We start from the raw sequence: 144,179 nt of genomic DNA, 5'->3' as shown, positions 1-144,179 counted from the left end.
GGAGTGGTTAGTGAAATTTAACTCGGAGTGAGGAGAAAGATACGGGCTGTCGAAAGGTTTGGGTGGAGTTTTTATTTTAATTTTGGGAATTTACGGTTTAACCCCCTTAGGTTTGGTGTATTTTTTGTAAGATGGTTATAGTTGAGGGGAAAAAATGAAAATTCAAGTGTGAAAAGGCTTTGGTACTGTTGTAGTTTTGGGAGAAAAGAGACGACCAAGAAGCCCATGTGTTTTAGGATGTATAGTATTAGTATTAATATTAATATTAATATTAATATTAATATTTCCTAGATAGTTCAATTTTTTTACATTGATAGTCTTATTATCTGATGACAGTTAATTTTCTACATTAATTTCAGACAACCATGTAAGGATGTTTTATCTATCAAAATTTCACTTTTCTTTCTTCCTTCTCTATTAAAACACTTTTCTTCTTCATTTATTCAACATCTGTTAGATACTTTATTGACCCATCTAACACTACTGATTTAAGATAAGAAAAATAAATATTCATCTACCACCACCACCTTTAGCCGAAATTCAATCACCACAACTGATTTGCGACTGAATTCAACCACCACTACCACTGATTTGCACCTGGAATCCAACCACCACTGATTTACGCTTGAATCCAACCACGACCACCACCACTGATTTGCGACCGAATCCAACCACCACCACCACTGATTTGCGTCAGCTTGTAACTTCGATTCATCCATGTTAGGTAATCAGAGATCTGGGTTTCTGATTCGTCCTTATTACGTACCTACAAATCTGAAATTTGAAATTAATGTGTCAAAGAAATGATTTTGAGTTGGGGATTTGTTCATTTAGGGTTCAAAGACGTCGTGTGTGACGACCTGACAAAATTGCTATTGACGGCGCCGTTAACTTAGGTCCCGTTACGTGGTCATAAGTCTTTAAAACAAAGTTTGACCAAAAACATGTCGCGTTCATTTCAAATGTAAGGATGTTTCAGGGTTTACAAAAGTAGTTCGACAACTAGTTACGTTACAACGTTTAAGTACAAATGAAACCTATGCGACGCAATTTAATTAAAGTCAAAAGATGCTCCATGTATGCATGTATACTCGACATCCAAGCAAGTATCAAAATATTGTGCGGAAGCATGTACCACTTAGCATTCAAGGACCTGAGAGAAACATAGAAAATCTGTCAACGAAAACGTTGGTGAAATCATAGGTTTAGTAAGTATGTATATTGAACCACAAGATTTATAATGTTGAAATAATAGTAAACCATTCCAAAAGTTGTTGTATCACGAGCACCCAATTATCAAGACTTAACTGTATACGAACCCCGACATCATAGTGTTAGAACTACACTATACTCAAAAATATATTTCATCCGCTAACGGTAGCTAACCGTCCGAACGAGGGTTTGTCAAACCCGTATGGATCCACACAACATAAGTTCTCGCTTACACCCTACAAGTGTAACTAATGATAATTGAATTGAGGCTTTTTGTTCTAACTCGTACGTAGAATGTTTGTTTTCGTACTTGTGTTCACTTTGTAAAATGAATCGTTTATGTTTTCTCATCCCAAGTATAAGTGTAAGAGAGTAAAAGTGGGACTATGATCTCACCTTGAGTGCACGAGTAAAAAGGTACTTCACAAAGTAAACGTGTGCAAGAACGAATGCTAGTCTTGACCTAAACAAGTAGGTTGTATCAATACCGGTAAAATACGAGGTCGCCAAAGTTGTTCAATTAGTCATATGGCTCGTTACAACTCGATTATATAGCATGTGAGTCAAGTTGTCAAGTTTCATGCAAAATACAAGTATAAAAGAAGGTTAGAACGATTACGTAAGTCTTTGGTTAAGTTTGACTAAAAGTCAAACTTGGTCAAAGTCAAAGTTAACGTCGACAGGGTCGGGTCGAGTCGGGTATCCAACCATTGTCCATAAAAACGTAGTCATATATAAGCATGTTGGCCAAATTTCATGTTAATCGGAGTTGCGAGTAAGCGGGAATGAAATTGTGAAAACATAAAATGAATTTGATCAGGCCTTTCTCCGCGATCGCAAAGCTTCAGGCACACAGGGCTCCGCGATCGTGAAGCCCTTGTTTCCAGGTGCTGTTGCTGAATTTTTGACTAGTCTCGAATCAAACTTCTTTCATTCATAACTAATGAACCAAAAACACTAAAAATGCATATCATACATCGTTGGAAAGGTATTATAACAAGGAATACAACTAAACACATATCATCAATCAAATCCATCATTTACAACTACCAAATCCAAGTTGAATGATCAGTAAATGTTCATCATTAATGTTTAAAGTTCATAAATGCAATTTGGTGATTCGAGAATTAAATGCACACATATGATATGCCGTTTCGTTGGTAATTACGTATAAAACACAACTAAACACTTATCAACAACATTACAAAGCATTTAATGCATCAAGAGTTCATTTTAAATTATATCAAACCCTAACCAAAAATCATAGATTCAACAATCATGTTAATGGAGTCTTTCTAAGTAAACCTACACATCAAATTGAAGCTAATGATGCTAGTAACACATTTAATACATGAATTTTTAACATATAACAACATTTAATCAACCAAAACTCGAGATTGAACTAGTCACTTTTCCAAATTCATGCAAGTTACACCAAAATGACAAGAACGAGCAAACAAATCACATATTCATGTTGGACTTGAGCCATAGACACTAACTAACACTTTTATAAGCCAAGAACACCAAGAACAAGAAATCTAGAGTTTTAGAAAAGCTTATCCCAAGTAATGAAATTAGTAATATGTAATATGTTTTGATGTGAGCTTGCTAGATTTGAAATGGATGATGAATCTTTGATTTGAAGAAAATGGAGCAAAAAGTGGAAGTAGCAAAATGGAAGAAGAAGTGGGAGGTGGAAATGAGTGGTGGGATGTGGGGTTTGACAAGTTGACCTAGTCACTAGTTTGGCCCTTTGGCAACATTGGTCCCTCGAGTTTAAAAGCGGGTGTGTGAATTAACCATTCGAATTATTTTAAATATGCTAGAGTAAACGAGAGATATTATAATTAAATAACGGACTTTAAAATAATTAAACGAAAAGTAAACGGAAAAAGACGGGTTATTACATCGTGTGTCAAAGGCATGAAATTATCCTATTTTACGGTTGGAGTGCACACCTTATTTGAGACTTGGTATGAAATTTCTGATTTGGTTGGGATTCTTACTGGGATTTATAATTTTGTTTTGATGACATAAATTAGGGTTTATAATTTGGAATGATGAAGATGAAGCTGAAGTTGATGAAGTTAAGTCGAAAAAGATAGGAGATGATAAATGATAATATTACACTCACATGTCTGGCACATGCCTGGAGTTAATGGAGAAAATTAATGGTCGTTAGATAATTGGACTATCCGCACAAAAAGTGAAAAATAATGTACTATCCAGTGAAAAAATTGGACTATCCGCGAAATATTTGACAAACCATAAGGATTATCCGTGTAATTTTGTCTTGATATTACGATTATAAATTACACAAAATAGGTGATTGATTTATGTGTTTTTTACTATATTGCATAAATGCTTTCAATATTTTTTGAATTTGGTTGGTCGTCCTGATTTATACATATGAAAAATTATGCGATTGATTTATGTGATTTGACGCTATTATCACAAATTTGGGTTTCTATCTTCAATAAATTAAACCTTAATTTTTTAATCTTTTCATATCAGACATTCTCTACTTTTGATCAGCTGATTTCTTACTTGCAAATAAGCAAGCAATGTTCAGCTGTTATTATTCAAGAAGTCTCCACTGTCATCTAAACTAGTAAATCACTCACAATAAGTAAATTCTATAAATATCACCACCATAAACCTAAAACATGGCACAAACAGGACCCGAATCGAAGGGCTTATGGCCTAGCGGTATCAAAGAGCCTCATTAACCTTGAGGTTATGAGTTCAAGTCTCGCCGTGAACAAAATATGGATGTGTGTGTTTGTCATCAAATAAAACAAACAAACCAGGACCCTTAACGAACAATACTCTAATATAAAGCGATATATGTGAAGATCTAATTTGTAAATCAAATTTCGGAACTCTTAACTCAATAAAAATACAACAATTTTTGGTTTACAAAAATCGTTCCTAAAAATCTAATCATTTGTTCTATAGACCTAACCAATTCAGCGCATCACCGAAGTTGTACAACCGATGATACCTAACGTCTGTGACAATATTCGGAAATACTAAATAAATAAGGAATTAATTAAATCGAAACTTTAATTTTGTGGCGGCTTACGATAGTTTTGACTTGTCTTTAGCGAAAAGGTTTCATCTTTGGCGAACTACGAGTCACATATCGGGTTTCGTCCCTATTGCGATGAATTTTATATTTCTAGAAAATTGAAGGTGAGTACATTTGTTGGTGGGCGCGATGATGGTTTACATCCGGTGGTGGTGGTGGTGGTTTCTATGGTTTACTTCCGGTGGTGGCGGTTTCAAATAATGGTTTACATATATAATTTGATCTTTGTACGATATTTAGGAATGTTGATGTCTTTAATGGATATGTTTCACTAATCAATTTTTGTATATGTATATATAATTTGATTAGAAGTTGCATGTATTTGTTCCAGTTCTTAAATTGTTTTAGGTCAATGTGTTTGATTTAGGGAGAGAAAAGACAATCAAATTTGTAGAAACAAAAAAGGATGGAGATTTAAAATGACATATTTACTCTCACGTGCTAATCAGATGACTAGATTTATTGATATTTTTAACGATCGTTGACGCGAGAGATCAATCGTGTAACTTGTACGAATCACAATGACCATAATGAAAAATCAAAATTTAGGGACCCTTAGTGTGACGACCCGAAAATTTCTGACCAAATTTAAACTTTATCTTTAAATGATTTAATGTTTTCTACATGATAAGCAAAGTCTGTAATGTTGAGTCTCAAAGTTTTGGAACTATATTCATATAATCAATTATTCTTTGACTGTTCTCGAAGATTCATGAACAATATATATATATATATATATATATATATATATATATATATATATATATATATATATATATATGCACATTAAGTTATATATGCACATTAAGTTATATATATATATATATATATATATATATATATATATATATATATATATATATATATATATATATATATATATATATATATATATATATATATATATGATTTCAAGTTATTTAGTAAACGATAGTAACATTCGATTATTGATTCGATTGATATTTAGATAAGTTAACTAAAACGTTTAAGATGAATCAGTAAAACACTAATTTGCTACAGTATTTTCGAATTGCTACAGTACCCGAAAAGCTACAGTGTTTTCAAAAATCACTATTTGCTACAGTAAAAAAAACACAAGAACATAGTTTAGTTAATTCTAAACTTGTTCGTAAATAAAAGTTAATCCTTCTAACTTGACTTTTAAAATCAACTAAACACATGTTCTATATCTATATGGTATGCTAACTTAATGATTTAAAACCTGAAACCACGAAAAACACCGTAAAACCGGACATACGCCGTCGTAGTAACACCGCGGGCTGTTTTGGGTTTGATAATTAAAAACTATGATAAACTTTAATTTAAAAGTTGTTCTTCTGGGAAAATGATTTTTCTTATGAACATGAAACTATATCCAAAAATCATGGTTAGTCGTTCTTTCGACTGAAATGACTACCTCTTACAAAAATGACTTGTAACTTATATTACCGACTATAAAACTATACTTTTTCTGTTTAGATTCATAAAATAGAGTTCAATATGAAACCATAGCAATTTTATTCACTCAAAACGGATTTAAAACGAAGAAGTTATGGGTAAAACAAGATTGGATATTTTTTGATTGTTGTAGCTACGGGAAATATTGTAACAATTCTATACAAATCATATCCTAGCTAACTTATATTGTATTATACATGTATTCTAATATATTATGTAATCTTGGGATACCATAGACACGTATGCAAATGTTTTAACATATCATATCGACCCATGTATATATATTATTTGGAACAACTATAGACACTCTATATGTAGTAATGTTTGAGTTAGCTATACATGATTGAGGTTGATTTCAAAAATATATATACTTTGAGTTGTGATCTAGCCTGAGACGTGTATACACTGGGTCGTGGATTGGGTCAAGATAATATATATCAATTTATTTTCTGTACATCTAACTATGGACAACTAGTTGTAGATTACTAACAAGGACAGCTGACTTAATAAACTTAAAACATTAAAACGTATTAAAAATTTTGTAAATATATTTTGAACATACTTTGATATATATGTACATATTTGTTATAGGTTCGTGAATCAACCAGTGGCCAAGTCTTACTTCCCGACGAAGTAAAAATCTGTGAAAGTGAGTTTCATTACTCCCCTTTTAAATGCTTTTGCAATATATATTTTCGGGACTGAGAATACATGCGCTGCTTTTATAAATATTTTACGAAATAGACACAATTAATCGAAACTACATTATATGGTTGAATGATCGAAGCCGAATATGCCCCTTTTTGCTTGGTAACCTAAGAATTAGTAAACCAGTCTACTAATTGACGCGAATCCTAAAGATAGATCTAGTGGGCCTAATGAACCCCATCCAAAGTACCGGATGCTTTAGTACTTTGAATTCGTTTTTATCATGTCCGAAGGATTTCCCGGAATGATAGGGGATATTCTTATATGCATCTTGTTAATGTCGGTTACCAGGTGTTCACCATATGAATGAATTTTATCTCTATGTATGGGATGTATATTGAAATATGAAATATTATGGTCTATTATTATGATTTGATAATATATAGGTTAAACCTATAACTCACCAACATTTTTGTTGACGTTTTAAGCATGTTTATTCTCAGGTGATTATTAAGAGCTTCCGCTGTTGCATACTAAAATAAGGACAAGATTTGGAGTCCATGCTTATATGATATTATGTAAAAACTGCATTCAAGAAAATTATTTTTGATGTAATATATTCTTATTGTAAACCATTATGTAATGGTCATGTGTAAACGGTATATTTTCGATTATCATTATTTGATAATCTACGTAATGCTTTTTAAACCTTTATAGATGAAATAAAGGTTATGGTTGTTTTAAAAATGAATGCAGTCTTTGAAAAACGTTTCATATAGAGGTCAAAACCTCGCAACGAAATCAATTAATATGGAACGTTTATAATCAATATGAACGGAACATTTCAGTACTACTCGGTTAGTTCATGTTACTAATATGCTATACATCCTTCGATAATGACTTAACAATCGTTAACAATAATCTCTGCTTCGACTTAATAGATTCCATTTCATAATAAATCAAGTGTATTATTCAAATACCTGATTGATTGTACATTTTCATTTTCGATGTACTTGAAACATTCCAGAAAACATCATCTGTGCCTTGTAAGGTTCACAAAAAATTCCATGAGCAACAACATCCTTCACCAATGAATATCAATAAGAATAAATAATGAAGTATTGATTTCATTAGTGAAATATTCTGCGAAGATTATATGATCTCTAATGTTTTAGAGATTTTTCATTTCTAATTCAAGCCAAAAATCAAATGAGCTTAATATGATATTAACTCATTAATTCTGTATTACATCTGAAGAAAATATACATACATATATTTTCATAAAGATTGTAATGAAAATTCTTTTGTACAAAATATTACTTGTGAAATCTTTAACGGGTAGGTAATACTCGGGAAGTATATAAGTTCACAATTAATATGTTACACTGTACATTATTCAACTTTGATTCAAAAATTATTAACTATACTCACAGCGATATACAATCGTTTTCATACAAATTCAATTATATATTCTGACAGAACGGAATCCAAGTCAAGTTTTAACAAGTGACATCATTCTTAGATCTCTACATCTTTCAAAGCTATACTTTGACTTCAAAACTGTGCAAGATCCTTTAGCATTGTTATTACCGAAAATAATTTTGCAATCCATGTTCAAAGTATCCAGTTTTACCACACTTCCAACTAGTCAACTTCGACTTTTCAGATTAGCCTTATTATAACCTTGACATATACGTTCTTGTTACTGGGGAACCTTTCATGTTCCACCACATTAACAGTAAATTTACCAACAACTTCATTGATCCCTGACCTTCCGAAAAATCATTATACTCATTGAAACCCTATCATGTACTCATCCACATCTTGTAACGGTAATTGCCATACCAACTACTAGGAATTAGAAATCAGTATTTCGAATTGCGTAGCAATTCTACGCCAACAGTTATATATATACATATAATGTCTATCTTATAGACTTACATACTTCGAATGTGAAGTTTCTGAAAAACACCCCAAACTGCGAAACTAGTTCTTCGAATTTTGGAAAAATGCTGATGAAGCAGCAAAAAATGTAAACGACCTTAACAGCCAAAAGTTTGATGATAAAGAATAGTGTGTTGGTAAAGCTCGGAAAAAGAGAAGGTTTGGAACTGGAAAACGGATTGAGCAGAACATGAAGGAGGCTGTGGACAAATCACAAAGACTAAACCTGCCTTCTGTAACATCCCGCGTTTTTTTTTTCCGTTAAATTTATTTTAACACCGTCTTTTTTAAAAAAAAAAAAAAATAATATCCCTCGTTATTTAATTTTAGCGTCACCCGTTTACACGCGCGTTTTTAAAATATTCGTTTGGTTAATTCCCGCACCCGCTTTGAAACTTGAGGGACTAAACTCGCCAAAGAGCCAAACTAGTTGACTAGGTCAACTAGTCAACTCCATCCTCCTCCATTCATTTTCATCTCCACCATCTTCATTACTTCCATCTTTTCTCTCAACCTTCAAACAAAAGATTCATCATCTAATTTCGATTTAGCAAGCAAACATCAAAACAAACTACATATTCTTGATCCTCTCATCATCCTCTACGATTGGATACTAACTTCATTGATTTTGGGTAACATTTCTAAAACTCTAGATTTCTTTAAATTCGTGTTTTTGACTTAAAATTGTGTTAGTTAGTGTCTATGGCTCGTGTCTAGCATGAATATATGTTTTGTTTGCTCGATTTGTTGATTTGAGTAACTAGTTTGAACTTTTGAAGTGAGTTAGCTTAATCTTTGATTTTGGATGATTAAAAGTTGTTTAATTGTTAAAGTTCATGTTTTAATTGTGTTACTAGTATCATTAGCTACATTTTGATGTGTAGGTTGATTAAGAAAACTTCAAAAAACCCGATTAAGGATTTTGTGAGGTTTGACTAGGGTTTGATAGTTCTTGACATGAACTTTTGATGCTTGAATGCCATGAAATGTTAATTGTTAGTGTTTAGTAGTAATGTATGCTTCATTACCTTCAAAACGGCATATCATATGTGTAAATTGGTTGCCCGAATCATGAAATGCGTTTTACAAACTTGAAACTTTGATTATGAACGTTCATTGAACATTTGACGAGAATTTGATTATTTTAAATGCATGTTTTGATTGATAATATGTACTTAGTTGCATTCCTCGTCAAAATACCTTTCCAACGATGTATGATAGGCGTTATAAGTGTTTGCGGGTCAAGTGTTGTGTTAGAAAAGGTTTTGGTTCGTGCACACTTGGAAAAACTGACCAGAATTCTCTGCCCAGGTAGTGGCGCGGCGCGCCACATCCCCGCGCGGCGCGCAGAATCACCTGGCCAGATTCTGACCTCTTGGACCCATTTCACGTGAAATGTTTGACTAGCTATCGACCTCCGATTCACATGAAACTTGTTCTAATATACTTGTATATGAATAACTAGCATAGAAAAATAGTCCGGGACCCGACCCGAACGTGTTGACTTTTTCGTTGACTTTGACCAAGTTTGACTTTTAGTCAAACTTAATCAAACTTTTATGCAATCGTTCTAACATGCTTTTATACGTGATTCTTGTATGAAACTTGACAAATTGATTCACATGCTATATTTAATCGAGTCGTAACGAGCCATAGGACTAATTGAACACATTTCACCCGACCTTGTATCGTAACCGGTTAATTGACACAACTTACTTGTTTAGGTCAAGGCTAAGCAACTTTCATGCATACGTTACTTTGTGAAGTACTTTTATACTCGTGCACTCGAGGTGAGATCATAGTCCCACCCTTTCAAATACTTTTATACTTTTAAATCGTGGGCTGAGAAACATATACTTTATATACATTTATACGGTTTATACTTTCATACTTTGAATACAAATGCGAATACAAGAGCAAAGATACATACGAGTTAGAACGAAAATCCTCAAGTTCAATTACCATTAGTTACACTTGTAGGGTGTGAGCGAGAAATTATGTTGTGTGGCCATGCGGGTTTGACGAACCCTCATCTGATGGATGAAACGTATTTTCGGTATATAGTGTAGGTTCTAACACTATTATGCAGAGGTAAGATTCAGTTAAGTTTTGGTAATTGGGTGCTCGTGATACAGACAACATCTTTTGGGATGTATACGCTTGATATTCACTTTATACAAAATCTTATGGTTTACAAATAACATCTTTTGAGATGTATACTTTTTGATACAAACACATCTTTAGAGATGTATACGCTTGATACTAAACCTTGTGATTCAAAAACATACTTTTACAAATACATTTATGATCTCACCAACGTTTTTCGTTGACAGTTTTCTACATGTTTTCTCAGGTTCATACTTGGCTACTTGATACATGCTTCCGCACTCTTTGATTACTTGATTGGAGTCAACCATGCATGCATACGCTAGGGATAGCACTTTTGGATTCAAACTTTTGTTTACATACTTACGCTATTTATAGCAACTGTGTTTTTAAACTAATTATGTCGCAAGTTATTTCATTTATACTTTATGACTTTTGTAAACTTAGACTTGTTGTCGAACGGTTTTGTAAACTAAACTTGCAAGTCTTGTACCTTTCAAATGAATGCGACATAATTTTGGTCAAACGAGTCTCATATAGGAACTACGACCACGCAACGGGACCTAAGTTAACGGCGCCGTCAATAACGGTTTTGGTCGGGTCGCTACAAGTGGTATCAGAGCTGGTTTAACCTTAGCCGTAAAGGTAGTCACGCGCGCCGGCTGTCAGGCCGGGCACCCGAACGGACTATGCTTTTTGGCGGGTTAATCGTAGAGGGGGTTCTCACAGTGTTACCTGTGACGAAGCATTGGCTCTTACCCCTTGCGATCCCTTGGAATTTGAGGGTTGGCAGTTTGGCAGAAATGCGGGCTGTAAAATCAGTGTCTGAGGTACACTCAGTGGTCACCAAGCGGTTAGCTGGAAAGGCACTGGGTGGGTTTCTACCCCATCTGTCGCTACAAGTGGTATCAGAGCGTTGGTTGTAGGGAACTAGGATGTGCATTAGTGTGTCTGACAGAGTCGTTGGGACGCATTAGTGAATCTAGACTACAACCGGATAGTTAGCATTTGCATTCTGACATACATTTGCTATAGATAGCACTTACTTGACTACTTGTGCATTATACTTGAATCATTCTTAGGCAAACTTTTTAATGGTACCCAACCTTCATCATACGAACTCGTATTCCGCCACTTTTTGGTAGCACACGTGAATTCAAGGTTTATACTCGTACGGATGACCACGACTTCGTTAGTCACTCTAGTTCAGGAATTCTGACTCCTTGGTTGTTATCCACCCCGTCTCAGCTTACTATCCATAAGTGTTGTAAAGTTACCACCACCACTCTAGATGAGTATCGTCATCACTATTTATCACTACGGTTGCGTGCTACTCGTTATCATGACTCGTTACTCTTTTCATACCTAAATACATTATTGTCTGTCTCGAACCACATTGACGTGAACAATCATTTATACACTTCCCTCGGAGAACGCTTCTTTATAGTTGCACTAATTCTTTCGATTCAATACGAGTCACGTTAGAGACGTCGTTACACTTTGTTTATTTTAAACTTCACGATTACACGAACTTGAATCTATAGAGTGATGTGGGAATGGAGGTATGAGTTAGCGTAATATAACGACACTCGATCAACGTGGTTATATTACGGTAAGACATACCAAAGTTCTAGTGACACGTGATGGTGGTTAGACTCGATCAACCTAAACACCACCATGAGCCATGTACATGACTTCATCTATTCATGTTGGACATCTGAAAACTCCTAGAATACTGATAACAACCATACCCGGGACACATCTTCGATTATTGTCGAACCCTATTGATGCTTCCGAATGAATGACAAATTCTTTCGACTTCAAACATATGTTACACGTGTGTACTATCTCGTTTTCTTATAGTTTTTATAGACGAACTACAAAATGCTTGGTATGCTCACATCGAGGCGAAAACTTCCCTCGCCTTACACTCGTACTTCCGTTTAAGGAAATATTTTATCTAAATTCTCAATGGAGAGAGAGACTCTTCACACTATACTAGTATTCGCCTCGAGGGTGAATAGTCCTATCGAACATTTTCGGAAACCGATAAATCTTCCGCGGCGCGAAATTCTTGAGAAACAGAAACTTGTTCTAACAAACGTTTTCGAGTCCTAACGGATTTGTTCAAATATACCTTACGGAATGTACTCCGTTTCGGACCGAGATCCTCGTTTCATTTCTAGATTTCGGAGTGCCTTACAAAAAGCCTCGGGACCACGTTTAGACATGAGTACCGCGTACCATCCGCAACCCGACGGACCGAACAAACATACGATTTAAACCTTAGAATCCATAATACGAGTTGTATTACTAACTTCAAATTTACTTGAGAAAAGTATTTTCCTTTAGCTTAATCCTCGTACTACAATGATTTTCATTCGAGTTTTAACGTCACACCTTTTGAAACCACATGTGACCGGAAATGTCATCCTCCTTTTTGGTCGAAACCAAGTAAACGATGATCAATTCACCGGGGCCGAGCTTATTCATGAGCAATCGAGAGGATTTATTCATATTCAAGCAAGACCCAACGCGACTCGTAATCACCAGGAGCTATGCCGATGTTACACGTAAACCTTTCGAGTTCCATGTGGGAAACCGCGTCACGTTAGAAGTCGCACCTTGAGGAGGTGTAAACCGTTTCGGGAAACATAGGAATGCTAAATCCGCGATATACTAATCCTTTTTGAAACCATGGAGCGTATTGTACCCGTTGCTTGTCATCTAGATTTTCCGACTCATTTGAGTCTCCGTTCATCCTACATAGAACCTGAAGACGTAACTTGCTATTCCTTTCGATGAGCTTGCTATCGATGGTACACTCCACTTCCTAGGAGAACCGGTTGAAATTATGAATCGTGAAACCAAACTTCAATCCCACGTAAAAATCCCGACCGTCGAAGTTCGTTGAAATGCCCAAGGACGTACCTTCACTTATCCGTAGAATTTACAACGCAAGATCTCGAGGAAGATTCAACAACTACTACTTCCAACTAAATTTCGGGACGAAATTTCTTTTGAGGTGTGGATAATGTAACATCCCGCGTTTTTTTTTTCCGTTAAATTTATTTTAACACCGTCTTTTTTTTAAAAAAAAAAATAATATCCCTCGTTATTTAATTTTAACGTCACCCGTTTACACGAGCGTTTTTAAAATATTCGTTTGGTTAATTCCCGCACCCGCTTTGAAACTTGAGGGACTAAACTCGCCAAAGAGCCAAACTAGTTGACTAGGTCAACTAGTCAACTCCATCCTCCTCCATTCATTTTCATCTCCACCATCTTCATTACTTCCATCTTTTCTCTCAACCTTCAAACAAAAGATTCATCATCTAATTTCGATTTAGCAAGCAAACATCAAAACAAACTACATATTCTTGATCCTCTCATCATCCTCTACGATTGGATACTAACTTCATTGATTTTGGGTAACATTTCTAAAACTCTAGATTTCTTTAAATTCGTGTTTTTGACTTGAAATTGTGTTAGTTAGTGTCTATGGCTCGTGTCTAGCATGAATATATGTTTTGTTTGCTCGATTTGTTGATTTGAGTAACTAGTTTGAACTTTTGAAGTGGGTTAGCTTAATCTTTGATTTTGGATGATTAAAAGTTGTTTAATTGTTAAAGTTCATGTTTTAATTGTGTTACTAGTATCATTAGCTACATTTTGATGTGTAGTTTGATTAAGAAAACTTCAAAAAACCCGATTAAGGATTTTGTGATGTTTGACTAGGGTTTGATAGTCCTTGACATGAACTTTTGATGCTTGAATGCCATGAAATGTTAATTGTTAGTGTTTAGTAGTAATGTATGCTTCATTACCTTCAAAACGGCATATCATATGTGTAAATTGGTTGCCCGAATCATGAAATGCGTTTTACAAACTTGAAACTTTGATTATGAACGTTCATTGAACATTTGACGAGAATTTGATTATTTTAAATGCATGTTTTGATTGATAATATGTACTTAGTTGCATTCCCCGTCAAAATACCTTTCCAACGATGTATGATAGGCGTTATAAGTGTTTGCGGGTCAAGTGTTGTGTTAGAAAAGGTTTTGGTTCGTGCACACTTGGAAAAACTGACCAGAATTCTCTGCCCAGGTAGTGGCGCGGCGCGCCACATCCCCGCGCGGCGCGCAGAATCACCTGGCCAGATTCTGACCTCTTGGACCCATTTCACGTGAAATGTTTGACTAGCTATCGACCTCCGATTCACATGAAACTTGTTCTAATATACTTGTATATGAATAACTAGCATAGAAAAATAGTCCGGGACCCGACCCGAACGTGTTGACTTTTTCGTTGACTTTGACCAAGTTTGACTTTTAGTCAAACTTAATCAAACTTTTATGCAATCGTTCTAACATGCTTTTATACGTGATTCTTGTATGAAACTTGACAAATTGATTCACATGCTATATTTAATCGAGTCGTAACGAGCCATAGGACTAATTGAACACATTTCACCCGACCTTGTATCGTAACCGGTTAATTGACACAACTTACTTGTTTAGGTCAAGGCTAAGCAACTTTCATGCATACGTTACTTTGTGAAGTACTTTTATACTCGTGCACTCGAGGTGAGATCATAGTCCCACCCTTTCAAATACTTTTATACTTTTAAATCGTGGGCTGAGAAACATATACTTTATATACATTTATACGGTTTATACTTTCATACTTTGAATACAAATGCGAATACAAGAGCAAAGATACATACGAGTTAGAACGAAAATCCTCAAGTTCAATTACCATTAGTTACACTTGTAGGGTGTGAGCGAGAAATTATGTTGTGTGGCCATGCGGGTTTGACGAACCCTCATCTGACAGATGAAACGTATTTTCGGTATATAGTGTAGGTTCTAACACTATTATGCAGAGGTAAGATTCAGTTAAGTTTTGGTAATTGGGTGCTCGTGATACAGACAACATCTTTTGGGATGTATACGCTTGATATTCACTTTATACAAAATCTTATGGTTTACAAATAACATCTTTTGAGATGTATACTTTTTGATGCAAACACATCTTTAGAGATGTATACGCTTGATACTAAACCTTGTGATTCAAAAACATACTTTTACAAATACATTTATGATCTCACCAACGTTTTTCGTTGACAGTTTTCTACATGTTTTCTCAGGTTCATACTTGGCTACTTGATACATGCTTCCGCACTCTTTGATTACTTGATTGGAGTCAACCATGCATGCATACGCTAGGGATAGCACTTTTGGATTCAAACTTTTGTTTACATACTTACGCTATTTATAGCAACTGTGTTTTTAAACTAATTATGTCGCAAGTTATTTCATTTATACTTTATGACTTTTGTAAACTTAGACTTGTTGTCGAACGGTTTTGTAAACTAAACTTGCAAGTCTTGTACCTTTCAAATGAATGCGACATAATTTTGGTTAAACGAGTCTCATATAGGGACTACGACCACGCAACGGGACCTAAGTTAACGGCGCCGTCAATAACGGTTTTGGTCGGGTCGCTACAAGTGGTATCAGAGCTGGTTTAACCTTAGCCGTAAAGGTAGTCACGCGCGCCGGCTGTCAGGCCGGGCACCCGAACGGACTATGTTTTTTGGCGGGTTAATCGTAGAGGGGGTTCTCACAGTGTTACCTATGATGAAGCATTGGCTCTTACCCCTTGCAATCCCTTGGAATTTGAGGGTTGGCAGTTTGGCAGAAATGCGGGCTGTAAAATCAGTGTCTGAGGTACACTCAGTGGTCACCAAGCGGTTAGCTGGAAAGGCATTGGGTGGGTTTCTACCCCATCTGTCGCTACACCTTCAAAGAATCCAAATGATTCAGTGTCTGCTGAAGTCATTAACGAATACCTTGCTCCTGACTCTAAACCTTTACGAACAAATCTTATTCATCATCCTTCAATATTAGAAATTCTAAGATATCATCGAATCTTTCATTATAAATATCTTCGATATTCCTGAAGATATTTTCACAACTATTCTTATCTGAAATCATTTATCTCTTTGCGCTATCTGTATTACATCATAAAAGAAACTATTTTAGTTTCTAAATCCTGAAATTTTCGAAAAATGGATGTTTTTGAAGTAGTGTTGGGAATTGAAGCATGAGTTAGTATAATATAATGACACTTGATCAACGTGATTATATTACAGTAAGTCATGCTGAGTTTCTAATGGAACGTGATAAAAATTCACGGATCATACCCTCATCATGAACCATGTTACATAACTCTTTCATTCTATTTAACCTCTAAATATATCAAGAAAATATTTTTCTTGATGATTCGGTCTTTTTCGGATATTCTGGTAATTTGACAAATCAAGACGTGCTATTACAATTTCTTTCTTAGAACATTGACTATGTTCATTCCGAAATGCATAACTACGAATTCTGGACCATTATCCGCTTGACTTAAGGTCGGGAAGAGAAAACAAAAGCATGAAGCTTCGAAATATAATGGAGAATAAAAAGCCCGTTAAAAACCCCGAAATTACAAAACGTGTATATCAATGCATATAGCAATATAAAGACATGGGAGAATGAAAAACACTATAACCCCAAGGTAATAGTAGAAGAAAATAACCTCCTCTGATGGCAGATGAAAAAGAAGAATGAAGGATACGATAGCCAAGAAAATATCAAGAATCAGAACTGGATTAAGCATTTTCAAAATCTATTAGGAAGTATAAAATAAGGAAGAAGCTTATAGGAGTGGTGAAAATAAATGAAACAGAAGAGGTCAATTTATAGTGAAATATCAGACATAGCAATCGAGGCAGATTACACATTTAATTAAAGAAGACCTTAATCTCCTTAATTCTCGAAGAATCAAATCTTATTTAGAATATGAAGATTTTCTATTTCTTAAATTCCGAAAATCAATCGTTACTACGTCAAAAATTAAGACGAATCTCTATTCCTTTATTTCACTCTTTTACGATAATTTCTGTCATACGCTTCGAGTAATTGGATTGTTTTATCCATATTATTCAACGGTGATAAAACTCTAATTATCAACTCATATTCGTCATGAAAACATTTTTATTGTTAGCCATGACGACCTCACTCAAATTTCGGAACGAAATTTCTTTAACGGGTAGGTACTGTGACGACCCGAAAATTTTTGACCAAATTTAAACTTTATCTTTAAATGATTTAATGTTTTTGACACGATAAGCAAAGTCTGTAATGTTGAATAATGGTGTATCCTATCGTATACACGCATAAAAGACGTAATGGTTACATAAAAATAGTATCAGGAAGGCTGGAAACAACAGTTTTGTGGAGTTGTCCGTCCAGCGTTCTCCGCTATACAGGCTGCTCCATCGTGCGTAAGCCCTGAAGGCCGCCTAGCGCGTAAGCCCTGGCCGGAGAATGCCACCTTCAGCATAAATTTCAGATCACGAATAACAGAACGTATCATCATCTAACACGTGTCCCCGAGCAATCTGGTGGATCTGACACTATAAATAGACCCCTTGGGTCGTCATTTTACACAATTCAGACATTCTTTCAAACTTGAGAGCTGAGACTTCACTTCTCTCTCTACTTTCTCTCACTAGAAGTCATCCGGCTAGCACTTTTATGCTCTGTGGACGACAGATTGATTAAGCCACCCCACAAGTTTCTACACTTGTGAACCGGGTCTGCAGGGATTATTTCCCAAGAGTAAACATCAATCGGCAACACTCCGCCCTCCTAAAGCTAGATAACTTCTAGTATCGTATTGACACACTAAGCCTTACCTCATAAGGAAATAGGTGTTAACAATGGCGCCATCCGTTATTAAGACGAATCATCTCACCAACACTGATAAAGACAGTGAGGATAACGAATTGATACCCATAGAAGTAGGCATGATACATCCATGGAAAGCTGGACAACGGAGGAAGGAATAAGTGTTAGAAGATTGGGAAGAGCAATTAATATCATTTCCTTCTATGTGCAACACAAATCCATCCGATGGTCCAGTGGTTATAGAAGCGCGAGTTGCTAATTGCTTAATACGCAACATTTACACTGACACAGGAGCTGGAGCAGACATTATGTATGAACATTGCTTCATACAGCTTCCCAAAGATGTACAAGAAAAAATGAAGGAAACATATGTGCCGTTAGCAAGTTTTAAAAGTGAGCCGTCCTGGTCTGAAGGAAGTATTCTGCTTGAAGTAACCTTGGGCAAGCCACCCCTAAGACACACAGCCAACATTGAGTTCCTGGTGGTTAAAGCAAATTCACAATACAACATAATTTTAGGAAGAACTGCTTTAATGACGTTTGGAGCTGTAACATCAACTGTACATGGCATGATGAAGTTTCCAACGCCAGGCGGAATAGCAACGTTATATGCAGAACGGCATAAGTCAATTGAGTGTTCTCAAGTAACAAAGTCAGTAATTAAACCAATCATACACGATGATGGGTCAATTTCACCTAATCTTAAATTTCCAGATCAGAAAATCATAATTGGGCACACGTTGTGTCATAACCCGACCTTAACTATAAGGACGAATGCAATAACATATGATTTCATCGCGAGGTATTGACCTCTATATGCGACATTTTTCAAAAACTGCATTCGTTTTTACAATACAAACCATAGCTTTTATTACAAATACAAGGTTTAAACAACTTAATAATGATTATCGTTTAGCGATAATCTTAGACTTACAAACTTTACATGTGATAATAACAATACGACTTCCAACATATTTTACATTACAAATCCTCCGATATGCAGTTTTATTTTTGACACAAATATGCATACTCAAGATCTTGCTTAAATTCAACATGCTGCAGCGGAAGCTTTTAGTTATCACCTGAGAATAAACATGCTTAAAACGTCAACATAAAGTTGGTGAGATATAGGTTTAATGCCGGCAGCGTTATAAATATAGACCACAAGATTTCATATATAAACGTTTTAATAAAATATTCTAAGTTGTTGAGCACTTGATAACCATACTTAACATTTAATCAACGTCACATATTCCCTTTATTATGAAATCTTACTACACCGTACCAAGTGTAGTCACCGAAACGAAGTACTGTGCAACCGTTGAATACTGGTCGTCCAGTCCGGTTGGGGTTGTCAGGCCCGATAGATCTATCAACAGGATTCGCGTTTACAATACCTCATGTAAATAATAGTTACCAAGTTACAGGGAAGTATGCCAGTGGTACAACTCAACGTAGAATATATATTTTTAATCACTTGTGTCCATAACGTAAATCATAAAATACATGTATTCTCATCCCGAAATATTTAGAGTTTAAAAGTGGGACTATATACTCACTTTTTCCTTGAAGGTATTTATCACGACTTGGTCTCCGATAGATATCACGAACCTAACCATATATAATATATCAACATATTTTCTTTTTAAGTAATCGTTATATATATATATATATATATATATATATATATATATATATATATATATATATATATATATATATATATATATATATATATATATATATATATATATATACTTTTAATATTTTCTTAGTCTGTAGTTAGCAGTCCGATGTTAGTGGTCCACAATTAGTTGCTTAAATAAAATAAATAAAGACCCCATCGTATTCGTATTGATCAGAATTAATCTCGACCCATGGTACCATGTTGTCAAGTGACGTGTTGCGTACATAAAGTACCGTGTTGTCAAATGACGTGTTGCGTACAATCATGAGGTCTTATGATTAATCTTCTCGTGTTGTTTACGGGTGGTCCTGAAATATATAAAATCAAATCATAAGTGTTGTTTACGGGTGGTCCTGAAATATATAAAATCAAATCATAAGTAAATATATATGAAATATCATATTAATTAGAAAATATATGATTAATTTAATTTTTCTCCAAATATTTTCGTAGCTAAACTAGCTTCGGATACCCGATCTTGTTTTAGTCGTAGTTTCCTCATTACAACTCCGTTTTTGTTGGTTCAACTTGCCACTTCCTTGGATCGAATCAAATTTTAAGAATATGAACTGAAAATACCTTAGGTTGTATTTGAAATCACAGGTTATAGGTCAAACTTTGGTGAAACTTATGAAAGTGATCATTTTCCATCATAAAAACAACATTTAATGATCATTTTTCTAAAAATACTTACACTTTGAGTTAAACCATGAAATTTTTATGTGTTAACATATTCATAAGAAATATCATTTTTCCAGAACATAAACTTCCAATTCAAAGTTCAAGATAGTTTTTAATTATCCAACCCAAAACAGTCCCCGATTGCACTCCGACGACGTAGATTCAGTTTTTAAGATGTTCTTTGTAAAACCAAGTTATATCTTGTTAAGTTAGCATATCATTATGATATATTACAGGTCTTGAAGCGTTTTAAAAGTTAAGTTAGAAGGATCTATTTAGTTTGTAAACAAGTTTGAAATCATTCAAACTATGTTCTTGTTGTTAAAATTTTACAACACAAAATAAGATAGCTATATAAATATGAATCGAATAAGGTTATGAACAAGGTTACTACCTCAAGTTAATTGGACAAAGTTGCTGTAAAATATGAGTAAAATCCTAGAACCAAAAGAATGGTGGAGTTGGATCAAAAGGTTGGAAGTAAACTTGTTTACTTGGAAGGATTATTGAAGTGTTCTTGGAAGGTTTTTCTTATGAAGATTAAGGCTTGTTTTTGAAGCTAGATCTTCATGGTAACTTGCTGAATTGTTGAAGGTGTTTAAGGGTTATGGAAGTGTGTGTTTTTAGCTAAGAAATGAAGACAAAAATTGAATCAAAGTGAGGGTATTTGTAGCCATAAATGGCGTTTTCCATGGGGAGACAAAAACAAAATTTCATTTGTTATTTTGCTAGATATTTTTGATAATTGTCAAAAGCTAAATCCTTACATGTTCCTTAACTGATTAGATCTAATTATTGGTATATTTTTATGGGTATATACCAATAGTAAATACGTATAGAAGATGGGTATGATACGGGTACATATACCCTAGGTATACGTATATAAATCTTGAGGAAACGGAATGAGAATTCAAATACAGCTATATTTTGTGAATATACTTATATTGTTTTATGTATTTAAGTCCTTAAAAAGTGATTAAATACATTATATATACGATACATGTATAAGCATTATAGGTTATAAGTATATATATCAAAGAATGTTACGTATAGTTATCGTTTTGAAAACTTAAGTTAGTAGTTTCAAAATATACTTATAACTCATTGTCATTAGTACACAATGAGATGTTAAACCATCCTTAGACCATGTTAAATATATATAAATACATATATATACACAAACGTATAATTATCGTATGTTATATAGTTCGTGATATCATCGGTCAAATTGGACGGTCAATTGTGTAAAACTCTTTTCAAAAACACAAGTCTCAACAATTTGGATTGCTTATCATGTTGGTAAGGTTTAATTTATGTAAATATTAATCTCATAAGTATAAAATGATCGGAAAAATCCTGGTTGTTACAGTACCTACCCGTTAAATAAATTTCGTCCCGAAATTTTAAAGTTGTACCTATTTTGCGTTCTCGGGAAACAAATGCGGGTACCTTTGTTTCATCTGATCCTCTCGTTCCCAAGTAAACTCGGGACCTCTTCGAGCATTCCAACGAACCTTAACGATTGGTATGTTGCTCTGCTTGAGTTGTTTAACTTCACGGTCCATGATTTCGATTGGTTCTTCTATTAATTGTAATTTCTCGTCGACTTAGATTTCTTCAAGAGGAATGGTGAGGTCTTCCTTTGCAAGACACTTCTTAAGGTTTGATACGTGAAATGTATTATGTACTCCGGCGAGTTTTTGCGATAACTCGAGTCGATAAGCTACCGGTCCAATGCGTTCGATGATCTTGAACGGGCCTACATACCTTGGGTTCAGTTTACCCCTTTTACCGAAATGTATTACATCTTTCCAAGGTGACACCTTTAGCATAACCATGTCACCGATCTGAAACTCTAATGGTTTCCTTCGGACATCGGCGTAGCTCTTTTGGCGACTACGGGCTATTTTCAATCTCTCCTTGATTTGTACTATCTTCTCAGTCGTTTCGTGTATGATCTCGGGACCAGTTAATTGTCGATCTCCTACTTCATTCCAACAGATAGGGGATCTACACTTCCTTCCATATAATGCTTCGAATGGTGCAGCTTTAATGCTCGCATGATAACTGTTATTATACGAGAATTCTGCTAATGGTAGATATTTATCCCATCCGTTTCCAAAATCGATCACACATGCCCTGAGCATGTCTTCAAGAGTCTGAATTGTTCTTTCACTCTCCCCGTCAGTTTGTGGATGATATGCGGTGCTCATATCCAAACGAGTTCCCAGTGCCTCCTGTAGTGATTGCCAGAACTTTGATGTAAATCTACTATCACGATCAGATATAATGGAAATAGGTATTCCATGCCTTGAAACAATTTCCTTTATATACAATCATAATAGTTTCTCCATTCTATCCGTTTCCTTTATAGGCAATAAATGTGCAGATTTGGTGAGACGATCAACTATTACCCAAATGGTGTCATAACCCCAAGCAGTCTTAGGTAACTTTGTGATGAAATCCATCGTAATATCATCCCATTTCCATTTTGGGATTTCTGGTTGTTGAAGTAACCCTGACGGCTTCTGGTGTTCTGCTTTGACTTTGGAATAAGTTAAACATTCCCCAACATATGTTGCAACATCTGTCTTTAAATTAGGCCACCAATAATGCGTCTTAAGATCTTGATACATCTTTCCAACTCCAGGATGTATCGAGTATCTTGTCTTATGTGCCTCATTCAATATCAACTTCCTTAATCCACCCAACTTCGGTACCCAAATACGGTTTGCAAAATATCGAATTCCATCTTCCCGTATAACGAGTTGCTTCTCATACTTTTTCATTATTTCATTTCCTATGTTTTCTTTAGTAAGGGCTTCTCGTTGAGCCTCTTTGATTTGCGAGTTGAGATTCATGCAAATTTTTATGTTCATCACTCGTACTCTTATTGGTTCCCGTTCCTTTCTGCTTAAAGCGTCGGCCACTACGTTCGCTTTCCCGGGATGATAGCGAATTTCACAATCATAGTCGTTTATCAGCTCGACCCACCTACGTTGTCTCATGTTCAGCTGTTTCTGATCGAAGATATGTTGAAGGCTTTTATGATCGGTAAACACAGTGCATTTAACCCCATATAAGTAGTGTCTCCATATCTCCAATGCAAACACTACTGCTCCCAGTTCTAGATCATGCGTCGTGTAATTCCGCTCGTGAATCTTCAATTGACGAGATGCGTATGCAATAACTTTCTTTCGTTGCATAAGGACGCAACCAAAACCTTGTCGCGAAGCGTCACAATATATCTCAAAATCATCGTTCCCTTCAGGTAACGATAAAATAGGCGCCGTAGTCAACTTCTTCTTCAGTAATTAAAATGCACTATCCTGCTCAGAAGTCCATTCGTACTTCTTTCCTTTTTGTGTTAACGCTGTTAATGGTTTAGCTATTCGGGAAAAATCTTGAATAAACCTTCTATAATAACCAGCTAAACCCAAAAATTGGCGTATCTGCGTTGGTGTCTTAGGAGTCTCCCATTTTTCAATGGCCTCAATTTTAGCTGGATCAACCTGAATTCCTTTGCTACTAACAACGTGGCCAAGAAATTGCACTTCTTTCAACCAAAATGCACACTTAGAAAATTTGGCGTATAACTGTTCTTTTCTTAACAATTCTAATACCAACCTTAAATGCTGCTCATGCTCTTACTCACTCTTGGAATAGATAAGAATATCGTCAATGAAAACGATAACAAACTTATCTAAATACGGACTACAAACTCGATTCATGAGGTCCATGAATACAGCTGGAGCATTAGTTAACCCAAACGGCATAACCAAAGATTCGTAATGACCGTAGCGTGTCTGAAAAGCAGTTTTTGGAATGTCTTCTTCCTTAACACGTAGTTGATGATAGCCCGACCTTAGGTCGATTTTCGAGTAAACACATGATCCTTGCAATTGATCAAATAAGTCATCAATTCTCGATAGTGGATACCGATTCTTGATAGTTAACTTATTTAATTCACGATAATCTATACACATTCGGAAAGATCCGTCTTTCTTCTTGACGAATAAAATCGGAGCTCCCCACGGTGAAGTACTTGGTCGTATGATTCCACGGTCCAGTAATTCTTTTAACTGACTCTGAAGTTCTTTTAACTCGGATGGTGCAAGTCTATATGGAGCACGGGCAACCGGTGCAGCTCCTGGTACAAGATCTATTTGAAATTCTACAGATTTAAATGGAGGTAATCCCGGTAACTCTTCCAGAAATACTTCAGGAAAATCTCTTGCCACAGGCACGTCAATGATGCTCTTCACTTTTTCCTTCGTTTCGACCTTATTAACATGTGCTAAGATAGCATAGCACCCTTTCTTCAAGAACTTTTGAGCTTTCAAACAACTAATGAGTTTTAGCTTTGAGTTACCTTTCTCTCCATAAATCATTACTGGCATTTTATCCTTACGAGGAATGCGAATTGCCTTCTTGGCGCACACAACTTCAGCTCCTATTTTGGACATCCAGTCCATGCCGACTATTACATCAAAACTTCCTAATTCTACGGGTATCAAATCAATCTTAAATGTTTCTCCGGCTAAATTTATTTTACAATCACGGAAAATTTTATCGGCTTTAATTAGTTTACCATTAGCTAACTCAATCATGTACTTAGCATCTAGAGGTAATGATGAACAATTCAATTTAGCGTGAAAGTCTCTACACACGTAACTTCTATCGGCACCAGTATCAAATATAATAGATGCGGATAAGTTATTAATGGTAAACGTACCCGTAACAAGCTCCGGGTCTTCATACGCCTCTCTAGCATTAATAACAAATGCTCTTCCACGTGCAGATCCGTTATTCTTCTCTGGATTCGGGCACTGACTCTTATAATGACCCTATTTCCCACACCCATAACAAGTAACAGTGGCCAAGGCAGTTCTATTTGCATTGGTGGCAGGAGTTTTGGTACCGTTTGTATTTGTAGCGGGAACCCTACAATCTTCAGCAAGATGACCTTTTCGATTACAATTGTTGCACACCACATTACAATAACCAGAGTGATGTTTGTGGCATCTGTTACATAAAGGATTTCATCCCTTGTAACCTGAGTTCGAACCGCTACCCGCACCTTGCGTGGTTTCTTGTTTCTTGTTGGATTGTTGATGATTACCTTCCCACTTTCTTTTGTTTTCCGATGTCTTGACATCGGTGTTCTTATCCAGAATAATCTGGTCCATCAACTCGTTCGCCATGGTGATAGCTTCATGAATAGTCTTGGGTTTGGATGCTGTAACATTTGCCTTGACCTTTTTAGGCAAACCGTCTTTGTACAGTTCAATCTTTCGTTCTTCGATTGGTACCAATTCGGGACATAGCAAAGCTAATTTCATGAATCGCTGATTGTAGTTGGTGAGTTCTGTACCAACAACTTTCAGGCTTCGTAATTCAGCTTCCAACTTCCTAACCTCGTTCCTTGGACAATATTCGTTGATTAGCATTGTTTTGAATTCTTCCCAGGGAGTATCATAAGCTACATCTCCTCCTACGGCCTTCACATAGTTTTTCCACCACGTGAGTGCACTATCTTGTAAGGTGCACGATGCATACTTGGTCATGTCCTTCTCAATACAACCACTGATTTTAAACACAGACTCAATCTTTTTGATCCACCGGGTTAAACCGACCGGTCCTTCTGTTCCACTGAATGATGAGGGCTTGCAACCTTGAAAATTTTTGTAAGTGCATCCCACACGAGGATTTGGGTTAACTGCAGCACCTCTTGCAGCCTCGACCTATAACATTCTGTCGTTCACTCGCTGATTGATGAGTTCCTGGATTTCTTGTTCCGTCATTCGGTTCAATCGCGCCATAATCTTCAATAAGAATGAAAAAAAAATAATTATTCACATGGAATATTATAGATGTAGTATGTATTTACAGTACATCATAGCTTATTAATAATATGAACCAGTTATTATTATAAAAGCCTTTTCTTCTTATTAGCATTTTATAATTATACCAAGGGTAGTACCTACCCGTTAAAGTTCATACTTAATAGCTTAGTACGAAAATCAATTATTATCACCCAAATAATACTCAACCATGGAAAATTATTGCATTTCACACTTCACTATTTTACATATGCTTATCTTACATCAAACATTAAGCAAACCACACTACTAATATTATACAAAACGTTATATGATCCCATGGTTTAAAACAACAGCGTGTCATTTAACCCAAAGCATTCGTGTTCAAAGGAATCGCTTAAAGGTTATCCTGGTTGTCTCCCTGCGTTTTGGCTGAGGGGCAGAAGAACTGGATGCCGGGATAGAACTAATAGGAATAGCGGGAATAGGTATGGAAGTATCTGGTGGAGTTGGTGCCACAACATCCTCTCTAAACTCGGGATTTGGATTTTCCAATTCAGTAGCCTTTCGTTTCTTTCCTCGTTCGAACTTGTCTTTCGTAATTTCCTGTATTTCTTCCTCCTCAGGATCACCTTCTGGTTCCTCTTCAATTGATTCATCCGGAACTTGTGAGTCTTCCCCAAAGGTGTCGTTTTCATCATCGGATAGGTTAATGACTGGAACATCATCTGAAGATTCTGGTTCGGAGTCGCTGAATGTGATAACAAGTTCTAAGCCAGACATCTATCACATAACAACTAGTAAATTAGTATCACATAATATTTACATATTAATTTTTAACCAACAATGATAAGCAATATTTTTCGAAATCAAACACGGTCAAAGTCCAGACTCACTAATGCATCCTAACAAACTCGATAAGACACACTAATGCAAATTTTCTGGTTCTCTAAGACCAACGCTCTGATACCACATGTCATAACCCGACCTTAACCATAAGGACGAATGCAATAACATATGATTTCATCGCGAGGTATTGACCTCTATATGCGATATTTTTCAAAAACTGCATTCGTTTTTACAATACAAACCATGGCTTTTATTACAAATACAAGGTTTAAACAACTTAATAATGATTATCGTTTAGCGATAATCTTAGACTTACAAACTTTACATGTGATAATAATAATACGACTTCCAACATATTTTACATTACAAATCCTCCGATATGCAGTTTTATTTTTGACACAAATATGCATACTCAAGATCTTGCTTAAATTCAACATGCTGCAGCGGAAGCTTTTAGTTATCACCTGAGAATAAACATGCTTAAAACGTCAACATAAAGTTGGTGAGATATAGGTTTAATGCCGGCAGCATTATAAATATAGACCACAAGATTTCATATATAAACGTTTTAATAAAAATATTCTAAGTTGTTGAGCACTTGATAACCATACTTAACATTTAATCAACGTCACATATTCCCTTTATTATGAAATCTTACTACACCGTACCAAGTGTAGTCACCGAAACAAAGTACTGTGCAACCGTTGAATACTGGTCGTCCAGTCCGGTTGGGGTTGTCAGGCCCGATAGATCTATCAATAGGATTCGCGTTTACAATACCTCATGTAAATAATAGTTACCAAGTTACAGGGAAGTATGCTAGTGGTACAACTCAACATAGAATATATTTTTAATCACTTGTGTCCATAACGTAAATCATAAAATGCATGTATTCTCATCCCGAAATATTTAGAGTTTAAAAGTGGGACTATATACTCACTTTTTCCTTGAAGGTATTTATCACGACTTGGTCTCCGATAGATATCACGAACCTAACCATATATAATATATCAACATATTTTCTTTTTAAGTAATCGTTATATATATATATATATATATATATATATATATATATATATATATATATATATATATATATATATATATATATATATATATATATATATACTTTTAATATTTTCTTAGTCCGTAGTTAGCAGTCCGATGTTAGTGGTCCACAATTAGTTGCTTAAATAAAATAAATAAAGACCCCATCGTATTCGTATTGATCAGAATTAATCTCGACCCATGGTACCATGTTGTCAAGTGACGTGTTGCGTACATAAAGTACCGTGTTGTCAAATGACGTGTTGCGTACAATCATGAGGTCTTATGATTAATCTTCTCGTGTTGTTTACGGGTGGTCCTGAAATATATAAAATCAAATCATAAGTAAATATATATGAAATATCATATTAATTAGAAAATATATGATTAATTTAATTTTTCTCCAAATATTTTCGTAGCTAAACTAGCTTCGGATACCCGATCTTGTTTTAGTCGTAGTTTCCTCATTACAACTCCGTTTTTGTTGGTTCAACTTGCCACTTCCTTGGATCGAATAAAATTTTAAGAATATGAACTGAAAATACCTTAGGTTGTATTCGAAATCACAGGTTATAGGTCAAACTTTGGTGAAACTTATGAAAGTGATCATTTTCCATCATAAAAACAACATTTAATGATCATTTTTCTAAAAATACTTACACTTTGAGTTAAACCATGAAATTTTTATGTGTTAACATATTCATAAGAAATATCATTTTTCCATAATATAAACTTCCAGTTCAAAGTTCAAGATAGTTTTTAATTATCCAACCCAAAACAGTCCCCGATTGCATTCCGACGACGTAGATTCAGTTTTTAAGATGTTCTTTGTAAAACCAAGTTATATCTTGTTAAGTTAGCATATCATTATGATATATTACAGGTCTTGAAGTGTTTTAAAAGTTAAGTTAGAAGGATCTATTTAGTTTGCAAACAAGTTTGAAATCATTCAAACTATGTTCTTGTTGTTAAAATTTTACAACACAAAATAAGATAGCTATATAAATATGAATCGAATAAGGTTATGAACAAGGTTACTACCTCAAGTTACTTGGGCAAAGTTGCTGTAAAAGGTGAGTAAAATCCTAGAACCAAAAGAGTGGTGGAGTTGGATCATAAGGTTGGAAGTAAACTTGTTTACTTGGAAGGATTATTGAAGTGTTCTTGGAAGGTTTTTCTTATGAAGATTAAGGCTTGTTTTTGAAGCTAGATCTTCATGGTAACTTGCTGAATTGTTGAAGGTGTTTAAGGGTTATGGAAGTGTGTGTTTTTAGCTAAGAAATGAAGATAAAAATTGAATCAAAGTGAGGGTATTTGTAGCCATAAATGGCGTTTTCCATGGGGAGACAAAAACAAAATTTCATTTGTTATTTTGCTAGATATTTTTGATAATTGTCAAAAGCTAAATCCTCACATGTTCCTTAACTGATTAGATCTAATTATTGGTGTATTTTTATGGGTATATACCAATAGTAAATACGTATAGAAGATGGGTATGATACGGGTACATATACCCTAGGTATACGTATAGAAATCTTGAGGAAATGGAACGAGAATTCAAATATAGCTATCTTTTGTGAATATACTTATATTGTTTTATGTATTTAAGTCCTTAAAAAGTGATTAAATACATTATATATACGATACATGTATAAGCATTATAGGTTATAAGTATATATATCAAAGAATGTTACGTATAGTTATCGTTTTGAAAACTTAAGTTAGTAGTTTAAAAATATACTTATAACTCATTGTCATTAGTACACAATGAGATGTTAAACCATCCTTATACCATGTTAAATATATATAAATACATATATATACACAAACGTATAATTATCGTATGTTATATAGTTCGTGATATCATCGGTCAAATTGGACGGTCAATCGTTGTGTAAAACTCTTTTCAAAAACACAAGTCTCAACAATTTAGATTGCTTATCATGTTGGTAAGGTTTAATTTATATAAATATTAATCTCATAAGTATAAAATGATTGGAAAAATCCGGGTCGTTACACGTTGTCCGCCGAATGTAAAGAAAAATTATACAACATTTTGACAACAAATTTAGACGTTTTTGCATGGAAATCGTCTGATATGACCGGTGTTCCAAGGAAAATTGCAGAACATAGGCTAAACATGAATCCCAACATACATCCTGTTTGTCAGAAAAAGCGTGGTATGGCGCCAGAAAGAAGCAAATTCCTCTGTGATGAGGTACGACGTTTGGTGGATGCTGGGATCTTGCGAGAGGTCAAATATCAGACATGGGTAGCCAATCCAGTCATGGTTAAGAAGCTGGACAACTCATAGCGGATGTGTGTGGATTTCACGGATATCAATAAAGCATGTCCAAAGGATAATTATCCTTTGCCTGAAATTGATTGAAAGGTTGAATCATTGGCAGGATATCGATTCAAATATTTCCTAGATGCAGCTAAGGGATATCATCGAATTCCAATGGCTTTAAAAGATGAAGACAAAACAGCTTTTCACACGACGGAAGGCATATTCTGTTACATGAAAATGCCTTTTGGTTTGAAGAATGCAGGAGCAACATATCAACGACTTATTGATATGGCGTTTAAGGATCAAATTGGGCGAAACTTAGAAGCTTATGTTGATGACATTGTCATCAAAAGTCATACTGAAGAAAAGATATTACGAGATATACAGGAAACTTTTGCAACTCTGCGAAAAATTAACATGAAATTAAATCCCAAGAAGTGCACGTTTGGTGTAGAAGAGGTAAAATTCTTAGGTCATATTGTCACAGAACGTGGTATTAAAGCTAATCCTAAAAAAATTCAAGCAATTGAAGATATGAAGTCACCAACTAGCAAGAAAGATGTTCAACGGTTACATGGATGTCTAGCATCATTAACAAGATTCTTGTCCAGAGCAGCTGAAAAGTCGCTTCCATTCATGAAGGTGTTAAAGGGCTGTTTAAATAAAAAAGATTTTATGTGGATGGCGAAAGCTGAAAATGCATTCCAAGAGGTCAAGCAGTTGCTAAAAATATTACCTACATTAACAGCACCAAAAGAGGGGGAAACCCTAATTTTGTACTTAGCTGTCTCAAAAGAAGCAATAAGTTCTGTCCTAATCGCAGAACGGAACGGCGTGCAAATGCCTATATATTTTGTTAGCAAAGTGTTGCAGCATAGTGAAAGAAATTATCCACCACTTCACCGCATGGTTTATGCCCTTGTGCATACTGTACGACGTTTACGAAGATATTTTTAATGTCATCCCATTTTAGTGTTAACAGATCAACCGTTGAAGCAAATACTCTGGCGTCCAGAATCATCTGGCTGTTTAGCAAAATGGGCCATCGAGTTGGGGGAGTATGAAATCAATTTTGCTCCCCGAAATGCAGTTAAAGGACAAATTTTGGCAGATTTCCTCTTGGAGACAAATGAAAAAGTAGAGTATGACAACAAAATGGCACCATCACAGCATGAGTGAGAGTTACACACTGATGGAGCATCCAGTAAAGAGGGAACAGGCGCAGGACTAGTTTTAACAAGTCCAGACGGTGAAGAATATACTTATGCATTGAAATTTTGTTTTTATGCTTCAAACAATGAAGCAGAGTATGAGGCATTACTCTCCGGCCTCCGCATAGCGGTATAAATGGGCATAACAAATTTACGAGCATATGTTGATTCTCAAATTGTCGCCCAGCAGGTTAATGGAACGTTCGATGCAAGGGATACATCCATGAGGCAATATGTAAAGTAGGTGGAGGCAATTTCAAAGAAATTTGATAACCTTGAAGTCGTGCAAATTCCTTGAAATAAGAACAAAAAAGCTGACGTCTTGAGCAAGTTAGCTACTTTAACCTTTGATCATTTGCACAAACGAGTGTTGGTTGAAGAGCTTAAGGAGAAATCAATACATGGAAAACCAATTATTGCAATAGTTGAAGGAGCTAAGGAAACTTGGATGACTCCATATTTGAGATATTTGCATGACGGTTGGTTACCCGTTGATAAGGCTGAAGCAAGAAAAATAAGAGTGACAACACCAATGTATGAAATTGTTAACGATGTCCTTTATCGAAGATCTTACAATGGTCTGTTGTTGAGGTGTTTAACCGAAGATGAAGCATTAAAGGTGGTCAAAGAAATGCACGAGGGAGTTTGTTCTCAACACTCCGGCTTCCGTACTGTGGCGTCACGAATCATGCGACAAGGGTATTTTTGGCCTTCCCTTTATCGAGATGTTGCAGAAATCATAAAAACATGTGAGAATTGTCAGAGGCATGGTACAATTCAACGTCTCCCAAAGTATGACTTGATACCGGTGTCATCTGCTTGGTCGTTCTGCAAGTGGGCTATTGATATTGTGGGACCATTCAATAGAAGCACTGGTAGTGCTAAGTTCTTGGTGGTAGCAATCAATTTTTTCACGAAATGGGTTGAAGCAAAGGCTTTAGCAAAAATCACAGGAGAAAAGGTCAAGAAGTTTGTCTGGCATGATATCGTATGCCATTATGGGGTGCCAAATGAAATAGTCAGCGATAACAGTAAGCAATTTGCAGAAAATCCATTTCGGAGTTGGTGTGAAGAGCTGGGCATAAAGCAAAAGTTTACATCTGTTGCTCATCCTCAAGTGAACGGACAAGTGGAGGTTACCAACAAGGAAATCGTTGCTGGAATTAAGGCACGGTTGGGTCTGAGTCAAACTGGATGGGTGGATGAGCTGCCAAATGTGTTGTGGGCACACCGGACAACGCCAAAGCGGAGCACGGGAGAAACACCTTTCAGTCTAGTGTACGGTACAGAGGCAGTAATACCGGCTGAAATATGTGTACCAACACAACGCATTATGGCATTTGATGTTGAGGTTAATTCTGAAGCATTAAGGGAGAATCTCAACTTGTTGGAAGAAAGAAGGTTGATGGCCGCTATCCGGCAAGCAGATCATAAATATAAAATGGCAAAATATTACAACAAGAAAGTGCAGCATGTGCAGTTTGAAGTAGGTGATTTAGTGCTACTAGATAATGAGGCAAGCAGGCAAATTAAATTTGGAAAGCTAACCCCAAAATGGGAAGGACCTTATAAGATCACAAAAGTAAATCAAAATGGATCATACATGCTTGCTGCGCCTTCCAGCGAGCAATACGAAAGAGCTTGAAATGGAATGAATTTAAAGAAATTTTATGCGTAGCACTATATGCATGGACAGCTTGATCAACTGTCAAATGCATGAGATATATTCATAAATGTAAAAATTTCTTTAAGAATATGAATAATAGCAATTATTCTTATGGCAATATTTTTCATAAATTTTATCCGGCCAAGGATTTTTTAGCCCAGCTGTTACATAGCTGTGTGTCATCCCTACCCGCAGAAAGAAAGAAAGCCTTTCGGTGGTAGAAGTACAATCATACTCAAAATGGTTGTATCGATAGTGAGACATGTAGAACTCACTAAAGCATCGAAGCGATGAAACGAATCTACAAAAAATGTCATGACACAACTTATATACACAAAATGTAGAACAAAACGAAAAACGGACCATGGTGTCCAGCAAAATATTTAAAGGCGAAAATAATTCATAACTTTTCCTCATGAGTTTCATGACAGAAAGCGTGTAACGGAGAATATGATTTCAATATTTACAAGCATAATGATTGCAAAGTACAATCTGAATATCTAGTGCGTTGTTCACTACAACAATCTTACTAAATTACAGCATATTTATAATATATACAACCAAGTACAATATTAAACGTTATGCAAAAGCAGATGTATAAAAACGTAGTATTTCATTCATCCTGCGGAGTATAATTCAATACATCGTCTATTGTTACATTTGGTCTTTTACAAAGATTTTCAAGATCAGCAAACTTCATATTTTCTATCAGTGCACCAGCTGCATCAGCTTCTTTTATGGCGTTTTCATTAATCTTTGATGTAATAACAACAGGCATTGGACTTGGCAATTCTGTCAGTTTTCTTTTCATAAAATTGAAAAAATTTAGTCGTTCAGCAGACTTCGCAAGACGGACAAACTCGCGTATCCTGTGAGACAGAGCTTGACAATTAAAGATACGCTCTACAAGGGCAGGAATCCCAGCTATCATACATCTTTCATTCTCCTCTTTTGCCTTAAGCTGTTCTTTCAAAGCGTTATTCTGCTCAAGTATTTTTTTCATTCTCCTTTACTAGTTCATCAATTTTACTCAAGTGCCGCTTTTCTCTGGAGGATAGTTCTTTGACTTGTTCCTTATACTCCGCCCTCTGATTGTTGCTATTATCATAAAGCCTCTTCATCGTCTCATATTCCCTCTTTAAGGACGTAGCTATTTGTTCAGTCCTGGCTACTTTCTCCTTTTCAGCAGATAGCTCCTTATTAGTGATGACTTCATTGTTTTGCAACTCAGATAAGCGTTGAAGGTCATTTAACCCAGAAGCAATGTTCAGAATGATACTTTATGCCTTAACCTTCTTGGTATCTGCATCAGATAGGCTGCTAAAAAATTGGGCTAGTGAAGGACACACCATGGCATTCAAAAAAGTCATGAAATCTTCGTAAGAGTGTGGTGGTCCTTTTAAAAGGGAGGATAGCATATTTGTGTCAAGATTGGGAAGCGTAATTTGTTGTTGAGAAGAACTAGGGCCAGCTCCTTGTTGAGCGGATGACGGAGGAATTTGACCAGTTCTTCTCCTCTTGGCGGAAGGTGGAAGAGTCACTAATGTAGTGTCTTGGTGTGATGCACTAGCTGTTGGAGATAAAGGGAAATTGTTACTTATAAAAGAGTTCCAATATGCTTCACAACATTTCAAGGGTGGCATAAAATATAAGGAAGGGTTTGGATTATAAAATCCACCAGTACTGGGCATACAAGAAAACAAGTACAGGTTTTGGTATGGTATTTTACATAATTCAGTGTTATCATTTTCATTACCCGAGGCACGACGTTCTCTAGAGGCAACGCGATTCATACCTATGTCTTCTTCTTCTTCTTCATCTTCTTCCTCCCTCACTTCATCTATTTTGGGGGTGTCATCAATAATTTTCTGAGTAGTAAAGGTAAGCTGTGTATAAGACGATGACCGCATGGTGGTAAGCGGAGTAATTTCTACAAAAGTTTAAAAGTCACAGTGGTTAATTGGATAGATAAAGGAGAGCATCTTATTAAGCATATGTAGCAACAGTAAATGCTTACTCTTCCTCCCAGCAAGAACACAGGCATAACCTTGTGTGATATCCCAATCTTGGCTTACGGATGTCAGCGAAAGCATGTGTTCCCCATATTTAATGTCATTGATTTGTTCAGCTTTAATTTTCTTAAACAAAATGTTTTCCTTGGTAACGAGTTTTGAAAAGGTAACTGATACAGTATGAAAGTATTTGCGCCACACTCGAGTAGCTGAGTATTGGTCATCAATTGCATCTTCATTAATAAAGATAAATGAAGCATACCAGTTATCGCCGGGATGATCAGGTGCAGGTTTCAGAAATCCATAAACTTTGTTGAATGTGAACCAACCGTTTTCATGGGGTGCTATACATACCAAATGGCAAAATATCCGAATAGATGGCTCTATATTCCTTGTGCGACAATACATTTCAAAAATCAGAATCTTTCGAATTGATGCCGGTTCAAATTAACCAACAGCAACACCGTAAAACTTGCAAACTTCTAAGAAGAATGGTGTAAATGGCAGTCGCAAACAAAAATTGAAAATTGAATGGCCATAAATAGCAACCTTGCCATGGAGCGGTGAGCAGGCTCTGGCATTGATTGCAGGAATCATTGGTTCAACACCAGCTAATCTAGGAAAATGTTGCAGTAGCTCGCCTAAATATTTCTCATTTACTCTGCTATGAATAGCTGAAACATCCTTTATGGCTGCCATTATTGTTCTAATGAAACAGGAAGTAAAGAAGGTATTGATGGAAGAAGATGAACTCTGTAGAAGGAAGTTGTAAAAGTAAATGATCGGTTAGGGTTTATGGTGGTTAAAAAGCAAAAAGATATAACAGCTGTGATCAGGTGGTGAATTTGGGGGTTTTAATTTCAACCACACACGTGTAGGGACATGATTAAAGAGCGAGTACATCGAAATGTCTTTTTACAGCTAGAGGCGTGTGGGGTATTGTGGCCATGCAAAAAGCAATCATTACAATGTCAGTAAATTTCGCCTATCATTTAATGTCTGTAATGTTTTCCCCGATGAATGAACAGGCTGGTTTGGCGTGCGTTATCAAAAGTTTAATAACTTATTCATTTTTCAAATGCTTAAGTCATTAAACTGGGGGAACTTAATGGTGTATCCTATCGTATTCACGCATAAAAGACGTAATGGTTGCATAAAAATAGCATCAGGAAGGATGGAAACAACAGTTTTGTGGAGTTGTCCGTCCAGCGTTCTCCGCTATACAGGCTGCTCCGTCATGCGTAAGCCCTGAAGGCCGCCTAGCGCGTAAGCCCTGGCCGAAGAACGCCAGCATAAATTTCGGATCACGAATAACAGAACGTATCATCATCTGACACGTGTCCCCGAGCAATCTGGTGGATCTGACACTATAAATAGACCCCTTGGGTCGTCATTTTACACAGTTCAGACATTCTGTCAAACTTGAGAGCTGAGACTTCACTTCTCTCTCTCTCTCTCTACTTTCTCTCCCTAGAAGTCATCCGGCTAGCACTTTTACGCTCTGCGGATGACAGATTGATTAACCAACCCCACAAGTTTCTACACTTGTGAACCGGGTCTGCAGGGATTATTTTCCAAGGGTAAACATCAATCGGCAACACTCCGCCCTCCTAAAGCTAGATAACTTCTAGTATCGTATTGACACACTAAGCCTTACCTCATAAGGAAATAGGTGTTAACATTGAGTCTCAAAGTTTTGGAACTATATTCATGTAATCAATTATTCTTTAACTTTTCTCGAAGATTCACGAACAATATATATATATAACTTAATGTGCATATATATATATATATATATATATATATATATATATATATATATATATATATATATATATATATATATATATGATTTCAAGTTATTTAGTAAACGATAGTAACATTCGATTATTGATTCGATTGATATTTAGATAAGTTAACTAAAACGTTTAAGATGAACCAGTAAAACACTAATTTACTACAGTATTTTCGAATTGCTATAGTACCCGAAAAGTTACAGTGTTTTCAAAAATCACTATTTGCTACAGTAAAAAAACTTTGCTACAGTAACTTTATTACAGTAAAACACTATTTCAAAATGAAAATGTATATATGTATATACTACGAGACGATAATTTATAGAAGCAAATAACCAAAACACTTAATTGATTAAAGCTACTCTTTGAGTGACATAGTTTATCAATGATTAAGCTTAATTTTTGATAAAGGTACACGTCGCGTAACGAAAAGTACTAGTTTTCTAAGCATACAAAAATGCATTAGAGAAACCGGAACCGGGACCTAAGTCGAGTGACAACGTACGAGTCATCGGACCAAAAATTACAAGTCAACTATGCACGTGAATTTAATATAATATATAATTAATTATATAAATTAAATATATTATATATATTATATAATAATATGTCGACAAGCTAAACAACAAACGATCATGAGCTGGAAATAGGGGCCATGACGTCGCATGGTTTCTCCTCACATTTCCCATGCGATCGCATGGTGTGAGTTGGTGGCTCAAGTCTATAAAATTCGACGTTTTGGTTCATTTGTTGCACACTTCCTCTGATCTTATATTACATCGTAATTATTTATTTATTTTATTATTAATTATTATTATTAATCCTAATATTATTAGTAGTGTTGGTATTAATATTATAAGTATTATACATAAAATACTACGACGAAGTCATGGGCGTGTCACTTTCAAAATGGGTTTTCAAGCGGGATAGAGCTAAGGAAACTATGGATTATAATTATGGAGGTTATGGGTAATGTTCGCGGGTATTATTTGCAAGTCAAACCTAGTGTTTATCATCTCTGTTGCGTCTACATATTTTCCTGCTATATTGAATCACAATATTGATACGTGAGCATTCATATCTTATCTTTTATATATTAATAGTGTATCCATGGCTAGTGCTCGAGTATATATGTTTATGCATGCTTGTATGCTAAATTTCATCATTAAGCAGTTTATGATGAATCATGAATTAAATACATATATTACTGATAAAAGGTTTATGATATGCATGTTTTTGAAAAGCTGGCAAAAAATCAATAACTTTTTATTTAGAAATCGCGTAATTTCGATGAACGAATTTAAAGATATGGTCAACTGAATTATGATTAACATTAATTGAAATTACTTTTAAATCTGCAATTGATATTTAAACAACTTGTTTATAAGATTGATAAATTGAATTTTCAAATATTACTAATCGAGTAAGTGAATTTTTATATAAGTCACGTCTCGTCTTGTTGAGCAATTGTCAAAACTGATTGTTTTATCATATTTTAAAGCCTTATAAAAACTATAGTTTAATTTTACAAGAATTGGGAAACTATGTAAAATGTTAAAATGTTTCGATTGACATGATTATTCAACTATAATATTGAGTCAAATTGACTTTTTGAAATGACTTTTGATAACTTTTGTATGTCGATCTCGAGCATTAGGATTGTGATACACTATGACCTGACCTAGCTTGATAGACATTTATTGACCAACATATGTTCTCTAGGTTGAGATCTACGGTTATTTAGTATTCTGAGTTTCGGTCACATTTCGGTGAACGACTTTATGTACTGCTAAGTTGAGTTTCATTTGCTCCCTTTTTAAATGATTTTACAATATATATTTTTGGGCTGAGAATACATGCACTTTATTTTAAAAACTATGGACACAAGTACATACTAAATTCTATACTGAGTTTGAACCGAAAATCCCTTAGCTTTGGTAACTAGTAACTGCCGGTTATAAGAACTGGTGGGCGCGAGTAGTAGTATATGGATCCATAGGGCTTGATATCCCCGTCCGAGCTAGAGTGCTAGCCTTTTAACGGATGTATGCTATTTGAGAAGCATACACGTTGGTTTGCGTGTATTATTAAGATGATTATACAAAGGGTATAAATTATATATTCATTAAGTTTAGTTACCAGGGTGCTCAATCTTGTAGAATATTTTGATAAACTTTTCTGGATGAAACAACTGAAATCTTGTGATCCACCTTTACGTACAGATTATGTAAAACATTAAAACTATGAACTCACCAACCTTTGTGTTGACACTTATTAGCATGTTTATTCTCAGGTTCCCTAGAAGTCTTCCGCTGTTTGCTTATATGTTAGACAAGCTATGTGCATGGAGTCTTACATGGCATATTTTTCAAGGAAACGTTGCATTCACCAAATCATCACCATGTATCTTATTTTGACTGCATTGTCAACGGAAGTACTATTGTAAACTATTATTTACGGTGATTGTCTATATGTAGAAATCATCAGATGTCGAAAACCTTTGATTTAAATATTCATTTATGGTGTGCCTTTTCAAAAGAATGCAATGTTTACAAAACGTATCATATAGAGGTCAAATACCTTGCAATGAAATTGATGAATGACGTGTTTGTCCATATAGATTTGGAACGATCGTCACAGTTAATATCAGAGCATTGGTCCTAGTGAACCAGGTCTTGCATGAGTGTGTCTAACTGATAGTTGTTAAGATGCATTAGTAAGTCTGGACTTCGACCGTGTCTGCATGTTAAAAGTTTTGCTTATTATTTCTTGTCGGAAATTACATGCTTATCATTCTTAAGTCTAGACAAGTTTTCCTACATTTATTACATAAATAGTGTATAGACAAAAATTCATATCTTAGCGTATCTATTACTGTAAACTTTTCCTGAGATCTTCCGAAAATTTCTCCGTGATTTATGAAATTTGGTATTATATATACATATGTAAATTATGTATTAAAGAATACCAAACTAAATTCTATAATCTAATTCATAAAAAAAATTATCTCCCTAATTATACAAGATGGATCCCGTATCTAGTTCAAATTCCTTAAACGCTGACAGCTATTCCGATATGGATATTCACCTGAATTCCGAAGACAGTGTAACCGGAATGGATCAACCAATTAGCCATCACCTATTTTGGATGAATTGGGGATGGGTTCGTAGCCTACTTAATCATTGGAGACAAGAAGAAGGTGATCCCTTCCATCCACCACATTCCCCTCTTGGCGAAGAACCTGAAGCACTTACCGGCGAACCAGTTCGAGACACCATTTTCTCTCTCATTTCCAGAGTATCTCATCAAGATAATATACTATCTCAAATTCTGAATTTTATTCATCCGCTCGTCCGAACCAACAATCATCCCGGTGTAATAGAAGAAGTCAACGAGCTTCGCGCTCGGGTAGTGACTTTGGAGAATATGGTGCAAAGGTTACAAGCACCAGCAGCATCACCGGCATCAACAGTACCACCGACAACAACACCAACAATACCATTACCACCACCAACAACAACCGCACCGCAAACCTCAACTTCACAATCTGTCCCACGAGCATCAACGTCATACGCCCTATAGATACCAAAGAATATCAACAACAACAAATGATGAAGTATTGATTCATAACTTCATCGAAGAAAAATTCTGCAGAGAATATGTAGTTTCTAAAAGTTTTAGAGATTATATATTGTAAATTAGTAGTGGGCGGATAGAAATAATAAAGTGAAACCCTTACAGGAATAGTGCGCGATTTACAAGCTAGACTTGTTATACAAGCAGCATCAACAGTACCGTCAGCATCACCAGCACAGCATCGTCAGCACTAGCAGCACCTATAACATCACGATTTCCACCAGTTCCATAATCACCAACATCATCACAAATTAACAACGCATATATTGTATCAACAAGTTATGAAGTATTAACTCATTTTCCCTGAAGAAATTATATGTATATTTTATATATATATGTGAAATTTGAAATCAAAATAAATCTTTTCGTACTAAGCTATTACATGTGAATCATAACTGGTAGGTACTTGTAGTGACCCAAACTTTTCCATGTTTATTTATATTAATTGAATTTGATAATTACATGATTAAGTGTTTCCAACATGTTAAGCAATCAAACTTGTTAAGACGTGATTAATTGAAATAGGTTTCATATAGACAATTGACCACCCAAGTTGACCTGTGATTCACGAACGTTAAAACTTGTAAAAACTATATGATGACATATATATGGTTACATATATAGTTAACATGATATTATGATAAGTAAGTATCTCATTAGGTATTTTAACAATGAGTTATATACATAAAATTGAGTTTATTGAATTAAGAAACTCGAAACTATATATATAACGATTATCGTTATAACAACGTCTTACTAAATACATATGAATCATATTAAGATATTGATACACTATGTTTAATCATGATAAATGATAAGTAAACATTTCATTAAGTGTATTAACAATGAACTACATATGTAAAAACAAGACTACTAACTTAATGATTTCGAAACGAGACATATATGTAACGATTATCGTTGTACCAACATTTAACTGTATATATATCATACTAAGATATATTAATATATCATAATATCATGATAACGTAATAATTTAACATCTCTTTAGATATAATAAATAATGGGTTAACAACATTTAACAAGATCGTTAACCTAAAGGTTTCAAAACAACATTTACATGTAACGACTAACGATGACTTAACGACTCAGTTAAAATGTATATACATGTAGTGTTTTAATATGTATTTATACACTTTTGAAATACTTCAAGACACTTATCAAAATACTTCTACTTAACAAAAATGCTTACAATTACATCCTCGTTCAGTTTCATCAACAATTCTACTCGTATGCACCCGTATTCGTACTCGTACAATACACAGCTTTTAGATGTATGTACTATTGGTATATATACTCCAATGATCTGCTCTTAGCAGCCCATGTAAGTCACCTAACACATGTGGGAACCATCATTTGGCAACTAGCATGAAATATCTCATAAAATTACAAAAATATTAGTAATCATTCATGACTTATTTACATGTAAACAAAATTACACATCCTTTATATCTAATACAACGACCAAAAACACCTACAAACACTTTCATTCTTCAATTTTATTCATCTAATTGATCTCTCTCAAGTTCTATCTTCAAGTTCTAAGTGTTCTTCATAAATTCTATAAGTTCTAGTTTCATAAAATTAAGAATACTTCCAAGCTTGCTAGCTTACTTCCAATCTTGTAAAGTGATCATCCAACCTCAAGAAATCTTTCTTATTTACAGTAAGATATCTTTCTAATACAAGGTAATACTCATATTCAAACTTTGATTCAATTTCTATAACTATAACAATCTTATTTCGAGTGGAAATCTTACTTGAACTTGTTTTCGTGTCATGATTCTGCTTCAAGAACTTTCAAGCCATCCAAGGATCCTTTGAAGCTAGATCTATTTTTCTCATTTCTAGTAGGTTTATCCACAAAACCTGAGGTAGTAATGATGTTCATAACATCATTCGATTCATATATATAAAACTACCTTATTCGAAGGTTTAAACTTGAAATCACTAGAACATAGTTTAGTTAATTCTAAACTTGTTTGCAAACAAAAGTTAATCCTTCTAACTTGACTTTTAAAATCAACTAAACACATGTTCTATATCTATATGATATGCTAACTTAATGATTTAAAACCTGAAAATACGAAAAACACCGTAAAACCGGACATACGCCGTCGTAGTAACACCACGGGCTGTTTTGGGTTTGATAATTAAAAACTATGATAAACTTTGATTTAAAAGTTGTTCTTCTGGAAAAATTATTTTTCTTATGAACATGAAACTATATCCAAAAATCATGGTTAAACTCAAAGTGAAAATATGTTTTTCAAAATGGTCATCAAGACGTCGTTCTTTCGACTGAAATGACTACCTCTTACAAAAATGATGTGTAACTTATATTATTGACTATAAAACTATACTTTTTCTGTTTATATTCATAAAATAGAGTTCAATATGAAACCATAGCAATTTTATTCACTCAAAACGGATTTAAAACGAAGAAGTTATGGGTAAAACAAGATTGGATATTTTTTGATTGTTGTAGCTACGGGAAATATTGTAACAATTCTATACAAATCATATCCTAGCTAATTTATATTGTATTATACATGTATTCTAATATATTATGTAATCTTGGGATACCATAGACACGTATGCAAATGTTTTGACATATCATATCGACCCATGTATATATATTATTTGGAACAACCATAGACACTCTATATGCAGTAATGTTTGAGTTAGCTATACAGGGTTGAGGTTGATTCCAAAAATATATATACTTTGATTTGTGATCTAGCCTGAGATGTGTATACACTGGGTCGTGGATTGGGTCAAGATAATATATATCAATTTATTTTCTGTACATCTAACTATGGACAACTAGTTATAGGTTACTAACAAGGACAATTGACTTAATAAACTTAAAACATTAAAACGTATTAAAAATGTTGTAAATATATTTTGAACATACTTTGATATATATGTACATATTTGTTATAGGTTCGTGAATCGACCAATGACCAAGTCTTACTTCCCGACGAAGTAAAAATCTGTGAAAGTGAGTTTCATTACTCCTTTTTTAAATGCTTTTGCAATATATATTTTCGGGACTGAGAATACATGCGCTGCTTTTATAAATGTTTTACGAAATAGACACAAGTAATCGAAACTACATTATATGGTTGAATGATCGAAGCCGAATATGCCCCTTTTTGCTTGGTAACTTAAGAATTAGTAAACCAGTCTACTAATTGACGCGAATCCTAAAGATAGATCTATTGGGCCTAACGAACCCCATCCAAAGTACCGGATGCTTTAGTACTTCGAATTCGTTTTTATCATGTCCGAAGGATTTCTCGGAATGATAGGGGATATTCTTATATGCATCTTATTAATGTCGGTTACCAGGTGTTCACCATATGAATGAATTTTATCTCTATGTATGGGATGTATATTGAAATATGAAATCTTGTGGTCTATTATTATGATTTGATAATATATAGGTTAAACCTATAACTCACCAATATTTTTGTTGACGTTTAAAGCATGTTTATTCTCAGGTGATTATTAAGAGCTTCCGCTGTTGCATACTAAAATAAGGACAAGATTTGGAGTCCATGCTTGTATGATATTATGTTAAAACTGCATTCAAGAAACTTATTTTTGATGTAATATATTCTTATTGTAAACCATTATGTAATGGTCGTGTGTAAACGGTATATTTTAGATTATCATTATTTGATAATCTACGTAATGCTTTTTAAACCTTTATAGATAAAATAAAGGTTATGGTTATTTTAAAAATGAATGCAGTCTTTGAAAAACATCTCATATAGAGGTCAAAACCTCGCAACGAAATCAATTAATATGGAACGTTTATAATCAATATGAACGGGACATTTTAGTTGGTATCCGAGCATTGGTCTTAGAGAACCGGAAATTTGCATTAGTGTGTCTTATCGAGTTTGTTAGGATACATTAGTGAGTCTGGACTTCGACCGTGTTTTCTTTAAAAATGATTGCTTAACACTTTTGTTGGAAACTATATATTATTAACATGTAATTATGTGATATATTAACCTCTTAATTTGTTTGATATTGTGTGATAGATGTCTACCACTAGTACAAATCCCATCGATTAACCTAATAATAATGAAGAGTCGAATCTATTTGGGAAGATTCACAAATTCCCGAAGAGGAACCGGAAGAGGAGGAACCAGAAGAGGAGGAACCGGAAGAAGAGGAACCGGAAGAGGAGGAACCGGAAGAAAAAGAGGTTCCGGAGGAAGAAATATTGATACCTATAGTAAATCGATTAAATAAAAGAAAATCCTCAACCAACGGACCAAAGTTAATAATGGTCAATGGTGTTTCCGCCGAGGAAGCAAAATATTGGGAAGATTACCAATTTTCCGATGAATCGGATCCCGACGAGGATTCCGACGATGTTATAGAAATTACCTCGACCCAATTTAATAAAGCAAAAGAAAATAATAAGGGAAAAGGTATAAAAATAGAGAAACCTGATTCCAACCCCGATGAACTTTATATGTATCAGCAACGTCCGTACTTCCTAAATTGTAACAATAACCCGGGAACCTCTAAACCACCAGGTTTTTCTAAACCATTGTGGAAAACGACGGCTCGTATTAGAGGAACACCATATATCCTTAGAAAATTAGGAAAACGAACCAAGTCCGAAGAAGAAGAAACCAGTGATTCAGATTAGAGGGTTGTAATCATGTTGTGTATTATATGTATTGTAGTGTGCTTGTACTTTTATGTTCTATGTAAAAAATTGCTTGTATTGTTTGTTAATTATCTTTTACGAATCTAACCATTGTCTATTTTACAGTATAAAAACAAAATGGACGTTAAGGGTAGACAACCGAATATTTTAGAAGACCTACCAGAGGATATGATTGAGGAAATATTGTCTAGAGTCGGCCAGAATTCATCAGCACATTTAGGCATGGCGAAATTAACTTGTCAAACATTTGAAAGACTTTCCAGAAATACCTTAGTTTATAAAAGGCTTTCCTTTGATAGGTGGGGTATATCACATTGGGGAGACCGTAAGTTACGCCGTGTTTTCTTTAAAGCGTTAAATGCGGGGAACCCAAATGCAATTTTACGCTACGGGTTAAGAACCTATTTTGACTCAACATATCCTAACATAGGATTTCGTGAATTAGAAAGAGCTTCTAACATGCAACATAAAGAAGCATGTTATGATTACGGGTTAGTGATGTTCGCTTCTTACCAAAGTGAGAAAAAGAACATCGGATTGCAGATTTTAAATAAAACCTTCCCACAAGTGACGGATTCAGTAGTTGGGGTGAGAAAAAAGGTTTTCAAATTATTACGGGGCTGTTGGACATTACGAAACCCTCGTCCTTTTGATGACATTACAACATGCTGCCTAGCCAATGGTCATAACGGTTATTTTCCACAAGACCAAGGATGGGAAGTCGTCTTAGTAAAACCAGAATGCATGACTTGTTTCTGGACTTATGAATTACGTGTCTTTATTTCCTTTGCTGAACAACTTGCGTATTAACTAGGTTTATCTTCAAAACTGTCCTGTATCAAAGTGTACTATATTTCATGCTATATGTAATATAGCGAAGTTGTAAGTTTGAAGAATATTTGTATGTGATATATTATTATAATCAGTTTTTCATATGGAATTGTAATAGTTGAATTGTATATTAGCTACTAAGTATGAACTTAACGGGTAGGTAGTACCCGAATTTAAACTTATAAAACGCTAATATGAAGGAAAAGGCTTTTATAAATGAGTTCATATTATGCTACGAAATAATAATGACTACTCTTAATATTCTGTATGATTAACTCGATTCAGTTGGCTATTTTGAAGGAAATGGCACCGACTACTCGACACACCATGAATATGAGCGAAGAGGAATTTCGTACCTTTCTTGCTGCAAACATAGCCACAGTACAGGCTGCGCTACATACCAACAATAACTCTGAATCTAGCAATGCAGCTAACGGCGCAAGAAATCGTGTAGGATGCTCCTACAAAGAATTCACAGCCTGCAAACCTTTGGAATTTGATGGAACCGAAGGACCAATTGGATTGAAACGGTGGACCGAGAAAGTCGAATCGGTGTTTTCCATAAGTAAGTGTACTGAAGAGGATAAAGTTAAGTACGCTACGCATACCTTCACAGGTACTGAGTTAACGTGGTGGAACACCTATCTTGAACAGGTAGGACAAAATGCTGCTTACGCACTACCGTGGTCGGCATCCAAGCAATTGATGAACGAGCAGTACCGTCCTAGAAACGAAGTCAATAAACTCAAGGCAGAACTTAGAGAGTTACGAACACAAGTGTTCGACGTTACCACATATGAACGACGATTCACAGAGTTGTGTCTATTGTGTCCGGGAGCATTCGAAGATGAAGAAGAGAAGATCGACGCATTTGTAAAAGGGTTACCAGTAAGGATTCAAGAAGATGTGAGTTCACACGAGCCCGCTTCTATACAGAAGGCAAGTCGAATGGCTCATAAACTCATAAATCAGATTGAGGGAAGAATTAAAGAGCAGGCAGCCGAAGAAGCCACACGAAACAACTTAAGAGGAAGTGGGAGGAAAACGGTGACAAGAGTCACCAGTACAACAACAATAACAATTACAACCACAATCGCAACAACTATCCCAACAACCGCAACAACAATCACAACAATAACCGTAATCCTAATAATAACTACAACAAACATCCCAACAACAACTACAACAACCGTTTCAACAACAATAACAATCCCAACAACAACCTCAATAACAACAACGGCAACAAAAACCAAAAACAGCCATGTCATAGGTGTGAAGAAAATCATCAGGGGTTTTGCACCACATTTTGCAACAGGTGTAAAAGAAATGGTCATAGCGCGACAAAATGTGAGGTCTACGGACCAAAGTTTAACAGAACTAAAGGAACAAATAATATTGGAACAAGTAATGCCGAAATGAATAGTGTCGGAGCAAGTAATACCAACGTTGTTTGTTATAAATATGGAAAATCGGGCCACATTATTAGAAATTGCCCGAATCAGGGGAATACTAATGGGCAGGGCCGTGGAATAGTTTTCAATATTAATGCGGCAGAAGCACAGGAAGACCCGGAGCTTGTTACGGGTATGTTTTTAATTGACGATAAATCTGCTTATGTTTTATTTGATTCGGGTGCTGATCGAAGCTATATGAGTAGAGAATTTTGTGCTAAATTAAGTTGCCCATTGACGCCTTTGGATAGTAAATTTTTACTCGAATTAGCAAACGGTAAATTAATTTCAGCAGATAATATATGTCGGGAGAGAGAAATTAAACTGGGGGATGAAACATTTAAAATTGATTTAATACCAGTCGAGTTAGGGAGTTTTGACGTAATAATTAGCATGGACTGGTTAAAAAAGGTGAGAGCAGAGGTCGTTTGTTATAAAAATGCGATTCGCATTATGCGTGAAAAAGGAAAACCTTTAATGGTGTACGGAGAAAAGAACAATGCGAAATTAAATCTTATTAGTAGTTTGAAGGCGCAAAAACTAATAAGAAAAGGTTGTTACGTCATTCTAACACACATCAAGGAAGTTAAACCTGAAGAAAAGAATATCAGTGATGTTCCCGTCGCAAAAGAATTTTCCGATGTATGTCCGAAAGAATTACAGGGATTACCCCCACATCGATCAGTTGAATTTCAAATAGAACTTGTACCAGGAGCTGCACCAATAGCTCGTGCTCCATACAGACTCGCACCCAGCGAAATGAAAGAATTATAAAGTCAGTTACAGGAACTTTTAGAGCGTGGTTTCATTCGACCAAGTACATCACCATGAGGAGCCCCTGTTCTGTTTGTCAAGAAGAAAGATGGTACATTTAGATTGTGTATCGACTACTGAGAGTTGAACAAACTTACCATCAAGAACCGTTACCCATTACCGAGAATTGACGACTTATTTGATCAACTACAAGGCTCGTCAGTTTATTCGAAGATCGATTTACGTTCTGGATATCACCAAATGCGGGTGAAAGAGGATGACATTCCGAAGACTGCTTTTAGGACGCGTTACGGTCATTACGAGTTTATGGTTATGCCGTTTGGATTGACTAACACACCAGTTATGTTCATGGACCTCATGAACCGAGTGTATGGGCCATATCTTGACAAGTTTTCATTGTTTTCATCGATGACATACTTATTTACTCGAAGAATGATCAAGAGCACGAAGAACATTTAAGAAAAGTGCTAGAGTTGCTGAGAAAAGTAAACTGTACGCTAAGTTTTCAAAGTGTGCATTTTGGTTGGAAGAAGTTCAATTCCTCGGTCATATAGTGAACAAAGAAGGTATTCAGGTGGATCTAGCAAAGATTGAAACCGTTAAAAAGTGAGAAACCCCGAAAACTCCGAAACATATACGCCAATTTTTAGGGCTAGCTGGTTATTACAGGAGATTCATCCAAGATTTTTCCAAAATAGCAAAACCCTTGACTGCATTAACGCATAAAGGGAGGAAATTTGAATGGAAGGATGAACAAGAAAAGGCGTTTCAATTATTGAAGAAAAAGTTAACTACGGCACCTATATTGTCATTACCTGAAGGGAATGATGATTTTGTGATATATTGTGACGCCTCAAAGCAAGGTCTCGGTTGTGTATTAATGCAACGAACGAAAGTAATTGCTTATGCGTCTAGACAATTGAAGATTCACGAGCAGAATTATACGACGCATGATTAGGAATTAGGCGCGGTTGTTTTTGCATTAAAGACTTGGAGGCACTACTTATATGGGGTCAAAAGTATTATATATACAGACCACAAAAGTCTTCAACACATATTTAATCAGAAACAACTGAACATGAGGCAGCGCAGATGGATTGAATTGTTGAATGATTACGACTTTGAGATTCGTTATCACTCGGGGAAGGCAAATGTGGTAGCCGACGCCTTGAGCAGAAAGGACAGAGAATCCATTCGAGTAAAAGCTATGAATATAATGATTCACACTAACCTTACTACTCAAATAAAGGAGGCGCAACAAGGAGTTTTAAAAGAGAAAAATTTAAAGGATGTAATACCCAAAGGATCGGAGAAGCATCTTAATATTCGGGAAGACGGAACCCGGTATAGGGCTGAAAGAATTTGGGTACCAAAATTTGGAGATATGAGAGAAATGGTACTTAGAGAAGCTCATAAAACTAGATACTCAATACATCCTGGAACGGGGAAGATGTACAAGGATGTCAAGAAACATTTTTGGTGGCCGGGTATGAAAGCCGATGTTACTAAATACGTAGGAGAATGTTTGACGTGTTCTAAGGTCAAAGCGGAGCATCAGAAACTATCAGGTCTACTTCAACAACCCGAAATTCCGGAATGGAAATGGGAAAACATTACCATGGATTTCATCACTAAATTGCCAAGGACTGCAAGTGGTTTTGATACTATTTGGGTAATAGTTGATCGTCTCACCAAATCAGCACACTTCCTGCCAATAATAGAAGATGACAAGATAGAGAAGTTAACACGATTGTATTTGAAAGAAGTCGTCTCCAGACATGGAATACCAATCTCTATTATCTCTGATAGGGATGGCAGATTTATTTCAAGATTCTGGCAGACATTACAACAAGTATTAGGAACTTGTCTAGACATGAGTACTGCTTATCATTCACAAACTGATGGGCAGAGCGAAAGGATGATACAAACACTTGAAGACATACTACGAGCATGTGTTATTGATTTCGGAAACAGTTGGGATCGACACCTTCCGTTAGCAGAATTTTCCTACAACAATAGCTACCATTCAAGCATTGAGATGGCGCCGTTTGAAGCACTCTATGGTAGAAAGTGCAGGTCTCCGATTTGTTGGAGTGAAGTGGGGGATAGACAGATTACGGGTCCAGAAATAATACAAGAAACTACTGAGAGGATCATTCAAATTCAACAACGGTTGAAAACCGCCCAAAGTAGACAAAAGAGCTACGCTAACATCAAAAGAAAAGATATAGAATTTGAAATTGGAGAGATGGTCATGCTTAAAGTTGCACCTTGGAAAGGCATTGTTCGATTTGGTAAACGAGGGAAATTAAACCCAAGGTATATTGGACCATTCAAGGTTATTGATCGTGTCGGACTAGTAGCTTACCGACTTGAGTTACCTCAACAACTCGTGGCTGTACATAACACTTTTCACGTCTCGAATTTGAAGAAATGTTTTACTAAAGAAGATCTCACTATTCCGTTAGACGAAATCCAAATTAACGAAAAACTTCAATTTATCGAAGAACCCGTCGAAATAATGGATCATGAGGTTAAAAGACTTAAGCAAAACAAGATACCAATTGTTAAGGTTCGATGGAATGCTCGTAGATGACCTGAGTTCACCTGGGAACGAGAAGATCAGATGAAGAAGAAATACCCGCACTTATTTCCAGAAGATACGTCAACACCTCCAACTGCTTAAAATTTCGGGACGAAATTTATTTAACGGGTAGGTACTGTAGTGACCCGAACTTTTCCATGTTTATTTATATTAATTGAATTTGATAATTACATGATTAAGTGTTTCCAACATGTTAAACAATCAAACTTGTTAAGACGTGATTAATTGAAATAGGTTTCATATAGACAATTGACCACCCAAGTTGACCGATGATTCACGAACGTTAAAACTTGTAAAAACTATATGATGACATATATATGGTTACATATATAGTTAACATGATATTATGATAAGTAAGTATCTCATTAGGTATTTTAACAATGAGTTATATACATAAAATTGAGTTTATTGAATTAAGAAACTCGAAACGATATATATAACGATTATCGTTATAACAACGTCTTACTAAATACATATGAATCATATTAAGATATTGATACACTATGTTTAATCATGATAAATGATAAGTAAACATGTCATTAAGTGTATTAACAATGAACTACATATGTAAAAACAAGACTACTAACTTAATGATTTCGAAACGAGACATATATGTAACGATTATCGTTGTAACAACATTTAACTGTATATATATCATACTAAGATATATTAATATATCATAATATCATGATAATGTAATAATTTAACATCTCTTTATATATAATAAACAATTGCTTAACAACATTTAACAAGATCGTTAACCTAAAGGTTTCAAAACAACATTTACATGTAACGACTAACGATGACTTAACGACTCAGTTAAAATGTATATACATGTAGTGTTTTAATATGTATTCATGCACTTTTGAAAGACTTCAAGACACTTATCAAAATACTTCTACTTAACAAAAATGCTTACAATTACATCCTCGTTCAGTTTCATCAACAATTCTACTCGTATGCACCCGTATTCGTACTCGTACAATACACAGCTTTTAGATGTATGTACTATTCGTATAAACACTCCAATAATCAGCTCTTAGCATCCCATGTGAGTCACTTAACACATGTGGAAACCATCATTTGGCAACTACCAGTAACAACGACCAAAAACACCTACAAACACTTTCATTCTTCAATTTTCTTCATCTAATTGATCTCTCTCAAGTTCTATCTTCAAGTTCTAAGTGTTCTTCATAAATTCTATAAGTTCTAGTTTCATAAAATCAAGAATACTTCCGAGTTTGCTAGCTTACTTCCAATCTTGTAAAGTGATCATTCAACCTCAAGAAATCTTTCTTATTTATAGTAAGATATCTTTCTAATACAAGGTAATACTAATATTCAAACTTTGATTCAATTTCTATAACTATAACAATCTTATTTCGAGTGGAAATCTTACTTGAACTTGTTTTCGTGTCATGATTCTGCTTCAAGAACTTTCAAGCCATCCAAGGATCCTTTGAAGCTAGATCTATTTTTCTCATTTCCAGTAGGTTTATCCACAAAACCTGAGGTAGTAATGATGTTCATAACATCATTCGATTCATATATATAAAACTACCTTATTCGAAGGTTTAAACTTGAAATCACTAGAACATAGTTTAGTTAATTCTAAACTTGTTCACAAACAAAAGTTAATCCTTCTAACTTGACTTTTAAAATCAACTAAACACATGTTCTATATCTATATGATATGCTAACTTAATGATTTAAAACCTGAAAACACGAAAAACACCGTAAAACCGGACATACGCCGTCGTAGTAACACCGCGGGCTGTTTTGGGTTTGATAATTAAAAACTATGATAAACTTTGATTTAAAAGTTGTTCTTCTGGAAAAATAATTTTTCTTATGAACATGAAACTATATCCAAAAATCATGATTAAACTCAAAGTGGAAATATATTTTTCAAAATGGTCATCAAGACGTCGTTCTTTCGACTGAAATGACTACCTCTTACCAAAATGACTTGTAACTTATATTACCGACTATAAAACTATACATTTTCTGTTTAGATTCATAAAATATAGTTCAATATGAAACCATAGCAATTTGATTCACTCAAAACGAATTTAAAACGAAGAAGTTATGGGTAAAACAAGATTAGATATTTTTTTTGATTGTTGTAGCTACGGGAAATATTGTAATAATTCTATACAAATCATATCCTAGCTAACTTATATTGTATTATACATGTATTCTAATATATTATGTAATCTTGGGATACCATAGACACGTATGCAAATGTTTTGACATATCATATCGACCCATGTATATATATTATTTGGAACAACCATAAACACTCTATATGCAGTAATGTTTGAGTTAGCTATATAGGGTTGAGGTTGATTCCAAAAATATATATACTTTGATTTGTGATCTAGCCTGAGACGTGTATATACTGGGTCGTGGATTGGGTCAAGATAATATATATCAATTTATTTTCTGTACATCTAACTATGGACAACTAGTTGTAGGTTACTAACAAGGACAGCTGACTTAATAAACTTAAAACATTAAAACGTATTAAAAATATTGTAAATATATTTTGAACATACTTTGATATATATGTACATATTTTTTATAGGTTCGTGAATCGACCAGTGGCCAAGTCTTACTTCCCGGCAAAGTAAAAATATGTGAAAGTGAGTTTCATTACTCCCTTTTTAAATGCTTTTGCAATATATATTTTCGGGACTGAGAATACATGCGCTGCTTTTATAAATATTTTACGAAATAGACACAAGTAATCGAAACTACATTATATGGTTGATTGATCGAAGCCGAATATGCCCCTTTTTGCTTGGTAACCTAAGAATTAGTAAACCAGACTACTAATTGACGCGAATCCTAAAGATAGATCTATTGGGCCTAACGAACCCCATCCAAAGTACCGGATGCTTTAGTACTTCGTATTCGTTTTTATCATGTCTGAAGAATTTTTCGGAATGATAGGGGATATTCTTATATGCATCTTGTTAATGTCGGTTACCAGGTGTTCACCATATGAATGAATTTTATCTCTATGTATGGGATGTATATTGAAATATGAAATCTTGTGGTCTATTATTATGATTTGATAATATATAGGTTAAACCTATAACTCACCAACATTTTTGTTGACGTTTTAAGCATGTTTATTCTCAGGTGATTATTAAGAGCTTCCGCTGTTGCATACTAAAATAAGGACAAGATTTGGAGTCCATGCTTGTATGATATTATGTAAAAACTGCATTCAAGAAACTTATTTTTGATGTAATATATTCTTATTGTAAACCATTATGTAATGGTCGTGTGTAAACGGCATATTTTAGATTATCATTATTTGATAATCTACGTAATGCTTTTTAAACCTTTATAAATAAAATAAAGGTTATGGTTGTTTTAAAAATGAATGCAGTCTTTGAAAAACATCTCATATGGAGGTCAAAACCTCGCAACGAAATCAATTAATATGGAACGTTTATAATCAATATGAACGGGACATTTCAGTACTACTCGGTTAGTTCATGTTACTAATATGCTATACATCCTTCGTTAATGACTTAGCAATCGTTAACTATAATCTTTGCTTCGACTTAATAGATTCCATTTCATAATAAATCAAGTGTATTAATCAAATACATGATTGATTTTACACTTTCATTTTCGATGTACTTGAAACATTCCAGAAAACATCATCTGTGCCTTGTAAGGTTCACAAAAAATTCCACGAGCAACAACATCCTTCACCAAGGAATATCAATAAGAATAAATAATGAAGTATTGATTTCATTAGTGAAATATTCCGCGAAGATTATATGATCTCTAATGTTTTAGAGATTTTTCATTTCTAATTCAAGCCAAAAATCAAATGAGCTTAATATGATATTAACTCATTAAATCTATATTACATCTGAAGAAAATATACATACATATATTTCCATAAAGATTGTAATGAAAATTCTTTTGTACAAAATATTACTTGTGAAATCTTTAATGGGTAGGTAATACTCGGGAAGTATATAAGTTCACAATTAATATGTTACACTGTAAATTCTTCAACTTTGATTCAAAAATTATTAACTATACTCACAGCGATATACAATCGTTTTCATACAAATTCAATTATATATTCTAACAGAATGGAATCCAACTCAAGTTTTAACAGGTGACATCATTCTTAGATCTCTACATCTTTCAAAGCTATACTTTGACTTCAAAACTGTGCAAGATCCTTTAGCATTGTTATTACCGAAAATAATTTTGCAATCCCTGTTCAAAGTATCCAGTTTTACCACACTTCCATCCAGTCAACTTCGACTTTTCAGATTAGCCTTATTATAACCTTGACATATACGTTCTTGTTATTGGGGAACCTTTCAAGTTCCACTACATTAACAGTAAATTTACCAACAACTTCATTGATCCCTGACCTTCCGAAAAATCATTATACTCATTGAAACCCTATCATGTACTCATCCATATCTTGTAACGGTAATTGCCATACCAACTACCGGGAATTAGCAATCAGTATTTCGAATTTTGCAGCAATTCTACGCCAACAGTTATATATATATATATATATATATATATATATATATATATATATATATATATATATATATATATATATATATATATATATATATATATATATATATATATATATATATATATACATATAATGTCTATCTTATAGACTTACATACTTCGAATGTGAAGTTTCTGAAAAACACCCCAAACTGCGAAACTAGTTCTTCGAATTTTGGAAAAATGCTGATGAAGCAGCAAAAAATGTAAACGACCTTAACAGCCAAAAGTTTGATGATAAAGAATAGTGTGTTGGTAAAGCTCAGAAAAAGAGAAGGTTTGGAACTGGAAAACGGATTGACCAGAACATGAAGGAGGCTGTGGACAAATCACAAAGACTAAACCTGCCTTCAAAGAATCCAAATGATTCAGTGTCTGCTGAAGTCATTAACGAATACCTTGCTCCTGACTCTAAACCTTTACGAACAAATCTTCTTCATCATCCTTCAATATTAGAAATTCTAAGATATCATCGAATCTTTCATTATAAATATCTTCGATATTCCTGAAAATATTTTCACAACTATTCTTATCTGAAATCATTTATCTCTTTGCGCTATCTGTATTACATCATAAAAGAAACTATTTTAGTTTCTAAATCCTGAAAATTTCGAAAAATTGATGTTTTTGAAGTAGTGTTGGGAATTAAAGCATGAGTTAGTATAATATAATGACACTTGATCAACGTGATTATATTACAGTAAGTCATGCTGAGTTTCTAATGGAACGTGATAATGATTCACGGATCATACCCTCATCATTAACCATGTTACATAACTCTTTCATTCTATTTAACCTCTAAATATATCAAGAAAATACTTTTCTTGATGATTCGGTCTTTTTCGGATATTCTGGTAATTTGACAAATCAAGATCGTGTCATTACAATTTCTTTCTTAGAACATTGACTATGTTCATTCCGAAATGCATAACTACGAATTCTGGACCATTATCTGCTTGACTTAAGGTCGGGAAGAGAAAACAAAAGCATGAAGCTCCGAAATATAATGGAGAATAAAAAGCCCGTTAAAAACCCCGAAATTACAAACCGTGTATATCAATGCGTATAGCAATATAAATACATGGGAGAATGAAAAACACTATAACCCCAAGGTAATAGTAGAAGAAAATAACCTCCTCTGGTGGCAGATGAAAAAGAAGAATGAAGGATACGATAGCCAAGAAAATATCAAGAATCAGAACTGGATTAAGCATTTTCAAAATCTATTAGAAAGTATGAAATAAGGAAGAAGCTTATAGGAGTGGTGAAAATAAATGAAACGGAAGAGGTCAATTTATAGTGAAATATCAGACATAGCAATCCAGGCAGATTACGCATTTAATTAAAGAAGACCTTAATCTCCTTAATTCCCGAAGATTCAAATCTTATTTAGAATATGAAGATTTTATATTCCTTAAATTTCGAGTAATTGGATTGTTTTATCCATATTATTCAACGGTGATAAAACTCTAATTATCAACTCATATTCGTCATGAAAACATTTTTATTGTTAGCCATGACGACCTCACTCAAATTTCGGAACGAAATTTCTTTAACGGGTAGGTACTGTGACGATCCGAAAATTTCTGACCAAATTTAAACTTTATCTTTAAATGATTTATTGTTTTCGACACGATAAGCAAAGTCTGTAATGTTGAGTCTCAAAGTTTTGGAACTATATTCATGTAATCAATTATTCTTTGACTTTTCTCGAAGATTCACGAACAATATATATATATATATATATATATATATATATATATATATATATATATATATATATATATATATAACTTAATGTGCACATACACACACACACACACACACACACACACACACATATATATATATATATATATATATATATATATATATATATATATATATATATATATATATATATATATATATATATATATATATATATATATATATATATATATATATATATGATTTCAAGTTATTTAGTAAACGATAGTATCATTCGATTATTGATTCGATTGATATTTAGATAAGTTAACTAAAACGTTTAAGATAAACCAGTAAAACACTAATTTGCTACAGTATTTTCGAATTGCTACAGTACCCGAAAAGCTACAGTGTTTTCGAAAATCACTATTTGCTACAGTAAAAAAACTTTGCTACAGTACCTTTGCTACAGTAAAACACTATTTCAAAATAAAAATGTATATATGTATATACTACGAGACGATGATTTATAGAAGCAAATAACCAAAATACTTAATTGATTAAAGCTACTCTTTGAGTGACATAGTTTATCAATGATTAAGTTTAATTTTAGATAAAGGTACACGTCGCGTAACGAAAAGTACTAGTTTTCTAAGCATACGAAAATGCATTAGAGAAACCGGAACCGGGACATAAGTCGAGTGACAACGTACGAGTCATCGGACCAAAAATTACAAGTCAACTATGCACGTGAATTTAATATAATATATAATTAATTATATAAATTAAATATATTATATATATATTATATAATAATATGTCGACAACCTAAACAACAAACGATCATGAGCTGGAAATAGGGGCCATGCGATCGCATCGTTTCTCCTCACATTTCCCATGCGATCGCATGGTGTGAGTTGGTGGCTCAAGTCTATAAAATTCGACGTTTTAGTTCATTTGTTGCACACTTCCTCTGATCTTATATTACACCGTAATTATTTATTTATTAATTTATTTATTAATTATTATTATTAACCCTAATATTATTAGTAGTATTGGTATTAATATTATTAGTATTATACATAAAATACTACGACGAAGTCATGAGCGTGTCACTTTCAAAATGGGTTTTCAAGCGGGATAGAGCTAAGGAAACTATGGATTATAATTATGGAGGTTATGGGTAATGTTCGCGGGTATTATTTGCAAGTCAAACCTAGTGTTTATCATCTCTGTTGCGTCTACGTATTTTCCTGCTATATTGAATCACAATATTGATACGTGAGCATTCATATCTTATCTTTTATATATTAATAGTGTATCCATGGCTAGTGCTCGAGTATATATGTTTATGCATGCTTGTATGCTAAATTTCGTCATTAAGCAGTTTATGATGAATCACGAATTAAATACATATATTACTGATAAAAGGTTTATGATATGCATGTTTTTGAAAAGCTGGCGAAAAATCAATAACTTTTTATTTAGAAATCGCGTAATTTCGATGAACGAATTTAAAGATATGGTCAACTGAATTATGATTAACATTAATTGAAATTGCTTTTAAATCTGCAATTGATATTTAAACAACTTGTTTATAAGATTGATAAATTGAATTTTCAAATATTACTAATCGAGTAAGTGAATTTTTATATAAGTCACGTCTCGTCTTGTTGAGCAATTGTCAAAACTGATTGTTTTATCATATTTTAAAGCCTTATAAAAACTATAGTTTAATTTTACAAGAATTGGGAAACTATGTGAAATGTTAAAATGTTTCGATTGACATGATCATTCAACTATAATATTGAGTCAAATTGACTTTTTGAAATGACTTTTGATAACTTTTGTATGTCGATCTCGAGCATTAGGATTGTGAACACTATGACTTGACCTAGCTTGATAGACATTTATTGACCAACATATGTTCTCTAGGTTGAGATCTACGGTTATTTGGTATTCCGAGTTTCGGTCACATTTCGGTGAACGACTTTATGTACTGCTAAGGTGAGTTTCATTTGCTCCCTTTTTAAATGATTTTGCAATATATATTTTTGGGCTGAGAATACATGCACTTTATTTTAAAAACAATGGACACAAGTACATACTAAATTCTATACTGAGTTTGAACCAAAAATCCCTTAGCTTTGGTAACTAGTAACTGCTGGTTATAAGAACTGGTGGGCGCAAGTAGTAGTATATGGATCCATAGGGCTTGATATCCCCGTCCGAGCTAGAGCTCTAGCCTTTTAACGGGCGTATGCTATTTGAGAAGCGTACACGTTGGTTTGCGTGTATTATTAAGATGATTATACAAAGGGTATAAATTATATATTCGTTAAGTTTAGTTACCAGGGTGCTCAATCTTGTAGAATATTTTGATAAACGTTTCTGGATGAAACAACTGAAATCTTGTGATTCACCTTTACGTACAGATTATGCAAAACATTAAAACTATGAACTCACCAACCTTTGTGTTGACACTTGTTAGCATGTTTATTCTCAGGTTCCCTAGAAGTCTTCCGCTGTTTGCTTATATGTTAGATAAGCTATGTGCATGGAGTCTTACATGGCATATTTTTCAAGGAAACGTTGCATTCACCAAATCATCACCATGTATCTTATTTTGACTGCATTGTCAACGGAAGTACTATTGTAAACTATTATTTACGGTGATTGTCTATATGTAGAAATCATCAGATGTCGAAAACCTTTGATTTAAATATTCATTTATGGTGTGCCTTTTCAAAAGAATGCAATGTTTACAAAACGTATCATATAGAGGTCAAATACCTCGCAATGAAATCGATGAATGACGTGTTCGTCCATATGGATTTGGAGCGATCGTCACACTTAGACCGGTTGTATCGGTGGTAGGCAACGACGTGGCCGTCCTACATGGCACTCAGCCAACGCCCCCATGGGTTGTATCCATGCGTGGGTTGAGGTTTTTTCCTGGATCTGCACGTTGCCATTCGACGCCACAAGCAACACCGTTGGTTGTTTTTTTTTATTTTATTATTTTAAAAATATTATTTTTATCCATTTTTAATACTTAACCCAATTATATTTTAACACATCATCACAATACTCTTAACCCACACCAAAAACTCACACCACTACTACCCACACAAAAAATTCACATGTCATAGTCATCAAAAAATACAAAAAACAACTCACATCACCAACCCACGTCCCCAACCACTACAAATATTCTTATGCAATATATGTCATATAGTGCAAAACACTACCATAGAATCAACCACTTAATTTAATTGTTTAATTATTCAAACGTTAAATCTTATAGTAAAAATATGTAATAATACGTTATAAATAACAACCATTTAATAACACCCATTGATGTATTGATGTGTATTGATTGATGTAATGACTTAATTAGATGGACATTATTTCTATTATCAAATTTAATTAAGTTTGCACAAGAAATGCATGGCTAACTCGTTGTTGGGTAACACAATCTGGCAAGCGACAACTTGGGTTGGTAGTTGCTCTATCTGGAAGAACAGAAACAACAACCTATTCCAAAACAAACCGTGGTCACCCTCAATGATGATCTCGGACATCCAAATCCAAAGCTTCAATTGGTTATCGAAAAGGAAAAGGCTCAAAAAGACATCTCTAGAATGACATCAATGGATGATCAAACCCGGATTCTATATTTCATCGACGAATCAAAGAACCGGTATCGGTTGAGCAGCTCATCATGTTCTAAACATATTCAATTACACGACACTTTACATAATGTATGAGTATATATCGAATGATTAATGCTTCATGTAGTATTGCTAGATCTATACATATCCACAATTTTTCAGATTGGTAGGGCTCGGCCCATTAATATTTGTACATGTAATTTTGTGATAGTTAATAAAATAAAATTTTCTCGCTTTTATTCTTTTAAAAAAAAATCCTCCATAATTTTAGTGTCTACATTTCAATTTCAATATTATCTAGTAAAAAATAATGAAAATGGAATAAAAAGAAATCTTATTGGCTATTAATATAATAATTATATTTTTAATCAACGTTCTATATATCTGTACGAGAAATATTCAAATGAAACCAACTTTTAAGTTGAGATTCAAGGACCAATCAGAGTGCGACATGTAGCGCGATAATCACATGTGATTGAAAAAAAAATTAAAATTTTTCTTTTTTCAAAATTTTTTGTTTTATTTTTTTTCAAAAAAAAAATTTCGAATAATTTTTTTCAATCACATGTGATTGGATTTGACATGCAGTAAATCACATGTGATTCTGCATGCCAATCACATATGATTCTGCATGTCAAATTCAATCACATGTGATTGAAAATGTTTTTATTTTGATAAAATGACGAATTTCAGTAAGTTTGTGGTAAAACCTTTAAACACCAAGTTTTTGAACAAAACTTGATCAAATCACCGAATTAAAGTATGAAGTTTTGGAGATATGATCACGAAACGCTAACAAACTTGATCCAATCACTGAATTAAAGTCTGTTTCCGATTGAATTTTTTTTTTTTAAATTGAATTTTTTTTCAATCACATGTGATTGGATATGACATGCAGAATCACATGTAATTGTGTTGTATAATCACATGTGATTGGGTTTTACAATTACATGTGATTGAATTTGACATGTTAAATTTAAAAAAAAAATTAGAAATTTTTTTTTTTTTAAAAAGAAATTTAAAAATAATTTTTCAAATTTTTTTTTAAATGTTTTTTTTTAAAATAATTTTTTTTTTAAATTTAAAAATTTTTTTTTTTTGAATTTTTTTTTTCTTTTTAATCACATGTGATTGTCGCGCCACATGTCGCGCTCTGATTGATCCGTTGAATTTCAAGCAAATTATTGGATTCAAGGGATTAACTCATATCTGTATAATGATTAATGAACATTTTAATTGATTGATAGAGGAAATAACATTTTCACGTTGTTACATTTACTTTAAATCAATGCGTGTAGACTTATCTGCTTTTTTCACATATATAAACACTCATTGTTAGTTAATTTTCTTATGTCCACAATATTAAGCAAAATTAAACAGCGTGTTGTGGTTTTGTTGGTCCTACATTAACTCAGCTAAGATTTTTTAAAGGGCCGACATACCTAAATTTTCTTATCGAATTGAAATTATGATAACGTGTATGTGAATTCACCTTTCATCATGTTCACGTTGTTTATCATTATTCCTAATTTAACGTATATTTTTATTTGATTTTAATTATTACATGATAATTCATTTCAATACTTCATTGTATATCCAAACAATAACCAATCATATGAAGTTAATTATATAGATTTATAGTGGCCACCATAAATTTCATTTCAGCATAAATAATTATTAACCCTACATTAGTAATTGTCGTGGAAAATTGTGTCGTTGGACACAAACCCAAGAACAAAACCAGGTCAAAACAACATTGACCCAAAACCCACCACCAAAAATACAAAATACCCCCTCACCTATAACCAACTTACAAAAAATACCCTGCACTTCAGGGAGGTAAAATGTAAATTCCCTCACTTAAAATAAAAACTCCACCCAAACACTTCGACAGCCCGTATCTTCCTCCTCACTCCGAGTTAAATTTCACCAAGCACTCTGTTAAACTCGAAATATTTTTATGTACAAAACCAAACTAACTAAATTCGAAATGGACACTTTTTAAAAAACGCTAAACACAACGACAGCCCGTATCTTTCCGCTCGCCGCGAGTTAAATTTTTCCGACAGCAGCGTCTTACTCGAAAAAATTTTATGAACAAAACGATAAAAAGTACGTTCGAAACGGATACTTTTTAAAAAAACGCTAAACACAACGACAGTCTGTATCTTCCTGCTCGCCGGGAGTTAAATTTTTTCGCAAGCACCGTCAGACTCGAAATAATTTTATCAACAAAACGAAACTAACTACGTTCGAACCGGACAGATTCTAAAAAACACTAAAGACGACGACACCAACAACGGTGCTTAACACATGGACCATTTTCCCTTCTGTAAATAAAGCTACGTTAAATATTAATACGCAGGCGGAAAGCCCCCGCCGCATCGCGCGGGCCGGACCCGGACTAGTTATAGCAATAAATTGAAATGGATAAGATTTGTTAGTTCACACTACCTCGAAAAAAGAGTAATTTTATATTTTTGAATACGGCTAAACCGAATTATCTCATGATAGTTTTTTTTTTTTTTTTTTTTTTTTTTTTTTTTTTTTTTTAGAGATAAACGCCATACGAATGAGCACATTGGTTCCCCATAAAGGGTACACTTCGGGTAATCAAGCCCTCCGAGCGCGAGATCTGGTACCGGGTGAATTGCACATTATGCGCACTCTCTGGTCACACTTCCTTTATGAATAATTTGACATAGCCAGGAATTGAACCCAAATGGTGTGTTTCATTGGGCAACTCGGTGACCACTCAGGCCCGTGATTCTCATGATAGTTTTTGACTCTTACTCTATCATATTGAAATATGTTATTAATAATGTTTGAATCTGAGACTTATTGTGAAAATATGTAGGTGGTTCGTGAATTAACATATAATAGTCGATGCATTCAACATCGGAGCAACCGAAAGTTCTACACTGTGTATATATTATTATTAATTATTAACCTTATATACTAAACCCCACGAGGGTTTTGGTCGTTTTAACCCCAACTCCCAAAAAAAAATTCAAAACGACAATAGTGGAAAAGGAGGAGAAAAAAATCAAACACCCCCTCAACTTTTTCCCAACTTTCAAATCCAACCCCTCTTTCAGGGGTTAAACATGAAACTTAATATTTTAAATAAAAATATTAATTAAACTTCACCCATATTTTCAACGGGACATATCTTTCCGCAAACCCCATGAGGGTTTTGGTCGTTTTAACCCCAACCCCCCCAAAAAAATTTCAAAACGACAATAGTGGAAAAGGAGGAGAAAAAAATCAAACACCCCCTCAACTTTTTCCCAACTTTCAAATCCAACCCCTCTTTCAGGGGTTAAACATGAAACTTAATATTTTAATTAAAAATATTAATTAAACTTCACCCATATTTTCAACGGGACATCTTTTCGCTCGCCTCGCGTTAAATTTTTTGGAACACACCGTTCAACTCAAAAAAACCTTATGAACACAACGGGACTAACTATACGCGAAACGGACACTTCTAAAAAAAACGCTAAATATCTCGGATATATTTAATACATACACACACCTAGGTACTATCTATTCTGTAAATACATAACGCTCCGTTAACTATGAATGCGCAACCCAGAAGCCCCGCAGCATCGCGCGGGCCCATTTTGCTAGTTAATCTCGAATAGCCCAAGTATAGTTACATATGATGTATCCATAATGGGAGCATAAAAACATCATTATATAATTTTTACTTATGAATAATATTTACTTGTTTTTCTTAAATAAAAAAAAAAAAAACTTTATTATCTTGAATTGTTTAAGTTAAAGTGATTTGGTTGAAAACCCTAGTCGAAGTAACACCAGAAAACATGTTTGACTTAAATTGGTACCACAATCATATGACTGGTACCCCATTGAAAATAAATTAATCTTTTCGGTTACATTTACAAGTTAGCATAATAATATTAATAATTAATAATTAATAAATATAAATATATAATAAAACTTAGATCAATTTGGAACATCATGTGTAAACACTTCGTACTTTGTTTGGCTTGTCATGAGCGCCATGTAATCTTTTAAATTTAAATAAAGGGATTATTTTTTTTGAAAAGCAAGATAGATTAAAAAACAACGAAAATACAATACGAGGCCCCGGTCAAAACAAGAATGATCGACCCTAAAACAAGAGCATGAGATTACAACCTGCGAATCACGAAGAAAAGTAGAACAAGAACATGACTATAAATCTAAAAAAATTTGAGGATTTACAAGCCAATTCGACCAATCGATAGATTTTCCTTTAATTCTACTCGAGATCCACTCGAACGATTTAACTTGGATCTCACTCACTAGAACCGAAGCACTCCAAGATTCATTACGAAAGACCTTCAAATTACGATTTTTCCACAAATAGTAGGCGCACACCCAAACCACGGCTTGCCATATTTTTTGACCAATAGCGGTTGAGGAGCGACCACACTTTCCTTCGATAACCTCCACATTTAAGCCGGAAGATGAACTAAAATTCCACCACTTATGAACACGAGACCAAACATCACGAGCAAACTTGCAATTGATAAGTGAGTGATCAACCGATTCAAGATCGTCATCACAAACGGGGCATCGGACACTATGTAAATCGATACCCCTTTTGTCAAGCTCAACCCGAACCGGAATTCTCATCCTCAAAGATCGTCAAACGAAGATTTCAAGTTTTTTGGGAACTAGGTTGTTTCTCAAAGTTTTTCTATTGTCATTAGGATTACCAAGAATATGAGCGTCTAGGATAGATGATAATTTTTTGACCGTGAAAATACCATTAATCGCAAGACTCCATTTCCAAGATACCCGATTGTTGAAATCAAAATGAAAAGATTTTATTAAGTTTTCGATCTCAACCAATTCGTTTATCGTTCTACCTGTGGGATTTCGAAGCCACAACCATGAAGAAACACACCTGGACTGAATTGGACCAACTGTTACACCATCCTGCCTGTTGATGTGGGGAATACCGCGACCTGGAGCACCATCTGTTACTGTACCAGCTGAAACTGCATCGATTTGATCACGGGCTGCAACATCCGGGACCTGAATAACAGAAGCCGAGTCTGGCACCACAGCATTCGCTGCAATAACAGACACCGAAGCTGATAACGCTGCTGTCCGGGAATCAGCAACCAAAGATACACGTTCACTAACCGTTGCCTCTTTATTTGACTCGAGCATGAAAAGCCTTGGAAACATCTCCTTGAAACATTCTAACCCGCACCAATTATCTTTCCAAAACGAAGTGGATTTGCCATCACCAATAGACTTCTGGAACGAACTTTTGAAAGAAACACCGCTTTCTTCAATAACATTTCCTGCAAAAATAATGTTGTTCCAAATACCCGAGGTCGATTGACGAGCAAGCCCATCTTCCGACCTCAAGCCACCGTCAATTCCATAAATACTTCGGATGATATTAATCCAAATACAATTGGTTTCGGTTTTGAACCTCCACCACCATTTGCCCAAAAGAGCAAGGTTCTTGCCCTTTAAGGACCCAATGTTAAGCCCTCCCGCCCCATAAGGCATACAAGTGGATGCCCATTTGACCCAAGAAATTTTAGAACCCGGAAAATCCCCGCCCCAAAAAAAGGTACGTCTCACACTCTCAAGAAGTTTAAGCACACAAGGCGGGGCACGAAAAAGCGCGAAGTAATACAATGGGAGACTATTGAGCACCGATTTAAGAAGAACTATTCTACCCCCAAAGGACAGCGTCCTCATTTTCCACTCCGATAATCGTTTTTTGAATTTTTTGATAACCGGAGACCAATCACTAATTTTCTTCATCTTTGCTCCGATTGGAAGACCCAGGTATATAAAAGGGAATTTACCAGCTTGACATCCCATACGAGTAGCCAATCTCTCAACCTCATCCGGGTTAACACCAACCCCATATAAACCACTTTTATGAAAATTGACCTTTAGGCCCGAAGCAAGCTCAAAACACTTTAGAATGTTAATAAGATTACGGGCATTCGAAGAGGACCATTCACCAAAAAACATAGTATCATCCGCATATTGAAGGTGCGAGATTACAACTTTGTCATTTCCAATTTCGACACCTTTAAATACGCCCTTATCAACCGCTGCTTTGGTGAGGATATTGAGCCCTTCCGCAGCAAGAATGAAGAGAAAATGGGATAACGGATCACCTTGCCTAACCCCTCTACCGATAGAAAATTCTTGTGTAGGAGATCCGTTAATGAGAACCGAAATGCTAGCCGATTTTAAACAAGCAAGAATCCACTTACGCCATTTACTACCAAAGCCCATACAAGTCATGACTTCCATAAGAAAGTCCCAATTTAAACTATCGAAAGCTTTCTCAAAATCAACCTTGAAAACAATACTTCTTTTCTTTTTACTTCTTAAAAAATCAATGGATTCATTAGCTATAAGAACACCATCAAGGATATATCTTTCTGTTAGAAAAGCACTTTGTTCCGAGCCGATTAGCCTTGGAATAACTTTTCTCAATCTATTGGAGAGAATCTTTGCAACGATTTTATAAAAACTACCAATGAGACTAATAGGTCGATAATCACTAAGATGAATCGGGTCACTCTTTTTTGGAATTAAGGTAATAAAGGAGGCGTTACATCCCTTTGAAAATTCACCTTTTTCCCAAAACCATGTGATAGCATTAAGAACATCAACTTTGATAATATCCCAAAACTTCTTAAAAAATCTTAGATTAAAACCATCGGGGCCGGGAGCTTTTGAGCTCCCACAATCGTGTATTGCCTTGAGAACTTCCGTTTCACTAATGGGATCTTCAAGACTACTAGCCTCATCGGATGATAACGTAGGATATGAAAGGTCAATAAGACTAGGTCTAGAACCCGGATGTTCTTCAAATCGACTCTTGAAATATTGAAAAGCCGCCTCTTTAATGTCTTTTGGATTTTCACACCATACCCCAGTAATTGAGAGACCCCTAATGTTGTTTTTGTTGTATCCTCTTTTGATAACCGAATGAAAGTATCTAGTATTTTCATCTCCCTCGAGGATCCACCGTACCCGGGCTTTTTGTTTCAACATGTTGACTTTAGTTCTCTCCTTTTGGAACCATTCTTTTCTTGCGTCTAACCATTGCTTCCTTTCCTCCTCATTAATTAGACCCTTTTCGGCTTTTAATTCTAGAGAAGTAGCCACAGATTTTAACATTTCAATTTCACCCTCAAGATTACCAAATTTTTGTGAACTTTTTGTCTTTAAAGCTAGTTTTGTTTTTTTCATTTTATTTCTAAGACAACAATCTTTTCGGGTACCACCACCACCATCTTCAATCCATGCATCTTTTATGACCTTATCAACATCATCCATATCTAACCATTCGTCAAAAACTTTGATCGGTTTTGGACCAAAATTTTTATAGTCATCTTTTAAAATAATGGGACAATGATCCGACTTACCACGATCAAGAGCAACCACCGAAAGACAATTCCACAAATTATAGAAACAATCATTTACTAAGAAACGATCAAGTTTGCTAAACTAGGTTCCATCATCACTAATGCGGGTGAAGATCCTTCCACCTAAAGGGATGTCGATTAATTTAGCATTATTGATGAACTCATTGAACATTGTTGCCCTATTATCAAAATATTGACAATTGAGTCTTTCTTCTTCAGATCTTACTTCGTTGAAATCTCCACATATCACCCATGCATCATTTGGATCACGCGAGATCATATTTTGCAATTGGTCCCAAAAAAGTTGTTTATTTTGGTCATCGTGCGGGCCATAAACATTGACAATATTAACCGTTGAGCCCGTATTCTTCCAAATACCACGAACACCAATAAAAAAATTGGAAGTAAACGATTTAGAAACATCAAAACATGTTGTGTCCCAAATAACCAATTGACCCCCCGATTTTTCGACCATTTCTTTTTGAATAAAGTTACAATCATGATTTCCCCACAACCCACTAATCCATTGCAATTCAACAGAATAAGCTTTTATTTCTTGCAAAATCACGAAATTTGGTTTTTCACTACGACATATGCCTTTTAACCACCCAAGTTTGGATTCTTTCCCAACCCCAAAACCATTAATATTTAATGACAAGAACTTCATAAACATATAACTATAACGAAGGAAAAATAGGAAACTTAATGAGTGGATTTCTACACCCACCTAGGTCCTAATTGATCACCAAAATTCTTCAGACCACTATTCGAGATAGAGAACGATGAATTATTAGAACTAGAAACTTGCCTTATGTTTGAGGAAGACTTATTGGAAGTTGAAGGATTAGGGTGATTTGCACAGTTGGTACACATCGATCTAAATGATTCATTGATTGAGTTTTCTTTCCTAGCCACGCTCTTCAATTTCAGTGTCCTGGAAGAGGTATTCCATCTACGAAGCTTTGAAAAACAGCAATCTTTCTTGCTTGATTTTTGATATTTTGAAGTGCCACGAACAACAGTATCTTTATTTGTGACTTTAGCCTTTCCCTCACGTTTGTTTTTTGGGACCTCCTCATTCTGTCTTCTTTTATATTGTTTCAACATCTGTTGTTTTGTAACTCCATCACAAGGGCTAATATTAGACTTCTTTTCACGTAAAAAAGTAGAAGATCTAGGCCCATTTGAGTTGTCATGATTGGTGGGACTAATGGGTTTAGGATAATCGGCTTTCACAGAAGCAGAATCAGGCTCAAAAATGGTATATTTATTTTTAAGTGGACTACAATAAGGAGTCATTGGATTATCCAGATTTAGCCCACCAGACCGAATTGGACTGAGATTATTAGAATGATCTTGGGCCAGCCCAGTTGTTTTATGAGCAAAGCAAGTTTCCTCAACGAATTCTTCACTGTAATTTGAACCAAGAAAAGCACATGTTTTGGAAGTGGAGGGACAATAATTATCACAGCTGTTATCACAGCTATTTTCACCCCTTGGGGAAACAAAAAGGTTCTCTGTGTTCTCTTCACCTTCTACTTTACCTCTTTCATCATCATTATTGCCATGGGACTTTGGACCGTCATTATTACAATTGGACAGATCATCATCCAAGATACCATCAAAATTCCGGTATACGTTTACCGGAGTTTGCTTCAATCCATCCCTGTCTTTATGAATCCGATCATCACGAATAATTGGGGACTCATCATCAGACGAATCAAAAGTATCATCTACGCAATCTTCATCCGAAAAGTTATCACCATCATTAGGTTTAACCTCGTCATCATCCTAGTCCTCTTTCTCTGTATCCTGAACATCCTCATTCCGGTCAAAAGGAGGAGGATCAACATCTAGTTGTATAGGACGATCATGATTTTCAATAACCGAGACATTCATCAGTAAAAGATCATCGACAATAATCTTAGCCGTACCATGGATATGATCTAACTCCATAACATGAATTAGAGCATGCCCAGATAACAGGTTTTGATTTTTTGAAGTGATAGAGCAATTTTCAAGTTGCACAACCCTACCCCACTTTCCTGCAATTTCTCTGAACACAATCTCATTCCAACACGTGACCGGAACTCCCTTGATATCAACCCATACATACCTTCCTCCGGTTGTCCAATAATTGATCTTGAGTTTTTCGATGCTACTACACCATTTGTTGATAGCATGACCTTCCAATCCCATGATGTTATTCGCCATCTCTTCCGAACTACATTGAATTAGGATGTCCAACCCACCTAAATACTTGATAGCAAAATCATACAAACCTTCAGCTCTACATAGTGTTTCAAATTGATTAACAAGATCAATGTTGTTTAGATGGGCCACGATGCAGCAGTCCATATAAACCTGACTGATACATTTATCTTTGTTAATGGCAACCAACTTAATATCTTTCTCTTCTTCTACAACCTTCTGTCTTACATCTTTTGGTTTCCTACTATCCAACTTTAACCTCATATCCTCTTTTTTGAAATTGAGTTTGTACCTTAAGTCACTTTTTGGTGTAGCAGCCACTTCATTAAAACCTCTACCATCAGTGAAGGCATTAGACCAATGTTCGTTTCTTCTTTCATCGCCAGAACGATCATTACGTACCCTACTTGAAACTCCCCAGCACTGATTACGAATGACATTAGGACCAGATCTATCATGAGCCCTAAAAACCCTAATCGGAAACCCATCAAACTTGATGGATTCCAGGGAAGCAAGCAGCTTATTTACGTTGGTTACATCACCGAATTTAGCAAAAGCAAACCTTTGTCCACTTTTGAGTCGCTTGCTTACCATATAGATGTCTTTCAAATTGCCATGATTCTTGAAAACACGCCAAATATTCTCCATGTTCCAACTATCGGGGTAGTTGAAAAACATGAACGAGGTCAATTGGTTGTTGATTAATCTAGGAAAATCGTTGTCATTCAATCTCCCGATGTATCGATCTTGCTTGAAATCGAAACCCGCCTTGAAGCTTGCATACCTCACTTTCTCTCTCCTTACTTTCTCTCTCACACGAACCCCCATTGTTTAGTACTTTTATATCTATTATCTATTATTTAAATAAAGGGATTATACCCTGATTTCACTTGCTAACTAGGAATAAACAAGTAAAAACTTTATTACTCCGTATCATATTATTTGGAAAGGATAAAAAGAAACATTCAAATGTTCACAATTTAATCAGATTATTTTACCTGTGATGATGGTTTTATTTGTGTACTAATATTATATTATGTTATTTAGTTAATTAATTTAGCTCTTAAAGTACATTTAGAGAAACTTATGCATACAAATTAAGAGATCAAACAATATCTAAATTAATCTATATCAAATTGCATACAATTAATTAAAAATTCAACCGTATTACAAAATCTGAAATTAGCTACGGCTTTCCGACGATCAATATATCAGGCCCTAAATACTGACGGATTTTCAACGCTTTCCGACGAACATACAAACACATATGCGACGGTTTAACGACAGATCTACTACATCAGCATCCGTCGGTAATAATTTGCGACAGTTTACCCACGAAATCGCTACGAATACACACCCGTCCATAATCTGCCCTTAAATTTAATTTTTCTCGACGAATTTACAAAAGACTTTTTAAGTCATGTATCTAAACATAAGACTGCCTCAAATCCGCCAATTAATGTGAGTATTAGGGACATGTTTAGGTGGGATATTTTTTGCAATTGAGATTTTATCGACTTTGCGAGCACAAATGCACACATTTAAGTACTAAAGTGTCTTAGAGTACACGTATACTATCAAATATAACAAGTATATATCAATATATTACACGTTTGTCGGATGTATAGCTTCAAAATAGTGTTTACATATATAAGTTTCATAGATGATGTTAGTGAATATATGCATACTCATACGCGTGTTTCCAGTTATACGCTTTTTAGTACTTTTGAAATGTTTGTTTACTAATATAGATGCATTTAGGATGAGTTTCTATGAGTTTCTTCTGATCGTAATCTAAGAAAATATATAAATATAAAGCCGTCCATAATCTACCGGTAAATGAGAAAATTGGGGACACTTGTTTTTTATAACTGAGATTACATCGAGTTTACGAGTACGAATGAACATGTTTAAGTACCAAAAATGTCTTAGAATACATGTATACTACCAAAGATAACATCTATACATCAATAAATTATACGTCTATCAAATGTATACCTTCAAAATATTGTTTTATATATTAATTTCATAGTCGATATTAGTGAATATATGCATACTCGTACGTGTGTTTGCATTTATACTCTACTAATGTACTTTAAAATGTTTATTTACAAATATAGATGCATTTTGGGATGAATGTCTAAACGTTTTCGTCTAAATCGTAATTTCAAAAATTATATAAATATATACTATACACTATATATAGATTTTGAAGTTGATGTTGGACGATCTATTTGAAAACGATGAAGTGCTTGTAGGGACGAAATCAGCATTTTCGTACAAACCACAGAGACCATTTCAGCAATTTTGGTACAAACCACATGGACCATTTCAACAATTTTGTTAATAAACAAAAGAAAGAGACGAAAATACCCTCACATGTATGGCACATGACTGGAGTTAACGGAATTTTTTGACGGCCATCAGAAATAAGGACTAAATCAGCAACATTGACAAACCACTGGGACCAAATCAGTCGAAAAAAAGCAAAGAGACGAAACCAGCATTTTGGTACAAACCATACGGACCATTTCAGCAATTTTGTCTTTGTTGTAGGTCATTGAAGTTCTAGTGAGGGTGGTTATTTTTGTAGGAGTCATTTGTTTTGAGTAGATTTTTCTGAACCAGTTATATTTGATTGTGTTTATTAGTATAATTCTCTATTTGCCTTGAAAGAAAACATAATTTACAACATTCGCACAATACACGAGCTTAAAGTCGAATATTTACATTTGCAAAATAATAATTTACAACTTTTGTGCAACGCGTTAGTTCATAAAACTAGTATATATATATAAGAACATATAAGGAGTTATTAGAGGTAAGTTTTTTTCAACGTTTTTCATATGAAACGTGAGAGTCCGACTTTCCCACTCGATATGACATTGGTGCCAGCTTTGTGGACAGTGTTAGCAACACTGATTCTGCTTTTTTTCGATTTTTTGAGCCTTTGTGTGCGTACACATGTATATATTCAGTGTAAATAGGTTTAAAAGATGTTGATCAAATGTTGGACCGCAAAGAAATGTGCTTTTTTATCTCTGTAAATCATGAAAAACCGAGGAAGACAGTTATTTTTCCAAATTACAATTTCAGATTCCTGTACTTTATATAGCTTTATAAAAATAAATAGATAATAAATAGCATGCTAAATATAAATAAAACTTAAAGAAATTCACGAACCAAACAAGCCTTTAATTTATAACCATATTAGCTATTAATCAAACGATATGAACTCGAGCTAAGCTTGAGCATACATTCTAAAATGAGCCGAACTCAGTTTTATATCAACCTTGACGATAGCCGAACTTGAACCCTTTTAAAGAAGCCAAGTTCAAGCTCGATTCGTTTACACCCCCTATAGATCACTACAAATCACTGAATATATTGGATTTTCCCACCAAAGTTATTTGGTGGTGTGGTATAAGAGATAATATGAATTACTCTTCTTCATAATATACAATTAGGCTTATTCAAGATGCATTTATATATCTTATAAACACTTAATCATAAACTTACAACATAGTCCAAAACCATAGTCCCCAACAAGAATAAGCTATTAGATTCACCAACAAAATGCCAAGTGAAACAAATAATCAACTACTAGAAATGAGTGCCAAAAGTCTGTACCCAAAACTAAAAGGATACGCAATGGTGATGTCACATCTGATTCACCAACAACGATATCCTAAAAGATATGGGACGAAAAAGTAGCAAACAGCTCGAAAAGGAGCTCAAAGACATGGGTCATGAATAAACTGAAGATAGGAATACCACGTACCCACATACATTAATAACTGTAAGAACAAGACACATAACTAATGTATTTGCAAAATACTAATTTCAATTAGAGAGTAAGACAACTCACCAGATTATCAATATTAATGATCTAATATCGATTATATGGTTCCCCATATTCTTCATGTCTCTGGTGTTGAAAGGATTCATAGTTGTTATTCGACCTCAAAGCAGAATAGTTGTCAAGCTCTTGATACTCTACTCTTGCGTCCATTGGAGGTATATTGATACTATAAGGATTGGAGGGGGCATTACTGTAGTCATAATAACCGTTGTGTTTAGTAGGAATCTGTTGACGAGCTTGTTGTTGTCGTTTTCTAGTGTCTTGTTGAAGAAATTTCTCCCATTGCTTTGCATGCATTTCTCGCACAATAACCAATTTCCTCATGTAACTTTCTCTTAATTCCTTAACAGCCTGTTATACATGGAGTAAAAAAAGTCAACACATTCATCTTCCTCTAAGAGAATTCGCCTTGACTACACATAGGTGCGGTTCTAACATGGTAAAACAAAGCCTGGACCTCATGGTCGAAGAAAAGAGAACCGTGCTAAGAGCCTGGCAGGCCAATAGTTTTGATAAACTTTAACTTTTTATATCATTATGTAACTATTTATCACTAATCATTAATGACAATAATTTTAGACATGACTACAGAAACATAAAACGATTTGGTAAAAAGCATTACAACGGATACAAAGTTTTATGCAGAATTAACTTTTACCCCTATTAAAGACAACATGATGCAAATCTTGATCGCTACATATATTACACCAAAAGAACATTGAGCCTGTTTACTTTCCACTTAATGATTTGTTTCGGTACAGCTCTTGATTCAGTAAGGTGTCGTTTGTTTTTAGGTCTGCAGACCTTATTATGTCTTATGTCTGCGAACGCGCGCAGACGTTTTTACTGCACACTGTTTGTTTTTCTGAAGACATAAGATACCATAATGTCTTATTCTGTCTGCAATCTCGCAGACTTAGAAATGTGCTTCTAAGTCCTGCAGACAGGATTAAGTTATTTTGCACACATAAACCAAACAATCTTCAGTATTCAGCATACAGATCTTTCTTCTTTACAGACATGGTCCGCAGATCTTCAGACAAAAATATCTTAAAAAACAAACAACACCTAAGTAAAATTGTTGTTTCTTTGTCACTTAATCTGTCACTTAATCTGAAAATTGGTCGTTTGTAGGAGATATAGAATACCCCTCCCCAAACAGAGGCACTTAATACAAAATAAAAGTAAACAACCTCTAATATGGGCTTTAGAACCAGTTTGGGCTCCGCCTATTTGTATATACGGTAACAGAAAATGGGTACGTACCTCACGATGCCTGAGATTCTCTTCATCTTCTTCTTTATCTCGAACTTTTGCAATAACAATTGCATTCCTCTTATACTCCAAGTCAAGCTCTTCCAACGTCTGAGAGAAAACCTCATTCCTGTGCACAGTCCTATTCTCGATATGATTATCGTTTACGCTATATGAACCACTAGTGTACGAAGGGCGAGCAGGAGATTTCGAATGAGTTGATCGGCTACGTCCACCATCATTCCCATAAGCTTCACCAAACGAAGAGCTTATTAAGCACTTTGACTCAACATGATAACAGCTTTCATGAAGACCACAACGGTTCATTCAGACCCACCCACTCAGAATCCAACACATAATTCTTGAAGATGAGAAACTTACCTTGGGCTGCAGATCGATAACCAACAACCACAGTTATTACTTATTACATAACATTGAATCCACATAAAACACATTGTAACTGGAGATGGCAATTTGGGCGTGTTGGGGCAAGCTTGCGTACCTTATTAAATTTTGAAACAGATTTGTTCAAATTTGGTTGAACTGAAACTCTTTTTGCCCAAAAATCATTGGATTCTTTATAAATAAGTAAATAAATAGTATGATAAAAACAACAACCACGGATATATTTATTTTTTTATCAAAATAATATAGAGAAATTTACGCCTTAATGATCAGTTTCCTTCTAAAACAATGTTCATTATTTTTGACCCGTAAAGATAAATCATAACCCAAATTGACACGGTCATAAGTGACTCAATATTTCCCTCTGGTTTCAACTATAAAATCACTACAAACTACAGAAGGATCAGAATGAGTTTCCATATAAACAAAAACAAAAAAAATAATTAAATTTACCAGCTAACCTATGTTGTCCCTACCTTGTGGGGATCCCCTTGGACACTTATGAAATTCCTCACGCACATGTTCTTCAACAACTTTGTCTTGTCTGCCCGACCACTGATTATAACTTAAAGCGTTTCTTGGACTATGACTAGACCTTTGAGAATTAACAGGACTTCTCCCTTTTGGAGACTTTGACCGGTCAACTATCACATCAGATTCACCCTTTGTATCACCCTCATTCTTAATAGTATAAACAGCATCGACACCCTTGGACAATATCGGTCCATCCTTAGCAGTAACGATTATAAATTTCTCCTCCATTTTAATTTTACACCCAATATCCGTCTCAATTTTTTTAATAACCCTCTCAGTGAAAAGTGCTTTCACTTGAGGGTCTCTTGCAGGAACTCTTGTAAATAAACCTTGAGACTTGCGATTAGCCCCAAGAGTTGACGGACAACCCTATGATTACCAAATGACACATTGAACACCGAAAATAAATCATCTTTCAATTCAAACTACGTTTATAAGCCAAACACAAACAGGAGCAAAAATAAATATCAAAACGATATATATAGAGAGAGATCACAGTATAATAATGGCAAAGCTAATGATTTCGCCACCAACAGTCTTCTATTAATTCCAAATCATCGTAAACAATATTGACAGCTTTTAACAACCAATCAGACAACCCTAGAAATACAATGAAAAATGGTAGTAACGGTGAGAAAGGCGCTTGCTTATTACATACCTCAGGCAAGGCGCTTTAAAGAGGTGATCGCCTTTGTTGATTAAGCAACAGGCATTCAAGCGACAAGCTGATCGCCTTTTGTAGATTTAGGGTTTCTACTCACCTAACGGCTCTAATTATGCCTTAATATTATGCCTCTAATCTTTATATCTAGGTTAAATTGTGTGATATACATAACAATCATGATTGAAAAGATTAATTCGCCCGGGCAATCGCCTTTTTTCACCTCTCGCCTTAGGCGAATACATCGTCTATACCTTCACTTTTAACTACCTTGCATTGAAATCATGGTATCAAACAATCAATTACCTGAGTATAATGAGTAGATTCTCCACACAATTTACACGTCATTTCTTCTTCCTTCCTTTTTTTCCAGTTAATCTCAGTCGCTTTCGATTTCGCGTCCCAAAATTTAGCATCACGGCTAGTGAAATCAGTGGGTACAGCATTAGGATCCAGGGACTCATCTTCTTCATGTGAACCAGTACGAGACCTTTTGCTTGCTTTTGCAGTTTCAAATACAGCAGTAGTAGTAGTAGTAGTATTAGATCTTATAGGACCAGTGTACTCCTTGTAGAGTTCACTAAAATCATCATCTGAATCAGAACCAGAATCTTGTATATTAGACATTCTTAATTTTGTTAACGATATTCAATCCTATTCTGCAAGCATGTGATACAGAATCAGTAATCAGAGACTGTAAAAATTCACGATTCAGTGTCATATAAAGAAATTAAAACAGTAAATATTGATAATCGTATACAAATATCGTAATTAGGGATTAAACGTAAAGAACACATTCTCGCACATAAGAAACCGTAGTAATTTAAATTTTATATCTGGAAGTATATGAGTTTAAATGATATGTAATACAGATGAACATAGTAACAATGGTATTACGACAGTGGCTATTTACCGGCGACGGAAGGCAGAGCAAGACGAAGCAGTTAGGGCTTCTCGTTTATTAGCCTCTAGAAACTAAAAAAAAAAAAAAACCTTTTTGTGTGATTTTTGTTTCAAAACACGTGTATCGGCGGGTACATGTTAGCCATGTGTGACTTTATCAACTCATCCAGCGGTCCCCGATAGCTCACTGGAGCCTGGCGAAACACCATCACCCATTTCCCCACAGCATGCCAGGCCCGATAAACGAACATGCATTGTCATTGTTTCAATCTTCGCATGCGTGGGACAAAGGGATCATTTGGGCCCGGTAAGAATAGTTTTTGATCCAATTATTTGGAAAATCCTCACCTAGTAGGAATCGAACTCTCACCTCCCTAAGGCTTTGTTCCAGAGTTTGATTTTGGATGGAAATGAAATGAAATGAAAAGAAAATTTAAACATTTGGTAAAACTGAGTTTTGGTTTGAAGAGAAAGGAAAGGAAGTGAAGTGACGATTTAGTGCAATTTTCCTTCATATGCTTCCTTCCAAATTGGAAGGATTCAACTCCCCTCCCCTTCATTCCCTTTCATCTCATTTCATTTCCTCTCTTAAATAACTCTGGAACAGAGCTTAAGGAGAGTGAGTCATTCACCACTAGGCTATTGGCCGATTTTGAGTTGATGAATGATGATATAAGCTTATAAGCTGACCAGTTTAGACCCTTACACTATGATTTTATTACATATATAGTCATTGAAGTTTAAAGAGTTTAACATGTGCTCATTAATTCGAAAATCTCGAACAAAATGAAAATTATACCTGATCATTCGTTAATAAACGCAAGCTTGATTGCATATTATCTGTTCACGTTATTTACATTGTACCATTTATGTCTTTTGAGCTCACTGATCGAAATGACCAAATCGTTTAATGGAATGAAACACTTATTGTTAAGAATTTTTGAAGAATTATTAGCCAAAAAGATTCGTTATGGAGCAAATGGGTCAATTTGGTTAAGATTAAAGGAAGAAATATATGGGAGGTGAAAGCTGGATATGATGATAGTTGAGGGTGGAAACATTTGTTGAAGTTAAGAGATAAGATTAAATCTCATATTTTGAAAGTGTTTCTGATAGTAGAAATGATGAGTATGTATGGGTTACAAATGATTGAAAAAAAGTTGACTTTAAAAAGTTGACTTTACCACTCAACAGGTATGGAAAGATATCAGAAGTAATAGGAGTGTAGTTAAATGGCACCATGTAATATGCTATAAGTATTTTGACCCTAAACATGCTTTTATTTTGTGGTCGACTACTCTTAAAAGGTTAAATCCTCAAGACAGGATGCAGAGGTGGATGCCAAATCAGGTGTTCAAGTGGCTTTATGTGGTCAAGATAGAGATTCTATAAACCACATGTTCTATGACTATGTTTATAGCAGTGAAATTTGGAAGAATTTGAGGGCCAAAATGCTATTTAGAGGAATCCCAAATCAGTTGCATAGAATTATCTAGTGTTTAGCTCAATACCCATATACAAATAATGTGTGGAATGCCTTTCAAAAAAAAAAAAAAAAAAAAAAAAAAAAAAAAAAAAAAATATGTGTGGAACATTATTAATAGAATGGTGGTAGCTGCAAGTGTATACTTTATTTGGAAAGAAATGAATTTTAGGTTGTTCAAGCAAAGGAATAGATTGGTAGAGGAATTGAGTATGGTGATTCAAAAGTATTTGTGGGATTTAAGTTGGACTGATAATCGTTTTAGGTTGAATTGATGTTCTGGGCTTGTATGTTTTTGTTTTGAATTTTGTTGGTATACGCTCTATTTAGTGTTTTTGGATTTAGGGTATATCCGGCCCGTGTATTGCCTTTTGATAGTTTTAATGTATTCTTTTTATTTGCTAAAAAAAATAATAAATATTAGACAACTTCGTAATTTTCGTAGCTCTAAAAGCTCGTTCGGTGTTAAATCTCAATATTAAATTTAACACTGGATTTAACACTGAGGTCAAAATAGAGGAAATGGTTCAGTGTTAAATTTCAGTGTTAAATCATTATTTAATTATTAAATTTTAAATTTAATTATTTATTTTAATGAATATATATTTTATTTAATATATAATAAATATTATAAAACCATAAAATAAAAACTAAAATCCATTACATTAATTTAAAAATAATACAATAAAAAAACTAAATTAAAATTTATTGAAATAAAAAAAAACAAACAACTAGATTATCCGTCGTCTACTCCGATTCGGTGCCTTCGTCGTCATTCGCGCCCCGTCTACTCCGATTCGGTGCCTTCGTCGTCATCCGCGCCCGATCCCGATTGTAAATCCCTACGAGCATCGCGTCAAATTTGCTCCTTAAGGTCATAAATTAGTTCCATGTCGGCTTCGGTGGGAGCAATGTTTAAAATCCTTAAACGCATTTCAAGTTGCTTATCTTGATAATACTTCTTTTTAAGGTCGGTCGTTTTTTCAAAATTTTCCTTAACCGATACACATAGAGACTCACGAGATGAATGGGATGAAGGGTTGGAATCGGGCGACTTTTTCCTCGATTTTCTTGGCTTTCCTTTTGGACGTTTCAATTGATCGGGACCATACATTCCCGCATTCGGATTTTCATCAACACTTGCACTTACAACATCTTCGTTCAAATTAATTACGGGCTCACCAACATCTTCAATAACTACGGTCTCACGTCGTTTGTTTCTCGTACCGATAACAACGGGATCGGGATTTAGCCACTTTGACTTGTCTTTCAAAAAATTCCACGCTTGATAACTACAAAAACTTCTTTCCACCGTTCTCGTCGATATATTGTTGATCACACCACACACGAAAACCAAGGTCGTTATCCCCTCTTCGCCAATCTTTCTTCAAACGACTAACAATCCCATTATACTTTTGACATTCGCCATTCATTTTCGTCCACTTAGACGACAATGAATCCTTAGATCGAGCACATGGCGGATTTCGTCCGTTGTAGTCGTCCGTAACCAAAAATCAAAACGACGCACCTACAAAATTATATAACGAATTATAATATGAATATAATATATATAATACATATAGATATTTATATGTATATATTATATATATACATATATATATATATATATATATATATATATATATATATATATATATATATATATATATATATATATATATATATATAGTGGTAGGATCAAGAGGAAAGTAACCATTCGGGGGGAAGCAAAAACTTTTTTTTTTGTTTTTTGAAAAAACTTTGTTCACGAACATTATAGATGAGATGAAAATATGAACATTTAGTAGAGACACTTTGTGATAAATGTTTTTATTTTGGCGGGAAAACGCTCGAAGAAGTAATATATAACAATTATCGTGTTTTTCGAGCGTATTTTGAGATTTTAGCTATTGGGGTTTAGATATTAGGGTTTAGATATTAGGGTTTATAGGGTTTAAATATTAGGGTTTAGAAATTTAGGGTTTAGGGTTTAGATTTATGGTTTAGATTTAGGATTTAGATTGAGTTTTTAACACGAACGGTTTAGAGTTTAGGGTTTAGGGTTTAAGGTTTGGTGTTTTGGGTTTATGGAATAAACCCAAAACACCAAACCCTAAACCCTAAACTCTAAATCGGGCTAAATTTTACTTCACAAAACATGGAAAAAAAACGTTCATATTCTTCACGAACAATATTATCTTGAATGTTATTTTTTGTCGATCGTTTTCCCGCCTAAATAATAACATTCATCACGAAGTGTCTCTTCTAAATGTTCATATTTTCATGTGATCTTAATGCCGGGAAAAAAAAAATTCAAAAAAAACGGAAAAAAAAAAAAATTTGCTTCCCCCCGCTTCCCCCGATTGGTTACTTCCCCATTGATCCTGCCCCTATATATATATATATATATATATATATATATATATATATATATATATATATATATATATATATATATAATATACATATGCATGTTAACAGTATGTATATGTATATATTTATATATAAAGTATAAATATAATAAATATAATATATATTTATATAGTGGTAGGATCAAGAGGGAAGTAACCATTCGGGGGAAAGCGGGGGGAAGCAAAAACTTTTTTTTCTTCGTTTTTTGAAAAAACTTTGTTCACGAACATTATAGATGAGATGAAAATATAAACATTTAGCAGAGACACTTTGTGATAAATATTTTTATTTTGGAGGGAAAACGCTCGAAGAAGTAATATATAACAATTATCGTGTTTTTCGAGCGTATTTTGAGGTTTTAGCTATTGGGGTTTAGATATTATGTAGTGACCCGAACTTTTCTATGTTTATATATATTAATTGAGATTGATATTTACATGATTAAATGTTTCCAACATGTTAAGCAATCAAACTTGTTAAGACTTGATTAATTAAAATATGTTTCATATAGACAATTGACCACCCAAGTTGACCGGTGATTCACGAACGTTAAAACTTGTAAAAACTATACGATGACATATATATGGTTATATATATAGTTAACATGTTTTTATTATAAGTATGTATCTCATTAGGTATTTTAACAATGAGTTATATACATAAAAATGAGACTATTAATTTAAGAAACTCGAAAACGATATATATAACGATTATCGTTATAACAACGTCTTACTAGGTACATATGAATCATATTAAGATATTGATACACTTGGTTAATTATGTTAAATGATAAGTAAATATATTATTAAGTGTATTAATGTGATGACCCGAAAATTTTTGACTTATTTAAACCAATTCTCTATACGATTTATTATTTTAACACGTTAAACAAAGTCTGTTAGATTGAGTCTCAAAATTTTAGAACTGTTACATATATACAATTACCTTTGACTACTCTCGACGATTCATGAACAATTATATGTATGTATATATATATATGTACAAGTAAAAACGACTTTCCTACAGTAAAAATTACTTTGCTACAGTAAAACACAATTTGCTACAGTAAAACACTATTTGCTACAGTGAAACCGTATTTTGCTACAGTGCTACAGTGAAACCGTATTTGCTACAGTGATTTGCTACAGTAAAACACTATTTGCTACAGTAAAACACTATTTGCTACAGTAAAACACTATTTGCTACAGTAAACACTATTTGCTACAGTAAACACTATTTGATGTCGACGAACTAGCAAACAGAAACAGAAAAGGCGGCCATGCGATCGCATGGCAAAAAACACTGAAAACTCATGCGATCGCATGAGCTACAGTAAATCGAAAAGTAATATAAATACGCAGTTCGTTCGACGAATGTTTTTCACATTTCTCTTAATATTTATATTTATATTATAATTATAATTTTAAATTTAAGTTTAATAATAATAAGGTATATACGAGGGTGTTTTTAATTCGGGTTTCAAACCGCTTTAAGCTAAGGAAATATTAGGTATTATTCGGGGTATTGTTCTTGAATCCAAGGCCAACCATACAGTCATCTACCATCATTACGTCTACGCAATTTGCCTACAATATTGAATCGCAATATTGAACTGTGAGTTATAGTCTCCCTTTTTAAATACTTTAAATATTTTTGGGCTGAGAATACATGCAATTTATTTTAAACGCAATAAGACACAAGTACATACAAAATTCTACACTGAGTTAAACCGAAAATCCCTTAGCTTTGGTAACTAGTAGCTGCCAGTACATAGGATATGGACTGGTGGGCGCGAATAATTGTATATGGATCCATAGGGCTTGACATCCCCGTCCGAGCTAGAGCGCTAGCCTTTTAACGGACGTATGTTATTTGAGTTTAAGACACGTTGGTTTGCGTGTATTAAAACGAATGGGGTAATTATCACTATAGCGTTAAGTTTAGTTACCAGGGTGCTCTGTTACGTAGAATCTATTGATAAACTTTTGATGAAATCTTGTGGTCTATCTTTATATATGTTTATGACTCGAGCAATTAAACCTATAACTCACCAACATTCGTGTTGACTTTTTAGCATGTTTTATTCTCAGGTCCTTAGAATGCTTCCGCTGTGATGTGCTTGTTGCCTGCATGGAGTCTCTCATGCTTTGTACAAAGTTTATTGCATTCAAAATAAAACTGCGTTGTGTAATAAATAACTGGACTGTGATGTCAACCTGTAAATTAAAGACTTATGTATTTCGGGGTTTTGCTTATACCTAAGCACTCGCCCACATGTTTATAACTTTCTATGTTTAGAAAGTCACTTATTTTAATGAATGCAATATTTTATCAAAACGTATCATATAGAGGTCAAAACCTCACTGTGGAATCAATGATTAACGTGCCGCGTCAATAGCGATTTTGACGGGTCGTTACAATTAACAATGAAATACATATGTAAAAATAAGACTACTAACTTAATGATTTCGAAACGAGACATATATGTAACGATTATCGTTATAACGACATTTAACTGTATATACATCATACTAAGATATATTATATATCATAATATCATGATAATATAACAATTTAACATCTAATTTGTTATAATAAACAATGGGTTAACAACATTCAACAAGATCGTTAACCTAAAGGTTTCAAAACAACATTTACATGTAACGACTAACGATGACTTAACGACTCAGTTAAAATGTATATACATGTAGTGTTTTAATATGTATTCATACACTTTTTAAAGACTTCAATACACTTATCAAAATACTTCTACTTAACAAAAATGCTTACAATTACATCCTCGTTCAGTTTCATCAACAATTCTACTCGTATGCACCCGTATTCGTACTCGTACAATACACAGCTTTTAGATGTATGTACTATTGGTATATACACTCCAATGATCAGCTCTTAGCAGCCTATGTGAGTCACCTAACACATGTGGGAACCATCATTTGGCAACTAGCATGAAATATCTCATAAAATTACAAAAATATGAGTAATCATTCATGACTTATTTACATGAAAACAAAATTACATATCCTTTATATCTAATCCATACACCAACGACCAAAAACACCTACAAACACTTTCATTCTTCAATTTTCTTCATCTAATTGATCTCTCTCAAGTTCTATCTTCAAGTTCTAAGTGTTCTTCATAAATTCCAAAAGTTCTAGTTTCATAAAATCAAGAATACTTTCAAGTTTGCTAGCTCACTTCCAATCTTGTAAGGTGATCATCCAACCTCAAGAAATATTTGTTTCTTACAGTAGGTTATCATTCTAATACAAGGTAATAATCATATTCAAACTTTGGTTCAATTTCTATAACTATAACAATCTTATTTCAAGTGATGATCTTACTTGAACTTGTTTTCGTGTCATGATTATGCTTCAAGAACTTCGAGCCATCCAAGGATCCGTTGAAGCTAGATCCATTTTTATCTTTTCCAGTAGGTTTATCCAAGGAACTTAAGGTAGTAATGATGTTCATAGCATCATTCGATTCATACATATAAAGCTATCTTATTCGAAGGTTTAAACTTGTAATCACTAGAACATAGTTTAGTTAATTCTAAACTTGTTCGCAAACAAAAGTTAATCCTTCTAACTTGACTTTTAAAATCAACTAAATACATGTTCTATATCTATATGATATGCTAACTTAATGATTTAAAACCTGGAAACACGAAAAATACCGTAAAACCGGATTTACGCCGTCGTAGTAACACCGCGGGCTGTTTTGGGTTAGTTAATTAAAAACTATGATAAACTTTGATTTAAAAGTTGTTATTCTGGGAAAATGGTTTTTATTATGAACATGAAACTATATCCAAAAATTATGGTTAAACTCAAAGTGGAAGTATGTTTTCTAAAATGGTCATCTAGACGTCGTTCTTTCGACTGAAATGACTACCTTTACAAAAACGACTTGTAACTTATTTTTCCGACTATAAACCTATACTTTTTCTGTTTAGATTCATAAAATAGAGTTCAATATGAAACCATAGCAATTTGATTCACTCAAAACGGATTTAAAATGAAGAAGTTATGGGTAAAACAAGATTGGATAATTTTTCTCATTTTAGCTACGTGAAAATTGGTAACAAATCTATTTCAACCATAACTTAATCAACTTGTATTGTATATTATGTAATCTTGAGATACCATATACACGTATACAATGTTTCGACCTATCATGTCGACACATCTATATATATTTCGGAACAACCATAGACACTCTATATGTGAATGTTGGAGTTAGCTATACAGGGTTGAGGTTGATTCCAAAATATATATAGTTTGAGTTGTGATCAATACTGAGATATGTATACACTGGGTCGTGGATTGATTCAAGATAATATTTATCAATTTATTTCTGTACACCTAACTGCGGACAACTAGTTGTAGGTTACTAACGAGGACAGCTGACTTAATAAACTTAAAACATCAAAATATATTAAAAGTGTTGTAAATATATTTTGAACATGCTTTGATATATATGTATATATTGTTATAGGTTCGTGAATCAACCAGTGGCCAAGTCTTACTTCCCGACGAAGTAAAAATCTGTGAAAGTGAGTTATAGTCCCACTTTTAAAATCTAATATTTTTGGGATGAGAATACATGCAGGTTTTATAAATGATTTACAAAATAGACACAAGTACGTGAAACTACATTCTGTGGTTGAATTATCGAAATCGAATATGCCCCTTTTTATTAAGTCTGGTAATCTAAGAATTAGGGAACAGACACCCTAATTGACGCGAATCCTAAAGATAGATCTATCGGGCCCAACAAGCCCCATCCAAAGTACCGGATGCTTTAGTACTTCGAAATTTATATCATATCCGAAGGGTGTCCCGGAATGATGGGGATATTCTTATATATGCATCTTGTTAATGTCGGTTACCAGGTGTTCACCATATGAATGACTTTTATCTCTATGTATGGGATGTGTATTGAAATATGAAATCTTGTGGTCTATTATTATGATTTGATATATATAGGTTAAACCTATAACTCACCAACATTTTTGTTGACGTTTTAAGCATGTTTATTCTCAGGTGATTATTAAGTGCTTCCGCTGTCGCATACTTAAATAAGGATGAGATTTGGAGTCCATGTTTGTATGATATTGTGTAAAAACTGCATTCAAGAAACTTATTTTGTTGTAACATATTTGTATTGTAAACCATTATGTAATGGTCGTGTGTAAACAGGATATTTTAGATTATCATTATTTGATAATCTACGTAAAGCTTTTTAAACCTTTATTGATGAAATAAAGGTTATGGTTTGTTTTAAAATGAATGCAGTCTTTGAAAAACGTCTCATATAGAGGTCAAAATCTCGCAACGAAATCAATTAATATGGAACGTTTTTAATCAATAAGAACGGGACATTTCATATTAGGGTTTAGATATTAGGGTTTATAGGGTTTAGATATTAGGGTTTAGAAATTTAGGGTTTAGGGTTTAGATTTAGGGTTTAGATTTAGGATTTAGATTGAGTTTTTAACACGAACGGTTTAGAGTTTAGGGTTTAGGGTTTAGGGTTTAGGGTTTGGTGTTTTGGGTTTATTCCATAAACTCAAAACACCAAACCCTAAACCCTAAACCCTAAACCCTAAACTCTAAATCGGGCTAAATTTTACTTCACAAAACATGAAAAAAAAACGTTCATATTCTTCACGAACAATATTATCTTGAATGTTATTTTTGTCGATCGTTTTCCCGCCTAAATAATAACATTCATCACGAAGTGTCTCTTCTAAATGTTCATATTTTCGTGTGATCTTGATGCCGGAAAAAAAAATTCTAAAAAAAAAAACGATTTTTTTTTTGCTTCCCCCCGCTTCTCCCCGATTGGTTACTTCCCCATTGATCCTGCCCCTATTTATATATAAATATTTAACTCACAAAATATAAAATAAATATATACCGGTTTGGTCGTTTCCTTTGAGTGAATCTTCGGAAGTATGAACCCAAGCTTTCACCAAACGTAACTCATCTAGCTCAGACCACGGGTTCATCACGACTCCGGTACGTCTTGCCCTCGTTTTTTTTGGTCGGTTCTTCCTCAACCATCTTTTCCTTTCCTTTACCGCGAACACGTTGAGACGTTGGTGTTGGGACTTCGTCTTGAACCGATTGCGTGTTCGATTCAGTAAGTTGTTGACTACACTTCCAAGCCATAATTTGTTCCATGTCTTCGGGACTCATCAATGGGGTTTGTGGGACTTGAGTTTGTGGAACTCGTGTTTGATGAGCGTAATTTTGAAACGCGTTTGGTACGTTGTGAAAGGGTATAAACGGATTCCATTGACTAGAGTATGGGTTTAAGGGATCGTTTAGATTATTTGGATGGTTTGCGGGATAGTTCGGACCACCTCGGTTGGAAAAATTCGGATTAATTTGGTTGGGGAAGTTGGAATTTCCTTGATTGCTAGACATTTTTTTTTATTAAATTTTTGATTGTTTAGAAATGTAGAGAAAAAGAGTGAAAGATGTGTAATGATGAGAAATTATGAGTATTTATAGGATATAAAATAAATTAATAAAAAAAACAAAAAAAAAAGGAATTCGACCGTTCAACGGTCAAACCCCTCAAACGGATCAATTTCTCACTGTTGGCCAGGTAACGGTGACTACCGTTAATTGCATTTAACGCCGATTTAACAGCGGGGCGGAGTAGTGTTTGCCACTGTCCCCACAGTTAAATCATAGTAACGGTGAAAATCGAGCTCGACTCTTGGTCCTCTAACCTTTTCTCTTGTTAAATTCAAAGTGAACAGTAATTGACATTTTATCTTAGATTTTGGTAACGTGTTTTATTTTATTTATTGTAAAGTGACTAGTAACTACTACAATTTCATATATGTGTTAAATTTAATTACCCGTAACTCCATTTTGGTCTTATGGGGGCTGTTAAACCCATGTTGTAGAACCCTACACCCTCAAATCGATCAAAACACAACACCATAAAGATGATAATCAACCGCTGCCGGAACCGAATACCGTTCTCCAGCAATTTAACGCTACTCAAATCTTTCTCGACAACGGTAGAAGAGTCAAATATTACTGCCGAATTTATATCGCCGGCGCCGCCGAAACAAACGGCAAACGAAAAACGGTTATACAGACGGTTATCAGCGTTAGGTGCAACAGGAGGTACAGTAACAGAAACATTGAATGAGTATATAAGAGAAGGCAATTTTGTTAAAAAAGATGAATTAGAAAGATGTATTAGAGAACTTCGAAAGTACGGCAAGTATTATCACGCTCTTCAGGTACTATTTATTTATTTATTAATTCTTAATTTTAATTTCCTGTTGATTTTATAAGTTTCGTAGTGTTGATAATGTAACTGTTATTTTGATAGTCTAAGAAATTAGGTTAGATGTTATTGCACAATGTGGTTATGCACCTATGCCTAATTTTGTACTAGTTCTTATTTAATGGGGAAACCTTGATTTTGAATCAATATCGAGCCGAAAAAGCTTTGCATAATCTCCTACAAGTGTCTTAATTATGTGTATATGACCTCTTATAACTTGTATTTGGGTGATGTGGCACCGGTTTGATGACCTGGCAACTTATAGGGCTGCTAGTTTTGCGTAAGTACCGGTTCCTTAAGTTATTGATCGAATAGCAATAATTAATAAGTTTGATATGTATAGTAGCAAGTTTAAAGGTGGGATATGTACAACTGATTTTCGAGTAAAGTTATTTACATGTTTAAACGACCCTTATAAGTTTTCTTGGTCCTTGTTATAAGCGCTTTTTTTCAGTGTACGTTGGTAATCATAGCGTTGAAAACATTCGTAGTTTATAACTACATAGGGTAAAAAGTATAACCTTTCTCAAAGTTCAGATCTTAATAAGATATGAACCTGATACTTCTAAAGTGTATTGCTATTTAATGACCTTTTGTTATGTTTTTGGTAAATGGGATTGTACTTGGTAGCAAGGTTGTAAAAACCGCTATTCAGGGGTTAATCGGTCGGGACCTCTGAAGGATTAATGGGCAATTCAGGGATTAATCGGGGATTAATAATCTATTGTATTTTTTATACATTTAAATAACAAATTTCAAAATCATATATGCACATATAAAAGAAAACCATAAATGTGTAACATAATCTCATTGCATATATTGTTACTACAGATAATGGAATGGATGGATAAAAGGGATATCAACTTTTCAAACACGGATCTTGCAGTACGATTAGATTTAATATCAAAGGTTAAAGGAATACCTGCAGCCGAAAGTTTCTTCAATGGCCTATCTCCACACATGCAGAACCGAAATACTTACGGTGCTCTCTTAAACAGTTACTGCAAGTCAAAAATGGCCGAAAAAGCATTTGCCCTTTTTAAAGAAATTGAAGCTAAAAACTTTACAACTTCTTTGTCATTCAACAACATAATGACGTTATACATATCATTAGACCAGCCCGAAAAAGTACCTCCCTTAGTGGAAGAAATGAAGAAACGAAAAATCCATTTAAGTACTTTTACTTATAATATTTGGATGCAAAGCTTTTCGCTTTTAGGAGATATTGAAGGTGTCGAACGGGTTTTTGAGGAAATAACAAGGGACGAAAAGGAAACGTGTAATTGGACGACTTATAGTAACCTTGCGGGAGCTTATGTGAAGTACAATCTTCGTGAGAAAGCGGAATCTACTCTTAAATTGCTTGAAAACGAGATAAAACGTCCTTCACGAGAGCCGTACCATTTTCTTATTACTTTCTACTCCACGCTTAATAACCGAGACGAAGTTCATCGTGTGTGTAATGTGTTAAAATCTTCATTTGAGATAACTAGTAATGTAAGTTATAGAATAATACTACAAGCGCTTGCTAAAGTGAAAGATCTAGAAGGTGTGAAGAAATGTTTTGAAGAATGGGAATCGAATTGTACGTATTACGATACACGAGTGGCTAACGTGGTTATAGGCGGTTATTTGAAACATGATATGGTTGATGAAGCTGAGTTAGTTTTTCATGACGCTGTTAAGAAATCAAAAGGACCCTTTGTTCAAACATTGGCTTTGTTTATGAAACATTATATTGTGCATCAGCAAATGGATTTGGCTTTAAAATGTTTGGAAACGGCTGCTGCGCGAGAGGAAAGTGATTGGGTCCCACATGCTGACAGTATTGAGGCGTTTATGAAGCATTTTGAGCAAGAAAAAGATGTAGAAAACGCTGAAAAGCTATTCAAGTGTTTGAAGAGATTGAATTGTGTTGATGATAAGGTGTATGGTCTTTTGTTGCAGACGTACGTAGCTGCTGGTTTAACTACTAATTCTGATGTTCGCGAGAGAATCGAAAAGGTTGGCATTGTGGTTACACCCGAGCTTGAAAACATGATTAAAAAAGTTTGCTCTAATTAGTTAATAAGTTTTCAGTTTTCTTAATTTTGATGCGGATTAAAGTGAAAGCTGGATTTATTTTTATGTAACTGGTCTTGTAAGGTTGCGTATTTGTAAGTTAAAACATTGAATTTTTTTTTTTTTTTTTGGTAATACTTTTAACTTTTTCAGTCTTTTATAATACACTTTGTTCTTGATTCAGTTCTGATGATAACTTATAGCAGTAATTCATGTTTCTAGCCACTTAATCGTAGGTGTTTTCAGGGCCAGTTTCTTACCCGAACCCACTTAGTTCGGGCCTGGTTTCCTCTTCATTTTCAGTGCATGCTCCTTAGAGCATTCCCAACGGGCTCCGTGCTCGAGACTTCTTGACACAAGCCCTCGAGGGCGCCGATGGCATTCAAGCCGCCCTCGGCCGCCCTCAATTCTCTTTCTTCGATCCGTGCTCGATTAAATCATATGTATAACATTTCGAGGGCGGTTAAACTCGGTCCAATTCAAACAGAAACAGAAGTAGCCGTTGCTACCCAACGGCATTTTTATTTTTATTTTTATTTTTTTTTTTTTTTTGCTTTTTTTTTTTTTTAACACCACTATATAAACACCCAATATATTTTACCAAATAAACATACAAACACTCTTTTACTTCCAACTAAAACACTTATTCTTTCAACATTACTCATCTCAAACCTATTTCCAACTCAAAAAAATGCCTAAAAAATCATCCAAATCATCCAAGAAAAATCAAAATTTAACGTCCGAGCCGATCTACACACAACAAAGTAATGATTTTTTTCCAAACGTTACTTGAATCGCAAATGTATAACTCACCTTCCGGGTCGTCTTCTAACCCGAATCAAGGATTGGGGTTCGCATCTTATGCTTCACGTTCACCCGCTTTTGTTTCTACACCTCAATATTCCAACTACCGTCATCAACAACAATTTCCTAACATCCAACAATTTGTTCCTCAACAACAAGTCATCCAACAACATGTCATTCGACAACCTATTTTTCAAGATAATCAAATTCGAGTACCTACTCAAATTCCTTCCGAAAATGAATCCGAAGAAGAACAAATCGAAGAGGTTCAAGAAAATCAACTCGATGAATTTGAAGTTAGTCAAAACGAAGAACGTGTTGAAAGAAACCGTAAAGGAAAAGGAAAGAAAGTAATTTGCAAAAAAAGTCCGTGGTCGGACGACGAAAGTAGGCTTTTGGCAACGGTGTGGATGCAAGTTTCGGAAAATATGGTTGTGGGAACTAATCAAACAAAAGACTCATTTTGGGGGACGATCCAAAGAGTTTACAATGAGCAAGTTCGGGAACAACGTCGAATTGATCAAATTACGGGAAAACGGACCAAAATGTCCGAAGATGTCAAGTTATATATCGGAATTTACTCGAAGCTTGAAAATTTTTGGCAAAGTGGCCAAAACGAAGCCGATATCATGTCACATGCTCGACGTGCGTTTAAGGATCAAGTGGGTCGTAACTTCTTATACGAGGATGCGTGGAAAGTTCTCAAAGAATGTCCGAAATTTTTAACATACGAAGGAGTCGTGAACAAAAAAAATACTCCGATGGAGTTACCGAGTGATGGAGCCGCGAATGAAAGTGGTCCGAGTGGTGGAGCCGCGGTCCGAGTGGTGGAGCTGGGAATCAAAGTGCTCCGAATTTCCATGAAGAACCTTTACGTCTTCCGCCGGGTCGTGCAAGTTCCAAGACTCATAGGAGTTCGGGTTCATCCGATGCGGCCTCACGTTTGTCGTCCGAGGAAGCTGAAATGTCCCGTTCTTATTGATTAAAAACGTTCCATATTAATTGATTTCGTTGCGAGGTTTTGACCTCTATATGAGACGTTTTTCAAAGACTGCATTCATTTTTAAAACAAACCATAACCTTTATTTCATAAATAAAGGTTTAAAAAGCTTTACGTAGATGATCAAATAATGATAATCTAAAATATCCTGTTTACACACGACCATTACATAATGGTTTACAATACAAATATGTTACATCGAAATCAGTTTCTTGAATGCAGTTTTTACACAATATCATACAAACATGGACTCCAAATCTTGTCCTTATTTTAGTATGCAACAACGGAAGCTCTTAGTATTCACCTGAGAATAAACATGCTTTAAACGTCAACAAAAATGTTGGTGAGTTATAGGTTTAACCTATATATATCAAATCGTAACAATAGACCACAAGATTTCATATTTCAATACACATCCCATACATAGAGATAAAAATCATTCATAGGGTGAACACCTGGTAACCGACATTAACAAGATGCATATATATAAGAATATCCCCATCATTCCGGGACACCCTTCGGATATGATATAAATTTCGAAGAACTAAAGCATCCGGTACTTTGGATGGGGTTTGTTAGGCCCAATAGATCTATCTTTAGGATTCGCGTCAATTAGGGTGTCTGTTCCCTAATTCTTTGATTACCAGACTTAATAAAAAGGGGCATATTCGATTTCGATAATTCAACCATAGAATGTAGTTTCACGTACTTGTGTCTATTTTGTAAATCATTTATAAAACCTGCATGTATTCTCATCCCAAAAATATTAGATTTTAAAAGTGGGACTATAACTCACTTTCACAGATTTTTACTTCGTCGGGAGGTAAGTCTTGGCCACTGGTTGATTCACGAACCTATAACAATATATACATATATATCAAAGTATGTTCAAAATATATTTACAACACTTTTAATATATTTTGATATTTTAAGTTTATTAAGTCAGCTGTCCTCGTTAGTAACCTACAACTAGTTGTCCACAGTTAGATGTACAGAAATAAATCGATAAATATTATCTTGAATCAATCCACGAACCAGTGTATACGTATCTCAGTATTGATCACAACTCAAACTATATATATTTTGGAATCAACCTCAACCCTGTATAGCTAACTCCAACATTCACATATAGAGTGTCTATGGTTGTTCCGAAATATATATAGATGTGTCGACATGATAGGTCGAAACATTGTATACGTGTCTATGGTATCTCAAGATTACATAATATACAATACAAGTTGATTAAGTTATGGTTGGAATAGATTTGTTACCAATTTTCACGTAGCTAAAATGAGAAAAATTATCCAATCTTGTTTTACCCATAACTTCTTCATTTTAAATCCATTTTGAGTGAATCAAATTGCTATGGTTTCATATTGAACTCTATTTTATGAATCTAAACAGAAAAAGTATAGGTTTATAGTCGGAAAAATAAGTTACAAGTCGTTTTTATAAAGGTAGTCATTTCAGTCGAAAGAACGACGTCTAGATGACCATTTTAGAAAACATACTTCCACTTTGAGTTTAACCATAATTTTTGGATATAGTTTCATGTTCATAATAAAAATCATTTTCTCAGAATAACAACTTTTAAATCAAAGTTTATCATAGTTTTTAATTAACTAACCCAAAACAGCTCGCGGTGTTACTACGACGGCGTAAATCCGGTTTTACGGTGTTTTTCGTGTTTCCAGGTTTTAAATCATTAAGTTAGCATATCATATAGATATAGAACATGTGTTTAGTTGATTTTAAATGTGTTTAGTTGATTTTAAAAGTCAAGTTAGAAGGATTAACTTTTATTTGCGAACAAGTTTAGAATTAACTAAACTATGTTCTAGTGATTACAAGTTTAAACCTTCGAATAAGATAGCTTTATATGTATGAATCGAATGATGTTATGAACATCATTACTACCTCAAGTTCCTTGGATAAACCTACTGGAAATGAGAAAAATAGATCTAGCTTCAAAGGATCCTTGGATGGCTTGAAAGTTCTTGAAGCAGAATCATGACACGAAAACAATTTCAAGTAAGATTTCCACTCGAAATAAGATTGTTATAGTTATAGAAATTGAATTAAAGTTTGAATATGATTATTACCTTGTATTAGAAAGATAACCTACTGTAAGTAACAAAGGTTTCTTGATCTTGGATGATTACTTGAAATGGATTTAGAAAACTTGGAAGTAAACTTGCAATCTTGGAAGTATTCTTGATTTTATGAAACTAGAACTTTTGGAATTTATGAAGAACACTTAGAACTTGAAGATAGAACTTGAGAGAGATCAATTAGATGAAGAAAATTGAAGAATGAAAGTGTTTGTAGGTGTTTTTGATCGTTGGTGTATGGATTAGATATAAATGATATGTAATTTTATTTTCATGTAAATAAGTCATGAATGATTACTCATATTTTTGTAATTTTATGAGATATTTCATGCTAGTTGCCAAATGATGGTTCCCACATGTGTTAGGTGACTCACATGGGCTTCTAAGAGCTGATCATTGAAGTGTATATACCAATAGTACATACATCTAAAAGCTGTGTATTGTACGAGTACGAATACGGGTGCATACGAGTAGAATTGTTGATGAAACTGAACGAGGATGTAATTGTAAGCATTTTTGTTAAGTAGAAGTATTTTGATAAGTGTCTTGAAGTCTTTCAAAAGTGTATGAATACATATTAAAACACTACATGTATATACATTTTAACTGAGTCGTTAAGTCATCGTTAGTCGTTACATGTAAGTGTTGTTTTGAAACCTTTAGGTTAACGATCTTGTTAAGTGTTGTTAACCCAATGTTTATAATATCAAATGAGATTTTAAATTATTATATTATCATGATATTATGATGTATAAATATCTCTTAATATGATATATATACATTAAATGTCGTTACAACGATAATCGTTACATATATGTCTCGTTTCAAAATCATTAAGTTAGTAGTCTTGTTTTTACATATGTAGTTCATTGTTAATATACTTAATGATATGTTTACTTATCATAATATCATGTTAACTATATATATATCCATATATATGTCATCATATAGTTTTTACAAGTTTTAACGTTCGTGAATCACCGGTCAACTTGGGTGGTCAATTGTCTATATGAAACCTATTTCGATTAATCAAGTCTTAACACGTTTGATTGCTTAACATGTTGGAAACACTTAATCATGTAAATAACAATTTCATTTAATATATATATAAACATGGAAAAGTTCGGGTCACTACAGAAGCCAGCCAAACGTTAATCGAAACCGCAAATGCTACAAGGTTGACCATGGAAAAAATATACATTAAAACCGAGAGGCGTACCATGTTGGATAGTTTAACGTTTCTTACACAACCTTGTGCACCCGACATGACTCCCGAACAACACGCGTTGATGATGAGAGCCAAAAATAAGATCCAAAAATTTTATCAAAACGCGTTTCAATCCGACGACGAAGACGACGAGTAGTGTTTTATTTGTTTAATTATATGTTCTTGTATTGTATTTTAATTTGTCTTTTTAATTTCAAAAAAATGTAACCGTAACTTTTTAATATAATAAAATGTGTTGTTCAAAAAAATAAAATTGACAAAAAAATAATATTAATAATAATAATAATAGTAATAAATATTAATAAAAAAATGTGGGGCCATGTGATGGGGATGAATGATGTCATGGTTGGTAGTGGTGTGTGATGGAGAGGAAGTGAAAAATAAATGGAGAGAAAAAGCTGATGTGGCGGTGTGTCCTGGGGAGGAAGTACGTCATGATTGGGAGTGGTCTTACCTGAACGCACCGTTCTTGTCACCTGGCCTGGCCCAGGCTCAGTTTTTTCTGGGTTTTCGATCATGATGTTGCATTGGCCATCGAGGCCCGAATTAAGCAAAGCCAGAGTAATGCCCAATTAGCAATGGATGAGGCTAAGAAGCTTCTTAAAAGTTAAAATAATAATACCTATAAGCATATAAGCCATGTTATACACAAATGTATGTATTGTATAACGATTAATTATTAATTTTAGAGTGATGCTTATTTAATTACCGTGTTTTTGAAGTGCTAATAAATAATAATGATAGTACCAAATCCGGAATACGGATACGATACGAGTGCAAGTCACAATCACGTTAACGATGGGCGATTTGTATCCTCGAACTCTTCCGAATAACTATGATTACCAGATCCAAATACTTGTCTTGAATCCAGTCAAGGTCAAACGTGGTCAATCACTTAGAGAGAGAAAGCTCTCTCCTGTAGAGAGAGAAAGATCCGCTCTAACAAAATGATGTCCTCTGCTAATTAATGGAATCCAAGTGACCTATTTATAGACAAAAAAGTCAAAGGTTCTCTTCAGAAAAAGACACGCATCATGCTCTGATTGGTAAGTCAACCCTTATATTTCGGAACTTTGACCAGCCAACCACAAAAATCAGAACATGACTTTTAACCTCATCGCTTCTCGCTCTTCATAACCTCTATTCGCTGAAATTTACATTTTTATGGTCTTTATGTTTTTGTTCATGTTTATGGTGATCGATTCTTCATTTGAATGTACTTTTCTATTAAATTCCTATACGCTAGCCGAATAGCGTACCATTAAATAAGAACCCTAATACTAAGATTTAGAAAAAGTCTAAATAGGCCATAATCAATACAATTCACGCTACAAAGGCGATTGAGAAAAAGAAAAGGTTACTCATACTGAAGTAGATATTTGTGTGTATGACAACAAAAATTTCCTAGTCGAAGAATCCATTTGACATCAACATATTGTGATATATTTTGACTAATATCTTTCTCTATTCTAAAAATTGACGTTAAGAGAAAATATTAGTCATAAAAAAACTCAAATATTTTATGAATAATGATAGATAACCAGCCAGCCACCCAGGCCCAACCCAAATCACCATCATTATCATATTTGGGTTTAACATTTCTACACGCAAAACCCAAATAAAAATCTCCCTCATTTTATTTTATCTTCATTACCATTTTCATTTCACTCACTCATTCACCCACACTCCGTCCTACTCGCCGTTGATAATCGGATAAACCACCGTCTTCCGCCACCGGACCACCACAATTTACCACCTCCGTAAACCCAATGGCTCAATCGTGCGTTCCGTCACTCAGATTTAATTCGCTCGTTTTCTCTTCTACCAAAAACCCTAGCTCCATTTCCGAACACACCTTCACCCCCCTTCGTTCCAGGTATGAATTTTTTTGAAGATTTTAATCAGATGTTCCATTAATTATGTTTAGTTGCATATAAATTATGCTTTTTGATTAATTGGTAGTGAAAATAACACCAACAGATAGTAAACTTATAGATAATTTCATTTTTTGTTTGAGCTTACTCAGCAAATCGAGCTTACGAGCTTTAGTAAGTCATACTACTAAATATTCGAGAAGTTTAATAGCAGATGAAGTCTGAGGTTGTTGACATTTGTAGAATATTAATAAAAAAATCCTATAAATTATGCTAATCCAAATTTCCTCCTAAGGTAAAGAGTTTTCAAAAAAGAATTTTGAGGTATTGAGTATGCAATAGACAGTAGGTCACATTAAGAATTCACACCTTTATATGCAATTATGCAGCTATGCACAGATGGATCATGAAGGTATCATTGATTAATTAATACTCGTAGTTAATACTAAAAGGAAACTGAGGAAATTTAGGGTATGTCGATTGCCTGTTTTGAAAGAAGGGTATGGGATTGGGTATGATATGAGGTGTTTGGTGAATAGGTTTGATTTTGAAAGTTGTGCATCCCTGCAAAAAACTTTATAGAATTAAAGTTAGTATTTTTGATTGCAGGAAAATAAGCAAATTGAGAGGTAATCAGAAAACTGTAGGGACTACTGCTTCTATAAAAGCCGTCTATTCGAGTGATTATTCAACACTTGACAAGACTTCAAGGCAGGGATTATGGTCTATTAGGTAACGTTTCTTACATTTATATTGTTTTTTATTTATTTTTTTGTTAAGTATTTATAGGTTTTGTGACTTGTGAATAATTTTTCAATGTATAGGGAGGATGTGCAAGTTCCATCATCACCGTACTTTCCGACGTATGCACAAGGTCAAGGACCGCCTCCCATGATGCAAGAACGGTTTCAGAGTGTTATCAGTCAGCTTTTTCAATATGTAAGTTCATGTGTCATATAAGGCCTTATATGTCACTTTACAGTATTACTAACTGATTGTGCTTATAGAGAATAATACGTTGTGGTGGAGCGGTTGATGATGACATGGCAAACATTATAGTTGCTCAGCTTTTATATCTAGATGCTGTTGATCCTACCAAGGTTTGGTCAGCTCTATTTTTTATTTTAATTGTAATTTATTTTTTAAATGGTGATGTGGATGTAACTTGTATTGGATATTATTGACAGGATATTGTGATGTATGTGAACTCTCCCGGTGGTTCGGTCACTGCTGGTATTATGCTTTTTGGTGCATTTGGCTTTTTGTTTGTGTCTGTTAAAAAAAATAAAAAATTCTTATAGACGATTATTGAAAACTCACTTTCTTGTTTGGGTGTTTTGCTCTTTTAGGTATGGCTATATTCGACACCATGAAGCATATTCGACCTGATGTTTCCACCGTATGCGTTGGACTTGCTGCTAGGTAATATTATTATTTATGCACGTTTAATACTCCATATTTCAAATTGTTTATCTAATATTTGTTGATAAATATATGCTTTTACTTGTTTATTTGACAGTATGGGTGCCTTCCTGCTTGGTGCTGGCACAAAAGGTAATTATATTACTTTGACTCTACTTACCTAATGATTTATAACTTATGTCATCGCTTACTAAGGTGCTGGTTGTTTATAAAATGCTTTTTTCTGAAGATCTGTAAACCACATCTGTAAAGAAGATGTGGTCTGGACATCTGTACGTTAAACATCAAAGACTATTTGTTTTTGTGTTTGAGATACATATTTCTAAGTCAACAACAAATGACATTTTATCTTATGTTTTCCAAAAAACAAACTGTGTGCAGTAAAAGCATTTGCGGGCGCGCAAACATAAGACCTAATAAGGTCTGCACAGTGAAAAACAAACAACACCTATATATTATGGTCATGTTATCTAAATTTATTGTAGGAAAGAGATTCAGTCTTCCAAATTCAAGGATAATGATTCATCAACCTCTTGGTGGAGCTCAAGGTGGTCAAACTGATTTAGATATTCAGGTATGTTCTGTTTTTGCCAATTTTGAGTTGCCATCATTGATATGTTTTATGGCTATTAATTACTACTCGTATTATGCTGTTGTTGCAGGCTAATGAAATGTTGCATCATAAAGCAAACTTGAATGGATATTTGGCATACCACACTGGTCAAAGTCTTGACCGAATCAACCAAGACACTGATCGTGATTATTTCATGAGCGCCAAAGAAGCTAAAGAATATGGACTTATCGACGGTGTTATAATGAATCCTCTTAAAGCTCTCCAACCGCTACCAGTCGCCTAGTAAGCATCAACTATCATTTTTATCTTTGTAATCCAACCTTATAGTTTTCGACATTAAAGGTGTGCTATCATGATTGTTATATGCCAAGTTGAATTCAATGCCGAATTATGTGCATCACATGATACATCTTTTTGATCATTTGTTCCAGTAGAATGTATTCTATGTACACTTTAAAAAGGTAATGTAATATTTTTCTTGGAGCAGTCTTTTTAAAGTATAGTCTTGTTTTCTCTTCAGGATTCAATATACATCTTACTATTAACCAATAATATTCGCATTCTTTGTTGAACCAGTAATTTAGGCTAATAACTGATTGTTGTTGGACGTACTTGGTTTTGATTCGGCCTTTGTTGTGATGTTAATTTTAGAATCACCATCAATAAGCTGGTGCATCATTCCTCAATAAACAGACTTGTAGCTCGATAAGAGTAAGAAGTTTGCTATAGAAACTGAACATTAACTTTTTAATGTTGAAAGTGTATTAGGATAGATCATCATGTAGGTTGTTCATATCAGCAGCAGTTTTAAAAATCTACTTTTTTATTGTAGTGCTTAAACTCTACAAAGCAACAAGATCTACCATATATAACTCGCAACAATCACTTCACTATTATACGTTTATTAGATTGTACATATTGTACTATAGTTATGTATTTGAATTAAGTCCAATTGTATATACGAGCTAGGTCTGTTAATGTTTTAGCATTAGGGTTATGCATTGTAGTCTATAAATATTGTATAGATTCAAAGTTTGAAATCTATACAATCTTTATAGGCTACAATGCATAACCCCCTTTTTGACGTTATAAAAAAAAAAATAAAAAAAAATGCATAACCCCATTTTTGACGTTCTAAAAAAAAACAATGCATAACCCTAATGCTAAAACATTAACAGACCTCGTACATATATAAAAGTGGGCTTAATCCAAATACATAACTATATACAATCTAATAATGTTAAATTCTAAAGTATTTGAGCGTTGAGGTGTTATCACAACAACTGAATGCAAGTTAAATGTTGAAACAATGCTGTATATTTAGATGTAAGAAACGTGTGAAGCGCTTAATCAACATTAGTATATTAGCCTTGTATGTCAAGAGAACATTGTTGTCATCCATCAATTAGTACTATTAAGATTTCTATAATACAAGTAATTGGCTTGCCTCTCTTAGCGAGAGGTCAGAAGTTCGACTTCCGTGAGGTGCGACATTGCACACAAGGTTGCTCCTTAACCCTTGAATTCAACCCAAGGGTGTCTTCTGCACATCGCGTTGCGGGGGCAGTGTGAGGGTGGGGGGTTACCGCTCATGCCCTCGAATTTGGTCGGGTTTCCTTCTGGGCGACAGTTGGGGGCAGATTATGCAACTACGAGTGATGAACACGTGGGTGGTTTAGGTTTAGTCCCCCTACATGATCCCGAACCGCTGTTCGGAAAAAAAAACCAAGTAATCCCACGATAGTTTAGTGATTTGAGTCATAATAATCTAACAAGAGGGGTCTTAAGTTCAAAATTAACTAGTGTTTTGAGTGGTTAGAGATGAATTATAACTATTATTAGTCGTATTACGTTAGTTGGCCTAAGCCCGTGTGGGTTAGTTGGCCTAAGCTCCAGTGGGATTACGCACATTAAGGTAAGATTAGGATTTTAGAGATCCATGTAATCTATATATAGTAGATTAATAATAAAATAATCCTTTATAAAATAATCCTCTATAAAATAATTCTCACGTGGTTTTATCCTTTAACGTAGTATCAGAGCGCGAGTATGATCCTGAGACCTAGTCGGTCGTTAGGTACCTCTACCTCTAAGTCACCCCGTCAAATCACTCTACCCTATCCTAGATTCTCACGTCTATTGAAACTCCCCAACAACAAATCGAAAACACCACAAAATATCCATTCACAAAAAGTCTACAATAGCCTATGTGGCCTTCCAAACCCCTTTTCATACGTTTTGCCTTTCTTCACGAATTTTACAACCATGCATCTTTCATCCAACCTGTAAGCACCATGCCACCATCCCTCATTATCTACTCCCTTTTAAAAAATAAAAAATTAAATATCGAAACACCCAACCGCCAACCACAACGTTCAAGCTTTCTCGATCTTATTTTCTCTGAAACCCGAATCTTACTCTAGTGGGCCTAAGCCGACACTCAGGCTTGGGACAACTAACCTAATACGTCTAATACATTGTTATCATCGACAAAAGTTGTCCGCGCAAGTCCTACTCAATCCTTAAGAAAAGCAAGCCACGCCAACGATATGTAAAATAAGAAAGATGGTCAATCCTTGGGCAATGCAAGTCACGATGTTGTTACGGAAAAGGAACATGCTGTCAAGCAATACCCAACTAAATGGGCGAATATCAATCTATCTTTGTGGACAAACAAAAGAAAAAAATGTTATATATTTTATTATTATTTCTTTAATATTAATGTTCGCTTCCGGCCCGAACTTTCACTCTTTAATGTTTTAACTGCGAGAGAGTATTAGACGTATTAGGTTAGTTGGCTCAAGCCCGAGTGTGGGCTTAGGCCCACTGCGGTAAGATTAGGGTTTTAGAGATCCGTGTAATCTTTATATAGTAGATTAATAATACAATAATCTTTACGGGAGTTTATCCTTTAACAACTATCACGGGAATTTGGTTAAGAAACTTATGCTTGAATAAAATTACTCGCCTTCCTCACATACCCTGAATATGAAAAACTATATCCATTTATACCGGAAATGATCAGAATGTCACAATATCTTCGATATCACTATATCTGAATAAAAATACTAACCCGGGTGAATATGAATACCATATCCGTTCATATTACAAGCCTTGTGGATATCCGTTCATATTACAAGCCTTTGTGGCTAGGCTATATGCCTAATTGCCTATATATACCAATAAGGAGTATATCCACTTAGAGCACATGAATGACATGTAAGAATCTTTGTATGTTTTATATTTGGCATTTAGCAAAAAGAGGAATCTACAATTTCTAGTGCTAACAAATTAACAATACCAAAATGTTTGTCCCCCCACTTTGTTAGATTTTAGCACAACTGCCAAAACCTTTTTTTTCTAGTGCAAATAAAAAGATATACATATAATTACAAATAATACACATGTATTCCCACTTATGATCACATCTCTCAAAGCACATAAGCACTATCTTAACCTCGTGATTCTTGTGTAATCTATAAACTATCAAACACACATATAATAACCAACCATATATATTAAATAAACATTATTATATATAGTATAGTATTCATATTCATTGATCACTTAAATTTAGTTTAATAATAATAATAATAATTGTTATTATTACTAGCTAACTTAAAGTTATGAACAACTAATTAAATGTAATTACATTAATTATATTTGCATATATTATTTAAGAAGGTTGCACAAGAACTCTCTCCTCAAAAAAATTACTACTTCTCAGGAAACTTTTGAATGATGAAGAAGACATAGGTAACTCTTCAAGTTCATCATAAAAGTCGTTTTCTTCAGTTTTCGATGCCGAAAATTTCATGAGATCGGGATAGAAAAGTGGTTCTTCTTCAAAGAACGTATTATCAAGATTTACTATCAACGGGGTTTCGTTTTCCGGGGTTTGAATGTAACGAAAGTTATCGTTTTCAATAGTTGCATTTTCGTTATCCGTAGTGGTAAAAATCGGTTCTTGCTCTTCGCTCTTTTGATCTAGTTCCTGGATTGTAGTAAGTTCGGATTTAGGATCATTTTTGGGTTGTTTAGAAAGATTTGGATCTGGATGATTATGAGTAGAAGTGTAAGTTATGATGAGCAAGGATGAATCTGTTCTACATATCTCCACTTGTTTCTTGGCTGAACAACTTTTTGATGTGCTACATTTGTAGTATCCTCTACAAAACAAAAAAATAAAAAATAACAACTTTGTGAGCAATAATTGAATCAAGTTAATGATTGTAAAGAACCAATCTTTCTAACCACTCAAATGAAAACATGTGTTTAATGTGAGCACAGTACAGTTAAACAAATATCTTTTTATTTCAATAGCAGACATAAATATTAAGTATGACAAGATTATTTGAGCCAAAAATATCAATAATAAGTAGTACTATAACAGAAAAGACATATATCATAGTTTTGTGAAAGGTTGTTATGATTGATTCATGCTAAAAGTAGTTCCCAATATAGAATTTCATATCTAGATCTTAAATTTTCCAAAAATAAATATTGATATAAGAAACAATAAATATGCACAAGTAATATATACATATATGAAGAACCTTGGATAAGGAGATCCTTTTATAGGTTTTTGCCCATATTTTCTCCAAGACCAAGAATCACAACAAGGGTTTTGATCACCCTTCTTTTTTCCTTCATGTTCTTCAAGTTTCACTTTCACTACAATCTTTTCAGCCACCTTCCTATCTTGCAAAAAGAACACATAAAAAGATGAAAACTTTTGTGCTTTAAAGTCATGAAACTTATGCAAGTTGAAGTAAATATGAAAAAGAATCAAGAAAACTTGTTTTTGATGTATATGGAAAGTGTTCTTGCCTTTTCTTGGAAGCTTGAACATCTGAATTAATCGAGTCTTCCATTTTGATCTTGTTTTTATGATGAGAGAATTGAGAAAGTGTTGTGGAATGAGTAAAAATGGAAGGGGGAAAGGAACAAGGAAGCATTAAAGAAACACAATTGATTAAAGAGAGAGATAAATGGAAATAAAGCAATAGATGACAAGATACACAACATGCACTTCCCCACTTTCATACATTTAATTTACTAAAGTACCCTTGTTCCATGGATAGATTATTTTATCCATTATTTGCAAGTGGCCATTTTTGAATATTATTTTTATCATGTAGTAGTTGGGTGAGGTTTTATTCTAACAAACACATTGTAAGATTCAATAATTTGAAGCCATGTAATATCATAGATATTTGTAAATATATATTACCATGTTGTACAATTATCGATGACTAATTAATCACTTAGCATATGAAAATTAAATATATATGGTTATAACAAATTGTTTTGCGTATATCATAATATTTGTTGACATTTAGCTTGTGTAATTACATGTAGACATTTTGAGATGGTTGAATATTTATTCTACTCCGTCTCATATTTTTGATAGATCTATAAAAAGCGTGCATTACAATATAAGTTCTCAATACATAATTTTAATGGATCAAAAACAATATATTTATCACTAGCCTTTTAAAATTCATGTAAAAAATTACTGTGAAACAACTTTAGTACAAAGCAAAAGGCTATATATGATTTATACTTTTTGATGTACTCATGCTAGCTCTGAATGCCAGCAATATAATGTTATCTTCATGCATGCATGCATGGTGGTTGGGAAGCTTTTATTTCCTTAATGGCTATTTAATTGTACAAATCAAAAGTATAGCTATATATATCTAGAAAATATTATAAAGTGTGTCATTCAATATACGTTGTACTATTATATACATTTATTTTCCAAGAGTTCATTGTGCCATGTACGAGAGGGTTAATTTTATGTTTATTTGTGGTACTAGTCACCTTACTACCTTAGTATATAATTAGATCACCTGTCGGGACTCACATACAACTAAGGTAAAATCATGCACGCCTAAGAATAATAGAACGGCAAGTATTCAAACAAACTATTCAATAACTTAACATTTGTGCTTTGATCAGACAATATTACTTAACTAATTTAATATAAGTTGACCAAATATTTTTATGTTTTACTTTTTAGTCTTTTAACTTCTTTATTTATAAAAAGTCAACCCTTCTTTGGAGGTTAATAGCACCTGAGATTAGACGTTGTTTGATGGGTATGATAAGTTTTCTGTTACTATATATTTGTTGTCATGAGTGTGCAGCTTGTCAATAATGTGAAATAATTACCGTTAGTATATTAGGAATTGTGTGTATAGTATTTTACCTAGTAAAGATAATAACACGTTAGGATGAAAAATGTTCTCTTGTTATGAAAAAAGATAACAAGTTAGGGGCTTGGTAATGTAAGATTATATGGATGAAAAATGTCATTTACTTTCAACATTAATCCCTCCTTTTGTTAATATAACATATTAGTAGCAGGACCGGATATTAATGCGTGCAAAACGTGCAACGTCATATGACCCAATATCTGTAAGGGCCAAAAAAAATATATCTTAGTATTACATACCAATGCCCATTTTACATAATAGGTCCATTTGTTAATTAATAAATTTTAAAAAATTAAAAATAAAAATACAAAATCAATGTCGAATACTCCGCAATTCAATACTCCGCTCCAATACTCCTCGTTTGGCTCCAATGCTCCGGCGTCAATTCCTTCAATTTATAGTTAATAATTTAAAAGAAACAGTTACATGTATATAAAAGGGTCTACTTTTATTTTTCGTACATGACCTATAAAATTGACAGGATGACCCTGATTAGTAATTTATAACATAATAGTGGATATAATTAGACGGTTCGTTCATTTAGCTTATCCTAAATTGCCCGTCTCACCCTAAACCTTTTCTTGCCTTTCTCAACTCGTCCCTTAAATTGTATTTTTTAACGTGAATCATCCAATTATATATAATTAAGATCTTTTCAAATTAAAGTTTAAGGATGAGACGTGCAATTTAGGGTAAACTATAGGGACGATCTGGGTAATTATGTCAAATCAATATAATAACATATTTAATTTATGGATCACTTTATATTCGATCCGATGATTGTTCATCTTTCATGGATTGCATGGACATTTTTTTTAATGGTAATTAAATTGAATGTAATCTCTAATCCAAAAGATTAAGTTAATAACTGATAAGAAATGTATCATCACAACACTTGTATCATACTTTATGATAAATAAAAATCATTATTTAAATAAACAACTTGAATGTGAGCAGAGATCATGCTGTTGGTCTTTTTATAAATATAATATATATATATATATATATATATATATATATATATATATATATATATATATATATATATATATATATATATATATATATATATATATTATGTTAGATAGGTAGATTGATTCTCAATTTTAGTCGTCGTCCTCATTGAAATGAAATGTAACCGGCCTTGACATTTGTCAACTAACCATCAAAATATCGTGGATACCACTCTAGCTTTACATAAGTCGTTGGAGTAACTTAACACATACATATATAAATAACCTTAAACATATGTCAAAAATCAAATCAAATTATTGTTTCTTTTTATCTTGGATCATATTCATATAATCAATGGCTTCCATCAAGGTAACAACAAGTTTGGATCAATATATTGAGAACGTTCTCTTGAAATGTAGAAGAACACTTCAAATTTTCACAACCACTCTTCTTAGTCTTCTTCTTCCTCTATCCTTCCTTCTCTTAGCTCGTCTTTCAACCGCGAATTACCTTCTATCCTTGAACGAATTTCCGGTTTCTGATCCACCATCAACCGTCTTCTTCTCTCTTCTCCTTAATTCTGTTCCTATTAGCCCACTTCACATACTTATTTCCCTTATATGCATTGCTTCCCTTGTCCATACCTTAAATGATGGACGAATCACTTTCTCGATCTTTTCTGATTCGGAAACCATTAAACCACGATTATATACGGCGTGGATTGTTCTATGCACATTGCAGGTATATTTATTATTTTACATGGTATCAGGAAATATGAAATTTATCCAATTGTGTTATATTTGTGATAGATTTATTATCTTTCATGGTATCAGAGTTATTCTGACAATTTTTCTAACCGTGTCAGGTTTGTGTTGGTCTTGGGATTGAAGGAAGCATAGGCGCGGGAATTGATGGTTCAAGTTTTGGTCAAGAAAGAAACTTGATATGTAGCATTGTATTTTTCCTAGGTTTGCATGCGACAACCGTATATTGGTGGAGGACGATTGTGAAACCGGTTGTGGATGATACGATGTTTGGGTTTGAAATGGAGGAGAGGTGGGTGGAGAGGGTGGTTATGGGTGGTAGTTTAGGTGGTTTATGGTGGTGGAGATTAAGAGATGAGGTGAAGTCTTTAGTGATGGTAACCGAAATGAAAAATGAAATGGATATTGGTGTTGGTGTGGTTGACTTAATGGGATGGTGGTTGTATTATTTGGTTGTGACCATTGGTATGGTTAGGGTGGTCAAGTGTCTAATTTGGTTTGGCGTGGTTTTGCTTTACAGGAAGGTAGATCAAGGAAGAGATGATAGTGACTCACTTAGAGTTCAAGAAAAAGTCTAACATTTATGAGTTTTTTTTTTTTTTTTTGGTCCATGTTCTAAAGTTTTGAAACGATATAGAAATGGTCATACAATGTATTGTTTATATATAGAGGTTACTTTCAATTGACATACTGATATACATATAATTTTTAATTACCTTCTATCTATATTATTTTTATAATTTTAGCTAATATTGCAATACTATACTATATGGTTTTCAATTGGTAGTAGGTCAAAAAAATATACTTCGTAAATAGTTGTCAATCGGGCTTGTTGACATTTCGAGCAAATGTAATTTTTTGAGTTTAAAGTTCTAAATTCGTGTTCTTCTTCAGCACTCAAGGTTGAAAAAGACTCGAGACGGGGTTGAAACGGTCATCACCTTAAAAGGTTGAAACGAGGTTGAGACCGATGTTGACTGACATTCATTCACTTTTAAATATATACATAAACACGCATATTTTAAAGCTAGAAAATTTTCATTGACTAGTTTGTACTTACAATCGCTATTAGCGATAATGTAATACAAAAAAGTAACACGAAACTACGTCGATATTGATTGATTTGATGACTTTTGACCGATTTTAACCGAATTTTTGACTTTCGACCGGCGTTGACCCTACCTTTTTTTGCGTTTGACTCGACTTTTGACCGTTGACTGATTTATTAGACGCCGGGAGGGGGTCGAGACGGACTAGTCACCAATATTTTGTCAATCGGGCTTGTTGAATGAGTGCTTTCACTTCGTCTCGCTGGTTATGGATATAAGTTATAACACTGTGCTGCAAGCTACAGCCATGTTTTCCCCCAACATAAAATCATTTGTAACTTTGGGACAAATCTATATCAATGAAACAAGGTCATCAATGGATACTACATACACTGATACACATCCATATTTTGAAACTAGGTACAAGCTAATTAGTATTAACAGAAAACAGATGTCTGATGTGGAGGTCTTCAATCACTTTTAAAAGCTTCTGCTCATTTAATGGTTTAGTTACATGAATATCGATTCCTGCGGCAAAAAACTGGTTTAGCTCTTCGCCTTCTGCATGAGCCGTTAATCCTATAATCGGAATGTGGATACCATAATCTTTCTCTGTTTTTCGTATCTCTCTTGTTGCTTCACAACCATCCATCACCGGCATCTAAAAGGCCATAACCTTCATCATTTAATACATTTCAAAGATAATACAGTAAGATTTAAACAAATTGTTAGATGTGCAAAATGGGCGGGTCGGGTGGACTGAGTCATTTGTCAAATGAGTAAGCCTTGAACCAGGTCACTTTTTAACGAGGTTGTAAAAGAGGCGAGACAGGTCGATACGGTCGGAACTTTGGAGCGTCGCAAGGTCAAAACGGGGTCAAGATGGATGTTGACCAACGTTGACTTCTTATAGAATATATATTTCAAACATAAATATTTCAAAGTAAAGATAGATATCTTTAATTTGAAATATTTATGTTTGAAATTTGTTGACCGTTGTTTAATAGTTAACCTTTTTTTACCCATTTTTAGATCGTTGCGACGGTACACTAGTAAAACCGCTGTGACAGTTATTATGGTTGTCTTTCATTATTGATAAACCATCACAAACTCATTGTTGCTTCTTTTGTTGTAACGAACATTCATGTTCAAAAGATTCATCATCATTAGGTAAAGATTAAAGAATTACTTCTTGTTCTTGTACTTATTTATTTATCAAAAAAATGTTGACAACTCTTGTAACACACAAAAGACACATGATCACAACAAAACAATAACGCCAATAACAATACCAACAAAAATACCAGCAGCGGAACCTGATCCTGTCTTTTTTGACACAGACGAGTTTCCACCCACATTACCCGGACCAGAGCCTGACCCATCTGGTCCTAACAAAGGATTACCCGCATCCGTAAACTTAACCTTGGCCGAAAAAACGGGTACCTTCCCCGAAAGATTATTATTCGACACATCAAGAGAAACCAGATTCGGCAAAGTCGTCAAGACCTGCGGGATTGAACCAACAAAGTTATTATCATTCAACGATAAACTCCTCAACGAACTCAACTCCCCAAAAGCAGGCGAAATAGTACCAGAAAAGTTGAGTTTTCCAAAGTTCACACTAGTCACTTTCCCAGAAGAATCACAACTAATATATTTCCATTTATTACAAGCATCGTTCCCTGTCCACGATTCCGCTAACATCATCGGATACCCAATCGCTCCGGCAACTTGTAACAATGTGACCACTTGTGGATCACAAGGTCCAGGTGAAGTTAAACAAAAACTATTAGTAGTACTAACACCTAATTCAACAATCACGCAACTTTTAAACACGGGCAATTCACCCAGCAACTTATTATTCTGTAAACTAATAATTTGTAAACTAGGATGATCATACAAAGTTTTTGGAACTAATCCGGTTAGCTGATTATTCCTAAGTTGCAAATCAGATAGATTACTACAATTTGTTAAATCGGGTATAGCACCAGTAAATGCATTAGCTTGTAACCAAACTTGACTAACTTTAGTCATTGAAGAAATCACATTTAAATTACCAAAAAGCCCTTGCGCCTGATTGTTCAACCGCAAGTTCTGAATTTGGGACCTACCATAAGTTTCGGGTAGGCTTCCAGTAAGGTTGTTATACGATAACCTCAAATTCTGCAAATTAAGCAATTTATCAAATATATTAGGAATTGATCCCGTTATTTTAGCATTACTCGCCACAAAACTTTGCAAGTTTGTATTTTGATTCAGGGTTTCCGGTAAAACCCATGGGGACAGATTTGGGTTATCGAAGATACTAAAAAATTTTAAGTTCTTCAAACCGGAGAAGAAGTCAGGCGGAATTGAAGTGAAGTTATTGGAATCAAGAGCGATTTGTTCAATTAAAGTGAGATTTGAAAGAATCGGTATGTCGCCGGAGATTGAATTACGTTGTACGGCAAGGGTTTTGAGCTGTGTATGATGGGAAAATGGTGGCAAACTACAAAGCGGAAACAAAACCGTTTGAAAAGCATTTCTCGACCCGTATGAACCCGTGAGGAAACTAACAAATAAGGTATACCACAATCACCACAAATCAGCCCCAATTCTGTCCCAAATCAGCAAATACGAAATAACAAAGCACACACAATACACACAAGACTTTTTACGTGAAAAACCCCTCAAAATCGAGAGTAAAAACCACGGGACTCGTAAGCCACTTAAATTCCACTATCATCAACAAGGAGAGCAATACAATAATCCTTCTCTAGCTCAACTAGAGGTAAACAACATCATCATACTCTTGAACAACAATAATCAACAAGTATATGAAGAAATTAAAGACAAAAGATGAACAACACTACCAATAAACTGCCCTCTGTTCCAGCAGCAAAATCACGAGCTACAGGCCTTTCTAGACGAATTCAACGGTTGAAAATGTTGGCACTGATGTCAGGAAGACACAGCCCAAATATCGTGAAGATTCAACGGTCGGATCTCCGGGGATCGTCTCTTTTCTGGACTGCTGTAAGAAGTGACGGAAATTGGGATTTTTTCCTCTCTTTTTCTTGAACTCTCTTCTCTCTTAATGAACAAAGTGGCTGCAACTTGAGTATGTATATGCCCTAATATGCAAGACCAAGTCAAACTTGCATATGGGCCAAATTGTTGGGCTTTGGGCTTGGACTATAATATTCCTCATATTTGTAAAACTCATTAAAACTCAACAAATCTCCCCCTTTTCAATTATGAGGAAGGATCGCCATCCCGGCGATCGAGCAACATATCTTGAGCTTCTCACTCGCCAAAGCCTTCGTGAGCATATCAGAACCATTATCATCAGTATGAACTTTATCAAGTTCAAACAACCCATCTTCAAGACATTCTCTAATCCAATGATACCGCACATCAATATGTTTTGTCCGCTTATGAAACATAGAGTTTCTAGCCAAGTGAATCGCACTCTCATTGTCACAAAGAACCGCATATCTTGATTGCTTAAACCCAAGGTCTTGTAAAAATCTTTTCATCCACAAAAGTTCTTTGCACGCTTCTGTTGCTGCCATATACTCAGCCTCGGTCGTAGATAAGGCAACACACTTTTGCAATCTTGATTGCCATGAAACTGCTCCCCCTGCGAAAGTCATCAAATATCCAGAAGTGGATTTCATGTTATCTTTGTTTCCTGCCATATCTGAGTCTGTATAACCAACAAGCATCGGTTCTCCATTTCCAAATGTGATACCCAACTTTGAAGTACCTCGTAAGTATCTCATGATCCATTTAACTGCTTCCCAATGCTTCTTACCCGGATTTGACATAAACCGACTAACAACACCTACCGCATGAGCTATATCAGGCCTAGTACACACCATAGCATACATCAAGCTACCAACTGCTGAAGCATATGGAACTTTATCCATCTCTTCAACATCCTCCTTTGAAGTAGGACAATCTCTTTCTGTTAGCTTAAAGTTGTTTGTAAGAGGGGAACTAACCACTTTAGCATTCTTCATGTTGAATCTACTTAGCACCTTTTCAATATATTGCTCTTGTGATATATGTAACGTCTTAGCACCTCTATCTCTAGAAATCCGAATGCCAAGAATCTGTTTTGCTGGCCCCAAGTCTTTCATAGCAAAAGACTTGCTCAATTCTCGCTTCAACTGCGCAATTCTTTTAATATTTTTACCAACAATCAACATATCATCAACGTATAACAACAATATGATGAAATCATCATCACCAAACCTCTGAAAGAAAACACAATGATCTGAAGTTGTCTTTCGGTAGCCTTGCTTTCCTATAACCGACTCAAACTTCTTATACCACTGTCTCGGTGCTTGCTTCAACCCATATAAACTTTTCTGAAGTCTACAAACATAATTTTCTTTACCCTTAACCCGAAAACCTTCAGGTTGCATCATGTAGATTTCCTTATCCAAATCACCGTGAAGAAAAGCAGTCTTGACATCCATCTGTTCAACCTCAAGATCAAGACTAGCAGCTAATCCAAGAACCACTCGAATAGATCCCATCTTCACAACCGGTGAGAAAATCTCATCAAAATCAATACCCTTTTTCTGACTGAATCCTTTAACGACTAACCTAGCTTTGTACCTTGGTTGTGAATAAGCTCATCTGTCTTCACTTTGAATACCCATTTGTTTCTCAAAGCTCTCTTGCCTTTAAGTAACTTCACCAGCTCATAAGTATTGTTCTCATGCAAGGAATTCATCTCATCTTGCATAGCTTCACCCCACTCTTTTTTATGCTCATTTTTCATTGCTTCTGAATAACATTCTGGCTCTCCCCCATCAGTAACTAATACATACTCATCAGCAGAATATCTAACAGAAGGATGACGGTCTCGGGTAGACCGCCTAAGTGGGACAAATGGGGGCACATCTGGTACTGGAATCTCTACCTGCTCTGGAGCATAATCATCATCAGTACCATGTTCATCATTATGAACATCATCTCCAACATGTTGTGGAGTAACTGGATCCAAATCAACAAGATCAGCACTAGGTTGAGGAACTGAATCTGCCTTATCAACATCTTTTAACATCTGATCTTCTGTAAATACAACATCTCGGCTTCGTACGAGTTTCTTCTGAACTGGATCATATAACCTGTACCCAAAATCATCTTCACCATAGCCGAGGAATACACATGGCTTAGTCTTCATATCAAGCTTTGACCTCTCATCTTTGGGAACATGAACAAAAGCCTTACATCCAAAAACTCGTAAATGGCGGTAAGAAACATCTTTTCCGCTCCAAACCCTGTTAGGAACATCAAAACGCAAAGGAACACAAGGGGTTAGATTAATAATATGAACTGCCGTATTTAAAGCCTCACCCCAAAAGGAATCGGACAACCCTGCATGTGAAAGCAAACATCTAACTCTCTCAACCAAAGTTCTGTTCATCCTCTCTGCTAAGCCATTCAACTGAGGTGTCTTTGGTGGAGTCTTTTGATGTCGAATACCATTCTCCTTACAATAAGCATCAAACCTGCCAATGTATTCACCGCCATTATCAGTCCGAATACACTTGAGTTTCTTCCCCGTTTGCCTTTCAACTAGTGTATGAAATTCCTTAAACTTTTCAAATACTTGATCCTTTGACTTTAAGGTATAAACCCACACCTTCCTGGAATGATCATCGATGAATGTAACAAAGTAGGAACATCCACCAAGTGTCCTAGTCTTCATAGGCCCACAAACATCCGAATGAACTAGATCAAGTATGTTCTCCATTCGAAAAGGAGAATGACTCTTAAACGCAACTCTGGTCTGTTTCCCTGCCAAACAGTGAGAACACTTACTCAAATTAATATCACTAACACCCGACAACACATTCTTCTTAAACAAGATAGACATCCCCTTTTCACTCATGTGGCCAAGTCTTTTATGCCACAACTCAGTAGAATCAACATTGTCCACTGCGTTAACAATGTTCTGGATGATCTTCGGACGCGTGATGTATAATCTTGAGTCTTTCTTGCCTCTTCCCACTATCATAGAACCAAGAGTTAGTTTCCAAATACCATTACCAAAACCGTTATAATAACCATCATCATCAAGAATGCCTGTTGAAATAACATTAAGTCTCATATCCGGAACATGTTTTACATTATGCAAAACTAACTCCATTCCCGTGTCAAATTTCAAACAAACATCTCCAATACCAACGATCTTTGATAACCCGGCATTACCCATCCTAGCAAATCCATAGTCACCTGGAGTGTAAGATGAGAAGTGATCTCTACAAATTGAAACATGACATGTAGCGCCACTATCAACAATCCAACTCGTGTCATCATGAGTAAGATTGATCATATCATAATCAATACAAACAAAGAACTCATCTGTGATAGCGTTAACTTCAACCTTATCACCATCACCACCATCACTTTTCTTTTGTTTATTCTTGTCATATGCCTTTTTCTTCTCATTCTTCAACTTTGGACAATACCACTTTGTGTGCCCCTTTTCATGACAATTATAACACTCAACGTTAGCAAATTTGCCTTTGCGTGAGCTGCTACGATGATTGCCTCTTTTACCCTGACCTCTACTATGACTTCTCCCCCGCGTTTCTGTGACCAAGATATCTGACTGTGAAGAGGAACCTTGTGACTTTCTTCTCATCTCTTCATTCAATATACTACCCTTAGCCAATTCCATGGTGATAGTACCATTCGGTGCAGAGTTGGACAAAGATGTCCTAAAAGTCTCCCAAGAGTCTGGTAATGTACCAAGTAACCAGAGACCTTGAATCTCATCCTCAAACTTGATACCCATACCTGCAAGCTGATTTATAATACCCTGATATGCATTTAAGTGATCTGTAATAGGAGTCCCATCATGGTACTTCAAAGCCATCATCTGCTTAATTAAGAACAACTTGTTATTCCCAGTCTTTCGTTCATATAACTGCTCAAGCTTTTTCCATAAGGCTTTAGCATCAGTCTCCCCAGTAATATGGTTCACTACATTATCATCAACCCACTGCCGTATATACCCACATACTTGTCTATGCAAAATTTTCCATTGAGCATCAGATTTTTTCTCAGGTTTATCCTCAGTAAAAACAGGCAAATAATAATCTTTTACATAAAGAAGATCCTCCATATTACCTTTCCAAACATGATAATTTGAACCATTTAAACTAATCATCTTACTTGTATTAGCTTCCATCTTTCACACAAGTCAAATCAAATAACCTAGCTCTAGATACCAATTTGATGGAAAAATGGTCACAACGGGCAAACTACAAAGCGGAAACAAACCCGTTTGACAAGCATTTCCCGACCCGTATAAACCCGTGAGGAAACTAACAAATAAGGTATACCACAATCACCACAAATCAGCCCCAATTCTGTCCCAAATCAGCAAATACGAAATAACAAAGCACACACAATACACACAAGACTTTTTACGTGAAAAACCCCTCAAAATCGAGAGTAAAAACCACGGGACTCGTAAGCCACTTAAATTCCACTATCATCAACAAGGAGAGCAATACAATAATCCTTCTCTAGCTCAACTAGAGGTAAACAACATCATCATACTCTTGAACAACAATAATCAACAAGTATATGAAGAAATTAAAGACAAAAGATGAACAACACTACCAATAAACTGCCCTCTGTTCCAGCAGCAAAATCACGAGCTACAGGCCTTTCTAGACGAATTCAACGGTTGAAAATGTTGGCACTGATGTCAGGAAGACACAGCCCAAATATCGTGAAGATTCAACGGTCGGATCTCTGAGGATCGTCTCTTTTCTGGACTGCTGTAAGAAGTGACGGAAATTGGGATTTTTTTCTCTCTTTTTCTTGAACTCTCTTCTCTCTTAATGAACAAAGTGGCTGCAACTTGAGTATGTATATGCCCTAATATGCAAGACCAAGTCAAACTTGCATATGGGCCAAATTTTTGGGCTTTGGGCTTGGACTATAATATTCCTCATATTTGTAAAACTCATTAAAACCCAACAGTGTAAGCTCGTTAATCTCCGGAATTAGGGTTCCAGCGAGTGATTTTGAAGTGACGTTGATTACTGTAACACGACTGGAACCATCACATGTGATTCCGTCCCACTGACAGTAATCAGTTCCGGTCCATGACGATGGTTTAGGGTTTAGAGTTCCAGCGAGTTTTGACATCACGGTGCCGTCGTCTCCGGCATATACGGCGGTCAGGAGAGTGAAGGCTAGACAAAGGAGACGAAGGTGGTGGTGATACGCCATTGTGGCTGCGGCGGTGTGTTTTGTAGTTGTGATTGTAACAATAAGAAATATAATTGTATGATTTCTCATTAACAAATCACGGTATATATATACATACAAATATACAATACAATATACAAATAATACAATCTCTGTTAGACTACAATCCAATGAAAGAAATAAGGAAAAAATATATTCTACAATCTCTATTAACTTAACCTACAAGAAACAAATCTTACCACCCGAGTGAAAAAAAACTAAAAATACATGGACGCAGCCTACAAGAAACAAATCTTACCACCCGAGTGAAAAAAACTAAAAATACATGGACGCAGTGCGAGTGTGTGACGTTTGGGGAGGGATCATGTTACGGGTCTCATAGAGCTTTCAAGGGGAAATTGTTCAAAATACACTTTTTTTTAAGGCTTCAAACAAAATACATTTTTTTTAAAAAATTGTCTTTTTACACCATTCGGTAGACGGGATTTCCGTCTACCACCTTTATCTGTCGTCTACTACCATTTTTACAAAGTAGTCGACGGTGAGATAAAGGTGGTAGACAGAATTTACAAAGTAGTCGACCGTCTACTGCCTTGTTGTTGCTGTCTACTGCCTTGTAGACACTAACAAGGCAGTAGACAGCAACAACAAGGCAGTAGACAGTCGACTACTTTGTAAATGTCTGTCTACTGCTTTGTTCTCGCTGTCTACTAACCCTGCTAGTAGACGAGAATTCGTCTACCACCTTTATCTCACCGTCGACTACTTTGTAAAAATGGTAGTAGACGACAGATAAAGGTGGTAGACGGAAATCCCGTCTACCGAATGGTGTAAAAAGACAATTTTTTTAAAAAAAATGTATTTTGTTTGAAGCCTTAAAAAAAGTGTATTTTGATCAATTTCCCGCTTTCTAAGATCATTAACAGACAGGTTCGGCTCAAGATCGAGAATAAAAGAAGCCCAATCAAAGCCCACTGTTTTGTGGCCCATTTAACATTTCAGTAGCAGTTTAGAAACTTGGTCAGATAAGCTTCTACGTGGGAAGTGGTATGCATTATTCCACTTATAACCGAAGATACAAATTAATGTGTACGTGGGTTTTAAAGAAGTAATATCTACGATCCCATATTCTCTATATTTCCAAGATTCTAGATTAGCACCATTAGTAGTTATTAAAAGTAATCTCTGTTTCAGTTGCGTTTCATTTTGTATACATATGTATTCCTTTGGATTTAATTAATATGAATGAAAAGTTGGTTTATAGTCAAAGTCTCTTGTCTTATTTTCTTATGAGATTGACCATCTCTCGAATAGGTCTCTATCATTGCAGTTAACGGTCGACTTGAATAGACCATATCAGATCACCCAATTAAGTAATTTTTTCAAGAAAAAAAAGAAGCAATATGACGTATTTAACCCTCGCGTGTTATACACGTGATTGACTTAACGGCTAAACTGGACGGACGATTGACAGAGGGACTACACATATAACACTTGTGAAGTACATTAATGACCACTAAATAAGTAAAAAAAACCACAAGGACTCCTCATGAAATATGTAGTAAAGCACGGGGACTATCTAAGTAACTTTTTCTTATTTGTCTCGAACACTTTTTCTAAAGAGCAAACAAACAAGAGCAACAAACCAATCCATATCCCCTAACAAAAATAACACCATATCAAAACCCATCTGGCCATTTAAGTTGACATGTCCAACAACAAACTACGTACAAAGCAGCTACACAGCTTGTCGTAGTCCAGGAGCTACTTTCAGACCATATCTCAGATCATTGAAACCAAATAGAATATTATAAATATAAACATCTTTTATACAAACACAAAATATTGAATTTGTTACAAAATTGTTTAAATGTATTGTAACACTCATACATTTATTCAGAAACTAGATTTAAGAGCCCGTGCGTTGCACGGCAGCTCTAAAAAATAGCATTCGAGATTGATTAGTTGTAGTATACAATTATAATTAAGAAACCCTTATATATTGATAATATTTGTCCTGAAAGTAAATGTATTTAAACGATTAGTATTGTAAACATTAATAATCAATACAATTGCAATGTAGCTTCCGATTGTTCATAGTCAGTTATATCATCTTCAAGTTGCGATCACGCTAAGTTTACCAAATAATGCAGAGCAAATACAAACCAAATTCATTCTTCATCTGCATTTACAGATAACATGTATTGAAACGATGCAGAAAATAATATAGCTGATAATATGTAGACAACAACGTTATATCTTTCAATATCCCTTTTCCAGCAAATTAGCACCTTCTTTTTTAAATCCCTCAATAAGGTGTCCAGATGTGATATGCAAAAAATCATGAGTTATATGTACTACATGCTATTAAGATGAGAGTAATGTCGTTTTAGGTGTTTATAAACAGGATGGGAAGACTAACTTGTTTCATACTTATCATCCCCCGTATAGTGGCCTCACTGATCGTGCTTATAGAGTATTCATTTTAATAGTTGTTCAAGTATTTTGGTCATGCTAGTTTCATCTCAGGTGGGTTCACATCTGAACCCATACCCATTCAAATGGATCGGACTTTTAAACGGCTCCATATGTGTCAAGTTGCGTTGGGTTGGGTAACGGGTCAAAACGGGTCATGGGTCAAATGCGTCAGTTTTGTCAACATGTATATTATTTTAGTTATTATTATGTATTATTTATATTTATATTTATTATATATTTAAGAAAATATTAATATACATAACAAATGATATATCCATGAATGTTTATATAAATGTTTGAAGGATGAAACTTGTTATGAATTTATGAGCTTTATGCTCGACCCATTTGATCCATTCACAAGACCTATTAGATCTGTCTCTATTTATTGAGCTTTAGAAATTGATACAAATTGGACACGTTCTTTTATATTTTGTATAGAACCCAATATGTCGGAAGGAAGCTCATTAGACCCTTTTTTTAAGGTTTTGGGACATTGTGAGGCTTTTCTTTCAAGACACAATTGACCAAAATGCTTGACCGAATTGACCCAAATATGAGTATGTGTTTCAATTGCAAGGTATATTTGCAAGTTTGAAAATCATAATGGTGCATGTTATGAGTGACATACAACAACTAACTAAACATGAACCTATGTGGCTATGTTCTACATATGTTCCAAGTTGCAACACATTTATTTACAAAGTATCATAAGCCTTTAGCATCAGTATAAAGTAGTCACAATTGAGAACAGTTTTTTTACATCTATTACTCATAATTATTGTTAATAATCATACCTCAGTCGGCACAATTGAAAAAAAAAAAAAAATGCTAAATGGCCTGAAAACAACAGACCATCATAAGTAAAATGTGATGCAACTATCATTCAAATGTGAATTAGTTCACCTCATTATCATTTTCTTCGCCTACATCATCTAAAACAAAGTTAAACAATCAAATATCAAATGGTAAAGCTAATAACCATTATTAAAAGAAACTTACGAAATCGCCTGTATTAAAAAGTGCATGAATTAGCAAACAAATTCAGAGTATGAGGCATATTCTGTAATGTCAAAATATGCACTCTAGTGTTTCAATTTGCAACATATATATATTAACAAAGCATCATAAGCCATTTACAGCTCAATGATAAAAAGTGTAATTAAAAAATTAGTGACCAACGACATTTTATAATTTGTGCCTTGCCAAAGATCTTGTTACCTCCAGCAACATTGTACAGGTACCACACTCCACGCTCATCTTAAATCCTTTGTAACAAAATAAATTGTTAGTACAACTTGCAAAAACGATGAAAGTGATCAACCAATGAGAATCACAAACCAAGTGGAAATTGTAAATCTTTACAAACCCCCAAACAATAAAAATTAAGAAAAGATGAAGGGGCCAATTTCATTAGCTCACATGTCATTAAATTTTGACAAATCGGGAAATATGTATCAAGTAAACTATCGAGTGAAACATATACTACTCTATATAAAAAGCAAAACATATACTACTCTATATAAATACTAAATATTTGCGTACATGTTATTCCTCCAATGTCATGATCTTGCCATTCTGCAAGGAAAAACACACCTGTTACAAAAAGGAAAAGCTAATCCGAACACAACAACAATAAAATAAATGTTATACTCTGGATCAAAGGCATATAGGAATCCATTTGAGCCTGAATGATGAAATCCAAAAAGCTAATGACGAATTCTATGAATCACAATGCCTCAACTTGACATAACTTCAAAAATTCGTACTCATAGGAGTTTGAAGCATCCCTTTGTGTCACCTTCGACTTAGAATCAATCAAAAGCAGGAAGGTAATCACACGGATGGGATGTTAAGTCAAAATTCAAAAATTTTAAATGAAATAAATTCTATTTCTTAGTAGAATCTTGAAAATTAGTAACGCCTCAACATTTTTAGAAAAGAAAAATTCACAGATTTTTTTATTAAAATTTAAATATTGAAACTGTCAATTGTTTATTTTTTGCATAATGGGTAACATTCACATTGATACAGCTAACATATTTTCTTGATGGTTTATATCAACATCTATTTCAATTATATCAAGAAGCAACTTACCATCAACATCTACCGACTGATTACTATAAGCCACACCATCTATGTGAACAGCTCCAACATCTACACAAATAAAAGAAATACTTAACGTTCATTAAAAAGGAAACATACTAACTATACAAACATAAATGTAAAAAGATAAAAGGTTTACCACTTCTTACAACACCAACAACATCCTGAGGTAATTGAATGGAATCGCAACCAAAAACTGATTAGTATAATTAGATGGAGGACAACCACTTGGTAGCACATTATGGACAACATTAATACTACCACTACCTATTGTTATCCCAGCACCTGGTAATTCAGCAACTGACCCCCAAAATAGGGGAGACGGTTACTTAACATCGATCGCAATGACGTAGCCGGAAATTTGGAACCCACACTAAAAACATTAGAGGAATCCCCATGATTCGTACCACTATAGTTTTCTCTCTTAGGTTTATTTCATTGTAACACACAAAACTAATTCTAACACACAAAGCTAAGAGTACACTACGAAATGTACTAACTATCATGATCAAAAATATAATAACAGCAAAAGAACACATAAACAACAACAGTTGTAAAATACATTATAAAGATACACTCTGTATATTCAATGAAGTACAACATATACATAAATAATACTGATAGTGCTCCAAACGAACATATATTTAGTCGCAATATCATCTCAATATGTAAAGTTTTTAGTTGAAATTATTCTATTTTTAAGTTGTAATCGTTTAAATAAATAAATGTGAAGACAAAGCACAAAGATTAAAGAATTAAAGAAAAAGTGCCATTAAAGCCTGAAAAGTGCCACTAAAGCCATAGTGCACTCAAAAGTGCCACTAAAAGTGAGTTAAAGACTTGCGCGGATTTTGGGAGTTAAGGAAAATAATTTTTTATGCAAATTACAAATTGCAAAACGCAAAGTACAAGATATTAAATAGTACGAAAGGACGTTCGAAAATCCGGAACCGGGACCTGAGCCAACTATCAACGCGCGACGCAACGGACCCAAAATTACAAGTCAACTATGCAAAAGAATATAATATAATATTTAAATAATTATATAAATTATTTATATATTATATATATTTAAATATAACGTCGACAAACTAGAGTACAAAGCAATGTCAGCTGTCCCAGATGGCCATGCGATCGCATGGCTGAAAAATCCAGCCCAAGTCCTATAAATGCAACGTTTTCTGGCCAAAATATGTACCCATTTTTTCATCTCAATCTCACTCTGTCTTTATATATATTTATATTTATATTTTTAATTTTAATTTTAAGTTAATAATAATAAAGTTATTTTAAGAATGTTTTACGGGTTTTAAGTCGAAATTCTGTCCGTGCAACGCTACGCGATTAATCACCACTGTAAGCTATGTTCTTCCTTTTTAAATTAATGTCTCGTAACTAAGTTATTATTATGCTTATTTAAGCCGAAGTAATCGTGATGTTGGACTAAAAATTAAGATTGGGTTATTGAATTTTGTACCATAATTAAGGTTTGGACAAAAGACCGACACTTGTGGACATTGGACTATTGACTATTAATAGATAGGGGGTATTGTCTAATCGAATGACAACTTATTGGAACCTGTCGAACCTATCTTCAAATTAGTTAATCTAATAATTTTTAAAATGATTATGTATGTTCTATTTAGTGACGTTTATACGACATCTTTTACGATCATTTATTTAATTATTCGGGTTGGGTAATTGATTATTCATTCTGATCAAGTGGGTAAATTAATATTCATATCTCATTAAAACAGGGGTGGATTACATACAAGGATAATTGGTGTAATTGTTAACAAAGTAATAAAACCTTGGATTACACGCAGTCGATAACCTGGTGTAATCATTAAACAAAGTATTAAAACCTTGTTACAGTTCGAATCCCTAATTAATTGAAATATTTGACTTCGGGAATAAGGTTAATTTGACGAGCATTTTATAATTATGACCGATGGACTATTATGGACAAAAACCAAATAGGTATCAAATAATCCAGGACAAAAGACAATTAACCCGGGTAACAATTAATCAAAACGTCAAACATCATGATTACGGAAGTTTAAATAAGTATAATACTTTTATTTCATATTACATCGTACCTTTATTTACTGTCATTTTAATTACTGCAATTTACTTTATCGAAATTTAAATTTTGTCATTTATATTATCGTCATTTATCTTTACGCTTAAAATATAAAATCGACAAACCGGTCATTAAACGGTAAAAACCCCCTTTTATAATAATATTACTATATATAATTATATATATTTTATAAAAATATAGTTGTTAAAAATATAGTACGTATCACTAGCTCCCTGTGGAACGAACCGGACTTACTAAAAACTACACTACTTTACGATTAGATACATTGCCTATAGTATTGTAGCAAGGTTTAGGTATATCCACTCTAATAATAAATAAATAACTTGTGTAAAATTGTACCGTATTTAATAATATTTCGCAATAAAAATATAACTATTTCGTACCCCTCTGCTTTAACATCAAGTTTTTGGTGCCGCTGCCGGGGACCCGAAAGCGAAACGCTATATATAAAAAAAAGATTTTTATTAAGTTTTAATTTTTTTTTGTAAAAATACGTTTTTAAATATTAAAAATACAAAAATATAAAAAGAAAAACGAAATATATATTTTTTTAAGAGTTTGTTTAAAATATAAAGTTTTTCTATTTCTATTTTAGTTTTTAAAAATTAAGTTTTTATTTATTTTATATAAATAAATTAAAAACAGAAAAAAAAATTAAAATTGTATTCGGGCCCGAACACTGTAGCAGCCTAACTATCTGGCCTGATTTCTGGATCCATGCGACCGCATGGAAAATTAACCCTCAACTCATGCGATCGTATGAGCTGAGGTGACACGCCTGATACCTAGTCCGACCAGTTTAGGGTTAGAGTATTATTAATTATTATTATTAATTAACCCTAATTATGGTTTAATTAATTAATTAGTTTTTATTAATTAGTTTTAGTTTTATTAATTAATTTGTATTTTAAAGTTTTAATTAGTTTTAAACTTAATACTTTTATAAGATAATAATATAAAAATAATATTTTTATAAAAATTAGTAATTTTATCATTTTTGTATCTTTTTATTATTTAGTACGTAATTTGTAATTTATCGTTTGTAATTAGTTTTAAGATATAGTTTTTGCCGTAATTATTTTATATTTCTAGATTTTTAGGTTTTGCCGTAAAATCCCTTAAGTGTTTTTTCTTTAGACTAAGATATAGGTGCTTTAGAATTTTGCGACGCCGTTTTAAGATTTTAGTACTTTTTAAGTTATTGCCGTTTTGGATATAGAATTTCTTTTAAGCTTTAATACTTTTAGACGCAACTTTTAATTCTTAGTTTTTATACTTTTAAGTTTTGACGCGCTACGTTCTTTTTATTATTTTTCGATCTTTTATTTTTTGACGTTTTTCGACGCACTCTTTTTCTTTCTTATTTCTCGACGCTCTAGTTTTTAGGACATAGAATTTTCTATTTCTTCTCTAAAATTTCTTTAAATTTCGACGAAAAATTATTTTAAGTGGTTAAATTGATAGACATCCAAAATTTTCTGGTTCGTAGTAATAGTTGGATTTGTTAGTGGCGAGTTGTGGGCTTCCGATTTAAAGGGTCCTGGCTACCTGCTGCATCTATTGGCTATTCGAAACGTGGGCTAAATCAGAAAAGTCTATTAATTTGATAACTTATATAATTTTTATCTTTTATAACTAATAGGATATTCAGTGAATGCACCGAGCGAAACGTTCACCACCTTTCATACGTTCACCACCTGTAACTCGATCAGGACATCTAGCCAATATTGTCGTTGATTTTTCTTTAGAATTGTCATCTAGTCGACCAAGAACTCCAATTCAAATTTTCGATAATCCATTTTTTGAACCCGACCTCACAATTGAGAATCCGGAGGATATTCAAGGACAATTCCAAGATCCTGAAACACTAATCATTCCTCCTGAACCACAAACCGTTAAATCAGAATTCTCTAGTGATTCGTATTCAACAAATTCAATTATGAAAGTAACTGAACCTCTAAGTATGGAAGACCGAATGAGAGCCACACGCACGGGCCAAGGTCACGCCATTATTAAGCCAGATATTAATGCGCCAGATTATGAAATCAAGGGACAAATCCTACACATGGTAACTAATCAATGCCAATATAGTGGTACGCCGAAGGAAGATCCAAACGAACATCTTCGAACCTTTAATAGGATCTGTACTCTATTTAAAATCCGAGAAGTTGAGGATGAACAGATCTATCTCATGTTGTTTCCCTGGACTTTAAAGGGAGAAACCAAAGATTGGTTAGAGTCGTTACCTGACGGGGCGATTGATACATGGGATGTCTTAGTTGAAAAATTTCTTAAACAATTCTTTCCGGCATCTAAAGCCGTGAGACTTCAAGGAGAAATTGTTACGTTCACACAAAAGCCAAATGAAACTCTATATGAGGCGTGGACAAGATTCGGAAAGTTGTTGAGAGGATGTCCTCGGCACGGTTTAGACACTTATCAAATAGTACAAATATTCTACCAAGGTATCGACGTTGCTACACGAAAAGACATCGACATAGCAGCTGGTGGTTCCATTATGAAGAAAACCGCAGCTGAAGCTCACAAAAATATTGATAACACAGCCTCCCACTCTCATGAGTGGCACCAAGAAAAAGATATCTTTTGTTCATCTAAAGCGGCTAGAGCCGATTCTAGCCATGACTTTGATTCCGTTTCTGCAAAAATAGATGCTTTCGAGAGACGAATGGAAAAGATGAATAAAGATATTCACGCAATACGAATCAGTTGTGAGCAATGCGGTGGACCACACTTAACAAAAGATTGTCACATTGAGCAAACGATGGAACAACGTGAGAATGTTTCCTATATGAACCAAAGGCCGGGAAATAATTATCAGAATAATTATCAACCGCCAAGGCCAAGCTTCAATCGAAATCAAAATATTCTTTACAATCCAAATGGATCCAACAATAACTCATACAACCAACAAGGTCCGAATAACCAACCAACTCAAAACAACACTTTCAATCAACAAAGACCTAGCTTGTATAAACCATCACAACAAACCGAAGAGAAAAAGCCAAATCTAGAAGAAATGATGGCAAAGCTAATGGAATTTCAAACACAATTTATAACATCTCAAACCCAAACAAATGAGAGGTTTGATCAGTCACTAAGAACTCAACAAGCTTCCTTTTTGAATCTAGAAAAAAACGTAGGTACTCTTGCTAGCATGATGAGTGAGAGAGAACAAGGAAAGCTACCGAGTAATACTGAAGTAAATCCTCGGAATGAGAATGTTAACATGGTGTCAACAACTTCTGAAAAACCAGCTCCAGAAGATGGGAAGATTTTAGATGTGAGTAACGATGAAGAAGTTACAACACCACCACCACCCGAGTATGTAAAGCCAGTGGTGGCACCATACAGACCACCCATCCCGTTTCCAAGAAAAGGAGTTGAGTATGAGCAAGTAATAGGTAATAAAGTTTGTGATACCTCTGAAAAGAAGAAGAAGAAGAAGAATAAGAAAGTGCAATAAATAAAGATCGTAAAGATAAACCCGATGAAGTCAGTTCCACCAAAAGTTCTACCCAGGTTGGGTGATCCGGGTGAATTTATTGTTCCTTGTCTACTTAGTGATTTTGTCATGTATGATGCACTAGCAGATTTAGGTGCAAGTGTGAGTGTTATGCCTCTTTCATTATATAAGAGATTAGGAGTAGGTGAGTTAAGTCCAACAGAGATGAGTGTCGGACTCTTTGATCAAACTATTAGGCACCCAGTTGGAATTGCTGACAACCTACCCGTTCAAGTGGGTAATTTAACCTTTCTATTCGAATTCATTGTCATTGACATAGAAGAGGACTCAAACATTCCTCTAATTTTAGGTCGACCATTCTTAGCGTCTACCGGGGCGTTATTTGATGTAAGAGAGGGTAGAATGACACTTAGTGATGGTGACAAATCGGTCACCTTTGTGATTCGAAAGTCTAAATCTCCACCAACCAAAACTGTTGAACCAACAAAAACGATTGGTAAGAAGCATATTGTTTTACCAACTCCAACGGTAGTGCTTAACAATAATAAAACACCTAAGTGTGGGGAAGATGAAGCAACACCTAATGATGACATGATAACAAAGAACCTCATTGTTAATACGAAATTAAATGACCCCGTTATTAATAGTTCAATGAAAAAACTTATTAAACGGATTCGCGATGCTAGAATTAAGGGGAACTTTAAGTTATGTAACCGGTTAGTATCCAATCTATCGCTTAAAGAAAAGTCAAAACTAGTTGAATTTGTGGATATTACACAGGAATCCGATCAATGGCTTAAAGCAAAAGTCACAAATATGCAAGTTGATTATGGTCCAAAAGAAATTGACAATGAAGTTAATCACAAATTCGACACCACAGCTACCTAAGTGTGGGGAGATTAAAATGTTATAAAAAAAAATGTTGTCTAGAGTTAGTTGTTCTATTCTCATGTAGTTCCGAGAATGGAATCCGATTGGTCTTTTCCACTAGCAGACACTAAAGAACTAGTTTTCTCCCCCCATTCTGAATTTTTGTTTTGTAGGTTTTGTACGCATTTTTTAAATTTAATTTTTGTGTGATTTTAAAAAGCAAAATTTACTTTATTTCATTAAGTTTAAAAAATGATTTCTAAAATTCATCGTAAGTTGAAGACTAGGTCATGGAACCGAAATTGCTTTACCCGAGGGAGGGGCAAAAAATTTTGTTATCATTATTTTTAATTTTATTGATCTAAAGTATACCAAAAAAATTAAAAAACCTAAAAATCTTTGCTTTTAAAACAATCGCTTTAAAAATGACAAATTTTAAATTTTGTCGAGGGACGGACTAGGTAAACGTACCGAAACTACCTAAAGTAAAAGGAAACAAAATTTTAAAAAAATTATTCATTTAAATTGTTTTAATAAATAAAGGTTTATATATATATATATATATATATATATATATATATATATATATATATATATATATATATATATATATATATATATATATATATATATATATATATTATATATATGTTTGTAGTTTATCTTATGTACAAAACAGGGTAAAACAGCACATTTTCAAAGACTGACATTAAGTTCAGCAAAAGCTACTAATTTTAATGATGAGACGCAAAACATATGTGAAATTACAACAAAAGGAATGAACTATGAGGCGTGCCATCTATCATTCGACGACCTTAGTAATTACAAACTGGGTATTTTTAATCACTTTTCTACATTAATCACCCTCATAAATTTATAATTATAATCTGATTTCATGCAAATGAGGGCATTGCATGATCTCAAGTGTGGGGAAGAGATATAAATTCTCTCGGGTTTACACTTAGTCTAATTACCAAATTTTGTAAAAATTTGAAAATTTTTCAACTAAATGAATTCAAAATCATGTTTATATACATTTATGAACAATAAAACTAGGTTTTATTACCGAAATTATTGTTACCTCGGAGAGAACATAAATGGAGAAACAACCCAAAAAGTTAGAATTCATTTAAAATTGAATAGAGGAGAATAAAAAGGCAAAGAAAAAATAAATAAAAGCTAAGTGTGGGAAGAATTTACCAAGTTATTTAAAACACATATCACATATGTTTGTACAAGATTATTACAGGTACTTTTGCTTTGGACTAAACTAATCAGTTTTACCCGATTTACTGTAATATATTTGAAAGAAAGATGGATCTACACGATGAATCAATTCCATCATTAAAAGGAAGTAAAATCTTTCGAAAAAGACACGCGCTTCTCGATTTAGGTCAGGAAGTTGTCGTCCAGACCAGCTGTAGGTTGTCAAAAAATCTAGAAAAGTCATCTCTAAAATCAGCTGGAAATCCACGGACCTCAGCATCAAACAGGGTCGCCAAGTGGTTAGACTTATCCTAACCATGAGAGGATCTGTCTCGTAAAATGGGGAGGGCGCCGGACAAATTAGCTTGATAAGACTAATGAATCAGATCCCCAGAAAGGATAATTTCCTTGAAAGATTAAAAATCAACTTTTAAGCCTGATATTGCTCAATCCTTGAGATTGACTTTAAAGATTGAGAATTACAAACTCATGAAATTCGATGAAATCTAAACTCGAGCTTGATCGAGAAAATATTTTGATCAAATTAAAACCGATTTATTTTCTGAAAACCTATTTTCAATGCGTTCATTACCATTGAACGTAAAATCCTAGGAATTCACCTGGAATTCATTAGGTCACCTGAACCAAATCGGGTGTCAACCGTAAGAACGGTGGTTGCATAGCATGGTCGAAGACAGGACCTTGTGCCAGACCGAAAAACTATAGGGTGATCTTTACTATTGCTCCTACAAAGGATAGTAATTGCATCCTACACGTTTTTGACCATAATTATCTGCATGTCACGGGACATTGCCTTAACAGTTGCTTGTTCAACGCTTTCCTTTACAACAGGACGGTAGTTTACCGAAAGGTAATATACAGAGCAAGTATACTGGACGTGTTGCTTTCCTAATACAAGGTTAGCAAGTGGGTGACACAAAACCATAAGTTTTGAGCTAAAATTTTCAAATCTAAAACCCACCAAACCCACAAAAACATTTTGCAAACACCGGTGAAGGGTTATTCCGAAAAACTTATCTAGGGTAAAAGCTAGAATGAATTTTCAAAAGATCAACTATTTTCATAAAGATCCAATTTCCTTAAGGATCTAAATTTTTATAGTCATGTGGGACTGTAAACCACATCGTTACTATCATTATTTATACCGCCGTATCAAAATCACTAATGTATAAAGTGTGAAGAATAAAGAAGTGATTCGTGTGATTTTATTTCAAGTTCTATATTGTTTGAGGACAAGCAACGCTCAAGTGTGGGGATATTTGATAGTGCTCCAAACGAACATATATTTAGTCGCAATATCATCCCAATATGTAAAGTTTTTAGTTGAAATTATTCTATTTTTAAGTTGTAATCGTTTAAATAAATAAATGTGAAGACAAAGCACGAAGATTAAAGAATTGAAGAAAAAGTGCCACTAAAGCCTGAAAAGTGCCACTAAAGCCATAGTGCACTCAAAAGTGCCACTAAAAGTGAGTTAAAGACTTGCGCGGATTTTGAGAGTTAAGGAAAATAATTTTTTATGCAAATTACAAATTGCAAAATGCAAAGTACAAGATATTAAATAGTACGAAAGGACGTTCGAAAATCCGAAACCGGGACCTGAGCCAACTATTAACGCGCGACGCAACGGACCCAAAATTACAAGTCAACTATGCACAAGAATATAATATAATATTTAAATAATTATATAAATTATTTATATATTATATATATTTAAATATAACGTCGACAAGCTAGAGTACAAAGCAATGTGAGCTGTCCCAGATGGCCATGCGATCGCATGGCCTGGAAGAGTTAATTCCATGCGATCGCATGGCTGAAAAATCTAGCCCAAGTCCTATAAATGCAACGTTTTCTGGCCAAAATATGTACCCATTTTTTCATCTCAATCTCACTCTGTCTTTATATATATTTATATTTATATTTTTAATTTTAATTTTAAGTTAATAATAATAAAGTTATTTTAAGAATGTTTTACGAGTTTTAAGTCGAAATTCTGTCCGTGCAACGCTACGCGATTAATCACCACTGTAAGCTATGTTCTTCCTTTTTAAATTAATGTCTCGTAACTAAGTTATTATTATGCTTATTTAAGCCGAAGTAATCGTGATGTTGGACTAAAAATTAAGATTGGGTTATTGAATTTTGTACCATAATTAAGGTTTGGACAAAAGACCGACACTTGTGGACATTGGACTATTGACTATTAATAGATAGGGGGTATTGTCTAATCGAATGACAACTTATTGGAACCTGTCGAACCTATCTTCAAATTAGTTAATCTAATAATTATTAAAATGATTATGTATATTTTATTTAGTGACGTTTATACGGCATCTTTTACGATCATTTATTTAATTATTCGGGTTGGGTAATTGATTATTCATTCTGATCAAGTGGGTAAATTAATATTCATATCTCATTAAAACAGGGGTGGATTACATACAAGGATAATTGGTGTAATTGTTAACAAAGTAATAAAACCTTGGATTACACGCAGTCGATAACCTGGTGTAATCATTAAACAAAGTATTAAAACCTTGTTACAGTTCGAATCCCTAATTAGTCGGAATATTTGACTTCGGGAATAAGGTTAATTTGACGAGCATTTTATAATTATGACCGATGGACTATTATGGACAAAAACCAAATAGGTATCAAATAATCCAGGACAAAAGACAATTAACCCGGGTAACAATTAATCAAAACGTCAAACATCATGATTACGGAAGTTTAAATAAGCATAATACTTTTATTTCATATTACATCGTACCTTTATTTACTGTCATTTTAATTACTGCAATTTACTTTATCGCAATTTAAATTTTGTCATTTATATTATCGTCATTTATCTTTACGCTTAAAATATAAAATCGACAAACCGGTCATTAAACGGTAAAAACCCCCTTTTATAATAATATTACTATATATAATTATATATATTTTATACAAATATAGTTGTTAAAAATATAGTACGTATCACTAGCTCCCTGTGGAACGAACCGGACTTACTAAAAACTACACTACGTTACGATTAGGTACACTGCCTATAGTGTTGTAGCAATGTTTAGGTATATCCACTCTAATAATAAATAAATAACTTGTGTAAAATTGTACCGTATTTAATAATATTTCACAATAAAAATATAACTATTTCGTACCCCTCTGCTTTAACATCAAATACTAAATCATAGAAAAATATTTCTAGCAAATTGTGAAGTAAAAAATGAAGACAGAAAAACATAAAAACTACACAACGAACCAAAAGTAGTTACAAAAGCAGAACTTCAAAGCAGGTGAAGAAACAAAAAATAGCCAAGCAGTTGCATTCGATTCAAAATATGTATAGCTTCTGTTTTTTTTATCAATGTTTAAATATAATTATGATATTTAAGCTATAATTGTCATTCAAGTAGGTGATTTGGATCGCTTCTTGGGATTTCGGGTTGCTTAACTCTATACGCTTTAGATCTTAAAACAACAATTGTTAACATAAAGCCAAAACCAAGTTGAGCTGACACTATGTTAGTATAGCCTTTAGATACCCAAACAAATGCTGGTAGACTGTGTCCGCCACTCAGCCCATGGCACTGGCATGGCGCACATATTTTGACTTACTATCCAACCCACCTGACCCGCCCATTTAAACCCCATATCCAGTCCATAACCTGGATAAACATCTTCATGTAATGTAGCCAAATTTGTCAGAGAAAAACCAAATACCTTTTATTAAGCCATTAACATATTAGTGGCAGCGATCAGATACATAATCTTAAAACCCACAATCATATCTATTAATCATATTTGGATCGTTGCCGAATATTTTATGGAACGTAGTTGTATATGGGGCAAATACAGTTGTTGTTTGAAAAATTAACTATTTGTATAACTACCACCGACACTTTAAAGGGACATAAATAAAAGGTAGCAATTTTTCAGGGACTTTAAACTGTCAATATTTTTTACGGTCAACCGATACATTTAACTTGCCTCTAACAATGTAAACTTACCGTTGACCTAAAAGATTTACAATTCTTATCAGCATAATAGTATTAGTGTTGTACATGAATTATGCTAATTAGGGGAATAGACATAGTATGATGTTGTAAGTAGCTTTCAGTTATTGGTGCTTCACTTAGACATGAGAGTTGTATTAAAGACTGAAAAGACTAACAATTACAACAACATTTCATTAAACACCTAACCCTGAATCAGTATAGCAAATCAGGCTATTCCCCTTTATGAACCGTAATAGGTCGCTAATATGGTTACCAACCGTAACAGGTCATTAGCAAAATAATTTTCAATACTAAACAAGGAGTATAGTTCTGATAATAGCACTTGCCTTTGAGTGACCATGTTTCTTCTTCTTCTTCTTCTTAGTCTTCTTTTGACTTGGCAACACTTTTCACCAGAATAACTGATAAAGACATATACATAAAGCCATTATCTTGATTTATGGTGAATGAGCAAATGTAACTACAATAATCATTTATTCTAGTGAAAAGATATATACATATGTATAAATCAATAAATATGAATCAATAAACAGATAGAAAAAATAAAACGCTAAATCATCAATTGAATCAATTATGAGTTTTCAACAATTATATATTTTAAAATCTGTAGAAATGGAGGGCTTGAAAAATAACATATAATAAATCCTAAAAAAATAAGAATCACGAATACACAAATTGGGATACCTTCAGAACATCTCCTTCATATCAGTTTTCATCGACCTTTCGAAATTTGAAACCCCAAACCCTGATGGAACGTGCAGCGATTTAGAAAATAAAGATCAAATAAGATGATGTGAGTGTATTAGATGCAGTTGAAGGCCACACTTGCTGTTATTCTTTGGATGTGTAAAATAACGAAACCCTAGTTGTATGGGATGCAGAATCGCTGAAGGAGAAGAGAGATGAACGAACTGTTTTTTATTTTTGACACCGTGGCATGATTAAGTGCTAAATTGTAATTAACGGAGAAATTAACATGTCAGCATGTGAGATTAAGAGTAACTAATGGCTTGACACATCAGATTCTCCTTCACGATTTATAAAATGTTATAGATGTATCAAAATAACATACCAGTATTCACATTTACCTTCTTTATCCCAATTTTAACTTCGTATATACCAGTATTCACATTGGAGGAAAACTTCGTATATACGCGCTTGATTATAAAGGCTGTCAGAGCAGAATCAAGTTTCGTTACTTTTCAGAGTAATCATAATCTATCTCAATAATTTACAGCAACTGCTTCTTCTAATCTTTACATGAGTGACACAAAGCTTTTACCAAGAGACAACTCGTCATCCCTCTCTATCATAAACAAATATTCTACCAATTACAGCCAACAATCGGCTTCTTATTTACATGAGCTTCGATTGATTGACATGTACCTTTTAATAATTCGTTGTTAATCTCGTTCACACTTCACACAAAAAATTAACTGATTAGTATACGATAAATAGTTGTTCATGTGAATGTATGCTTATTGTTTATGATGGATTTTATATGTTCGTTCTGTGATTCCAATTGAGCTCGTTGTGGATGAGTGTAATGAGAGATATGTTCTCTCTTTAGCTCTGGTCTTCTCTATGTAAGATTTCATTATAATTTGCACATAATACTATTAGCTTTATTTATATTTATGGTCAAAATCAAATATCTTGGTGGAGTGTTTGATATTGAATTAGTGGTGGATTACTTACTACAACCACTGTTGTAAACGGCGTCCGTTGCGTCCGTTGCGACGCCCGTTGCGGCGTTTTGGTGATTAAACCGTTTCGACCCCGTCCCGTTTTCTTATAAGCCGGTCAACGGTCAAAACTCAGGTCAAATGCAGGAAAAATTGGGTCAATGCCGGTCAAAAGTCAGAAATTCTGTTAAAATCGGTCATAAGTCGGTCAAATCAATCAAATTTGACTTAGTTTAATATTCCATTTTGTATTATAGTAACGCTAATATCAATTATATGTACAAACTTGTCAATGAATGTTTTTAACTCTAACATATGTGTAAATATATATTTATATATATAAAAGTCAACATTAGTCAACATCCGTTTCGACCCCGTCTCGGCCCCATTTTTTCCGTTGCGACGTTTTGAGGTCGCTACCGTTTCGGCCCCGTCTCGCGTCTTTTTCAACCTTGACTACAACTACTTGCAAGAATGCAATCGATTTTTGTGAATGTGTGTGACGATCGCTCCAAATCTATATGGACAAACACGTCATTCATCGATTTCATTGCGAGGTATTTGACCTCTATATGATACGTTTTGTAAACATTGCATTCTTTTGAAAAGGCACACCATAAATGAATATTTAAATCAAAGGTTTTCGACATCTGATGATTTCTACATATAGACAATCGCCGTAAATAATAGTTTACAATAGTAATTCCGTTGACAATGCAGTCAAAATAAGATACATGGTGATGATTTGGTGAATGCAACGTTTCCTTGATAAATATGCCATGTAAGACTCCATGCACATAGCTTGTCTAAAATATAAGCAAACAGCGGAAGACTTCTAGGGAACCTGAGAATAAACATGCTAACAAGTGTCAACACAAAGGTCGGTGAGTTCATAGTTTGTATGTTTCGCATAATCTGTATATAAAGATGGATCACAAGATTTCAGTTGTTTCATCCAGAAACGTTTTTCAAAATATTCTACGAAATTGAGCACCCTGGTAACTAAACTTAACGTATATATAATTTGTACCCTTTGTATAATCATCTTAATAATACACGCAAACCAACGTGTACGCTTCTCAAATAGCGTACGTCCGTTAAAAGGCTAGTGCTCTAGCTCGGACGGGGATATCAAGCCCTATGGATCCATATACTACTACTCGCGCCCACCAGTTTTTATAACCGGCAGTTACTAGTTACCAAAGCTAAGGGATTTTCGGTTCAAACTCTGTGTAGAATTTAGTATGTACTTGTATCCATTGCGTTTAAAATAAAGTGCATGTATTCTCAGCCCAAAAATATATTGCAAAAGCAATTAAAAAGGGAGCAAATGAAACTCACCTTAGCAGCACATACAGTTGTTCATCGTAATGTAACCGAAACTCGGTATATCAAAGAATCGTAGATCTCAACCTAGAGAACATATGTTGGTCAATAAATGTCTATCAATCTAGGTCAGGTCATAGTGTATCACAATCCTAATGCTCGAGATCGACATATAAAAGTTATCCAAAGTCGTTTCAAAAAGTCAATTTTGACAATTGTTCAACAAAACGAGACGTGCCTTATATAAGGATTCATTTACTTGGCTAGTAGTATTTTATCAATCTCATAAACAGGTTGTTTAAATATTAATTGCAGATTTAAAAGCAATTCCAATTAACGTCAATTATAATTCAGTTGACCATATCTTTTGATTCGTTCATCGAAATTACGCGATTTCTAAATGAAAAGTTATTGATTTTTCACCAGCTTTCCGAAAACATGTATATCATATACCTTTTACCAGTAATATATGTATTTAATTCGTGATTCATTATAAACTGTTTAACGACGAAATTTAGCATACAGGCATGTATAAATATATACTCGAGTACTAGACATGTATACACTATTAATATATAAAAGATAAGATATGAATGCTCACGTATCAATATTGAGATTCAATATTGTAGGAAAGTACGTAGACGCAACAGAGATGATAAATACTAGGTTTGACTTGCGAACAATACCCATGAACATTACCCATAACCTCCATAGCTATAACCCATAATTTCCTTAGTTCTATCCCGTTTGAAGCTTGTTTTGAAAGTGACACGCTCATGACCTCGTCGTAATATTTTATGTATAATATTACTAAAAATATTAAGATTAATAATAATAATAATCTTAATAATAATATAATAATAATAATAATAATAATAATAATAATAATACTAATAATAATAATAATTATAATTATAATAATTAAATACTTACAGAGTATATATGTGTAAAAGAATTCGAGCAGAAACTGGACTTTTATAGGCAACTTTTTGAAATCTGATGCCCATGCGATCGCATGGGTTTTATGCCTATTTCTCATGCGATCGCATGGCCGTCAGATCCAGCTCACATATTTTTTGTTTTCTTGTTTGTCGACATAATTAAATATAATATATATAATATATATAATTTAAATAATTAATTATATATTATATTAAATTCATGTGCATAGTTGACTTGAAATTTTCATTTCGATGACTCGTACGTTGTCACTCGACTTATGTCCCGGTTCCGGTTTCTCGAACGCATTTTCGTACCCTTAGAAAACTCGCAATTTACGTTTTGTGACTCGTACCTTTGTCAAAATATAGTCTTAAATTATCAATAAACTATATCATTCTAAGTGTATCTTAAACTTTCGAGTGTTTTGGTCATTTACTTCTATAAATCATTGTCTCGCTATTTGTTAATATATATATAATAATAAATCGTTTTATGACAAAGTTAATATATATTTTCAACATTCATAAACACGTTTTAAATATACGTCGCAAGTTATTCATACAATTAATATTCCAACTTTTCATATATATTCAAATAAATATTTAAACCAATAAGTTTAATGTACGGTATCAAACAATTAATACATTGTTACGTTTTCAAGTTATAATATATATATATATATATATACATATAATTGTTCGCGAATCGTCAAGAACAACCGAAAGGTATTTGAATATATGAAAGTAGTTCAAAAATTTTGAGATTCAGTTTTACAGACTTTGCTTATCGTGTCATAAATATTAATCATACAAAGATTAAGTTTAAATTTGGTCAGAAATTTCTGGGTCATCACAGTACCTACCCGTTAAAGAAATTTCGTCCCGAAATTTGAATGAGGTCGTCATGACTAACAATAAAAATGTTTTCATGCCGTATATGTGTTGATAAATAGAGTTTTATCACCGTTGAATAATATGGATAAAACAATCCAATTATTCGATGCGTATGAGAGAAGTTATCGTAAAAGAGTGAAATGGAGAATAGAGATTCGTCTTAACTCTTGACGTATTAACGATTGATTTCCGTAATTTAAGGAATAGAAAATCTTCATAATCTAAATAAGATTTGATTCTTCGAAATTTAAGGAAATTAAGATTTCTTTTGATAAAATGCGTAATTTGCCTCGATTGCTATGTTTGATATTTCGCTATAAATTGACCTCTTCCGTTTAATTATTTTCATCACTCTTACATCTTCTTCCTCATTTCCTATTTTCAAAAGATTGTGAAAAATGCTTCATCCAGTTCTGATTCTTGATATACTCCTAACTTTCATATCTGTCATTCTTCTTTTTCATCTACCACCGGAGGAAGTTATTTTCTTCTACCATTACCTTGGGGTTATAGTGTTTTTTATTCTCCCGTGTCTTTATATTGCTATACGCATTTATATACACGGTTTGTAATTTCTGGGTGGTTGTTGGGTTTTATATCTTCCCTTATATTTCGATGTCTCTGCTTCTGTCTTTCCATAATCATTGACATCCACAGTTAATACTCTCTCCAATTTACTATGATTTATATATACTCCCATTGATATTTTGAAGCTTCATGCTTTTATTTTATCTTCCCGACTTTAAATCAAGCGAATAATGGTCCAGAATTCGTAGGTATGAATTTCGAAATGAACATAATTAATGTTTAAAAAAAAAACGGTAATAGCACAATCTGACTTGTCAAATTACCAGAATACCTCGAAAAAGACCGAATCATTAAGAAAATATTTTCTTGATAGTTTAGAGGTTAAATAGAATGAAAGAGTTATGTAACATGGTTTATAATGAGGGTATGATCTGTGAACCTTTATCACGTTCCATTAGAAACTCAGCATGACTTACTGTAATATAATCACGTTGATCAAGTGTCATTATATTTTACTAACTCATGCTTTAGTTCCCAACACCACTTCAAAAGTATTCATATTTTAAACTCGAAGGTTTCAGAATTTAGAAACTAAAATAGTTTCTTTTATGATGTTACACAGATATCGCAAGGAGAAAATTGATTTCCGATGAGAATGATTATGGAATTATCTACAGAAATATGGAGGATATTTATAATGAAAGATACGATGATATCTTAGAATTTTTAATATCAGAGGATGATGAAGAATATTGTCCGCAAGGGTTTAGATTCGGAAGCAAGGTATTCGTTAATGGCTTCAGCAGATACTGAATAATTTGGTTTCTTTAAAGGCATGTTTAGTGTTTGTGATTTATCCACAGCCTCCTTCATAATTTGCTCAATCCGTTTTCCAGTTCCAAACCTTCTCTTTTTCTGAGCTTTGCCAACACACTATTCTTTATCATCAAACTTTTGGATGTTAAGGTCGTTTATAGTTTTTGCTGCTTCATCAGCATTCAAAGTTATCATAACCGAATCGTTGGTTATCAATCCGAGGTGTTTTCAAAAGTTTGAAGGGTTTGCATGAAGATTGTAATTGTCAAGATACATATGATGTTCTAGAATTTTGAACAATACAAATTTTTTTCTTTTTTTTTTCTGGGTTTATGAATAGAAGTGATGTTCTAGCACAGTTTTGAAGTCAAAGTATAGCATTTGAAAGATGTAAGAATCTAAGAGTGATGTTTTCTGTTAAATCTTGGCTTGGATTCTGATTTTTCAAAATCAGAATATGTAATTGAATTTGTATGAAAACGATTGTATATCGCTGTGAGCATAGTTAATAATTTTTGAATCAAAGTTGAAGAATGTACAGTATAACATATTAATTGCGAACTTATATATTTCCCGAGTATTACCTACCCGTTAAAGATTTCACAATTAATACTTTGTACAAAAGAATTTTTTTTATTACCGTCTTTATGAAAATATATATATGTATATCTTCTTCAGATGTAATACAGATTTGATGAGTTAATATCATATTAAGCTCATTTGATTTTTGAATTGAATGAATAATCTCTAAAACATTAAGGATTACATAATCTTCGCGGAGTATTTCACTAATGAAATCAATACTTCATTATTTATACTTATTCCTCGGTGAAGGATGTTGATGCTCGTGGAAATCTTATGAACTTCATAAGATATAAATGATGTTTTCTAGAAAGTTTCGAGTACATCGAAGATAAAAGTGTAAAATCAAACATGTAATTGATTAATACACTAAGTTCATTATGAAATGGAATTCATTGAGTTGAAATAAATATTTGTAGTTAACGATGGTTAAGTTGTTAACGAAGGATGTACATCATAGCATATTAGTAATATGAATTAACCGAGTAGTATCTACCCCTTAAAATTCACACGTAATAGCTTAGTACGAAAACATTCATGATGGTTTTAAAATTTATATATATAAGATATACATATAAATTCTTTAGATGAATTGAGTTATTATTTCATAACTCATTGATACAATATACTCGTTGTTGACTCGTAATGATGTCCACGGTGCTTTCTTGAACTGACGGAGCTTGTGATGTTAGAGGTGCTGCTGATTCTGACGATGTTGACAGCACTGACTGTGCTGGTGAGGCTAAGGGTACTGTTGATGCTGTTGGTAAAACAAGTCTAGCTTGTATCTTACACCATTCGGATAAGGGTTTCTACTCTATCTGATTTAAGGTTAAGACTAGAATAGATAATCTCTAAACTTTAGAAATTACATAATCGCCGTAGAATGTTTCTTCGATGAAGTTATGAATCCATACTTCATCGTTTGTCGTTGCTGGTACTTCTTGGTACCTATGGTGCGTATGATGTTGATATCCGAGGTACAGATTGTGATGTTGAGGCATGTGATGCGGATATGGTTGTTGGTGGTGGTAATGATCCTGTTGGTGTGGATGATGGTGGTACCGGTTATGCTGCGGGTGCTGCTGCTGGTGTTCATAACCCTTGCACCATATTCTCCAAAGCCACTACCCGAGCACGAAGCTCATTGACTTCTTCTATTATACCGGGATGATCGGTGGTTTGGACGATCGGATAAATAAGAATTATAATATGGGATAGTATATAATCATGATGAGATACTCTGAAAATGAGAGAGAAAATAGTATTACTAATAGGTTCGCCGGTAAGTGCTTCAGGTTCTTCGCCAAGAGGTGAATGTGGTGGATGGAAGGGATCACCTTCTTCTTGTCTCCAATGATTAAGTAGGCTACGAACCCATCCCCAATTCATCCAGAATAGGTGATGGCTGATTGGTTGATCCATTCCGGTTACACTTTCTTCAGAGTTCAGGTGAATATCCATATCGGAATAGCTGTCGGAATTTAAGGAATTTGAACTAGATACGTGATCCATCTTGTATAATTAGAGGGATGATTTTTGATATGAAATAGATTATAGAATTTGATTGGTACTCTTCAATACATAATTTACATATGTATATATAATACCAAAATCCCGTAAATTACGGCGAAATTTTCGGAAGATGGCAGTCAAAGTTTACTGTAATAGATATGCCAAGATATGAATTTTGTCTATACACTATCTATGCAATCAATGCAATAAGACGCGTTTAGACTTAAGATGATAGACAGGTAATTTCTGAGAAGAAATGATAAGCAAAACTTTTGACTTGCAGACACAGTCGAAGTCCAGACTTACTAATGCATCCTAACAACTATCAGTTAGACACACTTATGCAAGACCTGGTTCACTAGGACCAACGCTCTGATACCAACTGTGACGATCGCTCCAAATCTATATGGACAAACACGTCATTCATCGATTTCATTGCGAGGTATTTGACCTCTATATGATACGTTTTGTAAACATTGCATTCTTTTGAAAAGGCACACCATAAATGAATATTTAAATCAAAGGTTTTCGACATCTGATGATTTCTACATATAGACAATCGCCGTAAATAATAGTTTACAATAGTAATTCCGTTGACAATGCAGTCAAAATAAGATACATGGTGATGATTTGGTGAATGCAACGTTTCCTTGATAAATATGCCATGTAAGACTCCATGCACATAGCTTGTCTAAAATATAAGCAAACAGTGGAAGACTTCTAGGGAACCTGAGAATAAACATGCTAACAAGTGTCAACACAAAGGTTGGTGAGTTCATAGTTTGTATGTTTCGCATAATCTGTATATAAAGATGGATCACAAGATTTCAGTTGTTTCATCCAGAAACGTTTATCAAAATATTCTACGAAATTGAGCACCCTGGTAACTAAACTTAACGTATATATAATTTGTACCCTTTGTATAATCATCTTAATAATACACGCAAACCAACGTGTACGCTTCTCAAATAGCGTACGTCCGTTAAAAGGCTAGTGCTCTAGCTCGGACGGGGATATTGATATTGCTCTAAACATACATATTATTCGACGCAATATCACTTATATTTCATAGGTTTTTATCATCTACAAAGACATTCAATGCGCATTTCACGAGAAAAACGACAAAAGTGGATAAGAGCTTGCTATTTGAAGATTCGACGATAAAACGATAGTTTTAACCAGATTTATATCAAGAAACGTTTATCCGAATGAAAGTACAAGATAGATGAAGAAAAGAGTTCAAATGTAAAGTGCCAAGTCAGTACACGTCAATACGAGGTCATCAAAGAACAAACGAAAAAAGAAAAATAAAGAAAACTGCTTTTACTCTTACACGAATAGTGTAGGTCTACACGAATAGTGTAGAATATTTGTTCTTACACGAATAGTGTAGGTCTACACGAATCGTGTAGAATATTTGTTCTTACACGAATAGTGTAGCCATACACGAATCGTGTAATGTTAGGCCGAATTAATCATTTTGTCAGACATGGGCGGCTGGCTTTTGAAGTTTTAAAACAATTCTTTTCATAGTGCTGTAGCAAATGGATAGCACTTTTGACTCAACAACTACTTCACAATATCAATGTTAAATACGGAGTACGTT

General features: G+C 34.2%; 8 protein-coding genes across 8 annotated transcripts; 3 read left to right on the top strand and 5 right to left on the bottom strand.

Annotated features, from left to right (window-relative positions):
• Positions 1-65,417: 65,417 nt before the first annotated feature.
• LOC139870030 (uncharacterized) lies at positions 65,418-65,861 on the bottom strand. Its single transcript, XM_071857882.1, has one exon. It carries the CDS (start codon positions 65,859-65,861, stop codon positions 65,418-65,420), a length of 444 nt encoding a protein of 147 aa, XP_071713983.1.
• Positions 65,862-70,435: 4,574 nt separating this feature from the next.
• Positions 70,436-71,683, bottom strand: LOC139870029 (uncharacterized). Its single transcript, XM_071857881.1, has one exon. It carries the CDS (start codon positions 71,681-71,683, stop codon positions 70,436-70,438), a length of 1,248 nt encoding a protein of 415 aa, XP_071713982.1.
• A 2,729-nt stretch (positions 71,684-74,412) lies between these two features.
• LOC139872740 (uncharacterized) lies at positions 74,413-78,541 on the bottom strand. Its single transcript, XM_071860662.1, has 5 exons — positions 78,485-78,541; positions 77,878-78,230; positions 76,853-77,279; positions 75,984-76,222; positions 74,413-75,068 (listed from the first exon to the last, which is right to left on the bottom strand). Exons 2-5 carry the CDS (start codon positions 78,196-78,198, stop codon positions 74,745-74,747), a joined length of 1,311 nt encoding a protein of 436 aa, XP_071716763.1. The 5' UTR covers positions 78,199-78,230; positions 78,485-78,541; the 3' UTR covers positions 74,413-74,744.
• A 10,741-nt stretch (positions 78,542-89,282) lies between these two features.
• Positions 89,283-91,955, top strand: LOC139872961 (pentatricopeptide repeat-containing protein At4g01990, mitochondrial-like). Its single transcript, XM_071860893.1, has 2 exons — positions 89,283-89,663; positions 90,542-91,955. The coding sequence occupies exons 1-2, from the start codon at positions 89,361-89,363 to the stop codon at positions 91,772-91,774; spliced, it is 1,536 nt and encodes a 511-aa protein (XP_071716994.1). The 5' UTR covers positions 89,283-89,360; the 3' UTR covers positions 91,775-91,955.
• A 6,563-nt stretch (positions 91,956-98,518) lies between these two features.
• On the top strand, positions 98,519-101,284 carry LOC139872009 (ATP-dependent Clp protease proteolytic subunit 5, chloroplastic-like). The gene is made up of 9 exons (XM_071859794.1): positions 98,519-98,790; positions 99,398-99,520; positions 99,613-99,727; positions 99,796-99,888; positions 99,976-100,021; positions 100,138-100,210; positions 100,308-100,342; positions 100,696-100,784; positions 100,873-101,284. The coding sequence occupies exons 1-9, from the start codon at positions 98,684-98,686 to the stop codon at positions 101,065-101,067; spliced, it is 876 nt and encodes a 291-aa protein (XP_071715895.1). The 5' UTR covers positions 98,519-98,683; the 3' UTR covers positions 101,068-101,284.
• A 2,974-nt stretch (positions 101,285-104,258) lies between these two features.
• On the bottom strand, positions 104,259-105,764 carry LOC139873005 (uncharacterized). The gene is made up of 3 exons (XM_071860929.1): positions 105,615-105,764; positions 105,341-105,481; positions 104,259-104,953 (listed from the first exon to the last, which is right to left on the bottom strand). The coding sequence occupies exons 1-3, from the start codon at positions 105,740-105,742 to the stop codon at positions 104,461-104,463; spliced, it is 762 nt and encodes a 253-aa protein (XP_071717030.1). The 5' UTR covers positions 105,743-105,764; the 3' UTR covers positions 104,259-104,460.
• A 1,369-nt stretch (positions 105,765-107,133) lies between these two features.
• On the bottom strand, positions 107,134-118,022 carry LOC139870028 (receptor-like kinase TMK4). Its single transcript, XM_071857879.1, has 4 exons — positions 117,769-118,022; positions 111,040-112,260; positions 107,875-107,899; positions 107,134-107,205 (listed from the first exon to the last, which is right to left on the bottom strand). The coding sequence occupies exons 1-4, from the start codon at positions 118,020-118,022 to the stop codon at positions 107,134-107,136; spliced, it is 1,572 nt and encodes a 523-aa protein (XP_071713980.1).
• On the top strand, positions 108,314-109,301 carry LOC139871826 (uncharacterized). The gene is made up of 2 exons (XM_071859571.1): positions 108,314-108,700; positions 108,825-109,301. The coding sequence occupies exons 1-2, from the start codon at positions 108,314-108,316 to the stop codon at positions 109,299-109,301; spliced, it is 864 nt and encodes a 287-aa protein (XP_071715672.1).
• Positions 118,023-144,179: the final 26,157 nt, after the last annotated feature.

The sequence above is a fragment of the Rutidosis leptorrhynchoides genome, chromosome 10, assembly GCF_046630445.1.
Source record: "Rutidosis leptorrhynchoides isolate AG116_Rl617_1_P2 chromosome 10, CSIRO_AGI_Rlap_v1, whole genome shotgun sequence".
Taxonomy (NCBI): domain Eukaryota; kingdom Viridiplantae; phylum Streptophyta; class Magnoliopsida; order Asterales; family Asteraceae; genus Rutidosis; species Rutidosis leptorrhynchoides.
This window is presented reverse-complemented; position numbering and strand designations above follow the sequence as displayed.

What these genes read in the sequence shown, in the direction of transcription:
- LOC139870030 (XM_071857882.1), bottom strand. Translation starts at nt 65,861, where the DNA reads ATGAGAATTCCGGTTCGGGTTGAGCTTGACAAAAGGGGTATCGATTTA.
- LOC139870029 (XM_071857881.1), bottom strand. Translation starts at nt 71,683, where the DNA reads ATGGGGGTTCGTGTGAGAGAGAAAGTAAGGAGAGAGAAAGTGAGGTAT.
- LOC139872740 (XM_071860662.1), bottom strand. Translation starts at nt 78,198, where the DNA reads ATGTCTAATATACAAGATTCTGGTTCTGATTCAGATGATGATTTTAGT. An exon ending in TCCAAGGGGATCCCCACAAG is followed by an intron (nt 76,223 to 76,852) that starts GTAGGGACAACA and finishes CGTTTGGTGAAG; the next exon opens with CTTATGGGAATGATGGTGGA. An exon ending in AGAATCTCAGGCATCGTGAG is followed by an intron (nt 75,069 to 75,983) that starts GTACGTACCCAT and finishes CATGTATAACAG; the next exon opens with GCTGTTAAGGAATTAAGAGA.
- LOC139872961 (XM_071860893.1), top strand. Translation starts at nt 89,361, where the DNA reads ATGATAATCAACCGCTGCCGGAACCGAATACCGTTCTCCAGCAATTTA. An exon ending in AGTATTATCACGCTCTTCAG is followed by an intron (nt 89,664 to 90,541) that starts GTACTATTTATT and finishes TTGTTACTACAG; the next exon opens with ATAATGGAATGGATGGATAA.
- LOC139872009 (XM_071859794.1), top strand. Translation starts at nt 98,684, where the DNA reads ATGGCTCAATCGTGCGTTCCGTCACTCAGATTTAATTCGCTCGTTTTC. An exon ending in CAGGGATTATGGTCTATTAG is followed by an intron (nt 99,521 to 99,612) that starts GTAACGTTTCTT and finishes TTCAATGTATAG; the next exon opens with GGAGGATGTGCAAGTTCCAT. An exon ending in AAACTGATTTAGATATTCAG is followed by an intron (nt 100,785 to 100,872) that starts GTATGTTCTGTT and finishes CTGTTGTTGCAG; the next exon opens with GCTAATGAAATGTTGCATCA.
- LOC139873005 (XM_071860929.1), bottom strand. Translation starts at nt 105,742, where the DNA reads ATGCTTCCTTGTTCCTTTCCCCCTTCCATTTTTACTCATTCCACAACA. An exon ending in GTTCAAGCTTCCAAGAAAAG is followed by an intron (nt 105,482 to 105,614) that starts GCAAGAACACTT and finishes TTTGCAAGATAG; the next exon opens with GAAGGTGGCTGAAAAGATTG. An exon ending in AAAGGATCTCCTTATCCAAG is followed by an intron (nt 104,954 to 105,340) that starts GTTCTTCATATA and finishes TTTGTTTTGTAG; the next exon opens with AGGATACTACAAATGTAGCA.
- LOC139871826 (XM_071859571.1), top strand. Translation starts at nt 108,314, where the DNA reads ATGGCTTCCATCAAGGTAACAACAAGTTTGGATCAATATATTGAGAAC. An exon ending in TTGTTCTATGCACATTGCAG is followed by an intron (nt 108,701 to 108,824) that starts GTATATTTATTA and finishes TAACCGTGTCAG; the next exon opens with GTTTGTGTTGGTCTTGGGAT.
- LOC139870028 (XM_071857879.1), bottom strand. Translation starts at nt 118,022, where the DNA reads ATGGCGTATCACCACCACCTTCGTCTCCTTTGTCTAGCCTTCACTCTC. An exon ending in GAGATTAACGAGCTTACACT is followed by an intron (nt 112,261 to 117,768) that starts GTTGGGTTTTAA and finishes TCCGCTTTGTAG; the next exon opens with TTTGCCACCATTTTCCCATC. An exon ending in TGATGATACATTTCTTATCA is followed by an intron (nt 107,206 to 107,874) that starts GTTATTAACTTA and finishes TGGCCCTTACAG; the next exon opens with ATATTGGGTCATATGACGTT.